The sequence below is a fragment of the Haliotis rubra genome, unplaced genomic scaffold, assembly GCF_003918875.1.
Source record: "Haliotis rubra isolate DU_JTF1 unplaced genomic scaffold, ASM391887v1 Scf478, whole genome shotgun sequence".
In the NCBI taxonomy this organism is placed as follows: Eukaryota; Metazoa; Mollusca; class Gastropoda; order Lepetellida; family Haliotidae; genus Haliotis; species Haliotis rubra.
Window position 1 is genome coordinate 431,315 of NW_025767166.1, and position 127,419 is coordinate 558,733.

The window sequence follows — 127,419 nt, forward strand, 5'->3', positions numbered from 1 at the left end:
CTCAGGTATAATCCATATAAATGAATAGTGTATTTATCATAGTTGTATGTAGGACGGCAACTATATTGAAAGTGACACGTTTGAACACATTTTTTCACTTCATCTACTGAAGTACCTTTTAAAACGTTGAAAAAGAAACACGCTCAACCACTCGATTTCGTTTTCACCTAACCTTACAGAGTTGTCGCTCTTGCACTTCCGGCAGACCACATGGTTAAGATGGCGGCTCCCAGTGCCGAGATTCAGTTCGCTCAAAAACTGGCTGCAAATGAGAAGAAAATACGCAATAAGGCCCTGAAGAAACTAAGAAAATATATCCATTCAAAGTCCGCTGCTAAACCAGGTACACGACATCGCGTGGTTATCAGTTGTTTTCATTGTACTGGTATTTCTCACTCCTCGTTGTCGACACGTGAGAGCTTCGTTTTTCGCGCACCAATACATGATTGGGATGGTGATTGTTGATTGGCGACTTTGTTTCAGGACTGACGGAAGAAGATCTCATCAAGCTATGGAAGGGTCTTCATTACTGCATGTGGATGCAAGACAAGCCCTTGCTACAGGTACGCAATCCTATCCAAGGTTTAGAATATGTGGCTGGAAGAGGGGAGAGGGTGTTCGTGGGGCTGGTTGGACAACTTCTGCGTAGGATATCCACTATACTCTGCCTCCAGGCCAATCTCATTCAGACCTTCACTGTAGCTGAAGGGGTCGTCGGCACAGTTACTGCAGATACGTACCCTAAACAAAGTCAAAATACAGAAAAGTACCCGGTACTCTAAAGGGCAGACGAGTCCATATTCCGCAATACAAAACCAAAACCGCATGTAGTTGTTCCCGTTCTACTGATTGCGAGTGGCATTCATATGCATTGCGAAATATCCGTTACTCAGTTACTGTGTATTCTCATTACTTATAAAACACAATCAAATGTATCTAATACAACAGCATGACAGGGTACATTTCTGTATTCTCAGTATGGTGAGGGTACATATCTGTATACAGAAACGTACCTGGGGTACATATCTGTAGTATCCATGCCGACAACGACCCCTTAAGCTTCACTTTATAGTACTGCGTTAACTGAAGAATCAGGAAAACTACTTAAATTCGTGAAATGGAGCACAAACATATTGATGGAAATTATATATAAACTTATAGGTCAGTTGTCCTGGTGAGTATGTATTGACTGGGTCGTTGTCTTAGTAGCTGCAAGTTTTTTCATTCTTCTGTTTGCCATCCTTGCCCTTGTTACTGATCTCTGTGTTTACCACCAGGAGGAGCTGGCAGTCCACATCACAGGGCTCGTCTTCAGTTTCTCCAACACTGCAGCAGCCATGAAGTTCTTCAAGGTGTTTCTGGTGACAGAAGCTCGAGAGTGGAACGGCATCGACAGACAGCGGCTGGACAAGTTCATGATGGTCAGTGAAGGGACAGTTTGTCCTGGAGTAAGACAGAATTGCAATACTAGTCAGTGCTTTACAGCATTTTGTCATGTAGTAAAAATACAGAGTTCTAATGTAATGAATGTTATGTTCAGTGTTATTTACATCAAGCAGAACTTGATAGTCATGTCCTCAGTGCCGCTCTGACTGACTGCCATGTTTCCAGATGACTCGTCAGATGCTGCATGAGATGTTTGTGCTGCTGAGACAGGGACAGTGGGCGGAGGAGATGATTGCCGAACTGGCAACAGTGTTACGTGGGACAACTCTGAACACGGCGTCAGACAACGTCCCTGACGGTTTCGCTATGCACTTGGCTGATATCTATCTGTTGGAGCTTGCCAGGGTTGGAGCCCAGCAGGTGCGTGTAAATGTTGAACAAAGGTTGAGATAGGATAAGGGCCTTTCCTGGCCCTATAAAGTTCAAATATAAAACACTGACATATTGGCCAGAATTGAGACGTGATGAACAAACTAGATCTTCTCTTTTCAACCTAAACCTACAGGAGTAAGGCTGAAGTAAGTGACGAAGGAACAGGCTTACAATTGTTGAAATACACAAAAGTATGTTAAACTGTCATTTGCGAATGATTTAATTTATGAATGTGATGTGGTAGTCTAGGGGTAAATGAGTTAGCGTGTCATACTAAGAAGACACTTTTGATTCAAACGTGTACAATGTGTGAAACCATTCTCACTCAATCACTCATGCTTATAAGCTAAAAACAGGATGAAGGTGCCATATATGATCAAAGATAAGACAATCCCATAGACAAACAGATCCTAACTCAATGAAAAATATTGTGTAGGGTAATGATAACGAACAAGCTGGAAAAATGAACCATGACTGGTTCTCAATGACTGGATCATTTCAAGATCTTTTCATCAGGTATTATTTTGATTGCATGATTGCTATTTGATATGGAAGATCTGATTGGTTGAGTACTCCCTAATGCTCCATTCTGATTGGTTACTTCAGCTGGATGGTCACCAGATTCTGTCTCTCCTCACAGTGTTTGATGACTACCTGCAGACTGGCAGAAGGTATGTCCGCTCAGTCATCATGTTCGTCATCTGTTCCCTTTGTAACGTAATCTGTCCACTCACGCGACCTAAACACTCACTAGTCACTCACTCTTACGCTCACTTCACATAAACATTCACTCACTAAACAATATCTCACTCACTAAAATTCACTTAACGATAACATTCACTCACACTTACATTCACTCACACTTACATTCGCTCACACTTACATTCGCTCACTCTTACATTCACTCACTTACATTCATTCACTCTTACATTCACTCACTCTTACATTCGCTCACACTTACATTCGCTCACACTTACATTCACTCACTCTTACATTCACTCACACTTACATTCACTCACACTTACATTCACTCACACTTACATTCACTCACTCTTACATTCACTCACTCTTACATTCACTCACTTAACGTTAACACTCACTTAAGGTTAACATTCACTCATTTAACGGCAACATTCACTCACTTAACGTAAACATTCACTCACTGTTAACATTCACTCACTCTTTCATTCATTCACCATTAACATTCACTCACCTGACCTTAACGTTCCCTTGCTTGTAGTTAACATTCACTCCCTTAACGTTAACATTCACTCACTTAACATTAACATTCACTCACTTAATGTTAACATTCACTCACTTAACGTTAACATTCACTCACTTAACGTTAACATTCACTTAACGTTAACATTCACTCACTTAACGTTAACATTCACTCACTTAACGTTAACATTCACTCACTTAACGTTAACATTCACTCACTTAACGTTAACATTACTCACTTAACATTAATATTCACTCACTTAACGTTAACATTCACTTAACGTTAACATTCACTCACTTAACATTAACATTCACTCACTTAACGTTAACATTCACTTAACGTTAACATTCACTCACTTAACGTTAATATTCACTCACTTAACGTTAACATTCACTCACTTAACATTAACATTCACTCACTTAACATTAATATTCACTCACTTAACGTTAACATTCACTCACTTAACGTTAACATTCACTCACTTAACGTTAACATTCACTCACTTAACATTAACATTCACTCACTTAACAATAACATTCACTTAACGTTAACATTCACTCACTTCACGTTAACATTCACTCACTTAACGTTAACATTCATTCACTTAACGTTAACATTCACTCACTTAACGTTAAAATTCACTCACTTAACGTTAACATTCACTCACTTAACGTTACCTTACACTCACTTAACGTTAACGTTCACTCACTTAACGTTAACTTACACTCACTTAACGTTAACACTCACTTAACGTTAACATTCACTCACTTAACGATAACATTGACTCACTTAATGTTAACATTCACTCGGGGCGGTGGGGTAGCCTAGTGGTTAAAGCGTTGGCTCGTCACGCCAAAAACCCGGGTTCGATTCCCCACATGGGCACAATGTGTTAAGCCCATTTCTGGTGTCCCCCGCCGTGATATTGCTGGAATATTGCTAAAAGCAGCCTAAAACTAAACTCAGTCAGTCAGTAACATTCATTCACCATTAACATTCACTCACCTGACCTTAAAGAACCAATAAACTTTGTTTTTTGTTACTCTTTTAACCATTACATATGAAAGATTTGTGGTTAGTCTTATGCGGAACACCAAATTTATTCTTTAAAAACTTGTGGTTAATTAATACCGAGCGATTAAAAGTGGCCAAAAAGTCGCCTGCTTCCCTCTCGCCCGCCAACGAAACCACAGACAGGTTACGTAACTCTGTCGCCAGAGCACTGCAGTGACGTCATATGAGGAACGATTTTCAGTTAGTTGTATAGAAAATGTGTAGCACGCTCATCATTTTGATGATTTCTCGACATCAACGGCGACATGCCGAATCGTTGCTTTGTCGTCAATTGCTCCTAGGGGTCGGGTGATGGTGTCCCCATGCACAGATTTCCACAGGACCCGCGGTTCGTGCTAAATGGGTTATGTTTGTGAGAGTCTTGAAGTCGGCGTTGTGGAAGCCTGAAGCGATATCTTACTTGTGTTCAGATTGCTTCCGCGGAAGTTAAAGAATCAAAACTACTTACTAGTTGTAGTAAAATATGCATATGATTGATGACCATAAAGATTTTCTATGACACAACTTGTAACATAACGATTTCTTCCTCGGAAGTGAGGTTGTGGTCGAAGTAACAATAATATTGTAAGTAGTATTATATTGACACCCACCTCGCTGCCACGAGAGAAATTGTTATGTTATATGCTTATGTCATGCAAAATCCTATTGGCCATCAATAAAATACATATTTTACTACCAGTAGAAAGTAGTTTTGATTTTGTAACTTCGGTGAAAACAAACCTAAATACCATTTATCCTCAGACTGGCGGATGTTCCGACAGAGGCGCCATCATTTTTAAAATAAAAAAATCTGTTAGAATTAATGAGATTATAGTTTGTTTTCATCAAGTTAGAAAATCATAACTACTTTCTACTCGTAGTTAAATATGTATTGGAATCATAACCAAACGGATTTTGCATGACACAACTTATAACATAACGATTTCTTCCGCAGGCGAGGTGGGGTCGAGAAGTCACAATACTGCTTGTGATAAATTTCTTGCTACATTCACATGGTTAATGTCCACTCACCAGTATGTAGATACTAGTCAATGTCGTCTTTATATTTGGTCTTATAAGCCTAATTAGTTTATTATCATACTTGTATGCATTTTGAAACTTAATAAAAGCAGGCGATCTGCTGATACTTATATAGTGAATTTATAACAGAACTGTAATATCTAGACATTTTATAGTTTGCCAATGTGAATCATAATTAGCACACACACACCTAGTGCATGTTGTCTGTCTCATTACACTTCCACGGCGAAAACAATGATTCTGTTGAATGCTCACGACAAATGAATAAAAACAAAATGCAAATATTAAAATTAAAACAGATTAAAGTTATAGGAACAATATCAGGCCATTACCTTGTTCGAGGAATGTATCCATCAATATCCACCAAACTGTTCCAAATGATGTGTCTTTTAACAGTTTAATATACGAAAAAGTGATAAATCTTTTCAGGTATTTGGTGTATAGTCTCATTGGTCACCCAAGATAGCACCTGGCAACGAATTGCATAGTGTCCGCCTTTCTTTAAAAACAGTAATTTAGTTAGTCAATAATGGGCAATCAATCAATGTATTGCCGGTTAATCCTTTGAAAGAAGGACATTGTTTTTACGCAGACACCGACACGACAGAGTGGAGTCAGAATAGATTAGTAAATCTACATACATAAACACTACCTTTTGACAATTCCGCTGTGTAAGATAAAAGTAATTAATCAATCAGCGTGTTATCGGTTAATCCTTTGATCGATGTTTATAATGTTGAATATTTACTCCAAACACAAGAAATGCCAAATGGAACCTTTGTTGGGTAATCTAAGTGTGTTACCACTAATTATACCTGTTATAAATTCATTAACTGACCATCAAGTGAATGATGACAAATAACATGTGTAGGTTTATACCACCTAACACGGGTTACAACAAGGGAGTATTAATTGCTGTATTGCATGTGAAAACTTATGGGCCGACACTGTTTTGAGAATACAAACAGATTTTTACATGACATGATTAAATATCGAGGTAAAAAAACACAGAAATGGGATCAATTTGGATCAGTCATTATACAAATAGGGCCTAATGACACCAATCGATTTTGACAGAATCGTCTATGAAAACAAGTTGTAACTCAGAAACTAGGCAAAGCAGGAGACAAAATGAAATGACAGTAGATTGTGAGAACATATAGCTTTCATTTTCCACAACAATTGTCACGATTTCAGGTTTATACAAGCCTGTAAACAAGATAATTTACCCCCTAAAATGTAGATGAATTCTGCATCGGCCCTCAAAGCTATTCCTCATATGACGTCACAGAGACGCGCCGCTCTGATTGGTTGAAATTTCGTTCGCGGGTGAGAATTGTGCACTGTTGTCAAAAAGGTCGATTTAAGTCAATTAAAGGTCGAAATGAGTAGTTTTAATGACGGGGTTTCATTGGTGGAGTCTACTAATGCCTACAGTGTTAAATAAACAACTTTACGCACCAGTGCTGCTGATTGCACCTGCCTTCAACCTTTCAATAAAGTGGCATGGTCCTATTTCAAAGTGCACTAATGCCTACAGTATATAGAAAACAGTAACTTTCTATGTTGAGAGACATTTTATTTGGTCATTCATATACATATGTACATTCATATACATATCTTTCACATTGTTGTCATATTTTTCTTAATTTTCTTAAACTTTATTCATATCTTTCACATAGTAGTTTGTTTTGAGATAAATAAATTTACATAAATAAACATAATCATTTATTTGGATTAAAATGTAATTAAAACTTAATTTGATTCATGATTATATATACATATATACATCTTTCACACAGTCAACTACCACATTCATTAATAAAGTCATTGTGGTAACCAAAAAGTAATTTACATGTATACACACAGTTTCACACATTCATCAACATAGTCATTTGGTTTTCAAACTAGCTTGATCAAATATCCTGCAGCAGTCAGGAATTCCAGGGGTGTCTTGATACCAGATGTCAGCTGGAGCCTTCAGGCGAGTGAGTCTCTGGTCAGTTTCTGTGTCGTCCTCTTGTGGGGTGGGGGCCGAGGCCATGAGCCATCTGCACCAGCTTATTTCTCTCGCTTTCTCCAGCTTCTGCAGAACCTTCACAAGAGCGAAAATGTTGGGTGGGCTCTCTGGGCCGGTCTTGTTGAGATCACGAATGCCAACCCTCGAGATGATTGTTAGTCCTTGGGCGCTGGTGTCGTGGTGATTCCATAGTCCGGCTCGGAACCGTGCATGAGTGCGTCTACCCAGGTGCTGGTGATGTAGTCCTGGAACTCATCCTTCTGTCCAATGGCAGGGCGTCGTCCATGACCTCTATCCAGGCATTTTGTACCATGGCCACTGGGAGGAGGGAGTGCTGCTGCTTTCGTCAGACCCATCTGTGGACCTCAGGATCCTGCTGGTAGGCTTGGCTGAAGCCGAGGTTCTGTACTTTCCTCCAGAGAGCCTGGCTGTAGTGGAAATAGCATCCACGGACGTCGCAGTTGGGGAAGGCGGTCTCAACAGCATTGATGGCAGCAATTTGAAATCCGTCTGGATGACATCAGGCTGAAGGCGATCCCGTTGTCTGCTGGATCTTGTCGTTCAGGAGGCGTAGCGAGGCGTTCATAGGTGCTGGCGTTGGCGATTCGGCAGTAGACAGAAGACCAACTGGGTCGTCTTCCCTCCGACTAGGCCATGGATGGACGTACAGCTGATCCCAGAGGAGGACAGGAGTAGAAGGTGCCGTCCATGTAGAGGGTGTCCACTTCTTGCAGGAGGGTCAGGCGGTCACTTGTGGCGAAGCAGAGAATCTTGTCATCATCACCGTCATCAATGCAGAGGAAGGGCAGTCCATCTGTAGTCTCCTTGAAGAAGTCGGGTAGATTTCACCTCGCTGGCGTCTGGGGAAGTGGCGGCATCATCTTCCGTCTCTGCTTGTAGAGTCCACTCTTCATAGAATGGAGCGACTTGACTGTTGCTGCTTCACCTCGGTCAAGTCGGGAAATCTCCTCATCGTGAGATCACCTGAACTTGCGTCGTCTCAGTCTGTACCCGCTGCCTCAGGGAACTGGCAATCTTCAGGGCTACCTGGTCTTCTTGTGGGTGGTTGTGTGGGGTCTGATTCGAACAAACTGTCCGACCGTCATTACACTTGCCAAAGCAGCCACCTTGAACACACTTCCAGTGTACACCGTCTGTAAGCCTGTTGTTGAGTCTGTGGCGGTATCCTCCAAGAGTACCTGCTGTCCTCCTTTCTGTGATGTGAAGTATTAGACTTTCTTGGGATTTGCCATGATTTGCAATGAAGATCTGTATCACAAGCATTTTAAAGCAATACATTTCCTTCTCCTTTAATAATCTCTCAATTAATTACTCTATTCTTCAATTTTAAAGCAATACATTTCCTTCTCCCTTTAATAATCTCTCTATTAATTACTTTACTCTTCAATTTCCTTCTCGTGTGAGAACTAAATGCGTATGGAATTATCAAAACATAAGCTAGCTAACGATTTAATACTCTTGATCTTACTCTTTACTCTCCTTGCTGGCCTCCCCTAATCCCTTTGTAGGCAATAGTGCACACTAAGTGGAACAATCTACTTGTGTGCAGGTAAGCGTATCGCTGTCACTGCAAACGTTGTAGCTATTATTCCCTGTAGGCATTATTCACTGTAGGCATTAGTAGACCTAACCGTTTCATTTATAACGATGCCAGTTGGTGATTTATGTATTTGTACCCCCTAGGGTTTATGTGACCTTTAACGTTCCCTTGCTTGTAGTTAACATTCACTCACTTAACGTTAACATTCACTCACTTAACGTTAACATTCACTCACTAAACGTTAACGTTCACTTAACGTTAACATTCACTCACTTAACGTTAACATTCACTCACTTAACGTTAACTTACACTCACTTATCGTTAACATTCACTCACTTAACGTTAACTTACACTCACTTAACGTTAACTTACACTCACTTAACGTTAACATTCACTCACTTAACGTTAACGTTAACACTCACTCTTAGCGTTAACTTACACTCACTTAACGTTAACTCTTACACTCATTAACGTTAACATTCACTCTTAAAGTTTAGCGTTAACTTACACTCCTTAACGTTAACTTACACTCACTCACTTAGCGTTAACATTCACTCCTTAGCGTTAATTTACACTCACATTGCGTTAACTTACACTCATTAGCGTTAACTTACACTCACTTAACGTTAACTTACACTCACTTAATGTTAACATTCACTCACTTAACGTTAACTTACACTCACTTAACGTTAACGTTCACTCACTAACATGCAGCCCTGTAGAGGACACATGTGTCACATCCCCAAAGTTTCAGGTGTAAATTGTTAAGCAGTCCAAGTTTTGTATTGCCCCTTGAGGTGAATCAGTCATGTGGATGTCATGTAGACCTCACACCAAGCTAATCAGGAGGGTGTGTTGTTTCCAGGCCACTGGTGTTAAAGAGAATCATAGGAAGTGTCTACAACAGCGTGGCAGAGCAGACATTGGAGAGGTTGCGGAGGGAAGGAGAGAAGGAGGAGGCGGAAGAGGATGGAGTGGATGGGGCAAAGGACGACTCGGACTCTGGCTACGATGAGGATTCAGAACCCAAACTGAAAGTGAGTAAAAACACTCTGAACCGCGCCTTGTCAAACAACACTGATGTTGTCGTGGCTTTCTGTTCTTCTGAGACAATTCGACCCGTGAAGGTCTGGGTTAAAATGAACCTTCAGTAACCCATGCTTGTCGTAAGAGGCGACTAATGGGATTGGGTGGTCAGGCTCGCTGACTTGGTTGACACGCGTCATCGGTTCCCAGTTGCACAGATCGATGCTCATGCTGTTGATCACTGGATTGTCAGATCCAGACTTGATTATTTACAGACCGCCGCCATATAGCTGGAATATTGCTGAGTGTGGCGTAAAACTCAACTCACTCACTCACTCTGAGATAACCCTTTAGCACTATGTTGTGAAGGTCTGGATCACAACAGATTGTTAACATCCAGTGCTTGTTGTAAGATGCGAGTAACGGAAATGAGTGGTCAATACAACATTTAGCATGATTACACAACAAACAATCAAACCAAGTAAATAATGACTATTCATCGTTCAGGTACATTATAAGATCCTTTTGCAGCATCTTTGATACACTATTTCACATCCTGCTTGTACAATGTGTGAAACTACGCCAGGCATGTTGAGTGAATAATACAACTTTTCTTCTGTTTCAGTTTGGGGGCGGTGGGGTAGCCTAGTGGTTAAAGCGTTGGCTCATCACGCCGAAGACCCGGGTTCGATTCCCCACATGGGTACAATGTGTTAAGCCCATTTCTGGTGTCCCCCGCCGTGATATTGCTGGAATATTGCTAAAAGCTGCGTAAAACCAAACTCACTCACTCACTCACTATTTCAGTTTGACTGCTTGCTGCTGACAGACCATCTGTTCCACTTGGGGAGCCAGGAGAGATGTCGGGGAACAAACAGACAGCTGTTGTACAGAACGGTCTTAAGGTGAGAATGTCTACCACACACACTTCATTGTGATCACCCACATGACAACATACAACTTGCACATTTATTTCTTTAACTTGCGCCAAAACTTCCCATCAGTATTTCAAATAGCCATTCTGTAACACAAAATCCTTTTTGGTAGCACTCAATAAACTTGCCATGAGGTCATTACAAGTCAGCATGTACCACTGTCAACATGACGTGGATGGCATCGCGTCTGAAGAAACCCTCACTCACTCAAATGAAGATATTTGCATGCACCTCAGTATTCCATATGGCTGATCAGACGAGAGGATGTGGCTGTCAGTGTGTGTTTGTTTTAATGACAAGTTTGTCGTACAGTCAGAATCAGCATGATTTTCAATATTAGCCAAAAGTTATTCCATGCCTACCTGTTCTCCTGTGATGTGCGGGCGGGTTGTCTACAAGAAACTCCAGCACTGTATAGCATACTATAGTGGTCTGTCTATGTCTTGTCTCGCCTCGAGTCGCCTCACATTACATTCGATGATTTATACTTCACATCACCTCACATTACATTCCTTGACTTTATACCTCACCTGACCGCCTCCGTGGTGTAGTGGTTAGAACGTCCGCCCAGAGAGCGGAAGGTCGCGGGTTCGATCCCCGACCGCGCCATACCAAAAGACGTTAAAATATGGTACTTCTTGGTCTCTGCCTGGCACTCGGCATTAATGGGTACAACAAAGACTGGTCGGCTCGGAGTATAATGTGTCTGAGTGGGGTATTCATGCTTCACTGCGGCATGGTATCTCAGTGGGCTAGCACTATAAAATCAGCTTAAGTCTGGGCTAGTACAAGCAGCCGCACAAACTCATACACACGCATGCACGTCGTCATATGAGCGAAATATTCTCAATCACGACGTTAAACCCAATTTCACTTCACCTTATACCTCACCTCACCTCACCTCACTCACTCACCTCACCTCACTTCATCTCCTACCTCACCTCACCTAGTTTACTTCCGTGACCTGACCTGAATGTTGTGCAGGTTGCAAAATGCTGCTGCAGGTGTTGTTGAGGCTGCTGATGAGACGGAGGTATATGACCCAGATGCAGATCTAGAGGATGCTGTGACGAGGCTGATGAATCTCAATCCTAAAAAGAAGAAGAAGAGGAAACGTCAGCAAGGTGCCCCAGTTATATCTAGAAGTATATATCTTTAAAGTCTTCATAATTCATTTCTCGGTGATTTTGATTGTATCACAAATTTTGATGGACCATTCTATATATATCATACCAAAGTATACAAATATTTTGAGGACATTTTTGATGACAATGTTCTTGAGAATGAACTAGACTGAAACCCAGGCTCTGTTACCCCTGTCCGTTACTACTGTATGAGGGGTGGTGGGGTATCCTAGTGGTTAAAGTCTTCGGTCGTCATGCAGGAGGCCCGGGTTTGATTCCCCATATGGGCACAGTGTGTAAAGCCCATTTCTGGTGTCCCCCGCTGATATTGCTGGAATATTGCTAAAAGCGCCGTCAAACATACTCACTCACTAGTACTGTCTGAAATCCAGACTCTGTTACTTACTCTCTGTTATTTCTTCTGTAGAAGCGGCGGACGAGGTGGATGCACAGGATAAAATGGACACACAGGATGAGGTTGCAGAAGAAACAGATGGAGATGTCAAGAAGGGGAAGAAGAAACAGAAGCGGAAACTCCAGGAAACAGCATCTGAGAATATTGCTGTGAAGAAAGTCAAGTTAACTCCATCCACTGATTCTGATACAAAGATCAGTACAGAGACCAGCAGTACTTTGGCAGAAACAGATTCTCCAAAGAAGAAGAAGAGGAAGAAGAGAAAGAAGAAGAAGAAAGGGTCTACAGAAGTGACAGAACAAGGGGGAGATAAGTCAGTGTCCAAGGGAGGTAACTCCCCAAAAGGTGCAAGTGGGGATAAAGTGCAGGACGTTAAATGTATAAACACAAGTCCACCAAACAAATTGACTTCTAAAAATGATTCCACGAAAGAAACAAGTTCAAGCAAGAAGTCGAAAAAGAAGAAGAGATTAAAGTCAACTGAGGAGAAAACTGAAGGGAAAGATGTTTCACCTCCAAAGAAAACGAAAACAGAACCTGAAGCAACTGGGATCAAGGTCAAGGTGAAAGATGGTGAGACCAAAATTAAAGGAAAAAAGAAAAAATCATTTCCATTGAAAGAAGATGAAGTTATTGTTAGCAAGGAGACCAAGGAAGTAAATGCAAGTGTAAGCCAGGAGACGAAAAATGAGAAGGATATCGTAACCAGGGATACAAAGGATGAGCCTCTGAAAGAGGGGGAGACGGAGATATGGGTGCCCAACAAAAAGCATCAGGCCAAGGTCAAGGCTCAAGAGAAAAAGGTCAAGGACAAGAAAATTAAAACGCCAAAAGGATCGACGTTTGCAAAGTTTGAGAAGCTTTCAACCCCTCCTGCAGCCTTTGTGAAGAAAGCCATCGCCAAGGTGATGAAAACACCGCTTAAAAAGGTGAGAGATGCACTTTCAATCTTTTTTTCGTTAAAAAGACATGTTTATGCCATTAAAAATGGGTATACATGAAAAAAAGATCATCATATTGGGACATTGCTCATGGTGTTGCTCAGGGGTTCTCAGTCAAGACACCCTTCCATCAAATGTGTCTACTAAGTTCTCTATATTCCATGCTGTCATTGTCTGCACAAACATGTTGTTCTTATGCACACAACATTTATGCAGATATTGATGGAAATTAATCAAGATCGACAAACAGTTAGATTTTAAAATCAGCATCAGCTTTTCCAGTGTTTTGCTGTCGAGATGTAATATTGCATGTATTCCAGAAATAACTTGTCCCAGTATTCTGAAAGTGTTGCAGTCCTCTCTGAATGTTGTGACTGAAACTATATCCAAAGTTGTGTGTAACCAAATTTACAGACTCACTTCAGGAATTAGTCTTTTACACAAGATTTTTCCACTAGGATTCAATGACTCTTTCAAATCTTATTCTGACATTAGCTTTTCACCACCTAATGTTTACAGACTCACTTCAGGAATTACAGTTTTTCCACAAGATTTTTCCACTAGGATTCAATGACTCTTTCAAATCTTATTCTGACAGTAGCTTTTCACCACCTAATGTTTACAGACTCACTTCAGGAATTACAGTTTTTCCACAAGATTTTTCCACTAGGATTCAATGACTCTTTCAAATCTTATTCTGACAGTAGCTTTTCACCACCTAATGTTTGTAAAGTAAACCGACACAAGGCTTCATGCTTTTCATTTGGTGTGGTCTTACAGACAAATGACGCCCCCAAGACCACACCGGAGATGACAGCCAGTGAGAAGAAGGTCAAGTTTAACATGAAGAAGAATACCGCCCAGAGTGAGTGGTTGTCATGGTTACTTTACACACAGTGTGTGTTTATCCTTGTGTATGTACTTGCATTGTGTGATAGCTGAGTTTATCCTTGCTTATATAGTTGCAGTGTGTGCCAGATGAGTTTATCCTGTAGTTGCAGTATGCAGTTATCCTTGTGTATGTACTTGCAGTGAGTTTATGCTTGCATATGTACTTGCCTTGAGTTTACCCTTGTGCCTGTACTTGCAGTGTGTGTCTATCGTTGTGTATGTACTTGCAGTGTGTGCCAGATGAGTTTATCCTGTAGTTGCAGTATGTGAGTTTATCTTCGTGTATGTACTTGCAGTGAGTTTATGCTTGCATATGTACTTGCTTTGAGTTTACCCTTGTGCCTGTACTTGCAGTGTGTGTCTATAGTTGTGTATTTACTTGCAGTGTGTGACAGATGAGTTTATCCTTGTGTATGTACTTTCAGTATGTGACATGTGAGTTTATCCTTGTGTATGTACTTGCAGTGTGTGTCTATAGTTGTGTATTTACTTGCAGTATGTGACAGATGAGTTTATCCTTGTGTATGTACTTTCAGTATGTGACATGTGAGTTTATCCTTGTGTATGTACTTGCAGTGTGTGTCTATAGTTGTGTATTTACTTGCAGTATGTGACAGATGAGTTTATCCTTGTGTATGTACTTTCAGTATGTGACATGTGAGTTTATCCTTGTGTATGTACTTGCAGTGTGTGTCTATAGTTGTGTATTTACTTGCAGTATGTGACAGATGAGTTTATCCTTGTGTATGTACTTTCAGTATGTGACATGTGAGTTTATCCTTGTGTATGTACTTGCAGAGTTTGAGGACAGCATGACACTCAGCCCAATTCCAGCCTTCAACCCCCGGATGACCCCAACACAGGGCATCCTGAAGTCTCCCGCTTCTGCCGGCCTCACATCAGCACAGACGTCAGGCAAGAAGAAGAAGAAGAAGAAGTCAGTGGGCAGTGGCCAGAACACCCCAGTCACTAGCAGGACTGAAAGTACTCCTGCCTCAAACAAGAAGCGTCTCACACGATCAAGGGCAGCAGATTTCTTCTGAGGGGTATTACCGGGAATGTTGGACTAAAACTTGAATAACAGCACAAAGTGTAGCGATGTGTTTAGGCAGCTCCAAAGATGCTGACAGTATTGACTCATGCCGCACCAGCCTTAGGGAAGGAAATGCTGCAACCACAATTACAAATGTCGTGGTTGCCAAGGTGGTTGCTATGGTGACAGATGTGATTGCCAGCCACCCTAGCAGCAGTTGTTATGGTTACAGTAATCCTTAGCAAGCAATCATTCAATCATATAGCAGATCGTGTACAGTTGTAGTATACCTTTGATAAACTTTGTTGAGTCAATTAAGAAAATACTTGTAGTAGTTCTTTTTGGGGAGATTAAGACGTGCAGCATTGTTTAGAAATTTTGGGATACAGTGGAGGGGTAAAAAGTAGGGTCACATTCTTCACATATAAGGTTGTGAAGGGGCTAAGAGCAGGGTCACATGCTTCACATATAGGGGTGTGGGTGGGCATAGATATGATGACCTTCACACACAGGTGTGGGAGGTCATACTATAGTAGAGGTCACATTCTTCACAAATCTTGGGGAGGGAATAAGTGTCAACACACCCTGTATTTAAAGAATTAGAGAAGAGCCTGTGAACTATAAGGAATTACAGATTATGCTCATGTGAACAAATAGTGTACATCCCGAGCTTGCTGTGAGCGTTATACCCATGGGCTTTCACTGAACACCTGCATCAACTCCGGCTGTCTGGCCACATCAAGCTGACACACCGTGACATTACTGCAGTACTGTCCAAGGCCTGTTCAACTCACTCATTCAAAACAGAGTGTTAAACACAAGTCACTCCAACTAATTATTGACCTGTGAAGATTTGGGTTAGAAATGGTCTTTAGCAACCCATGCTTGTCATAAGAGGCGACAAACGGGATCTCGAGGTCAGGCTCACTGACTTGGTTAGCATGTCATCATATCCCATATCCCAAACAACAAACTCACAAACAAGCCCACTTGTTCTAATGACCAGAGCTGATGCTGGTCGGAGCACATGGTGTTATAATTGTACAGTATATGATTTGTATATAGGTCTCCATGGTGATGACAGCACTGCAGACAGAGTTTACCAACACTTCATGGTGTTATTAGTCAATGAAACCATAATCCTAGAGATACTTTTCAGATTGTGTTCGAAGAAACTGATGTCCTGATTTCATTAGATGTAATTGAGATGTGGTGAATTTGATTGAAAATATTCAGGATGCCTTCATATTTTGTGATACCAAAACAACATCTCCATTTCATTGGATGAGACTGACATGTCCGTGTTACACTGAAATTACAGGAAGGTGTCCTGATTGGATGAATATGAGTCGATTTTGAAACTTTGTCAGACGTTTGTTGGAATCTTTTGTAGGGATAACAATAATACACTTGACTGGTTATGGGCGTCATTTCCGAGTATGATGGAATATGTCGCCATCTGAAGCACTGCAGTTTATTTTTGATGGAGTATGATGTGTAATGAGACTGGTAGTTTGTCAGGTCTGTCTGTAGTGCTGCTAGTGGTATGGACGTGAGAATAACTTGTGTCCGATTCTATGTCACAAATGTTCAAGTCTGTGTTGATATCAATGAACAGTCTGGTCTTTCACGCTCTGTTTCCTCATGCCCTACGGCAGGGATTGTTGCTCATACAGACATGCTAATTAATCTTCATAGTGAAGCAAAACTTTCCTAGCTGAGAGCTATTTCCCTCTGATGGTCAACTACTAATGTGTTATATATGTTTCTACAGTTTTTTACAATTGTGAATTGGGCAATGACAAGCCCCTAAAAATGCCTTCAATCTGACATAATCTGATAGTCTGTACCAACCCTGTGCTGGTGGCTTGTCATAGGAGTACCTTAAGTCTACTTGGACACAAGTTATGTACACTCCACACAAGTCGAGGATAGATTTACTCTTGCAAAATGAAATACTCTGGTGTTCGTTAATTTCTGTTGGGTACGGTAGTTTATGAGAAAACACTTTCTGTTATTACATTGTTCATGCTATGTACATTGTAGATACTGAAGACAGTTAAATAAACTATGACTATTGATCTCTGCATCCTGTGTTCCTTGAAGGGTCGGAGTGGCACAGTTGTCCAGGTGCAGTGATATGTTTGTGGTTCAAATCCAAGATTTGCCTTAATTGGGATCCTTTGTCTGTCATCACCAACCACGCATCCATGGTGCTCCAGAAAGTTGTTGCCAAGGTCACCAGTAATGCCAATATGATATCTCAGTTCTCTGTTACTTAACAAAAAAGACATTTAATGCTTTGAATTCCATGTTGATCCGTGATACACACAACCACTCAGCTTGTAAAGTCCTGTACACCTCAACAGTGACACATAACTTCGTTAACTCATGTTTATGAATGAGACTCTTATCTCAACTCCTGCAATCCCAAGATCAGTCTTGGTGTTGATCCCATTCAGCTTGTAAACCCCAAAACAGACACGTAACTCAGTCACAGCTATGAAGTAGACTTGTTGACTAATGTTGGGGGCGGTGGGGTAGCCTAGTGGTTAAAGCGTTGGCTCGTCACGCCCAGGACCCGGGTTCGAATCCCCACATGGGTACAATGTGTGAAGCCCATTTCTGGTGTCCCCCACCGTGATGTTGCTGGAATATTGCTAAAAGGGGCGTAAAACCAAAACTCAGTCAGTCAGTCTAATGTTGCAATCCCAAGATCAGTCTTGGTGTTGATCCCATTCAGCTTGTTAACCAAAAAACAGACACGTAACTCAGTCACAGCTATGAAGTAGACTTGTCTAATGTTGGAATCCCGAGATCAGTCTTGGTGTTGAGTCCAATCAGTTTGTAAACCCTTTAAACCCCAATACAGACACGTAACCTGTCACTGCCACGAAAGAGACTTCTAATCTAATGTTGGAATCCCAAAATCAGTCTTGGCGTTTAGTCCATTCAGCTTGTAAACCCAACAACAACGCGTAACTCTGTCACAGCTACGAAGAAGACTTGTTATCAAACGTTGGAATCCCAAGCAGATAAAAAAGAAACAACAGAAAAGGGTGAATGGTTTGAAACATTTATGCATTTTCTTTATACATGCATGGGAGCCGTGAGCGTCGAGAGGCCACCCACAACTTCATGTACAGCAGTCAAGCAGGATGGGTGGCAGGATGAACAGCCCTTCACACAGTACCCTCCGTGAACACTGGAGATAACTACACATACACCACACTGGCAATATACACATTTATACACCACTTTGTGGCAAAGGTTTGCATAACAGTGGTAGGTGGATTTGAAAAACAAATTCCACAAACTGCCATATTTGGACCTAAACCTGAACATACTTAGCACTTGGTGCCCACATTAATTTCTTTGGATTACATGAAGGCCGTATCACATTTTGTGACAACATTTGATTGTATCCATAGTGACAGGATGTGGAATATGACAAAGCTCAGGTCGTGTGGTTGGAGGAGTGATGCTGGCTGTTCAGGGCATGTTAGACATGAGACAGGTCGTGAGAACACTGCAAGCGGGGCAACCAAGGGGCAATGTATTAAGTACAGCTTCAAAAAAAAATGACACACACAGTGATGAAGCTTCAGAAAAGGCCAACAAAAAATAATTAATTAATTTGTAACTCAACCTCTCCTCATTTTCATATTTCATTTTGACAGGATTAAAAAAACAAACATAAAAAGTGCCATAGAGCAATAGCTCACTTAACTGTATGCAGCAGTATTGAAAAACAAAGTTGTTGTCTACCTTGATATTTATATTATCAGCCTATATAATGCAAACTAACACTAAAACCTACTGAAATGACCAAAATATTTTGTCATTATACAGATATAAAACATCTGACAATTTCATAGAAGTTAACTCAGCACAGTAAGCATTTGGAGAGTTTTAACAGCACTGTCAAAACAAGGCCCAAAATTAAGAACAGAACATGTCTCACTACTAGCTACCAGGATAATTAATGTCATTACATTTTGGACAATAATAACTGTATATGGTCATATATAACTGTTTCAAAATGGCTGCCATGGTGGCCATATTGAAAGATTGGATTCAAGCCACTTAAACATGTTCAGGTATCATCAGCGGTGGGAATAAGCATGAGAAGTTATAGTATGAGGAGAGGAAGTTTACAGAAGACACCGGACAAGCTGACTATTAGACACTTGCCATTCAATCAGGCGAGCTGGAAAGAAGAAGATTTAACTAAAAACACCTCCTCCTTCACTATACTGATCAATTTTCATCATAATGAAATAATTAATTCTTTGTGGCCAGAGATTAATGTCTGTGAAAAAACATAGTTTGGCTGGAAATCCATTACCCCTTCCTAACTCTTCCTCTCCCACACAATCTCTGTACCCAAACCCTTTATAATTTTCTATATAGTGGAGGAGAAACAATGTTCCATGGCTGACCTATCTGTTTCAGATAATCTGCTGGGACAGCCAACTAACCAAACTCAAGTGCCCCTTTAAATGTAGTTATGCACTATTTCACAATTTGGTGAGAGCATTGTAAAAAATATGTCAAACTGATACATTCATTTTCCAGCCGAACTAGTTTTAACATCATGAACAATTTGAAATGTATCCAAGACAATGAGATTGAGTCAACAGCCTCCATGAATGATGCTTGCGTATGTACAGGGAAGTGAGGACAGTGAACTAACATTGTACACAGGGTATACACAGTTGTATATGTACAGGAGAGAGAGAGAGAGTACTGCATGGAGGGAAATATGAGCCGTACCACCCGGTAGAAAGTATGTATATAACAGTGGACATATCTTAGAAAAAAACAACAATATACATAGCACTGTCAATACAGTCATACAATAAGAATGGGATCAGCCTGTGAGCCAGCATATAAACAACAATAACAGACTCAATGGTCATGTACACCAATGAAAAAAACAAATCCTATGAAAATATGACCTTAACAGATCACCATACATTAGGTATGGCAGGGGATACAAACATCAAGCCGTCACAATAATAGTTAAAGCTGTGATAAAAAAATTACAAAATATACTTTAGCTAAGAGGGCATGCCTTGTGTGTCACATATGTTCTAAGTCAACTGTATAAAACATACACACTCCCAATTGTCCTTACTAACTAACTGGTATCAATGGTCCGAGGCTCAAACCTGAACTGATTAAGCCAGATTCCACCTGATTCGGTAATAGCTGGGGCACTTCAAGCAGAAAATTCAAGGTCATAAACACTAGGTCAAGGTCATAAGCACAAAGATCAGTTAGCACAAGGTCAAGGTCATAAGCACTTGGTCATGGTTTCACTGCAATGTAAAGGCCAAATTGTTTGAAGCTTTTGACAAATGGAGCATAAAATAACGAATGTATTGACTAAATTAAGTCATGACACAAATCAAAGTATTGAAGACATTAGCAATGGGGAAAACACTACACAATAGTAAACAATAAGAAAAAGATTGTAACATTGTATGACAGTTGTTGTAAACATATAGTGTTAAGTGTGGGCCTGATAACAGCCTACAGCACCAGATGCATTGTCCGACAATGTCCAGAATGAGAAAACACAGTTAAGGTAAATAACACCAGCTCATGGCTATGACGGATGTGCTTGTAACTGAACTGTTTCATGCTACTGTGGACAGTATTTCATATACTACTCAAAATAGTCAACATCCACAACTGGAAGGCTGTGCAATGCCCACCAAACATGACAGATCAACTTGTCATATGAAAATACTGGACATTTTTCAAACGTTGGTAGTATATATAATGGCATGGTAGTTTGTGTTTGTCGAACCTTAGTGATGCAGGTCAAAGAGGTTTATCACTGGTGAAATGAACCAGCACAGGTATGGTACAGACAAACCAGTGAAAATATGCAGGGTGAATGTAGGATTTGAACCTAGGATCACAGGCTCATGACTGTGGGACAATACACAGAAGTGCAGAACCTTATTCCACTGGGTACCCTTTGCTCTGTGAACACTGGTGTAGATACTGCTGGTGTGAGTGCAAATAATACTCAGGTTAACATGTACAAGGAGGAAGATATAGCTTGGGCCGTTGATGGCTGACTCAACTACCGGTACTTATTATACACTTTGATGTTTAGTATTTCTCATGAATATACACATGTAACATATACAATATTCCCAGGAAAATATAGATTCATGCTAATGATGCTTGCAATGAGGGCCTTGTGTGTATTAAATTGAGTTAGTTTTTAGGGTAGCAGTATCTGTGACACATCTGTCATACACTGAGTATACAGCCAAGTTAGGTAACTTCACCTTCACTTGCATTGCTGCTTGGCTAAGAAACTAAGGATATCTCACAGATCCTTTTAGATCAATATATTTGATCAAACAGAAGCATATTGTTATTAATCAAAGGTGACCAACATCAAAGAGGGATGTTATCTCACAATAATTATTTCATTTACAACATTTAAATATGGATGATAAATGCTAGTTTCCTTTCTGCACCACGGTATCATAGGCCACCTTCAACAGTGGAAACTGTACCTGCTTCTAGCAACACCTGATGGAGCAAGCCCAGTTGATAACAAGTGGTAAATAACAAATACAAATAACTTATGACTGAAATTGTGAAGGTAATCATGCTGACTCTGGTCAAGGGACAGAACTCTGCCATGACGCACCAGTATTTCAGGACGCCATGTCAGTTGATCTTCCTGGCACAGCAAATGCAAATCACGATATCGAAAATATAATTAGTCAGTACCATTTTCCTTACAAGCAATAACATAGAGCAATATTTCAACAACTCTATATTTGGGAAGGGTTAGTACACAACTGTTATTTCACACAAAATGTAAAATGTAAATTGGTTTTGGATTTTGTTTTTTCAGGGAAGGTCATGACAAATTTACAAGGGCTTTGCAATGGTCATCCAGAGTCAGTGAGTTTAGTTTTACGCCGGGGTATATTCCAGCAAATATCACGGCGGGGACACCAGAAATGGGCCAACACATTGCACCCATGTGGGGAATCGAACCCGGGTCTTCGGCGTGACGAGCGAACGCTTTAACCACTAGGCTACCCTACCACCTGGGTCATCCAGAACATGACAACAAGCATGATGGAAGGACCATACAACCCCACTAAACTACCCCCCTGGGATAAATGCCCTCCCCTTGATATGCAGTTTTCAAAATATTTTCCATTGTTCACCTGAGATAATTTTGATTCCTTTATTTCTTAAATCTGAGTTCAATCTACAGTGAGTGAGTGATTGGGGTTTTATGCCGCTTTTACCAATATTCCAGCTATATCACCGCGAGGGACACCAGAAATGGGCTTTACACATGGTACCCATAAGGGAATCGAAACCAGGTTTTCGGCATGACAAGCGAACACCATAACCACTCGGCTATCGCATTGCACAGTCACTAGTGTCCATTGTAGAAACGTGAGACCAATACAAGCTGGAGAGGTACATATGACATGAAACATTGCCAGGATCATATCACCCCAGGTACCTGATCTAGCCAGGTAGGTCTAGACACTGTCTGATGACTGTCATGCAGTGTACGAAATAGCCACTGTCCCACTAGCCCGTGGCTAGTAAAAACCAATCGGGTCAGTCAATATCCTTAGTCACTGGCCCGACTGGCTAGTGAATTTTCATGGGGTCATTTTGCAAATACATTACTCTCTCAAACTTTTAAAGTTATAATACACTTTTAAATCATGCAAGATTATGGCCTGATAAAAATGTTCATCATATTAGCAGCTTAATGATGAAACCCATGTCTACATTCAAATTTCGTGCAAGTGAATTATCTTGTGCCTGGCCCTTATGCAGTGAGTGAGCATGGTTTTAAGCTGCTGTTAGCAATATTCCAGCAATATCGTAGAAGGGGAGACCAGAAAGGGGCTTCACACATTGTACCCATCATGAATCAAACATGGGTCTTTGGAGTGACGAGTGAACGCTTTAACCTCTGGGCCACCCCATATCCCTTGCCCTTGTACAGACTCCAGTACTATGAAGTTAAAGATGCTCCTACTTATGGAGAGAGCGGAAGGGTGCAGGTTTGATCCCCGACCGCGTCATACCAAAAGACGTTAACATATGGTACTTGTTGGTCCCTGCCTGGCGTTCGGCATTAATGGGTACAACAAGGACTGGTCGGCTCAGAGTCAGTATAATGTGTCTGAGTGGGGTATTCATGCTTCACTGCGGCATGGTATCTCAGTGGGCTAGCACTATAAAACCAGCTTAAGTCTGGGCTAGTACAAGCAGCCGCACATACACATACACATTCATGCAAGTCGTCATATGAGCGAAATATTCTCAAGCACGACGTTAAACCCAATTTCACCTCACCTACTTATGGAAAATACCTTTCTGCATTTGTTGATGACCAAATAGTTATCTTTAGTCGAGGTGTGGGCCATAGAAGTTGAGAAGAATTCTCTGTTAAATTAATACATCCTTAGTGAAGGTATCTGTACATCCTATCAGATAACACACTTCAGTGATGTATAGTAAAGATGTCCCTAGAAAGATCTGCTCCATCAATACATTCTTAGTGAAGGCATCTGTACATCCTATCAGATAACAGACACTTCAGTGATGTATAGTAAAGATGGTCCCTAGCAAGATCTGCTCCATCAATACATCCTTAGTGAAGGTATCTGTACATCCTATCAGATAACAGACACTTCAGTGATGTATAGTAAAGATGTCCCTAGAAAGATCTGCTCCATCAATACATCCTTAGTGAAGGTATCTGTACATCCTAGCAGATAACAGACACTTCAGTGATGTATAGTAAAGATGTCCCTAGAAAGATCTGCTCCATCAATACATCCTTAGTGAAGGTATCTGTACATCCTATCAGATAACAGACACTTCAGTGATGTATAGTAAAGATGTCCCTAGAAAGATCTGCTCCATCAATACATCCTTAGTGAAGGTATCTGTACATCCTAGCAGATAACAGACACTTCAGTGATGTATAGTAAAGATGTCCCTAGAAAGATCTGCTCCATCAATACATCCTTAGTGAAGGTATCTGTACATCCTAGCAGATCACGAACACTTAAGTGATGTATAGTAAAGATGCCCCTATCAAGATCTATCGATACATTCTTAGTGAAAGTACCTGTATATTCAAACCTAACACAGACACAGCAAGTATGTACTGGATCAACTGGGCAACTGATCTGACCGACATTTACAGACATTAGGTGGGTTGTAGATGGAAGATTGTTTACAAAGAAACAAGAACAAACATGTCAAAATCTGCAGACAAACTCACGTGCTACTTGCAGGTATTTTGAAGAGTAGAGACACACACACCAAGAAACTTTCACGAACTTTCATTATGAGGGATTATCAGGATTATTCTATAAGCTATGTCACAGAATATGCAATAGATGCAAGGATATCTTGTGCCTGAGAGAACTACATGATAGCTACCTCGAACTTATTGACAGCAGGACAGTTTTGTGGGGATACCTGGAGACAGTTGGGTGGAAGAAACACCAAGAAATTCACCTGTGAAGCTGTCTTTTATGAAAAATCAAGATGTTTGGCTGGGACGTTAATTGTCATGATTACCTTAAGCAGACTACTAAATATTCATGTACACATTTAGCATGAAATGTATTACTAAGATGCCAACCTACAAGCAAGCTGGTCACACTACATTGTAACCAATGTAAGAGCTTGTAAAAGCAACAAAAACAACTTTGTACAAGAGGTCAAGGCATGTTATCAAAGGTGCATCTCGTGGGTGGGTATGCAATTCCAAGAGAAAAACCAGCTCTTGTATAAGGGCATATTTGTCCTAGTGTTACAGGTACAGGAACATGTAATCTGTGGGCATGTCCCAATGTTACAGGTACAGGAACATGTAATCTGTGGGCAGGGCCCAATGTTACAGGTACAGGAACATGTAATCTGTGGGCAGGGCCCAATGTTACAGGTACAGGAACATGTAATCTGTGGGCAGGGCCCAATGTTACAGGTACAGGAACATGTAATCTGTGGGCAGGGCCCAATGTTACAGGTACAGGAACATGTAATCTGTGGGCAGGGCCCAATGTTACAGGTACAGGAACATGTAATCTGAGGGCATGTCCCAATGTTACAGGTACAGGAACATGTAATCTGTGGGCAGGGCCCAATGTTACAGGTACAGGAACATGTAATCTGAGGGCATGTCCCAATGTTACAGGTACAGGAACATGTAATCTGTGGGCAGGGCCCAATGTTACAGGTACAGGAACATGTAATCTGAGGGCATGTCCCAATGTTACAGGTACAGGAACATGTAATCTGAGGGCATGTCCCAATGTTACAGGTACAGGAACGTGTAATCTGTGGGCATGTCCCAATATTACAGGTACAAGAACATGTAATCTGTGGGCAGGGCCTAATGTTACAGGTACAGGAACATGTAATCTGTGGGCATGTCCCAATGTTACAGGTACAGGAACATGTAATCTGTGGGCATGTCCCAATGTTACAGGTACAGGAACGTGTAATCTGTGGGCATGTCCCAATGTTACAGGTACAGGAACATGTAATCTGTGGGCATGTTTCAATGTTACAGTGAGAATAATGTGTTACTTATGGACAGTCCCAGTGTTTCAGGAACATGAACAGGCAATTTGTAGGCGTGTACCAATGTTACAGTGACAGAACTGTGCACCATGCGGGCATGTCCCAAAGTAGGTTATGGTGACAAATACAAAGTAGAAAACTCTCCTCTCCTGGTGTGGCTGAAATGAATGGAGTCACAGCCTCATTCGATATACAGACATAAATACTAACATACTAAAAGCATAAGTGACTCTCTGCCACACGACCCCAGGAACCTGCGAGGGGTAGAACCAGACTGAGGCAGCCTCACTTTGATTGTAGAGTGAGTATAAATTATTTGATTACGACACGTCTACAGAAGAACAGTCTCAAGTCTCATGGCACTCATGTCTCCATCTCTTATCAATACTATCAGTCCAGGCGTATCAAACGTGGCGACAGTGCCCCCTGGTGGTTGGTAGAATCATCACACTCGCTACTGTTTTTCATCGATTGTTTTTAACAAATGTATCCAAAATGTCCTCGGCCATTTTGAGGTTGTTGTGTGACACTCTCAAGGCCTCCACTACTTTGAGTCGATCGTAACCCCGGCCTACGAGTATAGTGACATGCTCCTCGTTTAAACTGCTGACGATTGTCCCGTTGTTTTCCTTGTTCAGGTCTTGGTTCTCTCGCAGACCCTCACGCCGAGCAGGCAGGGGAATATCATTCACATCTCCACTGAAACACACACCAATAATTAACCATACTTGCATGCCAGAGACTTGTACAAAACATAGATCTTACTCATAGACATGCTACAATGTTACCAAATGCATGTTAATATACTCCCACACAGGTTATCCTGTTCAACATTTCAATTTTGTATTTCATTGCAAGTATTGCTACCATGTGCATTCATGCAAATACATGTTGAAGAGTGCTCTTACACCTTCATGTTGTGAGCGAGTGAGTGAGTTAAGTTTTATGCCACACTTAGCAATATTCCAGCTATATGGTCTATAAACAATCGCAACCGGGATACAATGACGTGTCAACCAAGTCAGTGAGCCTGACCACCCGATCCTGTAAGTTGCCTCTTATGACAAGCATGGGTTACTGAAGATCACTTCTATCCCAAGTAGGGGAGATCTCTGTGGTAGGGTAATCCTGTGGGGTGGGCGATCTGTGAGGTCGGCTTGTGATCAATTGGGTAGTGGGGTTTTGGTGGGGTGGGATATCTGTCAGGGAGTTGATTTTCTTGTGTGTGTGAGTTTGAGGTGGAGGTCTGTGACTCTGTGTGTGTGTGTGAGAGAGAAAGAGAAAGCTGTGTGTGAGCTAGGGGTGGAGGTGTGTGTGAGTTTGGGGTGGAGGTGTGTGTGAGTTAGGGGTGGAGGTGTGTGTGAGTTTGATGTGGAGGTCTGTGACTATAGGGGTGGAGGTGTGTGACTTGTCGAGGTGGAGGTGTGTGTGAGTTTGGGGTGGAGGTTTGTGACTGTCGAGGTGGATGTGTTTTGGGTGGATGTGTGTGTGTGTGAGGTGTATGTGCATGAGTTTGGGGTTGATGTGTGTGAGTGTGGGGTGGAGGTGTGTGGTCAATGTGTGTGAGTCTGGGCTGGAGGTGTGTGAGTGTGAGTGGTAGGTGTGGAAGTGTGTGGAGGTGTGTGAGTGTGGGGTGGAGGTGTGTGTGTGCGGTGGAGGTGTATGAGTGTAGGGTGAAGGTGTGTGAGTTTTGGAGTGCAGGTGTGAGTTTTGGGGTAGAGGTGTGTGAGTTTGGGGTGGAAGTGTGTGAGTTTGGGGTGGAGGTGTGAATTTGAGGTGGAGGTGTGTGAATTTGAGGTGGAAGTGTGTGAGTTTGGGGTGGAGGTGTGAATTTGAGGTTGAGGTGTGTGAATTTGAGGTGGAGGTGTGTGAGTGTGGGGTGGAGGTGTGTGAGTTTGGGGTGGAGGTGTGAGTCTTGGGGTAGAGGTGTGTGAGTTTGGGGTGAAGGTGTGTGAGTGTGGGGTGGAAGTGTGTGAGTGTGGGGTGGAAGTGTGTGAGTTTGGGGTGGAGGTGTGAATTTGAGGTTGAGGTGTGTGAATTTGAGGTGGAGGTGTGTGAGTGTGGGGTGGAGGTGTGTGAGTTTGGGGTGGAGGTGTGAGTCTTGGGGTAGAGGTGTGTGAGTTTGGGGTGAAGGTGTGTGAGTGTGGGGTGGAAGTGTGTGAGTTTGGGGTGGAGGTGTGAATTTGAGGTGGAGGTGTGTGAATTTGAGGTGGAGGTGTGTGCACCTGGGGTGGAGGTGTGTGAGTTTGAGGGTGGAGGTGTGTGAGCCTGGGGTGGAGGTTTGTGAGCTTGGGGTGGAAGTCTGTTACTGTGGGGTGGAAGTCTGTTACTGTGGGGTGGAAGTCTGTTACTGTGGGGTGGAGGTGTGTGACTAAGGGGTAGATGTGTGGGGCTATAGGTCAGAGAGGGCTCAGGGTTGCTGTACTTACTGTGGCTGAACAGGAGCTGGCTGTTTGGCCCTTGGCATATGGGCAGGTGGGCAGGCATACTCACTGGGAAGTCGATGTAACTGAGGGGGAACGTTTCCTGTCACGGAGAAAATAGTTCCTGTAAAATGTGAGTGAAGCATAAGGAAAGCATTAAGCAAAGCATGCTGGGTAAGCAAATAAGGACAAGCTCAGGCATGCAACTCAAAAACTGCAGAGTCAAGCATAACAAAAACTCAACATAAGAAACAGAACTTTTACAAAATGGATACTTGGCAAGAAAACAAAGTTAAAAATGTTATACATTTGTACACATCAAAATACAAAATTTCTATGGAGAATTCAATATGTGCAAGAAGACTTCATGTTTTGAAAACATTACATTAAACAAACAAGAGGTTTGCTAAGTGCATGATAAAATCTTCCAGCTATGCTTTGTTGCTGAACCAGTGAGAATACAAGCTGTAAGTTCCCGTTATTTGTCTGGCATTAATGTCTACGTCCTACAGAGGCATTGAGCAGATCCTGAGAGGGAGTGTGTGATGATCACCGTTATGTCTGGTCAATCAGTGCCCAGTGTACAATCTGGACCAGGCAAACCAGCCATCACAACAATGAAGGACAATGACACACACTCAACCAGGGAAGGGATTCCAGGTACTGGGTGAGTCTATGCACCTCCAGGTACTCAAGGCAAACAAACGAGTTTTGTAACTTCTCTCTGAAACCAACCAATACTCATCATGGCTTGCATGGAGTGTGTGGTATCTGTCCGTCCCCACAACCAGTCAGGGATAGACAAGGTTACAGCATCCTAGTACTGCTAATACTGCCTCCTTACTACTGTCAATGGTGTCTTCCTGCACAGCACAGCACTTCCGGGTACCCTGGCTGGTGCTTGGCATAGAGAATATTAACAGGGACTGTTGCTGGACATATCTCAGTAGGGTACCCAGGTTGAAGGTACCACAGTGGGAGACCAGAGCATATCACATGTAATACACAGTAGAGCATATATCACACGCAGGCCTAGGAGTGGTATAATACTTGCACACTGAATTACACAGTAGTGCATAGATCACACATGAAGGCCTAGGAGTGGTATAATACTTGCACACTGTATTACACAGTAGTGCATATATCACACACGCAGGCCTAGGAGTGGTATAATACTTGCACACTGAATTACACAGTAGTGCATATATCACACACGCAGGCCTAGGAGTGGTATAATACTTGCACACTGAATTACACAGTAGTGCATATATCACACGCAGGCCTAGGAGTGGTTCAATACTTGCACACTGAATTACACAGTATTGCATATATCACACACGCAGGCCTAGGAATGGCATAATACTTGCACACTGAATTACACAGTAGTGCATATATCACACACACAGGCCTAGGAATGATATAATATTTTCACACTTTATTATACAGTCGTGCATATATCACACATGCAGGCCTAGGAGTGGTATTATATTTGCACACTTTATTATACAGTCGTGCATATATCACACACGCAGACCTAGGAGTGGTATAATACTTGCACACTGTATTACACAGTAGTGCATATATCACACACGCAGGCCTAGGAGTGGTATAATACTTGCACACTGTATTACACAGTAGTGCATATATCACACATGAAGGCCTAGGAGTGGTTTAATACTTGCACACTGAATTACACAGTAGTGCACATATCACACATGAAGGCCTAGGAGTGGTTTAATACTTGCACACTGAATTACACAGTAGTGCACATATCACACATGCAGGCCTAGGAGTGGTATAATACCTGTGTTGTACGATAGTGTACATATTACACACACATTCTCAGAGTGGTATAATACCTGTGTTGTACGATAGTGTACATATTACACACACATTCTCAGAGTTGTATGATATCTGTGTTGTACGATAGTGTACATATGACACACACACACACACACACACACATCCTCAGAGTGGTATAATACCTGTGTTGTACGATAGTGTACATATTACACACACATTCTCAGAGTGGTATAATACCTGTGTTGTACGATAGTGTACATATCACACACATTCTCAGAGTGGTATAATACCTGTGTTGTTCACTAGTGTACATATCACACACATCCTCAGTGGTATAATACCTGTGTTGTACAATAGTGTACATATCACACACATTCTTAAAGTGTTATAATACCTGTGTTGTACGATAGTGTACATATTACACACACATTCTCAGAGTGGTCTGATATCTGTGTTGTACGATAGTGTACATATCACACACATTCTCAGAGTGGTATGATATCGGTGTTGGACAATAGTGTACATATCACACACACTCACACACACACACACATTCTCAGAGTGGTATAATATCTGTGTTGTACGATAGTGTACATATCACACACATTCTCAGAGTGGTATAATACCTGTGTTGTACGATAGTGTACATATCACACACATTCTCAGAGTGGTATAATACCTGTGTTGTACGATAGTGTACATATCACACACACATTTTCAGAGTGGTATGATATCTGTGTTGTACGATAGTGTACATATGACACACACACACACATCCTCAGAGTGGTATAATACCTGTGTTGTACGATAGTGTACATATTACACACATTCTCAGAGTGGTATAATATCTGTGTTGTACGATAGTGTACATATTACACACATTCTCAGAGTGGTATAATATCTGTGTTGTACAATTGTGTACATATCACACACATCCTCAGTGGTATAATACCTGTGTTGTACAATTGTGTACATATCACACACATCCTCAGTGGTATAATACCTGTGTTGTACGATAGTGTACATATCACACACATTCGCAGAGTGGTATAATACCTGTGTTGTACGATAGTGTACATATTACACACACTTTCTCAGAGTGATATAATACCTTTGTTGTACAATAGTGTACATAAAACACAGAGTCACACACAATAGTGCACACACACACACACACACACACACACACACACACACACACACACACACACACACACACACACACACACACACACACACACACAATCACCTCAGAGTGGTATAATAATGTACGGGAGTGTATACATCACACAGTGGTATAAGACATGAATGACACATCAATAGTACACCACACACAGACAACACAGACAAGATGCAGGAGGTTATCTGCAGCAGCTCAGAGCACTTTCCAGTATGTAAGCACAGCAGACAACAGCTCTCACAGATCTCACATGGTTTATACAAACAATACATACTGCAGACAGAATGAGAAATCAATGTAGAAGTGGGAGGGGAATAAAGCAAGTAGCTGCCACAGATGTACATTTGTTCCAGAAACAAGATAAGTGCCCACTTTTCTCGGTCTCCCACACTAGCTTTCATTGCCTGCAAAGTCTTCCATCAAACTAATCCCTTACATTAACCCTGTTGTGTGGAATAACTCAGTACCATATGACCCCATCTTTTACCATCCATCAACTACCAACTACGTCCAATAATGACATTCCTGCTGGGGTACATCTTCCCCTCAAACTGCCCACTGCCACTGAACGCCCCACCCCACTGTGTATGGATGCCACCGCTGGGCTGATGTCGTACCTCCCTCGGGTGATGGCGGGGGTTTGGAGATGCCCTCTGACGTGGGGGAGGTGCTTATGAGAGGGTGCACGCCTGGCAGGGGTTTGTCGTAGTGGGAGTCCGGCTCGGTGTCCACGGTCTTCACAGTGTGGCCAGGGATGTCGTACCGTAGTTCTGCATAGGACACTCCTGAAACACAGGCTACATCTTAAGACACTTCCACCCTTCCCTCCATACACTCGTGGACCAGCCCCCAACTTGAGTTAATATTCAACTGTCACCTATCCCTCCACTTTGTAGACCAGCACCCAGGTGTCCAACTAGAGTTAATATTCAACTGTCACCTATCCCTCCACTTTGTAGACCAGCACCCAGGTGCCCAACTTGAGTTAATATTCAACTGCCACCTATCCCTCCACTTTGTACACCAGCACCCAGGTGTCCAACTAGAGTTAATATTCAACTGCCACCTATCCCTCCACTTTGTAGACCAGCACCCACATGCCCAACTAGAGTTAATATTCAACTGTCACCTATCCCTCCACTTTGTAGACCAGCACCCAGGTGTCCAACTAGAGTTAATATTCAACTGTCACCTATCCCTCCACTTTGTAGACCAGCACCCAGGTGTCCAACTAGAGTTAATATTCAACTGTCACCTATCCCTCCACTTTGTAGACCAGCACCTAGGTGCCCAACTAGAGTTAATATTCAACTGTCACCTATCCCTCCACTTTGTAGACCAGCACCCAGGTGCCCAAGTAGAGTTAATATTCAACTGTCACCTCTCCCTCCACTTTGTAGACCAGCACCCACATGCCCAACTAGAGTTAATATTCAACTGTCACCTATCCCTCCACTTTGTAGACCAGCACCCTGGTGTCCAACTTGAGTTAATATTCAACTGTCACCTATCCCTCCACTTTGTAGACCAGCACCCAGGTGTCCAACTAGAGTTAATATTCAACTGTCACCTATCCCTCCACTTTGTAGACCAGCACCCAGGTGTCCAACTAGAGTTAATATTCAACTGTCACCTATCCCTCCACTTTGTAGACCAGCACCCACATGCCCAACTAGAGTTAATATTCAACTGTCACCTATCCCTCCACTTTGTAGACCAGCACCCACATGCCCAACTAGAGTTAATATTCAACTGTCACCTATCCCTCCACTTTGTAGACCAGCACCCAGGTGTCCAACTAGAGTTAATATTCAACTGCCACCTATCCCTCCACTTTGTAGACCAGCACCCCGGTGTCCAACTAGAGTTAATATTCAACTGTCACCTATCCCTCCACTTTGTAGACCAGCACCCTGGTGTCCAACTTGAGTTAATATTCAACTGTCACCTATCCCTCCACTTTGTAGACCAGCACCCAGGTGTCCAACTAGAGTTAATATTCAACTGTCACCTATCCCTCCACTTTGTAGACCAGCACCCAGGTGTCCAACTAGAGTTAATATTCAACTGTCACCTATCCCTCCACTTTGTAGACCAGCACCCACATGCCCAACTAGAGTTAATATTCAACTGTCACCTATCCCTCCACTTTGTAGACCAGCACCCAGGTGTCCAACTAGAGGTAATATTCAACTGTCACCTATCCCTCCACTTTGTAGACCAGCACCCAGGTGTCCAACTAGAGGTAATATTCAACTGTCACCTATCCCTCCACTTTGTAGACCAGCACCCAGGTGCCCAACTTGAGTTAATATTCAACTGTCACCTATCCCTCCACTTTGTAGACCAGCACCCAGGTGCCCAACTAGAGTTAATATTCAACTGTCACCTATCCCTCCACTTTGTAGACCAGTACCCAGGTGCCCAACTTGAGTTAATATTCCTCCATTAACCACAATAGGATCCCCGGAGCTTTACAAGGTGTTGAGTATGGTGGTTAGAGGTTGTTAGACATCATGTGAGGAGACGTTAGCCTAACACTAGTGTGATGTTACTTTCTGTACACCGATTTACCAGACACTTGGCTCTCCACAAGTCAACAACGCACTCTGATGTGCATCAGTGTGTCTTGAGGGAGTGGAATATGAGAGGGTGGAGTGTTGGAGCGAGTGGAATATGAAAAAGTGGGGTTTGGGAGAGAGTTGCTGAGTGAGTGAGTGAGTGGGTGAGTGAGTGGGTGAGTGAGAGGTAGCCAGCAGCAGTGTATGTCAGCCAAGTGATCAGGGGTCTGTGAGGACAATTGTATCTAACCTTGGTCCTTCTCTGCGGGCGTCACATTGATGACCGTCCTCTGGGGCACCGTTGGCCGCTGCAGGCGGGGTGTGTCTTCATCATCTGCTGGCGGAGTGGGTGGAAGCTGACGTCTGTTGAAACAACATGTCTCATCACTCAGCACAACAGAGAGGACCTTAATGTTGATCACTGGATTGTCTGGTCCAGACTCAATTATTTACCTACCGCGGCCATATAACTGGGAAATTGCTGAGTGCGTCATTAATCAACAAAACAAGCAACCAAAATCATTGCGAAAACAATATTGCGACACTATTGACAGTGTAGGAAAGATGTAGAAAATCTAGCCTGTCCACAGGACTGGCAGGTCAAATTTTATACCAGTCCTGCCAAAATCTAGCCTGTCCTCCAAATATAAATAAAACACCTTCGGCAGTAAATATTCAAAAAGGTTATAATCATTATATATATGTCATTGGTTTGCTAAAATTGACCCGACATGAGGACGGACTAGATATTTTTTTAACCCGTCCTCCACAAAATTCACCCGTCTCGGACGTTGGGACGGGCTATCTTTCCTACACTGATATTGCTAATTTGTTTGTGTTGTCGTCACCAATATTCTGGCCCCCTCAGGCAGCCAAAAGAAGCAATACTGGGTCAGACAAATGCAAGATGACCATAAAGAGGAACACCCCATGTCATGGGGGATGGGAGACAACCTACCTCGGGGGTTTTGGCGAAGTGGTAGGGGAGTGAGCAGGGGACATAGTACGAGGGGGAACTGGGGGTGGCACATCTCGTTTTGACGTGTGCGGAGAATCAAACGGGGAACTGCGATCTCTTGTGTTCTGAAATTAGAAAACACCATAGCAGTCAGTTCATTATATCATATCAACATCAGAAATGATTCTTTCTGATGTTTGTCCATATGCATATTAGCGATTTTCAGTGCTCATTGATCGATGCTGGTCAGTCTGTTATGACTGGTCAGTGCTGATCATAGACCATCAGTTCTGACATCTGTGATAATTTGTGTCAGTATCCAAGCTACATGACAGTACTATGACAAGAGATGGCAGACGCAACATCTCGTACTTCTATCTTCGGTCCTACCTCTCCATCTTGTCTCCTTGTCTTACATCAATGCAACCATGGAATAGTGTGTGTTTTTTCAAGTACCATACAGAATAAACTACTCCAAACAAAGGAAGACTATCTAATGAAAAATGTTCACCAAAGGACCTGTTCGTCACGATATGACTGAGATATTGCCGATGTGACGTTAAATGTTAACTCACTCACTCACCCAAAGGACCTGTACCTGTTCAATAAGATCTGAATGGATTTAACACCCACCAGTGTGTAAGAATGCATTATGTCAAGCAGAATCAAAACATTGATAAAATCACATACCAGTGCCATTTGTCTTCAGAAATATTACCGCCATTTGTTTAAAACATTTATTCAAGCTCAAGCTCACAACGAGCACTATGTGGGACATTGAACAACTCACCCTGTCTCGAGGGCTGACTGAGAGGGCATGTAATGTCGTCGTCCCACCATCCTGAAATGCAATGTCACTCATAGAAAATCAATTCTTTCAAAGTGTGCAACTTAACAAACCTTTAGATTAGGGGTGCAACCAGAAGAATACTATTTAATGAAAACAGGTTATTTGAAACATTGAATATTTAAGAGTTTGGTTTTACATTCACCAATGATCCGTCTTGAACATATTACATGTAAGCTTAAATCCACAGATTTATGACTGATATTTGGAAGAACAATCCATGTCATTATGGAACAATGACACATTTTGCTTGCTGAAACATCCCAATTGTGAAGTTCGACAGTCATGATACTAATCACAGGATTGTCTGGTAGAGCTTCAGTTACTTACAGAATGCCCCATATAGCTGGAATACTGCCAACTGTGGCGTTAGACAACAAACAGAGGAACACACATGACCAATACTACACAAGAAGTATCATCTCACATCATCGTCCTCTATCTCCATGTTGTGGTTGTGTCTGGGTTCCACCTTCAGGCTACCAGACGGGTGGAAAGCATCCACTATGACCTGCTCCGTGCCCTTGATCTCAGTACGACAGAACGGACAGCTTTGTCCATCAGAATCCTATAACAGACATAGTGAAGGGATGAGGGAAGGGAGACAAATGGCACAGAGTTACCTCCCTTGGGACAGTTGCAGAAAGTGTTCACTGTTAAAATTTGGTTTTACAACTGAAATATATTTGGACCTTCTACTCTATCCAAATTGATTTTCTATTTATTTTTCTAATCAACAGTGACTGAATGCTGGTAAGACAAAAGTCCATTTAATGAGTGTGTTTGTGGTGGGACTCACCTTCCACTGGGTGAGACAGGGATACAGAAGTGTCCATGTAATGAGTGTGTTTGTGGTGGGACTCACCTTCCACTGGGTGAGACAGGGATACAGAAGTGTCCATGTAACGAGTGTGTTTGTGGTGGGACTCACCTTCCACTGGGTGAGACAGGGGTACAGAGGAGGTGTCCATGTAATGAGTGTGTTTGTGGTGAGACTGACCTGCCACTGGGTGAGACAGGGATACAGAGGTGTCCATGTAATGAGTGTGTTTGTGGTGAGACTGACCTGCCACTGGGTGAGACAGGGATACAGAGGTGTCCATGTTATGAGTGTGTTTGTGGTGAGACTGACCTGCCACTGGGTGAGACAGGGATACAGAGGTGTCCATGTAATGAGTGTGTTTGTGGTGAGACTGACCTGCCACTGGGTGAGACAGGGGGTACAGAGGTGTCCATGTAATGAGTGTATTTGTGGTGAGACTGACCTGCCACTGGGTGAGACAGGGATACAGAGGTGTCCATGTAATGACTGTGTTTTTGGTGGGACTGACCTGCCACTGGGTGAGACAGGGATACAGAGGAGGTGTCCATGTAATGAGTGTGTTTGTGGTGAGACTGACCTGCCACTGGGTGAGACAGGGGGTACAGAGGAGATGTCCACATGGCTCGATGCGGATGTCCTTGTCGTTCTCAGCACAGATCTTGCACAGCTGGAAGGTGGAGCCCATCTCACAGTACAGCTCGTACTGCTCCTGCGTCACCTTGATGTGATCCTCCTGGCTGTCCTGCACCAGGAAACTCAAGTCCGGGTTGATGTGGCGACCGTCGGGATACAGGAAGCTGGCACAAACACAAACTCTGGGGATCACTGGGGTTTTAACACTCAAAACTCGTCATGTTATATTACACACATTAATCAAGGGTCCATGTCACTTAAACCCCCAGGATGGAGAGTGAGTGAGTGAGTATGGTTTTATACTGCCTTTAGCAATATCCAAGCAATATCACGGCTTGAAACACCAGAAAGGGGCTTCACACTTTGTACCCATGTGGGGAATCGAACCCAGGCTTTCCCCGTGATGAGTGAATGCTTTAACAACTAGGCTATCCCACCGCCCCCCCACCCAGGATGAAAAATCATTACAGTTAACTGAAAGGGCCGAATGGACACAGGTCACAAATTCTCATTCTATACTCACAAGCCCTCTCTCTGCCCAGACACAGAGACTAACTCTATACTCCCAAGCCCTCGCTGCCCAGACAAAGAGCCTAATTCTATACTCACAAGCCCTCTCTCTGTCCAGACACAGAGACTAACTCTATACTCACAAGCCCTCTCTCTGCCCAGACACAGAGACTAACTCTATACTCCCAAGCCCTCTCGCTGCCCAGACACAGGGACTAACTCTATACTCACAAGCCCTCTCTCTGCCCAGACACAGGGACTAACTCTATACTCACAAGCCCTCTCTCTGTCCAGACACAGAGACTAACTCTATACTCACAAGCCCTCTCTCTGTCCAGACACAGAGACTAACTCTATACTCACAAGCCCTCTCTCTGTCCAGACACAGGGACTAACTCTATACTCACAAGCCCTCTCTCTGTCCAGACACAGAGACTAACTCTATACTCACTAGCCCTACCTCTGCCCAGACACAGGGACTAACTCTATACTCACAAGCCCTCTCTCTGTCCAGACACAGAGACTAACTCTATACTCACTAGCCCTACCTCTGCCCAGACACAGAGACTAACTCTATACTCACAAGCCCTCTCTCTGCCCAGACACAGAGACTAACTCTATACTCACAAGCCCTACCTCTGCCCAGACACAGAGACTAACTCTATACTCACAAGCCCTACCTCTGCCCAGACACAGAGACTAACTCTATACTCACAAGCCCTCTCTGCCCAGACACAGAGACTAACTCTATACTCACAAGCCCTCGCTGCCCAGACACAGAGAACAACTCTATACTCGCAAGCCCTCTCTCTGTCCAGACAAAGAGACTAACTCTATACTCACAAGCCCTCCCTCTGTCCAGACACAGAGACTAACTCTATACTCACAAGCCCTCTCTCTGTCCAGACACAGAGACTAACTCTATACTCGCAAGCCCTCCCTCTGTCCAGACAAAGAGACTAACTCTATACTCCCAAGCCCTCTCTCTGTCCAGACAAAGAGACTAACTCTATACTCCCAAGCCCTCTCTCTGTCCAGACAAAGAGACTAACTCTATACTCACAAGCCCTCTCTCTGTCCAGACACAGAGACTAACTCTATACTCACAAGCCCTCCCTCTGTCCAGACACAGAGACTAACTCTATACTCACAAGCCCTCTCTCTGTCCAGACAAAGAGACTAACTATATACTCACAAGCCCTCTCTCTGTCCAGACACAGAGACTAACTCTATACTCACAAGCCCTCTCTCTGTCCAGACAAAGAGACTAACTCTATACTCACAAGCCCTCCCTCTGTCCAGACAAAGAGACTAACTCTATACTCACAAGCCCTCCCTCTGTCCAGACAAAGGACTAACTCTATACTCACAAGCCCTCTCTCTGTCCTGACACAGAGACTAACTCTATACTCACAAGCCCTCCCTCTGTCCTGACACAGAGAACAACTCTATACTCACAAGCCCTCCCTCTGTCCTGACACAGAGAACAACTCTATACTCACAAGCCCTCTCTCTGTCCTGACACAGAGAACAACTCTATACTCACAAGCCCTCCCTCTGTCCTGACACAGAGAACAACTCTATACTCACAAGCCCTCCCTCTGTCCTGACACAGAGAACAACTCTATACTCACAAGCCCTACCTCTGTCCTGACACAGAGAACAACTCTATACTCACAAGCCCTCTCTCTGTCCAGACACAGAGAACAACGCTATACTCACAAGCCCTCCCTCTGTCCTGACAGAGAGAACAACTCTATACTCACAAGCCCTCCCTCTGTCCTGACACAGAGAACAACTCTATACTCACAAGCCCTCTCTCTGTCCTGACACAGAGAACAACTCTATACTCACAAGCCCTCCCTCTGTCCTGACAGAGAGAACAACTCTATACTCACAAGCCCTCCCTCTGTCCTGACACAGAGAACAACTCTATACTCACAAGCCCTCTCTCTGTCCTGACACAGAGAACAACCCTATACTCACAAGCCCTCCCTCTGTCCTGACAGAGAGAACAACTCTATACTCACAAGCCCTCTCTCTGGCCGTCCAGCAGCGCCTGACACAGGGACTTGTTCTGAGGGATGGTCTGTAGAATCTGCTTGTCGGACGTCACATAACCAATGGCCCACTGCCCTAGTCTGGTGCAGCTCAGCCGAAACACGTAGCTGTATACAGAAATCATCACAATAACAAAAAACAGAAAAAGAAACGGGAAACTAAAAATATTTCTGTACCTCGAAGCACAACTTAAGCTGTTCACGGCTAATTCACTGAAGACTGAGTCAGTCACTGGTTTGTTCATATAAAGCCAGAAAATTGGTATAAGTGGTGTCAAACATAAAACAAACAAGCAAATTAATAGTTTAGCCAGCTCTTGAAGCATGGCTGGATATCTGGGCCTAGATTTTTGAAGCTCGCTTAGCACTAAGATAGTCGTAAGTCTATGTTAAAGTATGGCACTTACGACTATCTTAGCGTTAAGAGAGCTTCAGGTAACATATTTCATGTCTTCGTTTTTTCACCCATGCTCATTAACTGCCACAAGCCTATTTTAAAGTATGAGGAGTTACAATTACTTTAGCACCACATCTGTCGAAAATCTGTGTTAAAGGTATGGAAGTTATGATCTTCTCCGCACTACGACTGTCGTAAGTCTATGTTAATGTAAAGGAGTTATGATCAACTCAGCACTACGACATGTCGTAAGTCTGTGTTAATGTATAGGAGTTATGATCAACTCAGCACTACGACATGTCGTAAGTCTGTGTTAATGTAAAGGAGTTATGATCAACTCAGCACTACGACATGTCGTAAGTCTGTGTTAATGTATAGGAGTTATGATCAACTCAGCACTACGACTGTCGTAAGTCTATGTTAATGTAAAGGAGTTATGATCAACTCAGCACTACGACATGTCGTAAGTCTGTGTTAATGTATAGGAGTTATGATCAACTCAGCACTACGACATGTCGTAAGTCTGTGTTAATGTATAGGAGTTATGATCAACTCAGCACTACGACATGTCGTAAGTCTGTGTTAATGTAAAGGAGTTATGATCAACTCAGCACTACGACATGTCGTAAGTCTATGCTTAATGTATGGGAGTTATGATCAACTCAGCACTACGACTGTCGTAAGTCTATGTTAATGTAAAGGAGTTATGATCAACTCAGCACTACGACATGTCGTAAGTCTGTGTTAATGTATAGGAGTTATGATCAACTCAGCACTACGACATGTCGTAAGTCTGTGTTAATGTATAGGAGTTCTGATCAACTCAGCACTACGACTGTTGTAAGTAGTGGTGTTCCGATTAATTGAAATAATCGAAGATTGGTCGCAGTGACCAAACGACCAAGCAATCAATCACATTTTCTCATAATCGAACATAAACGATTTTGGAACTGCTGTTTTAGTCTTTGAAACACTTAACGTATGGCACTTACGACTATCTTAGCGCTAAGAGAGCTTCAGGTAACATATTTCATGTCTTCGTTTTTTCACCCATACTCATCAACTGCCACAAGTCTATTTTAAAGTATTAGGAGTTACAATTACTTTAGCACCACATCTGTCGAAAATCTGTGTTAAAAGTATGGAAGTTATGATCTTCTCCGCACTACGACATGTCGTAAGTCTATGCTTAATGTATGGGAGTTATGATCAACTCAGCACTACGACACGTCGTAAGTCTATGCTTAATGTATGGAAGTTATGATCAACTCAGCACTACGACATGTCGTAAGTCTGTGTTAATGTATAGGAGATATGATCAACTTAGCACTACGACTGTTGTAAGTAGTGGTGTTCCGATTAATTGAAATAATTGAAGATTGGTCGCAGTGACCAAACGACCAAGCAATCGATCACATTTTCTCATTATCGATTAAAAATGATTTGGGAACTGCTGTTTTAGTCTTTGAAACACTTGACGATGAAACATATCTTTGAAGTTGTCAGGGCCTGAAAACGTGTTTAATACTTAGAAAACTCACTTCACTAACTGAAAAGCCATGACTGAATATTTCTCTAAGACTCAAGGAAGTTTATGTTCATGATATATTAGTCATCACTTTAAAGTAGCAAGTTGCATCATGTTATACATATCTGCAATAACAACCTGGATCGGAATTTTTTTTTCGATGATTGTTCGTTGGTAATGAAGCAATCATCAATTGTGAGATTTCAACCAATTCCCAACACTAGTTGTAAGTCTATGCTTAATGTATGGAAGTTATGATCTACTCAGCACTACGACTGTTGTAAGTCTATGCTTAATGTATGGAAGTTATGATCTACTCCACACTACGACTGTTGTAAGTCTATGCTTAATGTATGGAAGTTATGATCTACTCAGCACTACGACTGTTGCAAGTCTATGCTTAATGTATGGAAGTTATGATCAACTGAGCACTACGACTGTTGTAAGTCTATGCTTAATGTATGGAAGTTATGATCTACTCAGCACTACGACTGTTGTAAGTCTATGCTTAATGTATGGAAGTGATGATCTACTCAGCACTACGACTGTTGTAAGTCTATGCTTAATGTATGAAAGTTATGATCTACTCAGCACTACGACTGTTGTAAGTCTATGCTTAATGTATGGAAGTTATTATCTACTCAGCACTACGACTGTTGTAAGTCTATGCTTAATGTATGGAAGTTATGATCTACTCAGCACTACGACTGTTGTAAGTCTATGCTTAATGTATGGAAGTTATGATCTACTCAGCACTACGACTGTTGTAAGTCTATGCTTAATGTATGGAAGTGATGATCTACTCAGCACTACGACTGTTGTAAGTCTATGCTTAATGTATGGAAGTTATGATCTACTCAGCACTACGACTGTTGTAAGTCTATGCTTAATGTATGGAAGTGATGATCTACTCAGCACTACGACTGTTGTAAGTCTATGCTTAATGTATGGAAGTTATGATCTACTCAGCACTACGACTGTTGTAAGTCTATGCTTAATGTATGGAAGTTATTATCTACTCAGCACTACGACTGTTGTAAGTCTATGCTTAATGTATGGAAGTTATGATCTACTCAGCACTACGACTGTTGTAAGTCTATGCTTAATGTATGGAAGTTATGATAAACTCCACACTACGACTGTTGTAAGTCTATGCTTAATGTATGGAAGTTATGATCTACTCAGCACTACGACTGTTGTAAGTCTATGCTTAATGTATGGACGTTATGATCAACTCAGCACTACGACTGTTGTAAGTCTATGCTTAATGTATGGAAGTTATGATCTACTCAGCACTACGACTGTTGTAAGTCTATGCTAAATGTATGGAAGTTATGATCAACTCAGCACTACAACATGTCGTAAGTCTATGCTTAATGTATGGGAGTTATGATCAACTTAGCAGTACGACATGTCGTAAGTCTATGCTTAATGTTTGGGAGTTATGATCAACTCAGCACTACGACATGTCGTAAGTCTATGCCTAATGTATGGAGGTTATGATCAACTCAGCACTATGACTGTCGTAAGTCTGTGTTAATGTATAGGAGATATGATCAACTCAGCACTACGACTGTTGTAAGTCTATGCTTAATGTATGGGAGTTATGATCAACTCAGCACTAGGACTGTTGTAAGTCTATGCTTAATGCAGGGCTCCAGATAACTTTTGGGGGTGCGAGTGTACTTACACATCATATTGCAAGTGGAGGTGTACTGAGAATTTTGAAGGAGTACTGACATGTTTTTGTGTGAGCGAGTTGGTGATGTGGTTTGTCTGGACGATTCATCGATCACTATTTCCAACCATGTGTTTGTATTTGAAGACGCGTGAGAAATAACTGAGCAAATGTGTGATGCGCGAAATGTCAGGTCCGACTGGATATAAATAGGAACAGTGTAGTTTTTAGCCAATCGAAAAATAGTGACGCAAATCGTTGCATGGCAACGCAAGGGATTCCTACTGTCGGGGTTTCCTCGTGTGTAAAATCGTGTTTCGCAAAAGAAACTTGACAAGTATTTATCCGAAATAGATTTCCATTTGCACGATACGCACGGAAATTAAATGTTAGACGTACAAAGATATTTATGTGCGTACACGATACGCTTGAAATCTTATATTATGTCGTGCTTAATTGATTTTGAGGCGTACATTACGCCTTTACGCCCCTTATCTGTAGCCCTGTTAATGTATGAGAGTTATGATCAACTCAGCACTACGACATGTCGTAAGTCTATGCTCAATGTATGGGAGTTATGATAAACTCAGCACTACGACATGTCGTAAGTCTATGCTTAATGTTTGGGAGTTATGATCAACTCAGCACTACGTCTGTCGTAAGTCTATGCTAATGTTTGGCAGTTACGATTAACGCAGTGCTATGGAAGTTGCTGTCTTATCCCTGAGTACATTTTGAGGAAAGTTACTCTGCTTATCATGCTGTACACACCTCCCTGGTTTGTTGATGTAGTTCTTTAGTCTGGCCTTCACTTCATCATACGTGAGAAATGCGACGTAGCCAGGATGTGTGACGGCCAAAACATTCCAGTTGCGAAGCAAATTATTCCACGGCTGAAACAATCTGGAACAAGACATTGCCGATATTAAAACAGATATAGAGAAATTAATCAGGTGAGAAGCAAGATGAAACATGACAGAAGCAAACGCAAGATGTTTACAAAATATAAGTAATGAGTAATAAAAAATATATTAATTATCAAATTTGACATGGATATAGAAGGCATGTTCTAAATTGAAATACAACTCATAGATCTGTCATACCAGGTGCTATAACTCCAACATCAATATATCGTACCTTGTGAAGACGTCAAACTCAAACAATGATATGTAGTCATTACATGTAAGGTCGATGGTGGACTTGAGTGCCATGGCCTCCAGTGAGGTGCTGATAGAGTGAGTCTCATTAAGTGTGCTGCGGAAATCTTTCCATGACACAATGATTCTGAAACAGAAGAAGATGATTGTCACTTGTGTGTCTGATTTAGTGCAATGTCCAAAAACTGCCTAAGAAATTTGCCATTTTGAAGACGAGTCAAGAGGACAAGGAAAAACCTGATCTCACTAGTTCTCAGGATATGAAACTAGTCCTGCTTGAACCAGACAAAAACATATACAAATCCTGTCAGTGTTATTCCATTCAATAATATACCAAATTTGGAAGTATCATCAGATTTCTACAAGACCTTCACCTAATCTAGGACTAGCCAACCAGTATCAATCCTGAAGGCTGTGGGCCAGTCTTCTAAAGAAAGGTAGGACTTGGTTTCTTGAGCTCTGCTGCTCAATAGTTCTAGGGCCACTTAATATCTGCCCTTGAAATGACTAAAATGGGCTAATGACCCCTTCATACACAATTTCAACCTCTGAGAGTTCCCACAGAATGTCTGATATACTGTTGGCTGTACACTATGACAAAACTGGGGAAATACAGGATACATATCATATAATGACCTCCTCGACACCTTTACTTACTACACATAAAGGCAATATTAGGACTTAACTCACCCAGTGTTTAATGTATTCATCTGTTACAGACATCTACATGACCACAGTATTATCAGCCCTTAACCCCACCCAGTGTTTAATGTATTCATCTGTTACAGACATCTACATAACCACAGTATTATCAGCTCTTAACCTCACCCAGTGTTTAATGTATTCATCTGTTACAGACATCTATATAACCACAGTATTATCAGCCCTTAAACACACACACACACACACCCCCCCCCCCCCGTGTTTAATGTATTCATCTGTTACAGACATCTACAAAACCACAGTATTATCAGCCCTTAACCTCACCCAGTGTTTAATGTATTCATCTGTTACAGACATCTACATGACCACAGTATTATCAGCCCTTAACCCCACCCAGTGTTTAATGTATTCATCTGCTACAGACATCTATATAACCACAGTATTATCAGCCCTTAACCCCACCCAGTGTTTAATGTATTCATCTGCTACAGACATCTACAAAACCACAGTATTATCAACCCTTAACCCACCCAGTATTTAATGTATTCATCTGTTACTGACATCTACACAACCACAGTATTATCAGCTCTTAACCTCACCCAGTGTTTAATGTATTCATCTGTTACAGACATCTACAAAACCACAGTATTATCAACCCTTAACCCACCCAGTATTTAATGTATTCATCTGTTACAGACATCTACAAAACCACAGTATTATCAACCCTTAACCCACCCAGTGTTTAATGTATTCATCTGTTACAGACATCTACACAACCACAGTATTATCAGCTCTTAACCCCACCCAGTGTTTAATGTATTCATCTGTTACAGACATCTACAAAACCACAGTATTATCAACCCTTAACCCACCCAGTGTTTAATGTATTCATCTGTTACAGACATCTACACAACCACAGTATTATCAGCTCTTAACCCCACCCAGTGTTTAATGTATTCATCTGTTACAGACATCTATATAACCACAGTATTATCAACCCTTAACCCACCCAGTGTTTAATGTATTCATCTACAACAGACATCTATATAACCACAGTATTATCAGCTCTTAACCCACCCAGTGTTTAATGTATTCATCTGTTACAGACATCTATATAACCACAGTATTATCAGCTCTTAACCCCACCGAGTGTTTAATGTATTCATCTGTTACAGACATCTACATGACCACAGTATTATCAGCCCTTAACCCCACCCAGTATTTAATGTATTCATCTGTTACAGACATCTACATAACCACAGTATTATCAGCCCTTAACCCCACCCAGTGTATAATATCAAGGAAAACATGAACTTCCTTGTGTATGTGATACTGGCTGAGCGTTATGAGATGATAGATCACGCTCGTTATTACACCCAGACTCAACAGTTTTCCTCATCCTGCTCAAGTAATCCATACCCCTGAACAGTACACGTGATTTCTTGTAACACACATTAAACTTACAGACTACCATGACCCAAACTAGGAGGATACTAGCATCTGAAGCCCCATTACATGTAGTTATATAACATCTATGACAAGGAGTGAGCGAGTGAGTTGGGTATAAAGCTGCTTAAAGTTTTCCTGTTTACATCACAGAGCGTCAGCATACTGCTGGAGGAGAACCTGAAGTCATGCAGGGCTTAAACATTGAAAATAGCGGTGTAGCCAAACCCAGAAACCAAGGAACAATATTCAATATCTCATGCAGAAGTTAAGGGGTTAATCACTCATTGACTCATTTCTTATTGAAACGACAATTCACTTTCATGTCTCCATGTTTTTACTGTCATTTACATGTCATCCTGACAAAACCTGATTAGAATACTGAGTCAGTGAGTGAAATCGAATAGAAACAACCACCAATTGATGATCAACTGATGACCATTCATTATTGACTGACTGACTGAGTTTGGTTTTACGCCGCTTTTAGCAATATTCCAGCAACATCACGGCGGGGGACACCAGAAATGGGCTTCACACATTGTACCCATGTGGGGATTCGAACCCGGGTCTTTGGCGTGACGAGCGAACACTTTAACCACTAGGCTACCCCACCGCCCCTCCATTTATTATTGGGAAATAAAAAATGACGTGTAGAGAAATGTCTCTCGCCATTATATTTGACATAAATAGCAACATCTATCATGGCTGAACGCCAAAATGATGATGAATTATTTCCTGCATTGGCTTCGATGACAACACATGAAAGCAGTGCTATAGCTCCTCCTGGCCTCCCATCCATGATACCAAGGTACTTGGGTAGCCTAGCAGTTGAAACATTCATCTCACACCCAGGGTTCATGTCCCCACCTGGGTACAACAGGTGAAGCCCGTATCTAGAGTCTAGTGGCTTCACCCAACTGTAGTACATAAGACATGCAGTAGAATAGCCTTGTGGTAAGGTGTTTGCCAGTCCTGACATGGACCAGGGTTCAGTTCTAACATGTTCATTGTGAGACTCCATTTGTGGGGTACCCTGGAGATTCTTTGCTCAATCTATCATGATTCTGGAAATTACTTTTTTACGAATTATGATTGGTCTGTCTGGGGTATCAGCGCGCAAGAATCGTTTTTATGTCTGTTTCCCCATGAGAGATAATGTTTATAATGAATAGTACCGGAACACTCAGAACCTCACACTTTGCAGCTCATTCCAAATTCAAATTCTCGTGGACAAACCTACAGGTAACATTACTCTCCTAACTGACTGCTTTCAGACCAATGGCTGTTCTTGAAATGACAAATTCTTGACACTCCTTGTTACATGTTGCAAGGAAGGCAGTACTGCCTGGTTTCGCTTCCACCATCAAGGATTATTTGAATACTGACATTCCTCTGGCAAACAGTATCATTTCCCTGTCTGAAATAACTGATTTTATCTACTCACATATGACCACACCTCTAAACTATAGGACACACAGGAAAGTAGGAAACAAAGTGAGTGAGTGAGTGAGTGAGTGAGTGAGTGAGTGAGTGAGTGAGTGAGTGAGTGAGTGAGTGAGTGAGTGAGTGAGTGAGTGAGTGAGTGAGTGAGTGAGTAAGTAAGTTGTGTTTTACGTCACCTTTAGCAATATTCACATTGGATGTATGACTCAATGGGCAGATATGCAACACAAGTGTGATAAGGGAGTCTATTTAAACAAAGAAAAGCCTGTAAATCTGATAGACAGCTTGTTGTAGTGGTGTAACACAAAGTGACTACTAGGTGTAAATCTGATAGCTTGTTGTAGTGGTGTAACACAAAGTGACTACTAGGTGTAAATCTGATAGACAGCTTGTAGTGGTGTAACACAAAGTGACTACTAGGTGTAAATCTGATAGACAGCTTGTTGTAGCGGTGTAACACAAAGTGACTACTAGGTGTAAATCTGATAGACAGCTTGTTGTAGCGGTGTAACACAAAGTGACTACTAGGTGTTAATCTGATAGCTTGTTGTAGTGGTGTAACACAAAGTGACTACTAGGTGTAAATCTGATAGATAGCTTGTTGTAGTGGTGTAACACAAAGTGACTACTAGGTGTAAATCTGATAGACAGCTTGTTGTAGCGGTGTAACACAAAGTGACTACTAGGTGTAAATCTGATAGCTTGTTGTAGTGGTGTAACACAAAGTGACTACTAGGTGTAAATCTGATAGACAGCTTGTTGTAGTGGTGTAACACAAAGTGACTACTAGGTGTAAATCTGATAGCTTGTTGTAGCGGTGTAACACAAAGTGACTACTAGGTGTAAATCTGATAGACAGCTTGTAGCGGTGTAACACAAAGTGACTACTAGGTGTAAATCTGATAGACAGCTTGTTGTAGCGGTGTAACACAAAGTGACTACTAGGTGTAAATCTGATAGACAGCTTGTTGTAGCGGTGTAACACAAAGTGACTACTAGGTGTAAATCTGATAGACAGCTTGTTGTAGTGGTGTAACACAAAGTGACTACTAGGTGTAAATCTGATAGACAGCTTGTTGTAGCGGTGTAACACTAAGTGACTACTAGGTGTAAATCTGATAGACAGCTTGTTGTAGCGGTGTAACACAAAGTGACTACTAGGTGTAAATCTGATAGCTTGTTGTAGCGGTGTAACACAAAGTGACTACTAGGTGTAAATCTGATAGACAGCTTGTTGTAGTGGTGTAACACAAAGTGACTACTAGGTGTAAATCTGATAGACAGCTTGTTGTAGCGGTGTAACACAAAGTGACTACTAGGTGTAAATCTGATAGACAGCTTGTTGTAGTGGTGTAACACAAAGTGACTACTAGGTGTAAATCTGATAGCTTGTTGTAGCGGTGTAACACAAAGTGACTACTAGGTGTAAATCTGATAGACAGCTTGTTGTAGTGGTGTAACACAAAGTGACTACTAGGTGTAAATCTGATAGACAGCTTGTTGTAGCGGTGTAACACAAAGTGACTACTAGGTGTAAATCTGATAGACAGCTTGTTGTAGCGGTGTAACACAAAGTGACTACTAGGTGTAAATCTGATAGCTTGTTGTAGCGGTGTAACACAAAGTGACTACTAGGTGTAAATCTGATAGACAGCTTGTTGTAGTGGTGTAACACAAAGTGACTACTAGGTGTAAATCTGATAGACAGCTTGTTGTAGTGGTGTAACACAAAGTGACTACTAGGTGTAAATCTGATAGCTTGTTGTAGCGGTGTAACACAAAGTGACTACTAGGTGTAAATCTGATAGACAGCTTGTTGTAGCGGTGTAACACAAAGTGACTACTAGGTGTAAATCTGATAGACAGCTTGTTGTAGTGGTGTAACACAAAGTGACTACTAGGTGTAAATCTGATAGCTTGTTGTAGCGGTGTAACACAAAGTGACTACTAGGTGTAAATCTGATAGACAGCTTGTTGTAGTGGTGTAACACAAAGTGACTACTAGGTGTAAATCTGATAGACAGCTTGTTGTAGCGGTGTAACACAAAGTGACTACTAGGTGTAAATCTGATAGACAGCTTGTTGTAGCGGTGTAACACAAAGTGACTACTAGGTGTAAATCTGATAGCTTGTTGTAGCGGTGTAACACAAAGTGACTACTAGGTGTAAATCTGATAGACAGCTTGTTGTAGTGGTGTAACACAAAGTGACTACTAGGTGTAAAATCTGATAGACAGCTTGTTGTAGTGGTGTAACACAAAGTGACTACTAGGTGTAAATCTGATAGCTTGTTGTAGCGGTGTAACACAAAGTGACTACTAGGTGTAAATCTGATAGACAGCTTGTTGTAGTGGTGTAACACAAAGTGACTACTAGGTGTAAATCTGATAGACAGCTTGTTGTAGTGGTGTAACACAAAGTGACTACTAGGTGTAAATCTGATAGACAGCTTGTTGTAGTGGTGTAACACAAAGTGACTACTAGGTGTAAATCTGATAGACAGCTTGTTGTAGCGGTGTAACACAAAGTGACTACTAGGTGTAAATCTGATAGACAGCTTGTTGTAGCGGTGTAACACAAAGTGACTACTAGGTGTAAATCTGATAGCTTGTTGTAGCGGTGTAACACAAAGTGACTACTAGGTGTAAATCTGATAGACAGCTTGTTGTAGTGGTGTAACACAAAGTGACTACTAGGTGTAAATCTGATAGACAGCTTGTTGTAGCGGTGTAACACAAAGTGACTACTAGGTGTAAATCTGATAGACAGCTTGTTGTAGCGGTGATTGTAACACAAAGTGACTACTAGGTGTAAATCTGATAGCTTGTTGTAGCGGTGTAACACAAAGTGACTACTAGGTGTAAATCTGATAGACAGCTTGTTGTAGTGGTGTAACACAAAGTGACTACTAGGTGTAAATCTGATAGACAGCTTGTTGTAGTGGTGTAACACAAAGTGACTACTAGGTGTAAATCTGATAGCTTGTTGTAGCGGTGTAACACAAAGTGACTACTAGGTGTAAATCTGATAGACAGCTTGTTGTAGCGGTGTAACACAAAGTGACTACTAGGTGTAAATCTGATAGACAGCTTGTTGTAGTGGTGTAACACAAAGTGACTACTAGGTGTAAATCTGATAGCTTGTTGTAGCGGTGTAACACAAAGTGACTACTAGGTGTAAATCTGATAGACAGCTTGTTGTAGTGGTGTAACACAAAGTGACTACTAGGTGTAAATCTGATAGACAGCTTGTTGTAGCGGTGTAACACAAAGTGACTACTAGGTGTAAATCTGATAGACAGCTTGTTGTAGTGGTGTAACACACAAAGTGACTACTAGGTGTAAATCTGATAGCTTGTTGTAGCGGTGTAACACAAAGTGACTACTAGGTGTAAATCTGATAGACAGCTTGTTGTAGTGGTGTAACACAAAGTGACTACTAGGTGTAAATCTGATAGACAGCTTGTTGTAGTGGTGTAACACAAAGTGACTACTAGGTGTAAATCTGATAGACAGCTTGTTGTAGTGGTGTAACACAAAGTGACTACTAGGTGTAAATCTGATAGACAGCTTGTTGTAGTGGTGTAACACAAAGTGACTACTAGGTGTAAATCTGATAGCTTGTTGTAGCGGTGTAACACAAAGTGACTACTAGGTGTAAATCTGATAGACAGCTTGTTGTAGTGGTGTAACACAAAGTGACTACTAGGTGTAAATCTGATAGACAGCTTGTTGTAGCGGTGTAACACAAAGTGACTACTAGGTGTAAATCTGATAGCTTGTTGTAGTGGTGTAACACAAAGTGACTACTAGGTGTAAATCTGATAGACAGCTTGTTGTAGCGGTGTAACACAAAGTGACTACTAGGTGTAAATCTGATAGACAGCTTGTTGTAGTGGTGTAACACAAAGTGACTACTAGGTGTAAAATCTGATAGCTTGTTGTAGCTGATTGTAACACAAAGTGACTACTAGGTGTAAATCTGATAGACAGCTTGTTGTAGTGGTGTAACACAAAGTGACTACTAGGTGTAAATCTGATAGACAGCTTGTTGTAGTGGTGTAACACAAAGTGACTACTAGGTGTAAATCTGATAGACAGCTTGTTGTAGAGGTGTAACACAAAGTGACTACTAGGTGTAAATCTGATAGACAGCTTGTTGTAGCAGTGTAACACAAAGTGACTACTAGGTGTAAATCTGATAGCTTGTTGTAGCGGTGTAACACAAAGTGACTACTAGGTGTAAATCTGATAGACAGCTTGTTGTAGCGGTGTAACACAAAGTGACTACTAGGTGTTAATCTGATAGCTTGTTGTAGCGGTGTAACACAAAGTGACTACTAGGTGTAAATCTGATAGACAGCTTGTTGTAGTGGTGTAACACAAAGTGACTACTAGGTGTAAATCTGATAGACAGCTTGTTGTAGCGGTGTAACACAAAGTGACTACTAGGTGTTAATCTGATAGCTTGTTGTAGAGGTGTAACACAAAGTGACTACTAGGTGTAAATCTGATAGACAGCTTGTTGTAGCGGTGTAACACAAAGTGACTACTAGGTGTAAATCTGATAGACAGCTTGTTGTAGTGGTGTAACACAAAGTGACTTCTAGGTGTAAATCTGATAGACAGCTTGTTGTAGCGGTGTAACACAAAGTGACTACTAGGTGTAAATCTGATAGACAGCTTGTTGTAGCGGTGTAACACAAAGTGACTACTAGGTGTAAATCTGATAGCTTGTTGTAGTGGTGTAACACAAAGTGACTACTAGGTGTAAATCTAATAGACAGCTTGTTGTAGCGGTGTAACACAAAGTGACTACTAGGTGTAAATCTGATAGACAGCTTGTTGTAGCGGTGTAACACAAAGTGACTACTAGGTGTAAATCTGATAGCTTGTTGTAGCGGTGTAACACAAAGTGACTACTAGGTGTAAATCTGATAGACAGCTTGTTGTAGCGGTGTAACACAAAGTGACTACTAGGTGTAAATCTGATAGACAGCTTGTTGTGCGCGTTGTAACACAAAGTGACTACTAGGTGTAAATCTGATAGACAGCTTGTTGTAGCTGATTGTAACACAAAGTGACTACTAGGTGTAAATCTGATAGACAGCTTGTTGTAGTGGTGTAACACTAAGTGACTACTAGGTGTAAATCTGATAGACAGCTTGTTGTAGTGGTGTAACACTAAGTGACAACTAGGTGTAAATCTGATAGACAGCTTGTTGTAGCGGTGTAACACAAAGTGACTACTAGGTGTAAATCTGATAGACAGCTTGTTGTAGTGGTGTAACACAAAGTGACTACTAGGTGTAAATCTGATAGACAGCTTGTTGTAGCGGTGTAACACAAAGTGACTACTAGGTGTAAATCTGATAGACAGCTTGTTGTAGCGGTGTAACACAAAGTGACTACTAGGTGTAAATCTGATAGCTTGTTGTAGTGGTGTAACACAAAGTGACTACTAGGTGTAAATCTGATAGCTTGTTGTAGTGGTGTAACACAAAGTGACTACTAGGTGTAAATCTGATAGACAGCTTGTTGTAGCGGTGTAACACAAAGTGACTACTAGGTGTAAATCTGATAGCTTGTTGTAGTGGTGTAACACTAAGTGACTACTAGGTGGACCTGTGGATATAACTATCAATACTGCCTGTGAAGCAGGTACAGTAAGTCTATATCTCCCCTTTCCCTGTGATGGCCGACGTCTGGCAGGGGAGACAACTGGGGTATAACAAGGAATATGCATGAACACTTAAAGTCCTTCACCTTACCATTTTGAAAACAACAGACAAGGAAGGAAATACATATCTTGTGTGTCCAAAAGCAGAAATTTTCTATCCTTTGTACAAGGAGGATGAAGAAGGGCAGTCTGTTTGTTTACTTTGGTCAAATCAACAATTTGTATTGGTCATGTGAAAAATTCTTTTGTGGATATCCTTTCAAGACAATTTCCATAAACACTCTAGTACAAGATGTCTAAAGACCTAAATACAGCATCACACACTCACAACTGACATCCTTAAAGATTTAGTGATATTGCCATAGTGAAATACATGATCTCAATCAAGGGACCGATTTGGGGATTGAGTGAGTGAGTGAGTGAGTGAGTGAAAGTGTGTGCATGAGTGAAAGAGTGTGTGTGAGTGAAAGTGAATGCGAGCGTGAGCAAGCATGCATGAGTGAAAGAGAATGTGAGTGAGCGTGTGAGCGAGCATGCATGAGTGAAAGAATTTGAGTGAGTGAAGCGTGAGCGAGCATGCATGAGAAAGAGAATGTGAGTGAGTGAGAGTGTGAGTGTGCATGCGGGCGTCTGCTTGTACTTTACAGGACTAATTCTGGATTTACAAAGCAAACCAACTGTGATAACATTTTGTAGTATACCGAGCTGTGTGTTACTTTGGTGAAACCATGACCGTAGGCCAAGTGCTGACAACGTAGATACATAAACAAGGCATACTAAGAATTCAAACCCACTGGTTGAAGCCATCTTATCGGGGTTTTTTGTTTGTTTTTATTGTTCCCAAATCAAGTATACAGAGTAAATATATACAGTGCATATAGAAATATGTAAGCAGGTTTACATTGTTGATACAAATGGGTTCTCCAATTATTACATGTAAAATATCACAAGTTAACAGAAGTCATCAGGTTAATAAATTGCGAATAACATGGACCAATTTTATGAAAATTTATCTGAATCATTATTTCTTTTGATTAACATATTTGGTTAATGTCCAATAGGACACAAACCCACTCGGCTACTTGAAGACTAACGCGATCAGTGGTCAGGTTCGTTGACTTGGTTGACACATGTCATCGGTTCCCAATTGCGCAGATCGATGCTCATGCTGTTGATCACTGGATTGTCGGGTCCAGACAATATAATTTACAGACCGCCGCCATATAACTGGAATATTGCTGAGTGTGGCGTAAAAATTAACTCACTCACTCACTCTACGATGTCCAGAAAGCAAACCAGAAACCATCTTTAGACAACTGGGTTACTAATATATTATGTGATCTGTTTAACGTGTTCCTTTCCTTGTGGCCTTCAACAGAACACTGACTACACCATGTTTCCTTTACAAATCTTATGAAAAGAAGGACATGGTGAGTGCCAAAAGTTGGAATCTGCATCTGAACAGGGCTTGATAAAAGTATTTGGAAATTTCAGGAGTGGTACATCATATAAACAAGAGTCATCAGAGGATGACATATCCCCCCGGCCCCCACATATTTGAAAGAACAAATCATCTGAAAATTACTTAAAGTCCAGCTTGACTTTTTTTTTAACTAAGTCCAAATCATTTCAATGGAAATCATGAGATATATAAATGCCAAAAATCTGTAAATAGCAAAAGGCACAATTTCAACATTTGCCTAATATATCTGCCAAGTTCTGTTGAAAGATAATGAACGCTTTTCGAGTTGTGCACTGGAAATGAAGCCCACCTCTCCCTTTTGTGACTAAGTCTGAATCGTTTCCATGGAAACCGAGAAAATAATAAATCACAAAAACCTGCAAATAGCAAAAGGCACCACTTCAAGATCTGTCTCATATATCTGCCAAGTTTTGCTGAAAGATATTTAGAAGTTTTCCAGTTGTGCTCCGGAAACGAAGCCCGCCCCTCTCTTTTGAGACTAAGTCCGAATTGTTTCCATGGAAACCGAGAAAATAATAAATCACAAAAACCTGCAAATAGCAAAAGGCACCACTTTGGGATCTGCCTCACATATCTGCCAAGTTTTGCTGAAAGATATTAAGAAGTTTTCAAGTTGTGCTCCGGAAACGAAACCCACCTCTCCCTTTTGGGACTAAGTCGGAATAGTTTCCATGAAAACCAAAAAAATTAAAATGCCAAAAATCTGTAAATAACAAAAGGCACCACTTCAAGATCTGTCTCATATATCTGCCAAGTTTTGCTGAAAGATATTTAGAAGTTTTCCAGTTGTGCTCCGGAAACGAAGCCCGCCCCTCTCTTTTGAGACTAAGTCCGAATTGTTTCCATGGAAACCGAGAAAAATAAAAATGACAAATATCTGTAAATAGCAAAAGGCACCACCTTAGGTTCTGTTTGTTATTTCTACCAATCTTTATTGAAAAATATTGAAAGGTTTTGGAGTTATGCTCTGGAAACAAAATGATTACGAACGGACGAGGCGACGACTATATCCACCCGCATTACATGCTGGGGGGGGGGGGGATAAAAAAAGAGAAAGAAAGAGAGAGATCAATCTGGAGCAGGTGTCAAATATTTATCTATTTTGGTGCAACTGAGCATGATTATGGTGCCGACATAGACTGGATCCTTATCAGGGTGTGGCAGTTTTACAACTGGATCCTGACACACACAAGAGACATAACCAGGGTTTTACATGACGCGTGATTCCTGCGTATTTGATGCAACAAATTTGCAAACGACTCTCAAAATATTATCATACGAGTCAAGCTTGACGCAAGTTTTATGGGTGACCCTCACGATTCAGTTCAATAAAATCGATTTGATTAGCAAAAAATGATATTGTTCGATGATAGTTTGACTTTTACAGAGCTGTCAGATTATTCCAGAGAACTCAGAGGAGACAGTAATCCTGGCTGTTTGAATTGAACAATGCTGTAGTTTCATTTGGTGGTGTGACATAGACGGTTACATACTGAGAATGATTAACACAAAGAAATATTACAATTTTCATGACTCCCATATATTGAACATGACTCCCCAAAATAGATATTGTGAGTCACCATGACTCACATTTTTAAAAGTCTGTGTAAAACCCTGCATAACTCTACACGCCTTGCAGTCTTAGACCTCACAGACCCTTCAGAATGAAATACAGAGGTCATCTGAGAATGTGGTATGTCATTGTCAATTTGGAACAAAACATGTTCAACTTGAAATCAATCTATTCACTGATCAATTTTAGACAAGAGTCATCAGAAGATGACATATCCCCCCGGCCCCAACATCTTTGAAAGAACAAATCATCTGACAGTTACTTAAAGTCCAGCTTGATTTTAGACTAAGTGCAAATCGTTTCCATGGAAATCATGAAAAAAATAAATGACAAAAATCTGCAAATAGCAAAAGGCACCACTTTGGGATCTGCCTCACATATCTGCCAAGTTTTGCTGAAAGATATTAAGAAGTTTTCGCGGTGTGCTCCGGAAACAAAACCTACCCCTCCCTTTTGAGACTAAGTCCAAATTGTTTCCATGGAAACTGAGAAAATAATAAATTACAAATATCTGCAAATAGCAAAAGGCACCACTTTGGCATCTGCCTCACATATCTGCCAAGTTTTGCTGAAAGATATTCAGAAGTTTTCCAGTTGTGTTCGAAAGCGAAACCCATCCCTTCCTTTTGAGACTAAGTCCGAATCATTTCCATGGAAACCGAGAAAATAATAAATCACAAATATCTGCAAATAGCAAAAGGCACCACTTCAAGATCTGCCTCACATATCTGCCAAGTTTTGCTGAAAGATATAGAGAGGTTTTTGAGTTGTGCTCGAAACGAAGCCTACCCCTCACTATTGGGATTAAGTCCGAATCGTTTCCATGGAAACCGGGAAAAATAAAAATGCCAAAAATCTGCAAATAGCAAAAGGCACAACTTTAGGATCTGTTTGATATATCTACCAAGTTTTGTTGAAAAATATTATACGGTGTTTGAGTTGTGCTCTGGAAACGAAAGCAATCCTTACTTTTTGAGACTAAGTCCAAAATGTTTCCATGGAAACTGGGAAAAACAAAATGCCAAAATCTGCAAATAGCAAAAGGCACCACTTAAGGTTCTGTTTCATACATCTACCAAGTTTTGTAGAAAAATATTGAGCGGTTCTTGAGTTATGCTCCGGAAGCGAAGCCCACCCCTCACTTTTGGGATTAAGTCCGAATCGTTTCCATGGAAACCGAGAAAAATAAAAATACCAAAAATCTGCAAATAGCAAAAGGCACCACTTAAGGTTCTGTTTGATATATCTACCAAGTCTTGTTGAAAAATATTAAACGGTTCTTGAGTTATGCTCCGGAAACGAAGCCCACCCCTCACTTTTGGGACTAAGTCCGAATCGTTTCCATGGAAACCGGGAAAAATAAAAATGCCAAAAATCTGCAAATAGCAAAAGGCACAACTTTAGGATCTGTTTGATATATCTACCAAGTTTTGTTGAAAAATATTGAATGGTTCTTGAGTTATGCTCGAAACGAAAGCAATCCTTACTTTTTGAGACTAAGTCCAAAATGTTTCCATGGAAACCGGAAAAATAAAATGACAAAATCTGCAAATACCAAAAGGCACCACTCATGGTTCTGTTTGATATATCTACCAACTTTTGTTGAAAAATATTGAACGGTTCTTGAGTTATGCTCCGGAAACGAAGCCCACCCCTCACTTTTGGGACTAAGTCCGGATTGTTTCCATGGAAACCGGGAAAAATAAAAATGCCAAAAATCTGTTAATAGCAAAAGGCACCACTTTGGGATCTGTTTGATATATCTACCAAGTTTTGTTGAAAAATATTGAATGGTTCTTGAGTTATGCTCCGGAAACGAAGCCCACCCTTCTTTAAGACTAAGTCCAAAACGTTTCTTAGCAATATTCCAGCAATATCACGGCGGGGGACACCAGAAATGGGCTTCACACATTTTGCCCATGTGGGGAATCAAACCAGGGTCCTCGGCATGACAAGTGAACACTTTAACCACTAGGCTACCCAACCGCCCCTGTTAACCTATGAGTCAGTGGTATGTGAGCATGATGATCTGCGTCCCACACTGTGAGGGTTAGATGACACACAACCAACTAAATCTGACTAGCTGATCCAATCTAGTTGTCTCTTACAACAAGCATGGGTTTGTTATAGTGACTAATTCAGGACAGCCATCGTCCAAATATTTAAAAAGTAAAAACTATGTTGTCAAGACGTGAGACTTTATTGTAAAATATATATGATGCTAACCTGTATTCTAAGTAATCCTTATCACTTCCGCATTGTAAATTGACTTGTCAGCCCATTAATTATTGTATAAGACATTTATAACCTTCAGTGGTAATCCCCCCTTGGCCGTGTCTGCCATCACGTCAAAGAAGTGCTATTGTTTTTCTGTCTGTCCATTGATGAGTCGTCGCCTGTCCATTGTTGTCAAAAACAGTATATATACTTAGTATGCTCACATCTAGACAGTGAAAGAGTACGAGTCCGGTTTTCCGACTGTCTGTAGGGACGACCACGAGCAGGAGAATGCCGCTCGTTGGAAACGCCCTGTGGTTGAGCAGGTACTCCGCTCACCACATGTATGTCTTGTGCATTTGTTTGACATGTAACTAAAGAAGTTTGAACTCAACTATGCCTTCGTCTTCATCAACGCACACTTCATCTTAAACATGAGCTAATTCCCCAATCGACCATATACCACCCGTTGACAGGTTACTGGGATCCCACATAGTTTCAGGCCTATACGTTTCTTTATCCTGATATCCAAATTTTACTAAGTAAAATGGTTATATTTTAATTTTATGTGTTTCAGTCAACAGAGTATGGTATTTCTTGTACAATTACAGATGAGGTCAATTCATGTTTTTTATGTTCATTACAAGAGCAGTATTGACTAGTCCTGTTAAACTACAGAAGTCCACAGTGGAATTCTGTTCAACCGAATAATCTGTGACCAAAAATACGTTGCAGTGTTTCAAGACGTGTTATTCTAAATGACACGAGGTTATTTCCGAAACAGGCGGTGGGGTAGCCTAGAGATTAAAGCGTTTGCTCGTCATGCCGAAGACCCGGTCCAATTCCCTTCAAGGGTACAATGTGTGAAGCCCATTTCTGGTGTCCCTCGCCGTGATATTGCTGGAATATTGCTAAAAGCAGAGTAAAACTAAACTCACTCACTCACTCACTCAAAGACCCGTAGCAGTCCCAGTGATTTAGCTAGACAGGCCCAGATGAAGAATCGAAGACTGCAGCAAATGACAGAAGACCCGGGTCCAATTCCCCTCAAGGGTACAATGTGTGAAGCCCATTTCTGGTGTCCCCCCACCACGATATTGCTGGAATATTGCCAAAAGCGGCTTAAAGCCATATACACTCACTCACTATTTTCGAAGCAGCACAATCGGCCCAGTCCCACATATATGAGATCATGAAAGCAGCAGTTTGACACAGATGGTTATGGTGGTGTTATTACTATATTGTATTTATATGCCCCAGAACACATACTTGATGTAAAGTAGGTCACTGTGTCTGTCCCAGTGTCAGACAACCAGCACCCCCAGAACCTGATAGTGCAGGACAGATACACCTACATGCACAGGCCCATTCATATAATACACTTCCTTGATCGTGACTGTAAACTAAGGCACATAAAACTCAGGTCATCTGCTACAGTCACATTACATAATGTCATTTACTGCTGCACAGAGTAACTTGACTCGTTAGATACGCAGTGATGGACCATCGATAGAAGACGACTCTCATCATACACATTAGATCCTGTGAAGGTTCGGGGTAGAGTTGGTTTTCAGCAACATCTGCTTCCTGTAAGATGTGACAAACAGGATCAGGTGATCGACTTGGTTGATGTATGTCATTGTGTCCTATCGGTAATAGTGTAGGCTTATGATGTCAATCACTGGAATGCCTGGTCCAGACTCAGTTATTTACAGTGAGTGAGTGAGTGAGTTTAGTTTTACGCCGCATTCAGAAATATTCTAGCTATATGGCGGCAGTCTGTAAATAATTGACTCTGGACCAGACAATCCATTGATCAACAGCATGAGTATCGATCTGCGCAATTGGGAACGGATGACATGTGTCAACCAAGTCAGAGCGCCTGACCACCCGATCACGTTAGTCGTCTTTCACGACAAGCATGGGTTACTGAACATCAATTCTAACCCGTACCCTCGCGGGGTCAATTATTACAGACTACCATTATATAGCTAGAATATTGTACGGTGTTAAACAACAAAAATATGACAATATGATACATTCACATGTAGTGCAATATGGAATTACTAGGTTCCTTGCCCAAGTCTGCGCCTTCCCACTGTAACAGTCTCCATGGAAACCATTGACGTTCTCACCCAAACAGTGTTCCTGGCAACGCTTTCAACAGATTTTAGTCTTATCAAACAGAGTATTGTTGGCTGAATTTACTTAACCAAACAAATTTTAGATTGACCTATGCCTCAGACAAGTCAATTAAGTCGCTGTTAAAACCTGGCTCTTGTCCTATAGTTCTACAACACTGTATGATGGATGATATGGACGGAGCAGCTTGGTGTAGTATTTACAAGTAAAGTAAAACGTTCTTCAGTCACCATAGAATCATTAGGCTGCCTAGTGTCACAATGTCCCATCAAACACAATGGGACAGCCAAGTGTTGAGATATGCATGCTATCACATAACCCATTATCAGGGGATTGACATGTTGACAAGAGCAGTGAGGAAACTTTCAACCAGATAACAACTGCAGCTGGTCTTTATGATACATCTGGCATATCCTTGTACTGACACACTGACTTCACTAGACTGAAATCTAATCTGCTTGTTTCACACACCTTGTAAGATTATTATCCTTGTGCTCAGGAGGATAGTACACTATTTAACAAATTCAGCTTTTTACACACACACACACACACACACACACACACACACACACACACACACACACACACACACACACACACACACACACACACACACACACACACACACACACACACACACACACACACACACACACACACACACACACATTCGCTTGTCACGCGGTTTCAGGGGCAGATACAGCTTTTTGAGGAGGGGGGGAGTGCACACTTCTTTTTCACAAGAGTTTCAATACATACATACAAATATTTGTAAAGCGCTTTTTATCAATGTAATTGCTCAAAAGCGCTATCTGAGTCCACTTTATCCATGTGCAGAGGTGAATAGGTGCGACTTGAGTCCACTTTTAAAATTTGACAGTTCTGTTTCGGAACGAAGGATGGATGGTAAATTGTTCCAGAGGAAGGGTCCTGCTCTAGAGAAAGACCTGTCTCCATATGACTTAGTTCAAATGGTCAAATGGTCAATTAATAAACTTTCAGGACAAAGGGGGGTTGGGGGTGTCTGCCTATGGGTTTGTTTGTTGTTTAATGCTGCACCCAGCAATATTCCACCTATATGGGTGTGGTCTGATTAACATCATGAGCATCGACCTCCACAATTGGGATACGATGACGTGTTGACCAAGACAGTGAGTCTGACCACCCGACCCCATTCTCCTCTTACGAAAAGCATGGGTTGGGGAAGAGGTTAACCTGGATCTTCACAGGTTGTCAGCTGAAGGCCTGGGTTTGATTCCCAAGATGTGTACATGTTGAATGATGTGAGGCCCATTTCCAGTGTCCCCAGCCGTGAAATTGCTGGAACCCTCTCCACTCACTCGAGAACAATATCAGCTGGTTAACTGCAACCCTCCTAACCATTCTCCTCTCCCCTACACAGTAAGCTGACTGTTGTGGCAGCTTCCCCCATTACTGACGAGGATGTACAGCATTGTATCTGTCTGGAGGAAAGTAGGGGGATGGGCGCCGTGCCATACCCACCCCCACGCAGGCAGCATCGTTAGCGGCAGGGTAATGAGCGGTAGTAGACTCAACACTCACACCCCACTTCCTGTCTCCCTCTCACAGACAACCTGCATCTTTCACAAACTATGAATGAATAACAGGGCTGGCAGAAACTGTAAAAATACCTCACATGTTCCATGCTCTGAAAATACCTGTTTATTCAAAAGCAAACTGTTTCCATCCTCTATTGCAGTTATATGTTTGAAACATGTCTGTGGCTCCTTCCTTGTATTCTCAGCCTGTTACTTGCCTTGTCCATCACCTGTTCCGGATCACATGCTGCATCTACATGGCTCAAAACCCACAGTGGGGTAGCCTAGTGGATAAAGCATTCACAAAGACCTGTCTTCGATTCTAAAATTCTTTACAAAGTGTCCCTCGCCATGATATTGCTGGAATACTGCTAAAAGCAGAGCAAAACTAAACTCACTCACTCACTCAAAGACCCACAGGGACGGTGGGATAGCCTAGTGGTTAAAGTGTTGTCTCGTCACGCCAAAGACCCAGGTTCGAATCCCCGCATGGGTACAATGTGTGAAGCCCATTTCTGGTGTCCCCCGCCGTGATATTGCTGGAATATTGCTAAAAGCAGAGTAAAACTAAACTCACTCACTCACTCAAAGACCCATAGCAGTCCCAGAGATTTAGCTAGACAGGCCCAGATGAAGAATCGAAGACTGCAGCAAATGACAGAAAACTTTACCAAAATTCTCTGTGAGAACTGGCAAAAAATAACACAATTCACTGCTATGTCCTGTGGCAAAATCTGGAGTAATAACAAAACCAATAAACCCTAAAAAGTTCAAATATAAATCAATAATTCTGGCTTGACTCGCACAACACACAAAAAAACCTTAAATTCCTTTGTTTGATTTTTCTTCCTTTTAGCTGTTTAAACAGCCTAACACCAAGAAATGAAACGCATAGTTTCGACTTTGACATAATTCCTATTTCTCTAAAAAAATGTTCGGCCATCATCACCTATCCTACATTCTACACCTTAAGACAGACATGTATAGGACTATAGTTGCATCTTGGCAAAAACAAGCAATACATCCTGGGACAAACATGATCCATGTAGGACCATACAGTTCCATCTGGGAAATACAAGCAATACATCCTGGGACAAACATGATCCATGTAGGACCATACAGTTCCATCTGGGCAATACAAGTACAACATCCTGGGACAAACATGATCCATGTAGGACCATACAGTTCCATCTGGGAAATACAAGCAATACATCCTGGGACAAACATGATCCATGTAGGACCATACAGTTCCATCTGGGAAATACAAGCAATACATCCTGGGACAAACATGATCCATGTAGGACCATACAGTTCCATCTGGGAAATACAAGCAATACATCCTGGGACAAACATGATCCATGTAGGACCATACAGTTCCATCTGGGAAATACAAGCAATACATCCTGGGACAAACATGATCCATGTAGGACCATACAGTTCCATCTGGGAAATACAAGCAATACATCCTGGGACAAACATGATCCATGTAGGACCATACAGTTCCATCTGGGAAATACAAGCAATACATCCTGGGACAAACATGATCCATGTAGGACCATACAGTTTCATCTGGGCAATACAAGCAATACATCCTGGGACAAACATGATCCATGTAGGACCATACAGTTCCATCTGGGAAATACAAGCAATACATCCTGGGACAAACATGATCCATGTAGGACCATACAGTTCCATCTGGGCAATACAAGCAATACATCCTGGGACAGACATGATCCATAAGTAGGACCATACAGTTCCATCTGGGCAATACAAGCAATACATCCTGGGACAAACATGATCCATAAGTAGGACCATACAGTTCCATCTGGGCAATACAAGCAATACATCCTGGGACAGACATGATCCATTAGTAGGACCGTACAGTTCCATCTGGGCAATACAAGCAATACATCCTGGGACAGACATGATCCATAAGTAGGACCGTACAGTTCCATCTGGGCAATACAAGCAATACATCCTGGGACAGACATGATCCATAAATAGGACCATACAGTTCCATCTGGGCAATACAAGCAATACATCCGGGGACAGACATGATCCATAAGTAGGACCATACAGTTCCATCTGGGCAATACAAGCAATACATCCGGGGACAGACATGATCCATAAGTAGGACCATACAGTTCCATCTGGGTAATACAAACAATACATCCGGGGACAGAAATGATCCATAAGTAGGACCGTATAGTTCCATCTGGGTAATACAAGCAATACATCCGGGGACAGACATGATCCATAAGTAGGACTGTACAGTTCCATTTGGGCAATACAAGCAATACATCCTGGGACAGACATGATCCATAAGTAGGACCGTACAGTTTCATCTGGGCAATACAAGCACAACATCCTGGGACAGACATGATCCATAAGTAGGACCGTACAGTTTCATCTGGGCAATACAAGCACAACATCCTGGGACAGACATGATCCATAAGTAGGACCATACAGTTCCATCTGGGCAATACAAGCAATACATCCTGGGACAGACATGATCCATTAGTAGGACCGTACAGTTCCATCTGGGCAATACAAGCAATACATCCTGGGACAGACATGATCCATAAGTAGGACCGTACAGTTCCATCTGGGCAATACAAGCAATACATCCTGGGACAGACATGATCCATAAATAGGACCATACAGTTCCATCTGGGCAATACAAGCAATACATCCGGGGACAGACATGATCCATAAGTAGGACCATACAGTTCCATCTGGGCAATACAAGCAATACATCCGGGGACAGACATGATCCATAAGTAGGACCATACAGTTCCATCTGGGTAATACAAACAATACATCCGGGGACAGAAATGATCCATAAGTAGGACCGTATAGTTCCATCTGGGTAATACAAGCAATACATCCGGGGACAGACATGATCCATAAGTAGGACTGTACAGTTCCATTTGGGCAATACAAGCAATACATCCTGGGACAGACATGATCCATAAGTAGGACCGTACAGTTTCATCTGGGCAATACAAGCACAACATCCTGGGACAGACATGATCCATAAGTAGGACCGTACAGTTTCATCTGGGCAATACAAGCACAACATCCTGGGACAGACATGATCCATAAGTAGGACTGTACAGTTCCATCTGGGCAATACATCCTGGGACAGACATTGCCATGTGCAGGACAATACTGTCCTGTCTGGGCAATACATCCTGGGACAGACATTGCCATGTGCAGGACAATACTGTCCTGTCTGGGCAATACGTCCTGGGACAGACTTGGCTATGTGTAGGACTATACTGTCCTGTCTGGGCAATACGTCCTGGGACAGACATGGCCATGTGTAGGACTATACTGTCCTGTCTGGGCAATACGTCCTGGGACAGACATGGCCATGTGTAGGACTATACTGTCCTGTCTGGGCAATATGTCCTGGGACAGACCTTGCCATGTGCAGGACAATACTGTCCTGTCTGGGCAATACGTCCTGGGACAGACATGGTCATGTGCAGGACAATACTGTCCTGTCTGGGCAATACGCCCTGGGACAGACATGGCTATGTGCAGGACTATACTGTCCTGTCTGGGCAATACGTCCTGGGACAGACATGGCCATGTGTAGGACTATACCGTCCTGTCTGGGCAATACATCCTGGGACAGACATGGTCATGTGCAGGACAATACTGTCCTGTCTGGGCAATATGTCCTGGGACAGACATAGCCATATGCAGGACTATGCTGTCCTGTCTGGGCAATACGTCCTGGGACAGACATGGCTATGTGTAGGACTATACTGTCCTGTCTGGGCAATATGTCCTGGGACAGACATGGCCATTTGCAGGACTATACTGTCCTGTCTGGGCAAAACTTCCTTGGAAAAGACATGAGCATGTATAGGACCAGGCAGTCCGATTGGACACATGCACCACTTCCATGTTGGGTGACCTGCCCTGCTGTGATGGGCCATCAAGCTCGGGATGTGATGGTGCAAATGGCTGTGGTAGAGCTGTTGCCGTCACTGACTGACCCAAATACTACTCCAAGTACAAGCAGCCATTCATAATATGACGCTGCAGGTCACCTGCAATTAGTTTCCTTCCATTCAGAATGTGGTTAACCCTTCCTATGCTAACATTCCATGAGTGATTGATGACATAAATACCAGCATGTAGAGCATCCTCCCCTTTAAGCCACACCAGGATCATGGATCAGACACCTATGTCTAAAGAAATGATAATTATTATACATCTACATATCAAATATTTGTACAATTTCCTCCCTATCATTTTGAAAACCTGAAACCTACTGTACATGATGCAAGGCCCACTATTTCTATCACAGTTTGAAACTAGCAGCCTATTAAAGAGATGGCTGTCACAAAGGTACAAATGCCATACCAGTCATAAAGGTACTTAAACCCATACCTGTCATAAAGGTACTAAACCCACACCTGTCATAAAGGTACTTAAACCCATACCTGTCATGAAAGTACTTAAACCCATACCTGTCTTAAGGTATTAAAACCTATACCTGTCATAAAGGTACACAAACCCATACCTGTCATAAAGGTATTAAAACCTATACCTGTCATAAAGGTACTTATACCCACACCTGTCATAAAGGTACTAAAACCCATACCTGTCATAAAGGTATTAAAACCTATACCTGTCATAAAGGTACTAAAACCCATACCTGTCATAAAGGTACTTAAACCCATACCTGTAATAAAGGTACTTAAACCCATACCTGTCAGAAACCCATACCTGTCATAAAGGTACTTAAACCCATACCTGTCATAAAGATACTAAAACCCATACCTGTCATAAAGGTACGTAAACACATACCTGTTATAAAGGTATTAAAACCCATACCTGTTATAAAGATATTATTAAAACCCATACCTGTCATAAAGGTACTAAAACCCAAACCCATACCTGTCATAAAGCTACTTAAACCCATATCTGTTATAAAGGTACTTAAACCCATACCTGTCATAAAGATACTAAAACCCATACATGTCATAAAGACGCTTAAACCCATACCTGTCATAAAGCTACTTAAACCCATATCTGTTATAAAGCTACTTAAACCCATATCCGTCATAAAGCTACTTAAACCCATACCTGTTATAAACGTAATAATAAATGATACCTGTCATAATGGTACAAAAATCTGGTAAATCTTTAAATTTTATTCAACAAATTTACAGTGTCTCTGTTTACAAGTAAATTACTCACTGTAGACATAAATCCTATCTACCAAAATATCCAATATACTGGCATGTTTCAGTGCTGTTAGCACATAGGACCTAAATCTATGACTGAACAGAAACACAGGTAAAATGTTATCAGTTTGCAGAGTTTGAAGACAACGTAAAAATGTGCATCCTGCATGCACAAAGGTACAGATTAGACCCAGAAAGAAATATATGTCCCAAGGGATGCACTAGAATATTCACTGTACGGATGTCTTTAAAAATAAAAAGTGCCTGAAACTAACATAATTACTAACTCTTATGGTTCGGTGAGTGAGTGAGTATGGTTTTATGTCGATTATAGCAATATTCCAGCAATATCACGGCAGGGGACACCAGAAATGGGCTTCACACATTGTGCCCACGTGGGGATTTGAACCCGGGTCTTCAGCATGAGGAGCAGATGCTTTAACCACTAGGCTACCCCACCGCCCTCTTATGGCTCAGTACACAATACAATTTCATTACTTTACAAGATCGTCATATTTTCTGTAAGGACTCCTGCAATTAGTAACTGGGTGCCCCCTGGACACCTGTTTTGTAGGTCAAGACAGACTTGAACTAAAGGCCTTTTCATTTTTTTAATGTCATTTGCAAGGCCTCTTAAAACTTACGCAAATCACAAAGTTTGTTACACACAGACAAATTGACGAACCTTATGCAAAGTGTTTCGTCGGAGGAACATGCACATTGTTAGAAGTTAGAAAGGTTTTTTTATGCTGCTTGTAGCAATATCAAGGCAGTGAACACCAGCATCGGGCTTTACCCCTTATACCCATGTGGGGAATCAAACCTTGGTCTCTGTTGTGAAGGGCGAACACTTTAACCACTAGGCTACCCCACTGCTGCCTCAAGCACTGTACCCAAACCTCTGTTATTAATTACTGAAGCTAATTGTGAACTAAACGACCTGTGATGGTGGGACAGGAAATATTTCAGACAAGAATGCAAAGTATCAATCAGTCCACAGACGTCACCACTGGCCCATGCCTGACGACATGCTCACCCACTGTCACATCAAAACCCTATACTGGATAGTGACAAAGCAAGATGATCTTGGCACTATAATGTAATTGGTTTATGTTAGTGATGGGTATTGGACTGACTCAGCAATAATGATTTACACATAGCGATAATTACCACAATCTATTGTATGTGATCTTTCAACAATACTTTAGTCATGAACCTGACTACAAATACCTCTAATATCGTGAAATGGACTCACACATTTGACCTCCCCCGCACAATATTGTAGTCATCCACCATGTTGTAGGATGTTGCTATGGTCACAAGACATACATAACAGCTCATTATATACAGGAAACTGGCCATGAATAGTTGGTCTTTTTTCTATCAGAGGAATCAGTTGCTAATTTCTGAATTTCATTACTTCCATTGGACTTGTCCCTTATGTAAACTTTCCCAACAAGACATTAATGTGCAAAATAATGAAACCCGTGAAGCTCCAGGTTAGAATTGGTCAACATCAACCCATGCTTGTCGTAAGAGGTGACGAACGGGATCGGGTGGTCAGGCTCATACTGGGTTGACGCATGCCATCATATCCCAATTGCATGATCGATGCTCATGCTGTTGATCACAGGGTTGTTTGGTCCAGATTTATTTATTTACAGACCGCCACCATATAGATGTAATTTTGCGGAGTGCAAAGTGCAATAATAATAAACAAACAGCATAAATATGACGACCTTGAAAAACATAACACGCAAATTATTTCAAAGGTATTGCGCCCGCGTCTGTGGTGTAGTGGTTAGAGCATCCGCCAAGAGAGCAGAAGGTCGTGGGTTCGATCCGCGGCCGTGGCATACCAAAAGACGTTAAAATATGGTACTTGTTGGTCCTTGTCTGGTGCTCGGCATTAATATGTACAACAAGGACTGGTCGGCTCAGAGTCAGTATAACGTGTCTCAGTGGGGTATTCATGCTTAACTGCAGCATGGTATCTCAGTGAGCTAGCCCTATAAAACCAGCTTAAGTTTAGGCTAGTGCAAGCAGCCACACATACACATGCATGCACGTCGTCATATGAGCGAAATATTCTTTAGTGGAATGTTAAAGCCCATTTCACCTCACCAAAGGTACAGCAGTAGTATCATTGTATTCCAGTATCACACTTCTAGATAACGTAGCACCATCACGGCTTTATTGGCTCGTAAACAGCTTCAGGATCCTGTTCCACAAGGACAATCTTAGCAGTGATATGATCTTAACACCCACGTGTCCTTTATCAAGGGTCCTTTCCCACATGTAAACAATTTCACTGGGATGTATTTCAAGATCAAGATGGATTGAAGATTTGATACATACTAGTTGCTGAAAAAATGTTGCTTTTGCTTGGCCCACCATGAAAATACAATGTGGGCCTAAAAACATAATGCTGTGGTTCCGATTACCCGACCGACCCTTGAATTCTGGTGTCAACCCGATTTTTTTTAAGCGGTATGAAAAAATAAGCTTTCAGATACCATTGTTTTTTCCACACACCAACAGATATCGGTCATTCTGATGGAGAAAGTTCACATGATGGCTGCAACCTTGAGTAAATAAACAATAACATATTGAAAAATGTGGTATTTGTTTGTACTTTACTTCTAATAAAAAAAGTAAAAATAATTTTTTTCTACCTACCTACCCTAAATTTCAAAGAGCTGTAATCAAAACCACATTTTTTATATTTGGCCTTACAATAACTTATCCTACACATGTATAAGTTACGTCTCAACATAAATTCTAACCAGGATCTTTATGGGTACAAGTTACCATATGTTTATTACACAGGCTGCCATCCTACAACTGTGGGCAATCTGGTCTCATATCAAACAATAGTTCCAGTGGTCACATTCTAGATATCACTGACACAATCTCTAATACTTTAATTAAACAGTCCAAAAAATGTTGTTTCAAGTTTGATCAAGGCTGTTAATGGCGCATGGTATGATATGGCCTCCTCAACATCACAGGGGCTACTTGAGTTTGAGCTAGGTCCACTCTGTCTCGTGCTGTGTCAAAGTGTAAACCACTAGCCCCACCACTTGTGCTCCATGCCGAGCTTCCTGTCTCTGTGACGACAGCTGACCTATCACATAATGGCTGGTAATGGCTCATTTCCTCCACAGAGAAACAGGCCACAATTACAACCACCAAATTTATGTGTGTTCATCAAAAGTGTCGGACGTAGTTTCAAATTGAAAATGTGTTGAGTACAGTATAGCTCAGAAGTTTCATGGGAATCAGAAAAGCGGGGTATGAGAGAGTGTTGGTTGAAGTAGTCCCAGTCAGTTCACTTGTAAGACATGACGCTGGCTCAACACCACTGATACAGAGTGACCAGCTTGCTGTTCCCTGTCCAGATTTTGCTGTGACACTGCTAAACGCTCTGTGACACTGCAAAATGTTCTGTAACACTGCTAAATGCCCTGTAACACTGCTAAATGTTCTGTAACACTGCTAAATGTTCTGTAACACTGCTAAATGTTCTGTAACACTGCTAAATGCTGTGGCACTGCTAAATGCTCTGTGACACTGCAAAATGTTCTGTAACACTGCTAAATGCTGCGACACTGCAAAAGGCTCTGTGACACTGCTAAACGCTCTGTGGCACTGCTAAATGCTTTGTGATACTGCTAAATGCTCTGTAACACTGCTAAATGCTCTGCAACACTGCTAAACACTCTGTAACACTGCTAAATGCTCTGTGACACTGCAAAAGGCTCTGTAACACTGCTAAACACTCTGTGACACTGGTAAATGCTCTGTGACACTGCAAAAGGCTCTGTAACACTGCTAAATGCTCTGTGACGCTGCCAAAATCTCCAGACTGGGCAATAATCTCTCATACACTGCCATAAGCTCTAGTAAGACACTGCAAAATACTGTGACAGACCAGTTATCAAATCAAATCTGACATCAAATAGGGGCAAACCACCTAATAACCTTCTGACATAAAACTAGAAGTAAGGACCATCCATGACCATCTGACATCAAACAACGGACCATCTAATAACCTTAAAATTGACATCCAATAACATATCAACACCCAAATAAACAATTGTCACACACGAACCTGAGAACTAGACACCTAATAACTAGTAATTGAGCATTTGGGTCAATCGATCAATCATGTTTGTGCCAGCAATGATCTATGAGCTCGGCAGACAAATCAATATTCATAAAAAAATGAAACATCAAATCAAACTTTGGAAGTATGTTTCTTATTGTTATGTTTGTTAAATCAAGACATAAACAACATGCAATGTAAACAACATACACCTGTGCATGTCTCAACAGGAGTGAGTGAGTTTCGTTTTACGCCGCACTCAGTAATATTCCAGCTATATGGCATCAGTCTGTAAATAATCGAGTCTGGACCAGACAATCCAGTGATCAACAGCATGAGCATCGATCTGCATAATTGGGAACCGAAGACATGTGTCAACCAAGTCAGCGAGTCTGACCACCGGATCACGTTAGTCGCCTCTTACGACAAGCATGGATTACTGAACATCAATTCTAACCCGGATCTTTATGGGTCGTCTCAACAGCAAGGATCTTCGATTGTATTAGTGAACAGTACCTGTTTCATTTGTTCAATGTTATGATTGTGTCTCGTTATTGCCGACAAAGAGTTCTGTGGTGGGCTTTATGATTATGATAGCTTATTGATAATCAACAGTAGTAATACATCAAGACACAAACAACATACAATGTAAACAACATACGCCTGTGCGTGTCTCAACAGGAGTGAGTGAGTTTAGTTTTACGCCGCGATAATCAGCATTACTAATAACCTACAGACACCTGGTCAACAACTGACCACTATACTCTAGCACCGCTTTGTGGGATACTCTATTGTCATTGGTTAATAGATTTATAGACAAACATGTCAAAAGAATCAGAGATGGGAATATTTCATCTGTTTCATGTAAAGCCTCACATTTGGCTTCAAACAACATTTACAAGTCGAGTTATATGCGCCAAACGCTTGAAGAAAGCAGAGATGAGCTTGAAATAAAAATAGATCCATCACATGATACAGATTCCAAAACAAAGTTACAGGATGAATTAAAAGAAGCAAATAGAGAATTAGAGACTATTAATAAAAAAGAAACAGCAGGGATACTACTACGATCTAAAGCTTAATGGAAAGAAGAAGGAGAAAAACCGACAAAATATTTTCTGTCTCTAGAAAATCGAAACTTTTTAAACAAAGCAATATATAAACTTGAAAACAATCAAAAGGAAACCCTAACCAAAAAAGAAGATCTTATAACTGAAACTAAATCGTTTTACCAAACCTATACACGAAAAAACCATGCGAAGAAGGACAATTAAGATATGAAGAAGTATTAAACAGTCTTAAAAAAATGAAAAATGAAAGAAGTCCTGGCTCATCGGTTTCACTGTTGAATTCTTCAAAAAAAATTGGTCCAATATTCACGAGTATCTTATAAGATCATTAAATTTAGCTTACGAGAAAGGAGAATTGTCTTTGACTCAAAAGCAAGGCAATATAACCTGTTTTCCCCAAACAGGTAAATCCAAACATTTACTTCAGAATTGGAGACCCATTTCATTGCTGAATGTAGCGTATATAATCGGATCATCAACCATTGCAAACAGAATAAAAACAGTCCTACCCTCTATAATAAATGAGGATCAAAAAGGGTTTATGTCAAAAAGATATATTGGTGAGTGTAATCGCCTAATATATGACATAATTGACTATACTGAATATATGAATATACCAGGAATTCTACTTCTTATTGACTTTGAAATGGCATTCGATTCTGTTGACTGGCATTTCATACAAAAAGTTCTTCTATTCTTTAACTTTGGACCATCGATTACAAGATGGATAAATAACATTCAATCATGTGTTGTTGTAAATGGTTTCCTTTCAAATTATTTCAATATCTCAAGAGGATGAAGACAAGGAGATCCCATCTCCCCTTATATTTTTATACTGTGCGCAGAAATTTTGGCAACAATGATTAGAAATAATAATAAAATAAAAGGAATACAAATTGGAGATACAGAATATCTAATTTCCCAATACGCTGATGCTTCGTTGATACTAGATGGCACTGAAAAATGTTTACAGGCGACATTAGAAATTCTTAGTAAATATGCCTCATTTTCAGGCTTAAAAATAAATGTAAGCAAAACACAGGTATTATGGATAGGCTCAGAAAAAAACTCTAAAAGAAAATTTTGCAGAAACTGGAATTTAGACTGGAAGAGTGACTCGTTTACACTATTAGGAATTGTATTTACTGACAACATCGCAGAAATGGTTGAATGCAACTATAAAGATAAACATAAGACTCTCAAAATATCAATGAATCAATGGCTAGCAAGAGATCTAACTCCCTTAGGTAGAAATACCATATTGAAAAGTTTACTTTTACCGCAACTTAATAATTTATTTGTAACTCTACCCAACCCAAATGATCAAATGATTAAGGAAATTGAGCAGCTCTGCTAAAAATTTATATGGAAAAACAAACCAGACAAAGTCAGTCGAGAAACTATCACAAAGAATTATGAATAAGGAGGAATACGAGCCCCAGAGATAAAAAATCTTATTCAATCACAAAAAATATCATGGATTAAAACACTCACGAACTCAGATTCAAAGGTAAGGAAATTGCTACAAACGAAGACACATTGGGACATCGACAGCTTTATACAAACATGCCAAACACACATACTTGAATCAGTAATAACACAAGAAAGAAATAATTTTTCGAAAGACACTTTGAAATCATGGGGTAAATTCGTAACCAGAAAAGCAGAAAAAGCAAAAAATGCATGTGATATTTTATCCCAACCCTTATGGTTAAATGACAATATTAAAATAGATGGAAAACAAATCCATTATAAACATTATTCAAGCAAAGGGATTACTTATATAAACGACATGTTTGACGCCCAAGGTAACTTTTTAACAGTGGAACAATTAAAAAAATCATTTGGGTGCAAAACTAACTTCCTAGAGCGTCAAGGAATAGTGGAATCAATTAAATACTACTGCAAATCCATAAACATCCATATTGAAGAGAAAATCCAAGCTCCGATCTTGCCATATCTTTTACGAAATATAGTAGGAAACCCAAAAGGATGTAGAGATATCTGACATACTCATAAATGGTAAATCTAGAAAACCTTTAACATATCGAAACAAGTGGCAAAAAGAACTTAATGAGTCTATTGACGATAATATATGGGAAACGATAGAAAAACAACCTTTAAATCGTATAATAGTGTAAAACACTCGTGGTTTCAATACAGCATACTGCATAGGTTTCTGCCAACAAATGATTTGCTAACAAAAAATGAAATATAAAGATTCCAACACATGTACATTTTGTAAATCCGAGAAAGAATCAATTCTACATCTATTTTGTGACTGTAAAGTCATAAAAACTATTTGGAAGAAAATAGAAGAATGGATATTCGAAAAAACAGGGTCAAATATTATCTTTTCAAAGAAAAATATTATTCTAGGATATTGTGAAAAGAGAAACCATGCTCTGAATTTGATAATAACAGTAGTGAAATATAATATATACAAAATGAAACAAAGAGATAAAACACCAAATTTGAACTACACTATAGAAGACGTAAAGACAACATATTATGCTGAACGTTTTAATGCCTATTCAAATTGCAAATATGACAACTTCACAAAATTTTGGTCACTATGTCACAACCTGTTCTGTTAACCTAGCGCTATATATATGTACTGCTATCATATTTTCAAGTACCTATTCATTTCCACCTGAATGCACATTTGCCTGTAAATCGACTTTGTATATATTTGCGAATCGTGTTTATACCAACCCGTTATGTAATGAACTGTATGACCTGAATGTATGGAGAATCAAAAATAAAAAATTATAAAAAAACAAAACATTTACAAGTCTTATTTCACAAGCTAAAGGAGCACAAAAAAGAAAACGAAACCTTTATCTCCTCATGGATATCTAATAACACATGAGATTGCCTAAAAAAAATAATAACATATTGACACCTTGTAAGATATGGACCCATAATCTGTTGTTAACATCATTAACATATTCACCAACTAATGTCCACACCATGATTCAACAACACCTAATATGTCCACACCATGATTCAACGACACCTAATATGTCCACACCATGATTCAACGACACCTAATATGTCCACACCATGATTCAACAACACCTAATATGTCCACACCATGATTCAACAACACCTAATATGTCCACACCATGATTCAACAACACCTAATATGTCCACACCATGATTCAACAACACCTAATATGTCCACACCATGATTCAACAACACCTAATATGTCCACACCATGATTCAACAACACCTAATATGTCCACACCATGATTCAACTACACCTAATATGTCCACACCATGTTTCAACAACACCTAATATGTCCACACCATGATTCAACAAACACCTAATATGTCCACACCATGATTCAACAACACCTAATATGTCCACACCATGATTCAACAACACCTAATATGTCCACCATGATTCAACAACACCTAATATGTCCACACCATGATTCAACAACACCTAATATGTCCACACCATGATTCAACAACACCTAATATGTCCACACCATGATTCAACAACACCTAATATGTCCACACCATGATTCAACAACACCTAATATGTCCACACCATGATTCAACAACACCTAATATGTCCACACCATGATTCAACAACACCTAATATGTCCACACCATGATTCAACTACACCTAATATGTCCACACCATGATTCAACTACACCTACACCATGATTCAACACACCATGATTCAATTCAACACCTAATATGTCCACACCATGATTCAACAACACCTAATATGTCCACACCATGATTCAACAACACCTAATATGTCCACACCATGATTCAACAACACCTAATATGTCCACACCATGATTCAACAACACCTAATATGTCCACACCATGATTCAACACACCTAATATGTCCACACCATGATTCAACAACACCTAATGATTCAACTACACCTAATATGTCCACACCATGATTCAACAACACCTAATATGTCCACACCATGATTCAACTACACCTAATATGTCCACACCATGATTCAACTACACCTAATATGTCCACACCATGATTCAACAACACCTAATATGTCCACACCATGATTCAACTACACCTAATATGTCCACACCATGATTCAACAACACCTAATATGTCCACACCATGATTCAACTACACCTAATATGTCCACACCATGATTCAACAACACCTAATATGTCCACACCATGATGATTCAACAAAACCGTATGCTATGCTGTAAGGACTAACGACAGGAATGTGTGTTGGGCAAACAGCGACTGAAACAGTGTTACAAAGTCACAATTAGAACTATACCACAGGAGAACACCTAACATCACAGATGGAGGAAGCAGACCTCCTGTAACAGCAGAACTGTGTACTTCTGGGACACTGCAATGTCTGCTTGAGTGAACAACTTATATTGTACAGTTCTCCCCAGGTAATATACATCAGGCACAATGACCGCCTCCGTGGTGTAGTGGTAAGAGCGTCCGCCCGGAGAGCGGAAGGTTGAGGGTTCGATCCCCGACCGCGTCATACCAAAAGACGTTAAAATATGGTACTTGTTGGTCCTTGCTTGGCGTTCGACATTTATGGGTACAACAAGGAATGGTCGGCTCAGAGTCAGTATAATGTGTCTGAGTGGGGTATTCATGCTTCACTGCGGCATGGTATCTCTGTGGGCTAGCACTATAAAACCAGCTTAAGTCTGGGCTAGTACAAGCAGCCGCACATACACATACACAAGCATGCACGTCGTCATATGAGCGAAATATTCTCAAGCACGACGTAAAACCCAATTTCACCTCACCTCACATCAGGCACAATGAGAGAGATAGCACATTGGTTGATACAAGCTGTTAACACCTGGTGATCTGCAGCATTCATCTGTTAATAACAACTGAGTGAGTGAGTGAGTGAGTGACATTTTATACTGCTTTTATCAATATTTAAGTAACGTCACGCAGGGGACACCAGAAATGGGCTTCACACCTTGTACCCTCATTGGGAATCAAACCTGGATCTTCAGTGTGACCAGTGAACACTTTAACCATTAGGCTACCCCACCCAAGTAACATATAATGATGTCATGGCTCACAGTGCACTGCCTCCAAATGACGCAAGGAGTGACTATTCAGTCTATGCAGTGTTTACAACCTTGCCTGATATTTCAGTCAAGACTAGCACGCCTCAGTGCTTTCATTCAGAAGGGATCTTCAAAGGGATCATCGAGGACACCGTCAAGACATGTCTCCAACACTTGATTGTTCATCATATAATAAAAACTGTTATTGATGTGATAAACTGATAGATTGGAATATTAGATTCACAATAAGCCAATTTGGTAAGCTGTAAGTTGTAACTAAATGCAATGCCTATTTGTCAAATATTTCTGACCAATCAATGTCCTTATAATAGATTCTTCTACTTCAATTCAATAACTGAGGTGAAGATCTGATCATGAGGACCCCCTCAACACGACAGTGCGCCAAGTCAACGTTCTAATCAGCCAATCAGCATTAAGGCTTCTAATTTCTCTACATGAATTAGTGAAGTACTTAAGCCAGTATCCAATATCTGCAAAGTGTATTTATTATATCTTAAATGAAAGAAACTAAACTGAATTTTTCCAAATCGTTCACACATATCCTCACTCTAGGGCAATAATGATAATAACAATATGATTGCTCTCTATATACGTACCTCGCCATGTGCACAGGCGAATATTCAGTATATTTATATTGTATTGGTGTTTGACCTAATACAAATCTTGTCTTGTCTAGTCTATCTAGAAACTAAAATGGTAATTTCCGAAAGAGGACAGCATAGCAGCACTATTACAGTGCTGTGGATATTTCATACATCCTGTTCCTGTTTTAGCACTGTGTCATATATGCCTAAAAAGGGAGCACCATTGAAGGAATATTGCTATGTGGCATATGAACAAATCGTCATAACAGCGCGCCTAAATAAGATTCTAAGAATCATTTTCAGAAGTTTAGTATTTTCATTATCTAATGAAGTACTACAAGCTGAGCATACACGACTGATCAGGTTTTTAATAGACCGAGGCTTCAGACAAGAGACTAAAGCTACAGACTGCCATAACAGCTGTCAGAAAAAAAATATGATTTGTTTATTCACACTTTTTAACAAGAGAGAAAAATTGAAGCATTCCAAATGACAAAATACTTCTTATTAAAATATAGCATGCTGAAGGAAGTGTTGGTATAGCATGAAGTCAAGGACCACTATCATAACTCTCATGCTATTGTTAACAGTTACGATTCAGGTTTCTTGGTTAAAATACATGTACTGTGCCTAGTGTTGGCTATCGATATTGATCACAGAGACTCCTAATTGTCAACTATTACATTGATCGACTATCAGTACACATCACAGATGTCACTTTAAGCAAAATTGAAAAGTCCATAAAAATAATATTTCACATCACTGTTGAGTGGTGACAGATATGCATGGATTACCTCGAGAACCCAATTCAAAGACGCCCATGAATATAGACTCAAGTTTGCTCATTGTGTAACTTAAAATGTCTACCAAAACTTTATTTCAATACAAACACATTACTGATGACACAATTTTCATATCGATAATCGTTATAATTCGTTCCATCAACAATATTTCTGATAATTGATCTTTTTAAGGAAGTCCCAACTATGCCCGAAAATCTCCATAATCTCCTAATTCGGAACACTTCTGCAGTCATACACTATTAAATAGGTTATGTTTGTTTGTTTAACAGAACACTCAGCAATATTCCAGTGATATGGCAGAAGTCTGTAAAGGATCAAGTCTGGACCAGGCAATCCAGTGATCAACATCATGAGCATCGATCTACGCAACTGGAATATGACGATGTGTCAACCAAGTCACCAAGTCTGACAACTTGATTCCCTTTATCGCCTCTTGTGACAAGCATGGGTTGCAAAGGAGCAATTCTATCCTAGATATTCACAGGTCTATAATAAAGGTGTTTATGATGCTTGGGACGTGCTTAATCAAAATGACCTGATGCCAGGTGGTATAAAAATATGGCGGTTCTGGAGTCTTTTAATATTTCCTGGTGTACAGGGGGATGAAGACTTCTCACAGACATGCAGTTGTCATCACAAAAAAATACACAGTCAAAAAACAACACATTACTATGAGTTAAATCATGACAAAATGTCCATTCACTTCATGGTTGCTTTGAAGGTGTCACTTGCTGTAAACTGTTTGTGGATACTATAAATGTAGGTGAGTTGGCACGATCAGCCAATCATTTCACACACAATTTTGCTAATACTAATGTATACAACATTGAAATATGAATAAAATATATTCAAAACATGAAGGTATATATGCAAAGAAAACATTTTAAAAACAGAAACTGCACCAAGATGCCTACAGCCACCAATCTTTTTACCTGTACCTTTTTTAAATACACAGTGTACATTCTACACAAGGAAATAGATCTAAAATATTCATGAATAATTATTTCTATTTGTCAACTTATATATGTGATACATAACCTAATTGCCTCATGTATGTTTTACCTCATAGTGTTATATATTGTATCTGTTTCCTACTAACGTCAGTCACATGCAAAGTCATATTTTGAACCAGTGTGTTGCAAGACTCCACTTTGAGATCAGCTCTCAACACTAATTATCTCTGGCGACAGGCTTCAGCTCTCGCTTCACTGACTTCACAGCCTCATCCTAAGTGCGAGACACAGGAATCTACGCAAACTTTGGTATTTACTAAGTATTGTTTACTGTACAATTTGTCTGTGGTGTGTTTTGGAAACAATGGACAATGAGTTAATTAACTCTTTCAACGATAACACACAGGCCCAACAGGTGTTGTTGTGTGGCGTTATTTGTACTTACTTGTCACCGAATGACCGTCTCCACCAGTCTGCAGCATCACTTTTAGTAATCCTAAAGGTCTCCCCTGCATATGTTCCAGAAGGCGGGGGGTAGATCGCCTTTAATTCCGCAAGCATGTGCGAAAACACCAGTGACAGCTTTGTCAGGTTTCGTCGGAAGTGAGAATTCTCATCAAAGATTTTGTCCCTTCCTTCTCGAAATAGCTTGATAGTGTTTTTGCATTTGCTCATTAAATTTTCAATGAATATTCTGAAATATTCACACTCGTTGAGCGTTTGTAGTTTGTCGTCGTGCTTTGAGCAAATTAAACGCAAATGCTGATAGGTGTCGGGCAGAATATCCAGGATGAATGGAGGGCTGTTCCTTAAATTCATCCTCGAATGCTGACACAGTTTCACCACTTTGTCCATCATTTTCCATGATTTCTCGATTGTTCGTTTATCCACTACAACTAATTTTGGAGGGGCTAGAACTTCCTGAAGACGGCTAAACATGTTTCCAAAATTCTTGCCTTGATTTCGACTCCTACCACTCACCGCCATTTTGCCCTTCCTGGTCCAGCCCCGAGTCGACGAGATACGGCAGTCAACAGACGGACCGTAAGGATTGGGGATAACAAGTGTACGGTGATCTGCACGGGCCATATGAGCGCAATAGTTTCAAGTTCTGTTTTATATACGATATGATGTTCCGGATGCGTCACATTTATTGTTTGCGTTTGCACCACTACGTTCGTAAGAAAAGGTCAAACAAAATTTCTTTGCCCATTCTTTGTCTATCAACTATGCAGAAATTAGTCCAGCTCTGATGTCATTTGGCATCAAACGTGAATGTCTCAACAGAATGTTTTACTATTTTCATATTATTTATATCTAATTAATAGAATGAACAGACTAGCAAAGTAACATTTCGGACATATATTTCTCATGAATACAACTATTTTTTTATTCGGGTAGAATTTGGGGTCAGGTCTTGAAGGTCACTGCGACTTCTGCCAAGATTTAATATGTACAGTTGTATTCGTGAGAAATGTGACCGAAATGTTACCTTGTCTCATTTTTATGAGTGGTTCGTCAGTGAGGGTCTGACTGATTGTGAGTGAGCTAATTAATCTAACACAGTTATCAGGGTTACTATTATCGTTTACTGTTATCATTATCCAGTCATCAAATATTCACTGTTTTGTGGTAAAGGTACACTTGGGTGAGTGGGAACCAACATACATTTGGGTTTAACACTGCCTTGAACAGTTTCTACTTATTTCATAGCCTTCCAGCTTATAAAAATGTGCGATGAAGTCCGAATCGATTTCCGACTTTAACCATTTTGGTGAAGCCCTTTAGCCCGGACATGGTGCTGACAGACCTAGAAACATAGTCGGGGCGAACTGGGATTCGAACTCGTAATCATAATTTTTGTCAAGCCCAAGGACCACTACTCTGCATAGCAACTGAGCCATCCACATCCCATGTTGGTAGTCATCAGTATTGGGCCTCTCTATGTTGACTGCCCTCAGAGACCATATAATATAATAATCTATGGTCTCTATTGCATTTCATAACGTCATGATAGACCGGAGTAAAACTCAACAGACGTACAAAAGAAACTACACCACTGGTGCTTTGAGATTATTGTTGGCAACACGAACATGTTTGTGACTTGCAAGCAATTAAAACACCTTTCAAAGTATACTCATGGAAACGAATAAGGGAACACACGAAAGCACAAGTGTTCCTTGTGAAGAAACCTGGAAAAGAATAGAGGAACACTTGTACTTTCATGTGTTCCCTTATAAGTTTCCATGAGTATATTTACGTTGTTCTTTTGGAAACCATCTCAAAACACCAGGCGTATAGTTTCTTTTGTACGTCAGTGTAATTGCTGATCGCGGATCAGCCAGAAGGGCAATTACTCGTGCGGGCAGATCAGATGATTGCCAGGAAATTCGATCACTGACAAAGAAGAATGATAATGTGTGATCAGTTGTCGTTTCCTCTATATGTTGGTACCCCAATGTCTAAACAAACGGGGGCGGTGAGGTAGCCTAATGGTTAAAGCGTTCGCTCGTCACGCTGAAGACCCGGGTTCGATTCCCCACATGGGTACATTGTGTAAAACCCATTTCTGGTGTCCCCCGCCGTGATATTGCTGGAATATTGCTAAAGGCGGCGTAAAACCATGCTCACTCACTCCGTCACTTATAAAAAACGTATCAGTTGGAACAATGCTGACTGTTATCATTGTCCTGACTCTTCACACGCTGGCCTTGTGACGTCATATAACAATGCGCACATCCGAGGATTTAATAATGACTGTATATGACGTCGGTGTTATCACGCGTGTGCGTTTAGAAATGGTCAATATCCTGCATTGTTTTTTTGTCCTGCTAAATAAAATTGACCTCTGCTCCTTTAACATATCAGCTGATTATTGCCCTCCGTGCCCGGACACTACTTCCCGACGTCATCTTCCTTGCTGATTTATTAGTCATTAAACATTCTTCCTTGTTTGAACCCATACATGGCTGGTATAATGATAAAAAATTGTTTGTTTGTTGTTTAACGCCACACTCAGCAATATTCCAGTTATATGACGGTTGTCTGTAAATAATCGAGTCTAGACCAGACAGTCCAGTGATCAACATCATGAACATCGAAATAAACAGTTGGGATACGATGACGTGTATCAACCAAGTCAGCGAACCTGACCACCCAATACCGTTAATCGCCTCTTACGTCAAGCGTTGATTACGGAAGACCAATATATATAAAAGAATTCCATACTTCACACCGTACCCCGAAAGTGCGGGATGTGCTTATGCTATCGATCACTGGTTTGTCTTATCAGGACACGTATATTTATAGGCTGCCTTGAAATAGCTTGAATACTGCAAAAATGATTATAAAACAATTTGAAGAGTATTAGCCTATACAATGAGGGGATGGTTGATACCGAGATACCGTTATTAAGCCAATGGGCGTAATAACGAGTTTTGATATTCGAATTTAAAACCATAGGCTTAAATTTGAAATTACTTTTAGAGTGATCTCCCTTCCAAATGTTCAAAACACGTTTTTGATGGAATAACTTCGTCTATATTATGCCGTTAGTGCTGTAAGAGGGTTTCATATATATAAAACACATTGGTCTCAAAATACAGGTGACATTTTAGACACCCAGTGTGACAATTTAAATGCGTGTGATCGATACGTATGCAGTGGCTGTTGAAAGTAAGAACGTTATTGTTATACATGTTCCAGTGAACAATGCACATTGTGTAACGTCTTCATTCGCTGAGGCGGTACAATACAGGTGGAATTATTAACAAATAAACCCTAAAGATCTAAGCTGAAGAAGGAGAACAGGTTCCACTGAACTCCAGGCTGCGAGATGTTCTTCAGTGGCACTCAGGTCTTGTACTGCCAGATGAGGACCAGCTCCGGGATTCCAGTTCAGAAGATGATTGACAGATGAGGAGCAGCTCGAGGATTCCGGTTCAGAAGATGATTGGCAGACGAGGACCAGCTCGAGGATCCCAGTTCAGAAGATGATTGACAGATGAGGACCAGCTCGAGGATTCCAGTTCAGAAGATGATTGACAGACGAGGACCAGCTCGAGGATTCCAGTTTAGAAGATTATTGACAGACGAGGACCAGCTCGAGGATTCCAGTTCAGAAGATGATTGACAGACGAGGACCAGCTCGAGGATTCCAGTTTAGAAGATGATTGACAGACGAGGACCAGCTCGAGGATTCCAGTTTAGAAGATGATTGACAGATGAGGACCAGCTCGAGGATTCCAATTTAGAAGATGATTGACAGACGAGGACCAGCTCGAGGATTCCAGTTCAGAAGATGATTGACAGATGAGAACCAGCTCCAGGATTCCAGTTCAGAAGATGATTGACAGATGAGGACCAGCTCGAGGATTCCAGTTCAGAAGATGATTGACAGACGAGGACCAGCTCGAGGATTCCAGTTTAGAAGATGATTGACAGACGAGGACCAGCTCGAGGATTCCAGTTCAGAAGATGATTGACAGACGAGGACCAGCTCGAGGATTCCAGTTAGAAAATGATTGACAGATGAGGACCAACTCGAGGATTCCAGTTCAGAAGATGATTGACAGACGAGGACCAGCTCGAGGGTTCCAGTTCAGAAGATGATTGACAGACGAGGACCAGCTCGAGGATTCCAGTTTAGAAGATGATTGACAGACGACCAGCTCGAGGATTCCAGTTCAGAAGATGATTGACAGACGAGGACCAGCTCGAGGATTCCAGTTCAGAAGATGATTGACAGATGAGGACCAGCTCGAGGATTCCAGTTCAGAAGATGATTGACAGACGAGGACCAGCTCGAGGATTCCAGTTCAGAAGATGATTGACAGATGAGGACCAGCTCGAGGATTCCAGTTCAGAAGATGATTGACAGACGAGGACCAGCTCGAGGGTTCCAGTTCAGAAGATGATTGACAGACGAGGACCAGCTCGAGGGTTCCAGTTCAGAAGATGATTGACAGATGAGGACCAGCTCGAGGGTTCCAGTTCAGAAGATGATTGACAGATGAGGACCAGCTCGAGGTTTCCAGTTCAGAAGATGATTGACAGATGAGGACCAGCTCGAGGGTTCCAGTTCAGAAGATGATTGACAGACGAGGACCACCTCGAGGATTCCAGTTCAGAAGATGATTGACAGATGAGGACCAGCTCGAGGATTCCAGTTCAGAAGATGATTGCAGATGAGGACCAGCTCGAGGATTCCAGTTCAGAAGATGATTGACAGACGAGGACCAGCTCGAGGATTCCAGTTTAGAAGGTGATTGACAGATGAGGACCAGCTCGAGGATTCCAGTTCAGAAGATGATTGACAGATGAGGACCAGCTCGAGGATCCCAGTTCAGAAGATGATTGACAGATGAGGACCAGCTCGAGGATTCCAGTTCAGAAGATGATTGACAGACGAGGACCAGCTCGAGGATTCCAGTTCAGAAGATGATTGACAGATGAGGACCAGCTCGAGGATTCCAGTTCAGAAGATGATTGACAGATGAGGACCAGCTCGAGGATTCCAGTTCAGAAGATGATTGACAGATGAGGACCAGCCCGAGGATCCCAGTTCAGAAGATGATTGACAGACGAGGACCAACTCGAGGATTCCAGTTCAGAAGATGATTGACAGATGAGGACCGGATGGGAAAAGATCAGTGACCAGTTGTTTAATGTGTTTCATTTTCATGAACATTCAATTTCAACGCAACAGTTTGAATTTTAAAAGAGTTCTCTCAAATTATAAATAATGTAGTTATGTTGAAAAGATGATTGAATTTGTTCATGGAATAAGATTCGTTCCATTAAAAGTTAAAAAGAACGAAGTCTTGTTGTATTTTACCTCCTCTCGAATTTAAGCCAATTTAAGCCCAGGGCTTAATTTCAGCAAAAAAATGTTTCTTAGATGAAATGGGTCAAATTCGAAATTAAGCCCAGGGCTTAAATACGAGGATTCCCGGTATGAGGAGTGCATCGTGTGTGTCATAGCATAACATCCTAGCATAGAGTGCATCTGTTCCGTTTCCTCTTGGTCTCACGTAACTTGTGGTTAAAGTTATGAGATGCAGATTGATAAAAACCCGGAAGTGTTGTACGACTACTGTTCAAACCATCCAAGATTCGGTATAATATTTCACTTCCTGCATCAGGAGCTGTGAAGAATATCACGTCGAGTATTCTTTATAAAAAAAATATTCAAACAGGGAAATATTTCGAGTTACTTAGTGTGCGACACAAACGCAAAATGAGAACATGCAGGGACTAAACTGTTACTTCGAGACAACGGTATACTAAACGTTCGACACAACTGTGGACGTACAATGTAAGCTTTGGCATGTCTCCTTATATGTACATTTACCCAGTGTCCGTCACACTGTCCGAGAATCAGAGCTGGTGTTGGAGATAACATCATTCATTCAGTTGACCAAATACCGTTATTACCAAATCCCCATCCCCGTACCTTTTATTTTTCTCTCAGCACATATTTATTTTATTCTCTTGAGTTTTCTTTCATCACCATGGAAACCACAAACGTCATCCTGCGTAGTCACAACTTCCATGGATCCTCGTGAATCATACTCACTCACTCACTCGTGAACGAACAAGAAGGTCGAGAAACGAGCTAGCAAGTTCCGTTAATGTAGATGTGAAAATTGTGATAAAACCCCACGAGATGATCATCATTTCTGCTGTATTTCCGGTTTTGCTGCACAGTTTCAGATGGAGAGATTACTACAGATTGCATGGTGTGTGTTTGTGGCGTGAACAAGACGGACACAGCAATCGTCAGTGAACACCTTTTCTCCCAGATCTGTCAGTGTTTGCCAGTGATTGTAATTCTACTGCAGTTGGAGACAGGCTTCATGAACTCTTGCGATAAGGAGCTCTTCTCAAACAAGACGAAAATCGAAATCAATTACAAATAGTTTTCTGGAGAAAACTGTTACAATGTGTGCATTTTTCATCTTATATTAAGTTCTGGACGTGGGACAAATGGCCAGATGTAACCAGAGGTGGCTTAGTCTATCGATCAACTAATCGAGTGGTTGGTTGGTTGGGTTAAAACAAGGCCAAGAACATAACTGAAGAAGTATTTCAGTTGTATCCATTTTCTGTCAACTGAGTTTTGTTTCATGGTGTCGACATCAGTAATCTGGTCGTGGTTCACGAGAATATCGATGAGCCGATCAGTTCACACACGGTCTCGTACTTCATATCGAACGGAATTTGGAATATAGTTTTTAAAACTGATTACAAACATATGTTCAGATACAATGGACACTTTTTATAACCAGATAGTGTTAATCGCCTGCGCACAGCGGTATTGCCCTGTCACCACGGATTCCATAATCAGATACAATGGACACTTTTTATAACCAGATAGTGTTAATCGCCTGCGCACAGCGGTATTGCCCTGTCACCACGGATTCCATAATCAGATACAATGGACACTTTTTATAACCAGATAGTGTTAATCGCCTGCGCACAGCGGTATTGCCCTGTCACCACGGATTCCATAATCAGATACAATGGACACTTTTTATAACCAGATAGTGTTAATCGCCTGCGCACAGCGGTATTGCCCTGTCACCACGGATTCCATAATCAGATACAATGGACACTTTTTATAACCAGATAGTGTTAATCGCCTGCGCACAGCGGTATTGCCCTGTCACCACGGATTCCATAATCAGATACAATGGACACTTTTTATAACCAGATAGTGTTAATCGCCTGCGCACAACGGTATTGCCCTGTCACCACGGATTCCATAATAATGGAATTCTGACAACTGGGAGTCAAGAGTTACTCTGGACATTCTTGTATTCAGTGAATGGGCCTTTATTGTATTTAGGGAAGGGACATTCTTTTATTCAGGGAACGAGACATTCTTGTACTGTATACAATATTAAGCATGGGACTAACGGTCATGGCAGCTCTCAGACTGTAACACATGGGAGTGTTAGTTTGATACTGGGAAACACACACGTAATCAATTCAAACAGGGGTATTAAAACTGTCATAAAGTCAAGTAAATGTTTAGACAGACTTTGTATTTCAGTGCTCTAGCGGAGACTATATACCGATTTATGGTTTCTGATTATAGGCCAGATTACCCTACACCAATGTTTCAGTTGTTTTAGCATGTGATGATAATGTATGGGAACCTATCCACATTCACCAAGTGCCATTACATTGCTGAAATTCAATTCAGCTTAAAAACTCATTTGAGAAAATTATTCTGTACGATGATCTGGTAAACATTGCCCCATTTTTCTGAAGTATATACCTTAGTATCGAGACACTCTCTGTGTGAAATGTCTCATGATCAAATACACCTATACAAGGAGACAATCATAAGTTTGTTGATAATGGTACAATGTAGCCTCATATTGCCTGTATCAAAACACCCCTATGACAAATTGTAACCTGGTACTAATACACACGTGTAATAGAGTCGAACATCCGGTAACACGATACACCCGTAAAACAGTCAAACACTCAGTATTGAAACGTGGAGATCCGGGTCAGAATTGGTCTTCAGCTTGTCGTAAGAGGCGACGAACGGGATCGGGTGATCAGGCTCGCTGATCGACTTGGTTCCGACTTTGTAGATCGAAGCCCATGCTGTTGATCACTGGATTGTCTGGTCCAGGTTCGATTATTTACAGACTGCCGCGATGTAGATAGGATATTGCTGACAACAAACCAACCAACCAAACAGTATGGGAACGTAAATAACATTAGGTCCGCTCCTACTTAGGATTAAGCGTTCGCTCGTACTGTCGTCATGCGTTCGATTCCCAACATGTGTGCATAGTGTGAAGCCCATTTGTGATGTTCCGTCTTTGGATACTGCTGGTGACAAATAGACACAACATGAAACAACAAACGTGTAGAATCTGCAACAGTAGTATGTGCCTTGGTAGGCCAATATGACAACTGTATAACAGACCCAGGCCAGGCCAATATGACAACTGTATAACAGACCCAGACCAGGCCAATATGACAACTGTATAACAGACCCAGACCAGGCCAATATGACAACTGTATAACAGACCCAGACCAGGCCAATATGACAACTGTATAACACACCCAGACCAGGCCAATATGACAACTGTATAACAGACCCAGACCAGGCCAATATGACAACTGTATAACAGACCCAGACCAGGCCAATATGACAACTGTATAACAGACCCGGGCCAGGCCAATATGACAACTGTATAACAGACCCAGGCCGGGGCCAATATGACAACTGTATAACAGACCAAGGCCGGGGCCAATATGACAACTGTATAACAGACCCGGGCCAGGCCAATATGACAACTGTATAACAGACCCAGGCCAGGCCAATATGACAACTGTATAACAGACCCAGGCCGGGGCCAATATGACAACTGTATAACAGACCCGGGCCAGGCCAATATGACAACTGTATAACAGACCCAGACCAGGCCAATATGACAACTGTATAACAGACCAAGACCAGGCCAATATGACAACTGTATAACAGACCCAGACCAGGCCAATATGACAACTGTATAACAGACCCAGGCCAGGCCAATATGACAACTGTATAACAGACCCAGACCAGGCCAATATGACAACTGTATAACAGACCCAGACCAGGCCAATATGACAACTGTATAACAGACCCAGACCAGGCCAATATGACAACTGTATAACAGACCCAGACCAGGCCAATATGACAACTGTATAACAGACCCCTTATGACTGACTGACTGACTAGGTTTGGTTTTACGCCGCTTTTAGCAATATTCCAGCAACATCACGGCGGGGGACACCAGAAATGGGCTTCACACATTGTACCCATGTGGGGATTCGAACCCGGGTCTTCGGCGTGACGAGCCAACGCTTTAACCACTAGACCACCCCACCGCCCCTGCCCCTTATGAAAACAACCATGCAATGAAACACATACTGACTGATATAACGCATGCTCAGAGGATACATTTTCAACCTAAACTCTCGGTTTCGAAGAAAATGGCATCAATGCTGTAACGAGTTATAATCGTTATGGCTGCAATGTACGAGATGCAATCACGCACAAATCCTGTGTTGTCCCGTTACACCCGTGTTGGCCCCCCTGTGCTTCCATATGACCCGGCCGACAATACAGACAGTACATTAATTAACAGTCTCTCATACAGACCATGAAATAGAATATCTGAAACCACAAAGTTATAAAAGACGAGGGGTACAAAAGATAGTAGAAAAACCTTCCCGATGTGCAATCTAGACACGTATAGATTACTTCCGTTTCCAGGGTGGTGGGTTAGCCTAGTGGTCAAAGGGTTCGCTCGTCACGGTTTCGATTCCCCATATGGGTGAAGCCAATTTCTGGTGTCCCCGGTCGTAATATTGCCGGAATATTACTAACAGCGACGTAAAACCATACTCACTCACTCTCTGATATCCTTTCCATTATATTGAAAAAGAAAACAAATAAATAATTTCATTTCCGAGTTTTATTCTACTTCTGTCAGTGAGGAAGTGAGTTTTTTTTATGTTCCAGCAATGTCATAGCGAGCTCTGTAACAAGAACTTATATAACTATCGTGGGGTTATATGTTATGTTTTCGCATATTATACATTTGTGGACGGCTAGGTATATCCTCATAGGCGGATCTAGAAGGGGGGTGCAGGGGGGGCGCCCCCCTTTGTCCTGAAAGTTGATGAAATGACCATTGAAACTCGGGTGGAAATCAAATGTGCATGGTCATTGGTCAAAGGAGAAAATAACATTTTTTTCTTAAGCCTCCGAAAACGCATAATAAGTGGATTATACTTTTTATCATTATATCTACAGTTAAGAACAGTGGTAGAACAATGAGCGAGAAACCTGCCTGCAGCAGATGTAGGACAGGAAATGTCTCACTTAGCGACCGTGGATGACATTTTTCATAATCGCCTTCGCTCACTCCTTTACGCGAGATATTGTATGGCACGCCGGGGATTCCATAGATATCGTGGGCGTTGTTGTAATGATAAACATAAATGCAGAAACAGTTAAAACTTCACATTCTCAGTCCACACCGTTCAAACACATCATGTATTAAAACAGTATTGTTTATAATGAATAACAAGGCAGATATTACTTTACGACATCAAATTGACAGCTCTAAGTTCCCTACGGTTTTCGGCATACACGTCAAAGCAAGATGGCGGAGGCCGAGTTTGAGGAAGATACGATATGGTAAAGATTTTATTTGATTCCGTTTTTTGTTTTGTATGAGTATTGTTAATGACGTATTGACATTACTTATTTTCAAGCTGTCACATTTGACTTTACTCATATTTTCGTGAAACAATATACACAGTGTGTGGCGAATGCTAATTCGTAAGTGAATTCGGTTGTCTCCAGCAATAACGACTATCTTGACATTCAGATGATCATTGTCTTCACAAACAGTGACGTATTTTGCGACATGGCACACAAATAAACATTCCACGAACACAGTTTGCACTGATGTATTGAATCAGATTGTAACTTTCATTTATGACCTGGTGACAAAAGCTTTCAGTGGAGTCACAGGGCCCTCTTGGTGCAATGTTTACATCTGGTGGTACATGGGCGGTGGGTTAGGCTATTGCCAATAGTATTGGTCAAGTTGGTGAAAGCATTTGAATGTCACACTGTAGGCCCAGGTTCATTTCCCCTAATGGGTACAGTTAGTGAATCCCATTTAGTGTGCTCTGCACACTTCTGGAATATTTCGGTTCGGTCGTATGTTTACCGATAGTGGAAACACGCCCTAAAGAAAAGCCCTTATTAAGATTATTTACGTGTGACAACAGTATGTATATAGCCATGATATATGGTTTTCAATAAATGTGGTCCTATTTTGGTTGCAATTGCTTCAGAGATGTGGGGTTTTTTAGTTGTCAGAAGGGGATGTGCAGGAAGGATGGTGGTGGTGAGATATATGTTGTTTATGCAAGAGCATGTTAACATAAATTAAGCTATTTATTTAACTAATCTCGGCCTTTGTTTCATTAATCAATTGACTCTATTGAGATCAGTTGCATTCGACATAAAACTATATATTTGTTTTGAATTTTGTTGTCTTAAGAGTGTGTTTACACTATCGGTAAACATACCACCAAATGGGAACTAGGCCAGTGGATTTTTGTACACGCTCTGTGCATGCTTCTAATCTGAAGACTGAAATAGGTGACACCTACTGAGTGAGTGTAGTATTCTGTGGTACATGTACAAAAATTTATAATACAGGAGTGTCAGTTTAAATATGTTGTCATTTACACAAATTTACTCACAATTGACGAAGATATGAGTTTACTGTCTGTACATATGTTACGGTCTCCATGCATGTATATTTTTATGTTCCTCAACAAATCACCAAGAAACTCAGCAATCTATTTACTTGATTTGTTTGCGTGATATGTCCTGCTTCAGATCATAATTTCATAGAACAGATGCAGGTGCAGAGTACCAATGCTGCCTTCATTCATAATCTTTGTAGGTGCCACGTCTATAGCCCTATTTATCATTGACTGAAGATAGATTTTATCTGTAGCTGTTTAATCCCTGTCCACAGCAGCACAGCATTGATAAGATTTATCAGTGTGAATTCTGTCTGGCTGTACACAACAGGGTAGTGCATTGTGTAACCATGGTTGTGTAGCACTGTAGTATTGCTGACACACACTGGTTGCTAGACTAGTCAATGTCTAAGACTGACTGACTGACTGAGTTTAGTTTTACGCCGCTTTTAGCAATATTCCAGCAATATCACGGCGGGGGACACCAGAAATGGGCTTAACACATTGTGCCCATGTGGGGAATTGAACCCGGGTCTTTGGCGTGACGCAATGTCTAAGAAGGTACTTATGGTTGCGAACCTGATATACTGATATTGACATGCCCTGGTATAATGATGTTGACATGCCCTGATGTAACAATGTTGACATGCCCTGATATAATGATAGACATGATCTGATATACTGATATTGACATGCCCTGATATAATGATGTTGACATGCCCTGATAGATATACTGATATTGACATGCCCTGATATAATGATGTTGACATGCCCTGATGTAACGATGTTGACATGGCCTGATGTAACAATGTTGACATGCCATGATATAGCGATATTGACATGCCCTGATATAATGATTTTGACATGCCCTGATATAACAATATGGACATGCCCTGATATGATGGTGTTGACCTGCCCCGATGTAACAATGTTGCCATGCCTTGATATAACAATATTGACATGCCCTGATATAATGATGTTGACATGCCCTGATTATTGACATGCCCTGATATAATGATATTGACATGCCCTGATATAATGATGTTGACATGCCCTGATATAATGGTAATGACATGCCCTGATATAATGATATTGACATGCCCTGATATAATGATGTTGACATGCCCTGATTATTGACATGCACTGATATAATGATATTGACATGCCCTGATATAACAATGTTGACATGTTCTGATATAACCACAAAGACCTGCCCCGATATAACAATGTTGACATGCCCTGATATAACAATGTTGACATGCCCTGGTATAACAAGAGCTATACCACATGATTTTTTTCATATTGCAGATAACTGAATATAAATAACATTGTCTGATAGCTGACATTCTACTGATTTCAGATCACTTTTCCTTTTTAAAATCAGACCATAAATAAATATTTTAGAGGCAAATAAAGCGTCGATATTCGGGGTCCCGGTCTAGATCAATTTTGTTCATAATTACTGGAAAGTCGCAGTCAAAAATATCTAAATTTTTCCAAAACTTTGCTGTTTGATGGTGTATTTAAACAAAATTTGGTACATAGGCTAATTGGATACCACTGATTTCATTTTTGGCATCAGAATTCACATAAATCCAATGGATTAAGAGTTATTCCAAAGATTCAAGCAAAAAATTGAATGAATAGTGAGTGCCCGAGTAATATGGACCATGACTCCATGGGAAGTACACTGTCTTTAACCCAGGAATTCATACAAAGATCACTCCTAAATATCATTACATAAACAACAAACACACTCATACTTTTCAAACATTTTTATTCTTGATTAATACTCATTAAACATCACCAATGTAAACTTGACCGATAGCAATATCACAGTCAAAACATATGAATATGTAAATCAATTATTTTGACTGACATAAGTAGAAATTTCATTGTCCACACAAAAATCAAATGCATCACACAAAATTGTCTGTCTCAGCTTGAGTACAATAAATGAATAACAATGTTCACAATATTGTCCGTTAGAAAGTTACTTTCTTCACTGGACTTGACACTTCCTCACATGATTATGCAGCCCAATACCTGCAATGTCACAAAATAAAGAAATATAAAATATATTTTAGTTTTTTTGCATGATTATATTTTGTTACTGTTTTGTTTTTACTTTCCAGATGTTCAGTTGCAATAAGTATTACTTGTATTCATGGAATTTCAGTTTACCTGTGTTTCACCAGCTGAAAAATCAGCTGAATGTTATGAACTTTTCAGAACTTACACTGACAAATGTACTTTCAAAATCAACCAATAAATAAATAATTTCTGTGCACAGGAATGTATTAAATGCAGATAAAACCATCGCCCCTACATTAGGGGTCCCTTCGAATATTGATTTCTTTTTAAAGACATTAATGTTACGTACAGTAACATTTAAAAATTGAAATATACTTACTGTGGGTATGTTTATAAAGTTCAGTGTGAATGTCAGTGTGTGTAAGTGATGTCCATTGTTTTAGGTTTATTTTACAGGCAATCTAAAAATCACACCAAATTACCGGAAATTCGAAATAACATTGATCATTGATGTTTGGGGAATAGACAATAAAACACAACCGTTACTTAGAATAAACATAATGGTGTGTCGCCTGTAGATCGTTAGTGTTGTTACACTTCGATTGACATTACCCCGCGACCCTACTAAAAAGCAGACGTTATCAAACCAATCTAACCATGTCAGTGCACAAGTCAAATTTGCAATTAAAGATCACAAGACAAGATTATCTACCATTTCAGTCCTAATTTGTTTATGCTAGGCACTGTATTATATGCAGGGATTAAGATTACTTTGCGTATTTGTCTCGTACACAAAGCCGGAAATAGCAATCAGCTTTGCACGCTTCCCCGGCGATCTACCAGTGATTCAGTTAAAACATACCCAATAATACAACGGGACAAATTCTGATGCAGTGATCTGAGGAATATAGTATCTAAAACCATTATTTTACCAACATAAATAATTATGCCATTTAATTACAGGTTCTTTTGCATAATTGTAAAATATTTATAATCATAACTAAGGTTATGCGGCATCAGTTTGGTGTTATGCCGGATAGTTTTTACACATGGAACATGTCCTGACCTGTCACCGATGACGTTTCGCGCGATCTCGCTATTTCAACTTCGAAAACAGTTTGTTGACATGTTAGCGTCCAGCTACAATAAATATGACTTTTAGCTAAGCAATATATATATGTATACATTTTCTGTCAACTACACTATCTGTATATCATGCTGTTTACAGACCGAACCGAACTCAGCACAATCTGAACTGTCGATCGGGCCGAGGGTAAATACTGCATAGGAACTGTTTCTCGGAATGAAATATTACGTGTAAATTATTTTCATAAAGATCAATTTCAGCAGATGGCGATTTTAGCTTTCATAAGTCACTATTCTGATAATTCGCTATGTATTAACTGTTTGACATTGTGATTGTGAGACAGTAGCCGAAACCGTTAGTGATCTACGGACTGCTGAGCGCTGCTGTTAGTGCTAGCAGGTCGGGCTCAGGGCGGTGAAAATGGCACGTCTTGAACGGCACTACTTTCATATTACGCGATCTCACGCCGTTTTACCCAATTTTTATACTGTTGATATATACATCAAAATAAAGGGGAAATGTTGCTCTTTGTGCCACGCGATGTTACAGATTGAAAACGGACTTACCTTGCAAATGGCGAGTATTTGAAAATGGGGGAGTTTTTCAAACCTCAATTCCACACCGTTCCGCTTCATTCGTCGAAATATAAAATATACCACATGAAAGACCATCTTCTGATCTTATTGTCCACCAATTTTTATGATATAATGATATTGACATGCCCTGATATAATGATATTGACATGCCCTGATATAACAATGTTGACATGTTCTGATATAACCACAAAGACCTGCCCTGTTATAACAATGTTGACATGCCCTGATATAACAATGTTGACATGTTCTGATATAATCACAAGGACCGGCCCTGATATAACAATGTTGACATGCCCTGATATAACAATGTTGACATGCCCTGATATAACAATGTTGACATGCCTTGATATAACAATGTTGACATGCCATGATATAATGATATTGACATGCCCTGATGTAATGATGTTGACATGCCCTGATATAATGGTAATGACATGCCATCATATAATGATATTGACTTGCCCTGATATAACAGTGTTGACATGCCCTGATATAACAATGTTGACATGCCCTGATATAACAATGTTGACATGCCCTGATATAACAATGTTGACATGCCCTGATATAACAATGTTGACATGCCCTGATATAACAATGTTGACATGCCCTGATATATTCATGATAACTGAGATACTGAAGATAGTCAAAGTGATGCGAAGCCCAACTCCAGTGGGTAAATGGTTATAGCGTTCCCTCACCAGACCTACTCATTTTGTTTTTCCCCCAGCATGGTATTGCTGGTATAATGCTAAAAGCTCACTCTTTCAGACTCCAGCCTGAACTACTCAACTGTTTTCAACCCAACAATGGTAATTCTCATTGCTAGTGACCATGGTAACATATGAGGGTTAAATTACCAGTGCTCTTATAGTCTTAGCTTTGAGTTTCTGACATATCAGTCATGCAGGACCAGCTACAAACTGCATCCTGAACTAGTCCTAGAAACTAGTTATAACACGTAACATATGTTATATTTGGGATTACACTTTCTTAGTAAAGTACAAATGCTAGTACTTTATTTGAGTTGAACCCCATCCGGGATTCGAACTCACACCCTCAGAGTCAGGCACCTAATCGCCACCACTCAGCTCGAATCCCGGATGGGGCTCAACTAAAAAAAAGTACTAGAATTTGTACTTTACTAAGAAAGTGTAATCCCAAATATAACATATGTTACATTTGACTACTTTCTAAATGGCATTGTGTAATCATAGTTATAACACTGTTATCATGCTGCCACGTCTAGTCTAGACAGCGAAACTAGTTATAACACTGTTATCATGCTGCCATGTCTAGTTATAACACTGTTATGCTGCCATGTCTAGTTATAACACTGTTATCATGCTGCCATGTCTAGTCTAGACAACGAAACTAGTTATAACACTGTTATCATGCTGCCATGTCTAGTTATAACACTGTTATCATGCTGCCATGTCTAGTTATAACACTGTTATCATGCTGCCATGTCTAGTCTAGACAGTGAAACTAGTTATAACACTGTTATCATGCTGCCATGTCTAGTTATAACACTGTTATGCTGCCATGTCTAGTTATAACACTGTTATCATGCTGCCATGTCTAGTCTAGACAGCGAAACTAGTTATAACACTGTTATCATGCTGCCACGTCTAGTCTAGACAGCGAAACTAGTTATAACACTGTTATCATGCTGCCATGTCTAGTCTAGACAGTGAAACTAGTTATAACACTGTTATCATGCTGCCATGTCTAGTTATAACACTGTTATGCTGCCATGTCTAGTTATAACACTGTTATCATGCTGCCATGTATGGTCTAGACAGTGAAACTAGTTATAACACTGTTATGCTGCCATGTCTAGTTATAACACTGTTGTCATGCTGCCATGTCTAGTCAGCGAAACTAGTTATAACACTGTTATCATGCTGCCATGTCTAGTTATAACACTGTTATGCTGCCATGTCTAGTTATAACACTGTTATCATGCTGCCATGTCTAGTCTAGACAGCAAAACTAGTTATAACACTGTTATCATGCTGCCATGTCTAGTTATAACACTGTTATCATGCTGCCATGTCTAGTTATAACACTGTTATCGTGCTGCCATGTCTAGTCTAGACAGCGAAACTAGTTATAACACTGTTATCATGCTGCCATGTCTAGTTATAACATTGTTATCATGCTGCCATGTCTAGTCTAGACAGCAAAACTAGTTATAACACTGTTATCATGCTGCCATGTCTAGTTATAACACTGTTATGCTGCCATGTCTAGTTATAACACTGTTATCATGCTGCCATGTCTAGTCTAGACAGCGAAACTAGTTATAACACTGTTATCATGGTGCCATGTCTAGTTATAACACTGTTATCCTGCCATGTCTAGTTATAACACTGTTATGCTGCCATGTCTAGTTATAACACTGTTATGCTGCCATGTCTAGTTATAACACTGTTATCATGCTGCCATGCCTAGTCTAGACAGCGAAACTAGTTATAACACTGTTATCATGCTGCCATGTCTAGTTATAACACTGTTATCATGCTGCCATGTCTAGTCTAGACAGCGAAACTAGTTATAACACTGTTATCATGCTGCCATGTCTAGTTATAACTGTTATGCTGCCATGTCTAGTTATAACACTGTTATCATGCTGCCATGTCTAGTCTAGACAGCGAAACTAGTTATAACACTGTTATCAAGCTGCCATGTCTAGTTATAACACTGTTATCAAGCTGCCAAGTCTAGTTATAACACTGTTATCGTGCTGCCATGTCTAGTCTAGACAGCGAAACTAGTTATAACACTGTTATGCTGCCATGTCTAGTTATAACACTGTTATGCTGCCATGTCTAGTTATAACACTGTTATCATCAGGGTTCGACACTCATGCTTGTCCGCTTGCCCGTGGCAAGTACTAATTAATCAGGGCAAGTAAAATTGCTAAAAGGCTTGCCCGAGTGGCAAGTACATATTTTTTCAACTTCTAACCTCAATTCATTCATTAAAACTCTTCACTTGCTGTGTTTTGTTTGTCTAGTTCTTTCTATACCATAAGTAACATGGGGCAAGTAGTATCTGTGATGGGCAAGTAGTTTCACTTTTCTACTTGCCCTCTTGGCAAGTGGGAGAAATCAGTGAGTGTCAAACCCTGGTTATCATGCTGCCATGTCTAGTCTAGACAGCGAAACTAGTTATAACACTGTTATCATGCTGCCATGTCTAGTTATAACACTGTTATGCTGCCATGTCTAGTTATAACACTGTTATCATGGTGCCATGTCTAGTCTAGACAGTGAAACTAGTTATAACACTGTTATCATGCTGCCATGTCTAGTTATAACACTGTTATGCTGCCATGTCTAGTTATAACACTGTTATGCTGCCATGTCTAGTTATAACACTGTTATCATGGTGCCATGTCTAGTCTAGACAGTGAAACTAGTTATAACACTGTTATCATGCTGCCATGTCTAGTTATAACACTGTTATGCTGCCATGTCTAGTTATAACACTGTTATGCTGCCATGTCTAGTTATAACACTGTTATCATGCTGCCATGTCTAGTCTAGACAGCGAAACTAGTTATAACACTGTTATCATGCTGCCATGTCTAGTTATAACACTGTTATCATGCTGCCATGTCTAGTTATAACACTGTTATCATGCTGCCATGTCTAGTTATAACACTGTTATCATGCTGCCATGTCTAGTCTAGACAGCAAAACTAGTTATAACACTGTTATCATGCTGCCATGTCTAGTTATAACACTGTTATCATGCTGCCATGTCTAGTCTAGACAGCAAAACTAGTTATAACACTGTTATCATGCTGCCATGTCTAGTTATAACACTGTTATCATGCTGCCATGTCTAGTCTAGACAGCGAAACTAGTTATAACACTGTTATCATGCTGCCATGTCTAGTTATAACACTGTTATGCTGCCATGTCTAGTTATAACACTGTTATCATGCTGCCATGTCTAGTCTAGACAGCGAAACTAGTTATAACACTGTTATCATGCTGCCATGTCTAGTCTAGACAGCAGATGAAAGATGGGAGTGAAAAATGATGTATGGAAATCTGAATCAGTTTAAAAACTGATATTACAGGTATATACACAGAATCAGCACTCAAACTAAGGTAAAGAAATAAGGTGTCACTTGAGGCACCATCAGTTGATATGGAGCTGAAAGATACACAGTAGGACCACTCAGTATTACTGGTACACAGCAATGAACTTTTCAAACAATACATATTGCAATATGTTTTCTGAGAACTTGTGTATTGGATAACAAGATATGACATATTTTGTGATTATCTCTCTGGTTTAGTTTACATAGTCTTTAAGACTGTAACGATTCAGTCGCATATTCGGTGAATCGAACCGTAGCACTTCATGAATTCAATTTGATATTCGTGGTCACCAGAACCGAATATTAACGAATATTTACCAAAAAAATTTTTAAGGGAGCATGCTTTACTTGAACCCTTGTGTACTTTTGGAAAGTGAGATATGCAAGGATTGAACATGTACTAGCATTGCAGTAGCGCAAGTCATGTTAGTTTGCCAAGGCCACACATGGTACTGTCGACTATAACTATTGCATACCAAATTTGAGTGTCTTGAGATCACTGGTTATTGCTGTGACAAATCAAAACTGTCAACATGGGCGGTCCATATTGTACATCAATCACTTAACTACAATATTGTATTCGTGAATAATTATTCGTATTCGTTACCCAATATTCATGATACGTATCATATTCGCCACATAGTGTATTCGTTGCAGCCCTAATAGTCATTCACAACTGATGTAATTAATTGATGAAATGGCATACTTTACATATTATCAATAGCACAAAAAAGAAGAAAAGAATCTCTAATTGTCCAACCTTAGTTTGACTTTGAGATTGCTATTATCAGAACGATAACATATTTTTTAGGGCCTTGATATGTAGACTGACTGACTGAGTTTAGTTTTACGCCGCTTTTAGCAATATTCCAGCAATATGACAGCGGTTGATATGTAGAAGATAGGATCTGCATGCATGATGAATATCGCTGACTGTCAAACACTAGCTCCCGGTGTATCACAATACCTTATAATTACAGGTACCTGAATTACAATTTAAAGCAATACACATGGTACAAATTACAATTTATGTGCCCATACACAGCTCCAATACAAAAGAAAAAGAATCACTAATGTTGGTAGAAAGTGGAAGCCAGTAATCAATATGATCAATGTGCAGGAAATTGAATGATTACTTTGTAACCATGGTAACTAGGTGATGAGCTAATTAGGACTTTGTTTGGTTGTATGTCTTTCATTTCACCTAATCCTGTTCAGTACAACATGGGACAATCGGTACATCAATAATGTCTCATCTACTTTACTGACTGGTGTCAGCAACCCATGCTTGTAAGTGGTGATTAATGGGATTGGGAGGTCCTGCTTGCTGGGTTGGTTGATGTGTGTCACCGTATCCCAGTTGCCTAGGTTGATGCTTATGACGTCAATCACTTGATTGTCTGGTTCAGACTGGAATATTTAAATTACAGGGAGATAAGCAAAAGATCATGAGTCAGGATAAGTATAAAAATATCAATTTTACTTGAAAAATTACATTATTATTGCCATCATAGAGCTGGAATAGTACTGAATGAAACAAAATGCACTGACTTGGGGAGAAGCAGTTCCCTCGTAAGTATGGGAAAGCCACATTTACTCGATGCGCCTAGTGGCTGCATGAATTGTATGATCCCCAGGGAGGTGAGATTGAAAAATATGATGTACCGTTTGAGGTTGACATAAAGTGAAAAACAAAGCGCTTTTGAGCTGGACATTGGCGCTAAACAAAATCGTAGTATAATAATGATAGCATAATAGTTTCAGTTATTAGTATATTACCCATATTGGAAGGGGGACACAGGGTAGTATTATTCCTGTAAGTACCTGGGGAGGTTACACCTTTTGGTTAACATTAATTGGTTGTTTCAGAAAAGAACAGCCAATCGCACGCGTAGGGATAGGGGATTGCCCACATCAAGTGTTTCCTAGGGTTTTCTAGATGGAATACTGATATGGGTAATAAAAACAATAACCAACTCGTGACTGGGAATCGCAGATTATCTTTCCCTCGTTTTATAAATTATGTAATTCTCTCGCCAAGGCTCGAGAATTAGGTAATTAATATAACATGGGAAAGATAATCTGTCATTCCCCATCACTTGTTAGTTATTGTCTAAATCATCATCTGTAATGCTTTTCTTTTTCAATGTTTGTATGTTTAGTAGTTTTTTGATTATTAGCTTTTTGAAAAAAATATCATTCTGATTAATGTGTTAGTAAAATGAATTCCTTTTAAATTGGTATATGATGTTATTTATCATTAGTTGTCTTATCCATGACTTGTTAAATAAGTGTAAAATATTTGTCGACGGAAGCTGCAGATCCCGATATTCTTTTAATTGAACCTTTTAGTCAAAGTATTTGACAAAATAATATATACATCATGTAAGAATGTAGTTCCAGACAATGTTTTCAACAAATTAAATCGTGATAATTTATTTCAAGAATCTTGGGGTGATTTTTCCCCCCAATAAAACCCCATCTATGGTTTAGTTTTATAAATCCACTGTATATGTTGCCATGGTTACAGGATGACGGAACTAGAGACAGCGCTTGTGGAGGAGTGCGACTTTGGTACATTGAGGAACATCTGCAAGGGCCGCAGCGTTCCGGATCACCTGCGGGGAGAGATATGGCAGGTAGGTCACCACTACCTCCATGCTGTGTCCTCCGTGATGCCGGGATATTGTCAAGGAAGCCATGTTTTACTACATGCAAGCTGTTGTCTTCTATGTGCATACAAAATGAAAAGGGATGTAACTAATTTTCATTGTGAGCCTTGTGTGGCACAAAAATACTTTGAATTGATCTGGGCCCCGTTCCTCAAAGCGATCGTAGCGCTAAGATGATTGTAACTCCCATAGTTTAACACAGACTTACGACTGTCGTAGCGCTACGATCGCTTTGAGGAACGGGACCCAGAATTGTAGATTGAGTGTTACTTGCAACTGATGTTTGTAAAAGGATGACTCATTGTCAGGACCTTCAGGGAATCAATGATGGATTATTTTCCATCTGCGAACTTATTCTCAGTAGATCTCTTGGTGTTAATATGTCTGGGGGATAGGCCATTTTGTACTTGGGGTCTTCAATGGTCTGTACGACATGGAGGAAGACATTTGTAGTGTGTATTTGTTGAGTATGTTGATGTATGTGTTCAGATCTGTCTGGGAGTGCAGGGGAAGGGGGACGCACTGGCAGCCTTCAACGGTCTGTACGACATGGAGGAACAGGCTCAGCTCCGAGAGGACTGCGCTGCTCTTGTAGGTGAGTTGTATCAAGTGACAAGCTTCAGTTAGGTGGTCAGATCTGGGGATTTGTTATTGTAACTGTGGATGTTATTATCTTGTTATTAATAGTATCAGTCTCAGATTTACATGAAGGTGTTGAACATTGCTCTTTGTAACAAATCGTTGCTTTGCCTTAAATATCTACTTCTTTCTCAGATATCTTGAACATATTTCTATATCTATCAGACATTTTTGGCTGTTGTGATTGGTCTTTGGTTCATAATGATATTTGTCATTTTTGGTTGAGGAAGGATATTTAAAGGATTTATTTCCTTCCCAGACAAACTTGGCAATGAAGAGGAAGACAAAGTTTCGATCGTGTCGGACCTAGAGTCCATCATCACATTCTACTGCAAGTCTCGTGGAGAGACGTACACTGCATCCAATGGCTGGCTGGAGACAATACAACCCCTACTGGCCCTCAAACTGTCCCGGGCTGAACTCTACAACTGCTTCTATGCCATACAGAACAAGTATATACCCAGGTATAGAACAGCAGCACCACCATAATAATTTCACTCACGGGTTACTTTCTTGTGAAAACTGGTGTGGCGGGGTAGCCTAGTGGTTAAAGCGTCACTCCGAAGACCCGGGTTCGATTCCCCACATGGGTACAATGTGTGAAGCCCATTTCTGGTGTCCTCAGCCTTGATATTGTTGGAATATTGCTAAAAACGGCGTAAAACCCAACTCACTCAATCTTGTGAAAACTGGAGGCATCATCTAATGTGCCACAATTCCAATTCACTCACTCACTCTGTGTTGTTGCCGCCAGGGACTGCATGAAGACCAGTGGAGCGTTCCATCTGTTCCGTCTCCTGCTGCAGTACCACGACCCAGAGCTGTGCTCATTCCTTGACACCAAGAAGATCACTGCCGACCTATTTGCCATGCCCTGGGTGAGATAGTTGGATAAAATACTGCCTGATAGAATTGCTGTCATGTTTGTGTCAGACATAAACTGGTACATGTGTCAAACATACCTCTGTCCAACATACATGTGTCAAACATACCTCTGTCAAATATACCTCCGTCCAACATACATGTGTCAAACATACCTCTGTCAAACATACATGTGTCAAACATACCTCTGTCAAACATACATGTGTCAAACATACCTCTGTCAAACATACATGTGTTAAACATATCTCTGTCAAACATACCTGTCCAACATACATGTGTCAAACATACCTCTGTCAAACATACCTCTGTCAAACATACATGTGTCAAACATGCCTCTGTCCAACATACATGTGTCCAACATACATATGTCAAACATACATGTGTCAAACATAACTCTGTCAAACATACCTCTGTCCAACATACATGTGTCAAACATACCTCTGTCAAACATACATGTGTTAAACATATCTCTGCCAAACATACCTCTGTCCAACATACATGTGTCAAACATACATGTGTCAAACATACCTCTGTCAAACATACTTCTGTCAAACATACATGTGTCAAACATACCTCTGTCAAACATACTTCTGTCAAACATACATGTGTCAAACATACCTCTGTCCAACATACTTCTGTCAAACATACCTCTGTCCAACATACATATGTCAAAATTCCTCTGTCCAACATACCTCTGTCAAAAATTCCTCTGTCCAACATACTTCTGTCAAACATACATGTGTCAAACATGTAAGGAACATCATGTCTCCAACAGATACTCCCTTCAAATCATGTTATGACATGGGTACAATGTGTGAAGCCCATTTCTGGTGTCCCCTGCCGTGATATTGCTGGAATACTGCTAAAAGCGGCGTAAAACTAAACTCACTCACTCACTCTTGTTATAACATTGATTTTGCCATACCTTGCAAAATCACTTATTGTATATTCTTATCAAGCACTAACACTGATATCATCTTAGATGGCTGATATCCACATGACATGCTTTATACTGCACCATATCGCTGATATCATCTTAGATGGCTGATATCCCCATGACATTCTTTATACTGCACCATATCGCTGATATCATCTTAGATGGCTGATATCCCCATGACATTCTTTATACTGCACCATATCGCTGATATCATCTTAGATGGCTGATATCCACATGACATCATGCTTTATACTGCACCATATCGCTGATATCATCTTAGATGGCTGATATCCACATGACATGCTTTATACTGCACCATATCGCTGATATCATCTTAGATGGCTGATATCCACATGACATCATGCTTTATACTGCACCATATCGCTGATATCATCTTAGATGGCTGATATCCACATGACATCATGCTTTATACCTCACCATATCGCTGATATCATCTTAGATGGCTGATATCCACATGACATGCTTTATACTGCACCATATCGCTATTATCATCTTAGATGGCTGATATCCACATGACATCATGCTTTATACTGCACCATATCGCTGATATCATCTTAGATGGCTGATATCCACATGACATCATGCTTTATACTGCACCATATCGCTGATATCATCTTAGATGGCTGATATCCACATGACATCATGCTTTATACTGCACCATATCGCTGATATCATCTTAGATGGCTGATATCCACATGACATGCTTTATACTGCACCATATCGCTGATATCATCTTAGATGGCTGATATCCACATGACATCATGCTTTATACTGCACCATATCGCTGATATCATCTTAGATGGCTGATATCCACATGACATGCTTTATACTGCACCATATCGCTGATATCATCTTAGATGGCTGATATCCACATGACATCATGCTTTATACTGCACCATATCGCTGATATCATCTTAGATGGCTGATATCCACATGACATCATGCTTTATACTGCACCATATCGCTGATATCATCTTAGATGGCTGATATCCACATGACATGCTTTATACTGCACCATATCGCTGATATCATCTTAGATGGCTGATATCCACATGACATCATGCTTTATACTGCACCATATCGCTGATATCATCTTAGATGGCTGATATCCACATGACATCATGCTTTATACCTCACCATATCGCTGATTTCTACTCTTGTCAATCTTGTTACATAATAATTATCCCCTTCAAATCGTGCTTAGCCACTGATGTTCATATGAAGCGGTATCACTGTATGTATGGGACAAGTGGGTCATTGGCAGTCATAAAGGAAGTATTTAAATATCAAACAGGATGTTTGTGTGTTTCAGTTTAGGTGTCTGCTAAGTGCTACCTGTGACCTCCCGGTGACCTTGAAGATGTGGGATGTATACTTCCAGCATGCTGACCCATTCCTGGTGTTCTTCCTGGCTCTCGTCATCCTGGTCAACGCCAGGTACGTTTGCACTCACTCACTCACTCACTCACTCACTCACTCACTCACTCACTCACTCACTCACTCACTCACTCACTCACTCACTCACTCACTCACTCACTCACTCACTCACTCACTCACTCACTCACTCACTCACTCACTCACTCACTCACTCACTCACTCACTCACCCAAATGCTATTCATACTTGTGTCTATGCAATCAGCTGATCAGAGTGATTTTTTATTCCAAGGAATAAAGCGCCATCAGCACTTAGAACCATCAGTGCTTGTAACATTGTATAACACTGTTTCAGTCTTGTTCAGTTTGACCCACTTTATGGTGTAATGTGTTGAAACAATAACTTAACCAGAAATCTGTATGTGAATCTGTGAAAACGACAACAAAGAAATATACAAGTAACTAGGATTGCAAATCAATATGAATTGCAACAGAGTAATTACAGTGGCAGTGTAATCTTCACACAACTGCAGGTGTAATGTGAGATGTTGGAGTCTTGCCCCTTATATAGTCTTATAAAGCTTCCAGGTATTTCCATATGATGCTGATAGGTCTAATGTAAACAGAAACAGTGTTATACAGTAATGGCGTTGTTTTACATTGAATTACACCGTCATATATTTTATAATAATTAAGGCTGCAACGATTCACTCGCATATTCGGTGAATCGAACTGTAGCCCTTCATGAATTCAATTCGTTATTCGTGGTCACCAGAACCGAATATTAGCGAATATTTACGACTTTTTTAAGGGAGCATGTTTTACTTGAACACTTACGTCCTTTCCAAAGTGAGATATGCAAGAATGGAACATGTACTAGCATTGCAGTAGTGCAAGTCATGTCAGTTTGCCAAGACTGCACATGGTACTGTCGATAATAACTATTACATTCCAAATTTGATTGTCATGAGATCACTGGTTATTGCTGTGACAAATCAAAACTGTCAACATGGGCGTTCCATATTGTACATCAATCACTTAACTACAACATTGTATTCGTGAATAATTATTCGTATTCGTTACCCAATATTCATGATACGTATCATATTCGCCACATAGTGTATATATGATTTTCCATGTGTGTTTATCAATTACATACTTTGACTTTCAGGGACATTATTCTATCTTCTGATGAGGAATCAAAACAAAGTATCGCAGGTACGTACCATCAAATGTAGAAATGTGGAAGGCCCGCAACAGGACCACTTATTGTGCTTCTTTACTATTATCAAACATGTTCAGAATATGTGTTTGCCCAGCTACGATGGTCATACTATCAACCACTGGTATGTATCATGTTAGTGTGCCAGTGTGGTATCTGACTCTCTGTATGATTCCTGTATGTCTCCATTTAAACTGAAAAGAAGCCTCAGTGAGCTTGGAGACAGAACCTGAGGTATTCTAGACATCTTTCATTTTGAGGTTTTGCATTGTAGAAACGGTTGGGTGAAAGGGAAAATATTAAGTTGAGAGACTATTTTTTCAGAGAAAGTAGTGTCCTTCCCATCAGGCCTGGAGGCAGAGGACATTGAGGACTTCTGCTCCCTGGCCCAGTACTATGAAACAAAAACACCACAGTCATTCAGGAGGGTAAGTTCAGGGAAGAAGATACTGATTATGTGTTCATGCTATCCTGATACAGATTTGTGACTAAATATTTATATAAATTGGCAAACTGAAGTCTAGTGTATGAACCCTTATTTCAAATGAATTGGATAAACCCCGTTCAAATTTTAAGATGGTTTAAGCACTGCTAAATGTCACTTTAAACAACGGTCATTGTTGTCTCCAGCCGAGAATTCTAGGAGATCAGACGATGTTTGTTTGCGTTCAAAGGGTTCATCGCTTGCAACTTGTTCTTACGAAATGTGAAGTGGCCCTAAAATCAGAAGCAGTTGTTGCAGGTTAACAAGTTCAAATGTGTCAGGCTTGAATTCTACGTAATATGACTTGAGGAGTATGATCCTCTCTATTGCAGAGAACAATGCTAAGGGTGGCAGTCTTTAGATTGACAACTCAGGACACATCCACATACCGATCGCTGTCATAAAGCTTGAATAGCGCTGCATGTGGCTTTAAACTACAAACACTGTGGTCAGGTCAGTTTCTATGAGCAAGAACTGGTTGAAATGTGATGTTTAATGTTGTAGGACTACCAGATGCCGCTGTTTGGGACGTCCCTGGCACCGATGCAGGAGGGGGTCGGGGAACAAGTGGGGCAGGCGCTGTGTCTCCCAGTGTCCGTCGTGGAACTTTTACAAGCTAGTGAACTTGCAGCGGTGAGTCCTTGTAGTACACCTGTCAGTGGTGAGTCCTTGTAGTGCACCTGTAAGTGGTGAGTCCTTGTAGTATGACTGTCGGTGGTGAGTCCATATAGTACACCTGTCAGTGGTGAGTCCTTGTAGTGCACCTGTTAGTGGTGAGTCCTTGTAGTGCACCTGTTAGTGGTGAGTCCATATAGTACACCTGTTGGTGGTGAGTCCTTGTAGTGCACCTGCTAGTGGTGAGTCCATATAGTACACCTGTCGGTGGTGAGTCCTTGTAGTACACCTGTCAGTGGTGAGTCCTTGTAGTTCACCTGTTAGTGGTGAGTCCTTTTAGTTCAGTTCACCTGTTATTGGTGATGCATATCTGGTAGTGGTGAGTCCTTGTAGTACATCTGTTAGTGGTGAGTCCACCTGTTAGTGGTGAGTCCATATAGTACACCTGTTGGTGGTGAGTCTTTTTAGTACACCTGTGAGTGGTGAGTCCTTGTAGTACACCTGTCAGTGGTGAGTCCATATAGTACACCTGTCGGTGGTGAATCCTTGTAGTACACCTGTCAGTAGTGAGTCCTTGTAGCAACCTGTCGTTGGTGAATCCTTGTAGTACACCTGTCAGTGGTGAGTCCATACAGTACACCTGTCAGTGGTGAGTCCTTGTAGCAACCTGTCGTTGGTGAGTCCTTGTAGTACACCTGTCAGTGGTGAGTCCTTGTAGTACACCTGTCAGTGGTGAGTCCATACAGTACACCTGTCAGTGGTGAATCCTTGTACACTTGTCAGTGGTGAGTCCTTGTAGTACACCTGTCAGTGGTGAGTCCTTGTAGTACACTTGTCAGTGGTGAGTCCATACAGTACACCTGTCAGTGGTGAGTCCTTGTAGCAACCTGTCGTTGGTGAGTCCTTGTAGTACACCTGTCGGTGGTGAGTCCTTGTAGTACACCTGTCAGTGGTGAGTCTTTGTAGTACACTTGTCAGTGGTGAGTCCTTGTAGTACACCTGTCAGTGGTGAGTCCTTGTAGTACACCTGTCAGTGGAGAGTCCATTTAGTACACCTGTCAGTGGTGAGTCCTTGTAGTACACCTGTCAGTGGTGAGTCCATATAGTACACCGGTCAGTGGTGAGTCCTTGTAGTACACTTGTCAGTGGTGAGTCCTTGTAGTACACCTGTCGGTGGTGAGTCCTTGTAGTACACTTGTCAGTGGTGAGTCCTTGTAGTACACCTGTCGGTGGTGAGTCTTTGTAGTACACTTGTCAGTGGTGAGTCCTTGTAGTACACCTGTCGGTGGTGAGTCTTTGTAGTACACTTGTCAGTGGTGAGTCCTTGTAGTACACCTGTCAGTGGAGAGTCCATATAGTACACCTGTCAGTGATGAGTTTGATGTACACCTGGCAGTTGTAGTATATTATTGGGGTGGTGGGGTAGCCCAGTGGTTAAAGCACTGGCCTAAGACCCAGGTTCACTTCCCCACATGGGTACTATGTGTGAAGCCCAATTCTGGTGTCCCCCACCGCAGTATGTGATAAAAGTGAGAAAATTATGCCTATTTGATGTTGTCATAGTGACATGATGCTATGTTACAGGAGGATGGTGTTCGATACTTTATCGTTGACTGCCGGCCAGCAGACCAGTATAACAGTGGACATCTTCCCACAGCCTTCCACCTCGATGCCAACCTGGTGGGTTGTATATCCTTACTTCACTGTTGATCAAGCGTGTTGTGATTCTAGAATAGATGGCTGTTGTTGTGGGGATCTCGGGGCACATGGACCCCCAGCATCACATGTATGTTGTAAGGGGGCAGTGGGTAGCCTAGTGGTTAAAGCGTTCGCTCGTCATGCCGAAGACCCGGGTTCGATTCCACACATTAGTACAATGTTTGAAGCCCATTTCTGGTGTCCCCTGCCATGATATTGCTGGAATATTGCTAAAAGTGGCATAAAACTAAACTCACTCACTATGTTGTAGGAGTTGCCTGATGACAATCAGGTTGTGTGTGTAGCATGGCTTTATGTAGCCATTGTGCTCACACTGTCAACCACTGGTTTGCCTATCCCAGACTTAAGTATTTAGGTAACATTTATCCGCTAACTCCAAGGAAAGTATATTCATGTATTCCTACTGGCAAATGCCAATTGTGTAGATCAATGCTCATCTGTTGATCACTGGCTTGTCTGGTCCAGACTCAGATATTTATAGACGACCGCCCTTTAGCTGGAATATTGCTGAGTGCAGCATTGAACAAACAAACAAACAAAACAAACAAACAAACAAAACAAACAAACAAACATATCATACTATCAGGACATCCACGTTCTTTGAAGTGTATGAAGTGTTCTGTGTCCACAGATGTTGCAGAACCCAGTGGAATTCAGCACAGCGGTTCATGCGTTATTTGCCACACGAAGCTCGGCACTTGCCACAGGTAATCTTGTACTGTCACATCTCACCACAGCCGACCCACCCTAGGGTGTCCAGTATAAGTTGTTCACTGGTCTCGAGGGGGACATGGGCTGATGTACCCTCGATGTTTGTTTACATAAAGATGGATAACTTGTGATAAAGGTGCGAATAGCTGTTGTAAACATTCCAAGGGCACCGCTTGACCTCCATTTTTAATCAGTAACCAGCAATCAGGGAATGTAGGTCTTGTATACATAATGTCACAGTGACACATGTTACTGTGATATGTCTGAGTGTCTGAGTTATTTATCTACCCAGCTGGAGACACTGCACCCTGTCTGCACACTGCTGGACTCCCAGCCACCGTCACTAGCCAGCTGGTGTTCTCTTTGAATGATGTATACTTGATATTGTCACTGTGACATATTGTCACCATGTATGCTGATATGTCACCATGACATACTGAACAAGATAAGTTAGGGATCATGACTATTATAGATCATATCTATATCTAGTGTAGACTGACACACAGTTTCATGACAAATATCTGCAAGAGTATACAATATAAAGCGGCAAAATTTCAGGATGTCAACTGCATTATGAGGAACCTGATGAAGGAGTAAGAATAAGTTCTGAATGGTTCACTTGATGAAGGATCAAGAATGTACTCCAGAACTTTGTGTTCCACATTATACACAAGCTGATGGGACCGCCTCCGTGGTGTAGTGGTTATAGCGTCCCCCCGGGGGTGGAAGGTTGCGGGTTCGATCCCCGGCCGCGTCATACCAAAATACGTTAAAATATGGTACTTGTTGGTCCCTCCCTGGCGCTCGGCATTTATGGGTACAACAAGGTCTGGTCAGCTCAGAGTCAGTATAATGTGTCTGAGTGGGGTATTCATGCTTCACTGCGGCATGGTATCTCAGTGAGCTAGCACTCTTAAAACCAGCTTCAGTCTGGGCTAGTACAAGCAGCAGCACATACACATACACACGCATGCACGTCGTCATATGAGCGAAATATTCTCAAGCACGAGGTTAAACCCAAATCCACCACCACCACCACACAAGCTGATGTCCACACGCTTGGCCCCCTTATGTGTATTATTTCTCAATGCCCTTCAAAGATTTTCATATCATGACCCCTAACCTTGTTAGTCCAGGTTATATATTATACTGAGGTCACCTGGACCGGGATTGTATTGTCACCATGTTGTCCTTCAGTATGTGCTTTGTCACATCACCAGGAGACAACTCCAGTATGGAGATGTAATATCCTTAGATTAGGTTATTTTTCCTTATCCTGACTCATGCTTAATTGCTTGTCTCTTTCTTCTTGCGAATGATAGTGGAACACTTGAATCCCCCTTTGAAGCCCCCTTAAAAAAAGCGGACGTAAAATCACTCACCCAGTGTTATCTCCCTTGTGACTCTTTTGGCGGGAAAATGCGTCACATGATCAGATATGCCCCTCACTCTCTCCTTCTTCGCCCTTGAGGACGGTTGTGAGAGCGCCTGGGTACCCTATACGGCGTTATATCCTTTAAACTTTTAGGCCTTGCTACTAATTAGCTGTATACGGTTTTAGGATTGATATACCAACAATATGGTTATCCTTACATTAGGTTTATGTCCACTAGGTTCAGTGGCAGCAGGGGAGCACCTGTGTTTCCTAGGCAGCGGGCGTGAGGAGGAGGATCAGTTCGTCAACATGGTGGTCGCCAACTTCCTACAGAAGAGTCAGCAGTATGTCAGCATGGCAAGGGGAGGCTATGCTGGTAGGTGGCTGCACAGTTATCTCCCTTTGATCACGCGTTACAAAACAGAGATGATAATCTGCATTATTCATAACAATGAAACAAATTTGTGTCCATCACTGGGCTGTGTGGGGATTCAGGTTTAGAATTGCTCCCTAGCAACCTATTTCTTGTCGACAGGAGGCTTAGTTACTTGGTTGACCATATGTCGTCATAATCTGAAAGTGCTCATGACAGATTGTTTTACTCAAACTTGGTTCTTTATGAATTGCTGTTGTATAGCTGCTGTAATATTTCTGAGGGCAGATTAATAAGTAAGCCAACCAACATGAGAAGTTTGAGTCCCTATTGTAATGTCCATATAAATCTTGAACAGTATATATAAAAGAGGTCCTGTATTTGACTTTTGGAGTAGATTTCTGAGGAACAGCAATAATTTGTATGTATCTGTAATCACAGGGGCGTGTCACACTTAGAAACAGCGTTAGAAAGACATATAGGTACATAGACCCTACCCTAGTACTATATAAAAAGGAAAGGGATGGACATGCGGAGGTAGCTGTTTTCGGTGAGTCGTGGCGTATAACTTTTGAACTAATGATCCGATTGTGACCATTTATAGCTCATTTTGTAGGGAAATCATCTCGCTTTTGATCCGTAAGTCTCGACGGGGCCTTAAGATTAGTTTACGTGGTGAAATCTAACTTTGATTGAGGAGGGGGTGGTTCCTACGTTACATCCCTTTCTTTTTATATAGTACTAGGGTAGGGTCTATATACCTGCCTTTCTAACACTGTTTCTAAGTGTGACACACCCTGTAATTTCATCAATTATCTCTATGGTAACTGTTACTATGGTTACAGCACTGCACCAGCTGCTGCGAGATAACCTGGGAGAGGGACTTGTGAATCACAACAGTCGGACCTGTATTGCATGTACCCCTGGCACCCCAAGCAGTGCCAGTGATGCTGAAAACGGTGATGAGTTCGCCAACAGTAAAACAGTATGTGTCTGTCAGTGGGGTGTTGATGGGAGGGCTGAGGGGGGTGTCACCCAGGTATTGGAGCATTGGAATATATACTTTTGCCTCAGAAGCAATAACATTGCCAATTATTCAAACTGCACATAGTAACAATTCTGTAGATTTCAACAGGGCTTATTTCTAAGAGCAGATGAAGTCTGTTTTAGTCTGTCTTAGCAGTTAGATCGTTAGGTGAAACAGGCTCTGTGAGTGTTGTAGTTTACATACTTTAACATAAATTAACAGAAGTTGCAGCTTTAAGATTGCATTCTGAACCTGGCCCTAGACGGAAGTTGTATGACTATTAAATACAGTAATATATACAGTAAACATAGAAGTAGCTATACATGGGAAATAGATGGAGCATGTAGCCACAGCTGCAGGAGTTATCTCCCTTGTTACAGTTGACACGGGATCTGTTTGGGAAGCTGTCGACAGTGGTCAAAAGCAAATCTGTGGAAATGAAGGAGAAACTGGCCAACTATATCAAGAATGACCAGGCCCCTGTAGAAAGGTAGGGTTAACACTGTAAATATGGTAAATCTGGCCAGCTACATCAACAAAGCCATGTACCATTGGAGAGCCAATACAACGCTGTAAAGTTAATATGGTAAATCTAGTTGCCATGAAGTAACACTGATCAGTGACCATGGTCTCCTATTTATTTTAACAGGCATGTGAGCAACACAGACAGACTGGGCAAGCGATACAGGAACATGGCCAATGTCTTCACGATCGGGGATGATGATGAAGGTAAGAGGCGGGCAGTGGAGGGTAAGGGGGAACCTGGGGTAGGGGAGGGGCAATTTGGGGCAGGGGTGGCTGGAATCCAGGTTAGGGTTGATGGGAATCTGGGTGCTGGAGAATTTTGGAAGTGAGTTTAAGGAATGTTTGATCAAGAGGAGGGGGTGGGGGATCGGGTTGTTAGAAGTGTGAAACTAGGGTCAGGCAAGTGACATCTTGGGGTGTGGAAGAGTGCAGCCTAGGGCTGGGGAGGGAGCAAGCTGTGGAAGTAAGGGCTGGAGTAGATTGGAATTGGGATGTAGCAGGATGGAATAAAGAAGATTGGAATCTTGGATATGGGAAGTATGGATCTAGGGTCGGGCAGGGTATAATCATGGGGTATGGGAGTCTGCATTCTAGGGTGGTTCAGGTGGGAAAACGAATGGAGAATGAAGAAGATTAAATTGGATGCTTGAGAGTCATGTGGGTCAGGGTTTGGGTTAAGAGGACATTGCTGAACTGTAGGTCTTTGATTGACAGTACCTCTGTGTGTTTTTCTGCTGTTGTTCTACTGAGTTCTTAGACGGTGGGATACCCTAGTGGTTAAGGCGACAAAAGTCACGCTGAAGACCCGAGGTTAATTCCCCATATGGGTATAATGTGTGAAGCCCATTTCCGGTGTCCCCTACGGTGATATTGCTGGAATATTGCTAAAATCATACTCACTCTACTGGGGCGGTGGGGTAGCCTAGTGGTTAAAGCATTGGCTCGTCACGCCGAAGACCCGGGTTCGAATCCCCACATGGGTACAATGTGTGAAGCCCATTTCTGGTGTCCCCCGCCATGATGTTGCTGGAATATTGCTAAAAGCGGCGTAAAACCAAACTTAGTCAGTCACTCACTCACTCTACTGAGTTGTTGATATTGCAGGAGAAGACAACATGATGCTGCCTGTGTCCGACGATGAGCCGAAGGAAGTGGTGAGCCTGGACACCTGGCTACAGAAGCCCGACGTGGTCTACAGCTGTCAGTGCCAGGAGGTGCAGGGCAATGGATACATGTATTCCAGGTAACCATTAAAAGCCATGGCTGTCATGTCACTGCAATGCTAGTATATCACGTTAAGTGGTTGGTATGTGATGTCACTATGAAGTTGGCATATCACATCACTACAATGTTGGTGTATCATATCAGTATAATATTGATGTGTCACTTCATTGATGGTATGGGATATCTGTTTGTGATGTCAGTACAGTGTTATGTTCCCTCAAGTTTGGTTTATATTGACTATATTACATTCCAGGATGTAAGAGTGGGGTATTCATGCTTCACTGCGGCATGGTATCACACTGCGCTAGCACTATAAAACCAGCTTCAGTCTGGGCTAGTACAAGCAGCCGCACATACACATACACACGCACGTCGTCATATGAGCGAAATATTCTCAAGTACGACATTAAACCCAATTTCACTTCACGTCACCTCCAGGATGTAAGTGTAACATTTCCCTTGTTGTTACAGCTACCTACTGGTAACGTCATCCCACCTCTACGTTCTCCGAGACATCCCCAAGAAGAAGGGTATGGCCTACATCCAAGCTCGCCGTGCTCTGGGCAGCGTCGTCAAAATAACATCCAAGAAGAAACATCCTGACTTCATCACATTCAAGTACGGGACGAGTGAGGACGAGGGCTTCCACATCACGGACATGGACCGGTTCATCATCAGCAAGGCGGGGGACGCCACCAGGGTCATCAAACAACAGATCATGAAGGTGCTAGACGCCCTAGACAGCTAGCAGGGACACTCCCTGGCACTGTGTTCAGGAAGGTGGAACAAACTTATTGTGAACAAACTTGGTGACATTGTGAAATGACCAAGGTTTATGCATGGTTGAAGTCTGCGTTCAGTGACGATTGAGGGATGAGGATGCATCTGGTGACATGTGGGTTTCAGAGACCTGTTGAGGGAGAACAGGCTTGGTTTTGTGTCTATAGAAAGTTAAAAACTTCTTATCGACTGATTATCAGCGATTTTTCAGCAGATGTGTGTTGGTGTCCCAGGAAGGAAGGAATTTGTTGAATTATGAAAGGTGTTCCCTGGAGTGGTGATTGTCTACAAGATGATGTCACAGAGAGTGTAGCTGACAGTGTGATGTAAAGTGAGCACTGGTTGACTGGGAGGTGTGATCAGCTCCTGTTTAATGACACTGGTATATGATATATGTGATGTCACTACGATGTTGGTATGTGATGTCACTACGATGTTGGTACATGATGTCACTACGATGTTGGTATGTGATGTCTCTACGTTGTTGTTATGTGATGTCACTACAATGTTGGTATGTGATGTCACTACAATGTTGGTATGTGATGTCACTATGATGTTGGTATGTGATGTCACTATGATGTTGGTACATGATGTCACTACGATGTTGGTACATGATGTCACTACGATGTTGGTATGTGATGTCACTACGATGTTGGTATGTGATGTCACTACGATGTTGGTACATGATGTCACTATGATGTTGGTATGTGATGTCACTATGATGTTGGTACATGATGTCACTACGATGTTGGTACATGATGTCACTACGATGTTGGTATGTGATGTCACTACGATGTTGGTACATGATGTCACTACGATGTTGGTATGTGATGTCACTACGATGTTGGTATGTGATGTCACTACGATGTTGGTATGTGATGTCACTATGATGTTGGTACATGATGTCACTACAATGTTGGTACATGATGTCACTATGATGTTGGTACATGATATCGCTACGATGTTGGTATGTGATGTCACTACGATGTTGGTATGTGATGTCACTATGATGTTGGTACATGATGTCACTACAATGTTGGTACATGATGTCACTACGATGTTGGTATGTGATGTCACTACGATGTTGGTATGTGATGTCACTACAATGTTGGTACATGATGTCACTACAATGTTGGTACATGATGTCACTACGATGTTGGTACGTGATGTCACTACGATGTTGGTATGTGATGTCACTACGATGTTGGTACATGATGTCACTACGATGTTGGTACATGATGTCACTACAATGTTGGTATGTGATGTCACTACGATTTTGGTACATGATGTCACTACAATGTTGGTACATGATGTCACTACAATGTTGGTACGTCATGTCACTGCGATGTTGGTATGTGATGTCACTACGATGTTGGTATGTGATGTCACTACGATGTTGGTATGTGATGTCACTATGATGTTGGTACGTTATGTCACTGCGATGTTGGTATGTGATGTCTCTACGATGTTGGTATGTAATGTCACTAAGATGTGCAAAGTTTCATCTACAGATGATACAGCAGTGTAAAGGGAACATCGTATGGAATGTTCTCAAGTTGCAATAGACCTCCAAACTTGCCACCCACATGCTCACATATACAAAGTAATATATTCACATTTAATGAAAGTTGATTGTGTAGATATTGGATGTGATTACATTAACAAATGATATATTGCCATCTTTCTTTGGAGGATGGTAATCTTGAGGTGCTTCACAACTGTTTTGCTGAGAATGTGGATAACAGTATTGTCAACAGTTGTCAACATTTCCCCGAGACAATGTTCACATGGTTGTACCTGTAGTCCGACTCCAGTCCCAGAAGAATCTGTAAATTCGTGCTGACACCATATCACCGACCATTGTGTGCATTAGTTGTTTTGTATTCATTGCAAGGGCAGGTTACTCTGTTTTACTTTTTAACTAAGTCATTCGAACATCATCATTATGCTAACCGTCTTAATGAACAAAAAGGTCATATATTTCCTCAAATCAAAAACTGAGAATAATTAAATGTTCTACTCAAACTAACAATGCTTTTGCTTCTCAGATTTGAACACAAAATGTCAAGTGAGTAATTTACCATAGGAATATTGATGGCTGAGAAGAAATGCCGAAGATACAATAGCATATATATATACTATAGGATATGTATAGTACATGCTTGGGTGTCATAACATGTAAAAGAAATGGGTCTCTACATGTAAAACTTTTAACATAGAGATTTTTTTCTGGGTTACATCTTCTTTTTATTCTCGAGTACAACGTTTCATGGCTTGTTCTGGCCCCATCATCAGTATTCTATTAGCCATGTCATCTGTATCTATTGACCACCACATGGATTGCGTCGTCATAGCATTGTGACATCATAAGCATTGTGACGTCACGGCCAGAGTTAAGCATTGTGACGTCATGGCCAGAGTTAACAGTTACTGTTCAGTTTTACCCGATGATGGGGCCAGAACAAGCCCTGAAACGTTGTACTCGAGAATAAAAAGAAGATGTAACCCAGAAAAAATCTCTATGTTCATCAAATATCATCTTCTAAAATGCCAATAAAGCATAAACACTTTTAGTCCTTATTAAGACGTTATTAAGACGTTATTAAGACGTTATCAGGACATGACCAATAGAATATTGACTATATTTATTGGAGGCAAAGTAGCTGTTTTTTATATGTATGAAGAATACATAAATCTGGGACTGAATAATTTTGGTGACACTATGTTCGTGTCATTTCAGCCTTTGTAATCTTACAGGCTAAAATAAGCCTTAGATTTGGTGATTTAGTTTTAATTTGTGAATTTAGATGGAGCCATTCAGAAGTTCAATGTTGGATAGTAACCTTTGAGACATTCCCCGAGATTGTTGTCTTTAGGCTTATGAAACACTCCCTAGCGAAGTACAGTTATATGAGCTTTTATCCTTGTTCTTAAACACCAAATAGTTCCTGAATATATCTCATCTCACTGCCACATGCTTCAACGTTTGTCTGCCTCAACATATCTTATGTATGCTATACAGTTTAACAGAACTGTCTGTGCTATCGAACAGCTGTAAACCACGGGATGTTATTGTATATACTGTATAATTGTATATTGTATAACTCTGTATATGGCATGTAAATATGTGTATTTATTACCATGAGTATTGTATAAATGGGTCAAGTGAGATTGGCTGCAACTGACATCGCTGTCTATGTGTAATAGAGAAGCAGGGACTGTCATGTTTACAGATTTTACAGATCAATGTGACCAATGAATATTGTAGGTCTTCTGTCATTGGATTACTAAAGAGTTTACCTACATGAGGCAGTGATAGATTAGATTTTCATCCCCGTTCTGCTCATCATTTACCTATTGCATCATTTTATGCTACTCAACTGTTAAATAGGGTCGTCAGATATGCTGTTCACTTTACATATGAGAATCACTGTTTTGGTATCGTAACAGATCAAAAATATCCTATGAAGACTGGAATAGGATGTTTCCCTCAAGTAATGGCAGATGAAGAAAAGTGTTCCATTCATTTGTGAACATGGCAACCAAACTTTCCTGTTTCATGTAAATCACATCAAAGGATTGTAATGTAGACAGATCTCTAGGATATGCTGTTAAGGAAACCAAGTTAAGTTTTTTAAATGCCTGTTATCTCATTGTTTTAGAATTTGGTGGCGATTTGGTAATGTGTTTTTTGTTGGACAAAGGATTTTTCACTATTAGTCATGAGATTTTTGAGAGGCAATTAGAAGTTGGTGAATATATAAAACAAGTAAATGGATGGCAACTTCTTTTTATTGTATAACCCAGAAACGTGTTGCCATCCATATACTTGTCTTATACTATTAGTCATGTAGGCATATTGATTTAGAGAGAGACCAAGTCCATGTGAACTGAAGTTACATTAGTCTGTGACACTTGTTGTTATGAGTGAGTGAAGCCCATTTCTGGTGTCCCCCGCCGTGATGTTGCTGGAATTTTGCTTAAAGCGACGTAAAACCAAACTCAGTCAGTCAGTCAGTCAGTCAGTGTTATGAGTGAGTGAGTGAGTATGGTTTTACTCCGCTTTTAGCAATATTTCAGAAATATCACGGCGGGGGACACCAGAAATGGGCTTCACACAATGTGCCCATGTGGGGATTCCAACCTGGGTCTTCGGTGTAACGAGCCAACGCTTTAACCACTAGGCTACCCCACCGCCCCTTGTTGTTATGAGCTAATGGTGACCTGTTATGATCAGTAGGACATAAAGCATTAGTTGCACCATGGACCCACACTGGAAGTGGAGGCTGTCTCCTTTGTTGATTGCCTTAACACACTGAGACAACAACGCTGTCTGACACATGGCTTCAGCTGCACCATCCAGACACTGACACCAGACCGGTGTTGTCTCCCTTTGTATCTGCAGGAAGCAATGACAGGGACGCCATCATGAAGAACACTGTTATATTGTTAGGACAAGTTGAAAAAGTGACATCTACTTTTCGGTTTACACTAGCTGAGGGTCAGAGGTTACCATGTGTCATGGATATTGTTGCTAGGGACAGATGTGTTATGTTGTCATGGTAGCATTGAGCAGGTTGTAATGTTTGTGTGTTATAACGAGGGTATGTTACATGATATAGTGAGGGATTTGTATGTAGTACATTTGGCTGTAGACAAACTACAGTTCCACTACACCTTCCTCATACTACGATGGGTGTATGCGTGTCCTTATGTGTGGGAAAAGTGTAAGAGTCTTGATTCCTCCTGTAACAGCTTTGTTTTTGTGTTTTTGCCAAATTTGCAAATGTTGCAGAGAAATGCCAAAATAGGTTGTAAGTGGCAGATTATTATCTTACATCATTCATCTTTGTCATGTGTGTATGCATTGCTGGAGAAGCTGGTCCATTCATCTAGATGTTCAGCAGTGTAGGAAAGATAGCCCGTCCCAACGTCCGAGACGGGTGAATTTTGTGGAGGACGGGTTAAAAAAATATCTAGTCCGTCCTCATGTCGGGTCAATTTTAGCAAACCAATGACATATATATAATGATTATAACTTTTTTGAATATTTACTGCCGAAGGTGTTTTATTTATATTTGGAGGACAGGCTAGATTTTGGCAGGACTGGTAAAAAATTTGACCTGCCAGTCCTGTGGACAGGCTAGATTTTCTACATCTTTCCTACACTGTGTTCAGTCCAAGTCTAAGGCTAAAGACCTCTCAAAACAACCCATAATGGAAATAAGTCATGATATTGTTATTCATTAGGTTCCCAAAGATATGTTGTTTTGCACTGATAACATTGTAAACCTGCTGAAATACCCAAGAATCGTAGTGTATTTAGAATCTTATTCGCACAAGAAACTCTTTTTCCTGACAATGGACAAGTCGCTAAGTTGAAAATCGTGTGCAATATTACCAATCTAAGTCAGCCTCCGTCATGTCGTGTGTTACAGTGTATCATGCTACTGCTTAGTCCGTACGGACTTATAGACTTTTTTACTGCTACCCTCTCACTCAAGTGTCGTAGTCAGCTTGTATATGCAGTGCACTCCATACTTACCTGGAGAAGCACCTGTGGGCATTCCGGGTCAAGTCACCGATATCTAGTATGACTGAGTGAGTGAGTTTAGTTTTATGCCTTTTTTTAGCTATATTCTGGCACTATGATGGCAAGGGACATCAGAAATGGGTTTCACACATTGTACCCATGTGGGGAATTGAACGCGGGTCTTCTGTGTGATTGCGAACGCTTTAGCCACTGGTCTACCCCACCACCCCCAGTTTGTATGAAGTGACCTAGATGAGGATCAGGTGACCTGATGGCTGATTGCGTCTTACTTTACCTCAAGGGTTTGGATTGTTGTTCATGCTGTCAGTCACAGAGGGGTAGCCTAGTGGTTGGAGTGGTAGCTTGCCACCTGAAAGCCCTGGGTTTGATTCCCCACATAGGTGTGATGTGTCAAGCCATTTTGTAGTGGCCTTGCTGTTTCTTTGCTGGAAGTTGGTGTGAAACCATATTCACTCACTCACTCTAAAGCAATGGTTTGCCAATTGAAATATTGCTGAATGTGATGTCAAACAGCATTCACTCATCAATTCATTCTCTTCTCAAGGTCATGCTTTAGTTTTGTCAGATTTGGGTAATAATTGTTGGTTGTTTTCTTCAGGTACTGTGCTACCAAATGCAATTATGTTGGGTTCAAGTCATTGTATTGTGCAATAACTGTTGCCATGGTAACACAGGTAGCAGTTGTATGCGAGCTGGTCAAGGCACATGTATATCTGTGTTTCCATTGCCACTGGGTCAGATTGTTTCATTGTACATAACACAGTCATATGTATGCATTGTTTGAAAGTTCAGTGGCATGAGTTAGGGATGGCACCGATGTATTGATGTATACATGTTACACCTGACAATACCACTCACCATCCATGAATGGTTACTGTTAAAATATGTGTTTATTTTGTAATACATTTTAATACATGTACCCAGTTTTGCAATAACCTTACCCTGCACCTACTCAACATGCGGAATCTCCCCTTGTCATGGCTCTGTATGCTAAATGAACTTGTATTTCTCTACTAGGTACTGACTGTTTAATATTCTAGGCAAGCATGAGGGAAATGTTGTATATTATCAGGACAAACTACGGTATAAAGTACAGATTCTATTACTTTTAAGGGTTGAGTCCCTCCAGGATTTGAACCTACTCTCTCAGATTTAAGCACCCAGTCGCCAGCAAACAAAATCAGGAACCTAACTCCGCCACTGCCGCTTACACAATAATGGAAGTCTAACAACTGGCCCCAATTTCTCGAAACAAACTAAGTCTGAGTTTTAACTTAAGTTTTTACTCAAATTTGAAAAAGTGAAGGTAATGGCATTTCCCAGAATAAACTTAAATCAATATTATAATTCAAATTTAGCAGACAATTTGAGTTTGATGGAAAGATTACTTAAGTTGTTTGGGCTTTTTTTATTTTTAAAAATGTAGTTGAGTTAAAAATTCAGCTGTTTCAAATTGTCAAACTCAGTTTGAAATTTGAGTAAAAACTTAAGTTTGTTTCGAGAAGTCGGGGCCTGGTAGTCTCAATCACATACGTTGTGTATCCTCTGAAGAGTGTAAATTTGACCTAATTAGATTTAATTTGACACCCATGGCCAAAATGTCCTGACCTGCCATGATATGACTGGAATAGGTTAGACCCAACTCACTCACTCACTCTCCTCTAATGAATTATATAATTAGCACCAGAGTTGATATAATGATTATCTTGGTTATCATACATGGTGTATATGCATGTTATATATGGTTATAACACTGTTGATAATATGACACTATCGTATACAGTACTCAATATTCCCAGTGGGTTTAGGGGTATATAGTGTTACAGTCATAACAGATATTGTGCCCTCTATAGAGGTATTACTACACAGATTGTTTTTGAGAGAGTTAAACGTCGACTCCTATTTCATAAATGGAGCACACTTTGTAACCTATATCAGCTGTGTTTCCACCTGTAGGAAACTGTTCGTATTTAAGAGTTGCCTTTAAGGTTCTTTTAATATGTTTATTGATAGTGTTAGAATGATCAAAGTTGCTTCAAAGCATGTAGGCAAGTCACTAGCCCTGATTTACACCAGCTTACCTTTTTAGTGCTTTGAGTGGAGTTTTCTGTTGTTGGTTGGTACAGTGCTCGCATAAGAATATAGTTTGACTGGTAAAGGATAAACACAAGACTGAAGACAGTATTTGACTGGCCTTGGTTAGAGACTAGAATTGATTTGTTATACTGGTTATAAGGAAAACTCTAAAGTTGGAGGCAGATAAGAATTTGTTTTAGTTTTGTGAAATTTAAATTATTTACAAACAGAACTTGGTGCCGTCTTAGAGCAGTAGATAGAATAGTGCTGACTCGGCATAAAACAGTGCTGACTCGGCATAAAACAACGTCCACCCACTCACCATTCCATGTATAATGGACTCTACTTCAGATTATTTGTACTCAATACTCTGAAGCTTCATTGCATTGTTTCTGATTCTGCTATTTCTGTATGGTTTTGTTACAGCGAAACTGGCATTCCTTTTTTCATTGTGATAATTTTCATTGTATAATTGTGTAACTATGGCAACGTTTCTCCTGTCACCATGGTATCGTGTCATTGTAACCATGCCAACTGGCAGAATGTTTATTTTATGCACCAGATGTGATAGGAGTGACCAATGTTTCATTACGAATAAAAAATATTTATGAATCTATTGCCATGCTTACAGTGATTTTGTTGTACAAGTATTGGACATGGGTGACCCAACCTTCCCTACATGGTACAATGTTTGAAGCTCATTTCTTGTGTCCCCTTCTGTGATATTGCTGGAATATTGCTAAAAGTAGTGTAAGACTAACAGCCTCATTCTCAGTCCCACAATTCACTGTGCTGGGTTGCTCTTCTCCGAAGAGTCCAATAATCCTGGGTTCAAATCCCAGATTGGACCTGGTTATAGTCCCTGGTTTGTCAGCACCTGGCTTGGAAGGTTTCACCAGATCTGTAGTCAATTCAACTATCGTAGTGTTCAAGGTGTGACACCGGACTAATTTCAGAAGTACATCATAGCCTCATTGTCTCAGTGCCTGTGCTAGGACTAACAGGTACAGGGGCGGTGGGGTAGCCTAGTGGTTAAAGCATTCACTCGTCATGCCAAAGACCCGGGTTCAATTCCTCACATGGGTACAATGTTTGAAGCCCATTTCTGGTGTCCCCCGCCGTGATATTGCTGGAATATTGCAAAAAGCAGTGTGAGTGAGTGAGTATGGTTTTACGCCGCTTTTAGCAATATTCCAGCAATATCACGGCGGGGGACACCAGAAATGGGCTTCACACATTGTACCCATGTGGGGAATCGAACCCGGGTCTTCGGCGTGACGAGCGAACGCTTTAACCACTGAGCTACCCCACCGTCCCTAAAAGCAGTGTAAAACTATACTCACCGAGAATCCTCTGTCAGAATACGTTCTCTGTGGGGGATAGAACCAGTCTCAGTATTATTCGTTAAACTGCTATACTGAGTCTAACAAACCCTAGTAGAAGGTCGCGGGTTACCAAATCGCGAAAGTTATTATTTGCACATACTGTTTGAACCTTTACCTAAAAAACTCGAACGATTCTGAATACTATTTTCCGCACGATCGCTTCCGAGTGATACACATGGAGGACATGAGTAAACAGTGGCTGAACATAGTGTTTTTGTCAATATTCAAGGATGTCATCTTGCAGAAACAGAAGCTAATAGTAACCATGTCATCAGAAACCCCTAAGCATATATACTGCAGGTCAAATATCTGTGTTTTATGCGGATTTTCGTTTGTTGATAGATCAGTGTCAGGGACCAGGGAAGAGAAAATAAAAAAAACGTTTTGTAAGTCCCGCCGAACCTAACAAGTAGTCGTCTGATTGGTTAAATCTGTTTGGCCGTCTCATGTTTGATTGGACGGTCATAGATTAGCTGACGCGACCTTCTACTAGGGTTTGTTAGACTCAGTATAGCAGTGTAGCGAATAATACTGAGCCTAAGTTTACCTAGACTGGGGATATAACCAGCCTCTGTACACAATGTCAGGGTAACATCTCAGTACATGTTATGTCTCCCTGTTATGATATCAGTGTAGCTAGTTACTCTCTACTAATGTGACCCGTGAAGGCCCGGGTTAGAATATTTATCTTCAGTAACCCCTGATTGTCGTAAGAGCGACTAACAGGATCAGGTGGTCAGGCTCGCTGACTTGGTTGACACATGTCATCGGTTCCCAATTGCGCAGATCAATGCTCATGCTGTTGATCACTGGATTGTCTGGTCCAGTCTCGATTATTTACAGACCGCCGCCATATAGCTGGAATATTGCTGAGAGCGGCGTAAAACTAAACTCACTCACTCTACAAATGTTGACATGTTACTACACAGAGCTGTGGGCTGTTCATCAGTTTTCCCTATGAAAACTGTTCCCACTGTAAATAAACTACAATTGCCTTCAGAGGAGTAGCTATTTGCCCAACTGTCTGTGCTTATTGGGTTGGGATCATTGAGAGGTTACAAACTTTTGGCAATAATTGGTGAGCACAAATCTCTATGTAATGTACATGTATCCTACTTGATAAGTGAATATTCTATTACTTTAACTTTAAATATTTGTATTGAATGTGAGTGGACAGGGAAGGAAGTCCTGATGCAAGCACTTTGAAGTATATGACATTACACAAGTCACAAATCTAAGGGGTTGCAATTAGCTGTGCAGAGTTGACCCCCTTGGCCCACCAGTAAGCAGTGACTGTGGGTGTAATCTTGGTTCACCATATTATTTCTTGGTTAGTCTACACCATAGTCATACTAGTGGGTTTCACTAAAGTTGTAAAATCAGAGACCTGCATCACTTTGAGCTTTCCATTATTATTATTA

The 127,419-nt window shown here is 41.0% G+C and overlaps 3 protein-coding genes and 1 long non-coding RNA gene across 6 annotated transcripts; 2 read left to right on the plus strand and 2 right to left on the minus strand.

The window, feature by feature from the left end:
• The first annotated feature begins 207 nt into the window (after positions 1-207).
• LOC124290918 (ribosomal RNA processing protein 1 homolog A-like) lies at positions 208-17,161 on the plus strand. The gene is made up of 11 exons (XM_046727757.1): positions 208-343; positions 484-563; positions 1,278-1,421; positions 1,612-1,806; positions 2,425-2,489; positions 9,581-9,752; positions 10,549-10,646; positions 11,661-11,800; positions 12,228-13,144; positions 13,937-14,021; positions 14,846-17,161. The coding sequence occupies exons 1-11, from the start codon at positions 211-213 to the stop codon at positions 15,088-15,090; spliced, it is 2,274 nt and encodes a 757-aa protein (XP_046583713.1). The 5' UTR covers positions 208-210; the 3' UTR covers positions 15,091-17,161.
• Positions 17,162-18,142: 981 nt separating this feature from the next.
• LOC124290932 (E3 ubiquitin-protein ligase CBL-B-like) lies at positions 18,143-81,277 on the minus strand. 3 transcript variants are annotated; one of them, XM_046727779.1, is made up of 13 exons: positions 80,711-81,277; positions 44,239-44,385; positions 43,873-44,004; positions 39,469-39,606; positions 36,873-37,092; positions 35,900-36,040; positions 35,416-35,466; positions 34,626-34,750; positions 33,918-34,030; positions 31,724-31,891; positions 28,130-28,226; positions 23,454-26,399; positions 18,143-23,129 (listed from the first exon to the last, which is right to left on the minus strand). In XM_046727779.1, exons 1-12 carry the CDS (start codon positions 81,250-81,252, stop codon positions 26,165-26,167), a joined length of 2,109 nt encoding a protein of 702 aa, XP_046583735.1. In that variant the 5' UTR covers positions 81,253-81,277; the 3' UTR covers positions 18,143-23,129; positions 23,454-26,164. The 3 variants fall into 3 exon arrangements, with proteins under 3 accessions (XP_046583735.1, XP_046583734.1, XP_046583736.1); XM_046727778.1 differs by having other exon boundaries at positions 28,130-28,247; XM_046727780.1 differs by lacking the exon at positions 31,724-31,891.
• A 10,154-nt stretch (positions 81,278-91,431) lies between these two features.
• On the plus strand, positions 91,432-117,138 carry LOC124290914 (TBC1 domain family member 23-like). Its single transcript, XM_046727754.1, has 17 exons — positions 91,432-91,480; positions 102,933-103,041; positions 103,564-103,669; positions 103,973-104,177; positions 104,468-104,591; positions 106,866-106,990; positions 108,100-108,146; positions 108,475-108,578; positions 109,139-109,267; positions 110,834-110,929; positions 111,600-111,675; positions 113,293-113,430; positions 114,273-114,412; positions 114,835-114,944; positions 115,104-115,183; positions 116,084-116,222; positions 116,675-117,138. The coding sequence occupies exons 1-17, from the start codon at positions 91,446-91,448 to the stop codon at positions 116,949-116,951; spliced, it is 2,040 nt and encodes a 679-aa protein (XP_046583710.1). The 5' UTR covers positions 91,432-91,445; the 3' UTR covers positions 116,952-117,138.
• Positions 102,446-112,459, minus strand: LOC124290915. The gene is made up of 3 exons (XR_006902084.1): positions 112,448-112,459; positions 108,312-108,314; positions 102,446-102,527 (listed from the first exon to the last, which is right to left on the minus strand). It is a non-coding gene; the product is annotated as an uncharacterized LOC124290915 (long non-coding RNA).
• Positions 117,139-127,419: the final 10,281 nt, after the last annotated feature.

Bases quoted from the DNA above. Each gene is read 5' to 3' on its own strand.
- LOC124290918 (XM_046727757.1), top strand. From the start codon at position 211: ATGGTTAAGATGGCGGCTCCCAGTGCCGAGATTCAGTTCGCTCAAAAA. The intron at 9,753-10,548 runs GTGAGTAAAAAC...TCACTATTTCAG, and splicing joins ATTCAGAACCCAAACTGAAA to TTTGACTGCTTGCTGCTGAC. The intron at 14,022-14,845 runs GTGAGTGGTTGT...ATGTACTTGCAG, and splicing joins GAAGAAGAATACCGCCCAGA to AGTTTGAGGACAGCATGACA.
- LOC124290932 (XM_046727778.1), bottom strand. From the start codon at position 81,252: ATGGCGGTGAGTGGTAGGAGTCGAAATCAAGGCAAGAATTTTGGAAAC. The intron at 44,386-80,710 runs GTAAGTACAAAT...CTTCTGTTTCAG, and splicing joins AGACGGTCATTCGGTGACAA to AATCATTGTGTCATGGAAAG. The intron at 34,751-35,415 runs GTGAGTTGTTCA...TTCTAATTTCAG, and splicing joins CAGTCAGCCCTCGAGACAGG to AACACAAGAGATCGCAGTTC.
- LOC124290914 (XM_046727754.1), top strand. From the start codon at position 91,446: ATGGCGGAGGCCGAGTTTGAGGAAGATACGATATG. The intron at 108,147-108,474 runs GTACGTACCATC...CTATTTTTTCAG, and splicing joins ATCAAAACAAAGTATCGCAG to AGAAAGTAGTGTCCTTCCCA. The intron at 116,223-116,674 runs GTAACCATTAAA...TTGTTGTTACAG, and splicing joins AATGGATACATGTATTCCAG to CTACCTACTGGTAACGTCAT.